This window comes from Parasteatoda tepidariorum, chromosome 3 (genome assembly GCF_982258835.1).
Source record: "Parasteatoda tepidariorum strain Cologne lab strain chromosome 3, Ptep-v5.0, whole genome shotgun sequence".
Lineage (NCBI taxonomy): Eukaryota > Metazoa > Arthropoda > Arachnida > Araneae > Theridiidae > Parasteatoda > Parasteatoda tepidariorum.
In genome coordinates this window covers 25513870-25658048 of record NC_141757.1, presented here as the reverse complement: position 1 = coordinate 25658048, position 144179 = coordinate 25513870, and the positions used below count along the sequence as shown (strand labels likewise).

Here is a 144179-nt window from a genome sequence, read left to right as displayed (position 1 = left end):
GAAAAAAATACAAGTGATGAAAATGTACAAAGTCTTGACTACCAGCAACCCTCTGATCCCACAGAAAACTATATTGGTGTTCAGCAAGAGGACGGTAATACCGAGGTGGAAAGAAATTTAGAGAATATTAAGTTTGAGTTTGAGAAATATGTTGACGTGGGCTTGTGACCAGAATTGCTAAATAATGATTTTATTAATGACATCCTCTCACATGAAAAGACTGACCTTCAAAATAAAGATCCGAAAAATACCTATTCAACTTCAATAAAGAAATACAAGGAACAAAACAGAACATTTTCAAATAGGTATTTCATTAAGAAAATGAAAAATGGTCAATCTCTGGAAAGATCTTGGCAATGTTATTCAACCAGGGTTGGTACTGTTTTTTTGTTTGACTTGCAAACTTTTTTCTAAAATCCCTTCTCAATATACAACCGGATTTTCTGATGTGAAGGAACTTGTTTAGAAAATCATGAAAATTCTAATGAACATAAGAAATCAATGTTAGTGTAGTTGACACCAAAAGAAAATAGATCTGTTTTAGACAAGCAGCTTCAGAAGCAATTAAGAAAAGAAACGGAATATTATCACAATGTCCTAAAACGGGTTATTGCAGTGGTCAAATTTTTAAGTATAAGGGGCTTAGCATTTAGAGGTTCCGAGGAAGTATTTGGTTCTCCACATAATGGTAATTTTATGCGTGCTCTGGAGCTATTGGCAGAGTTCAATCCATTTATTCGTGAACACATTGAACAACGAGAGCTGCGACCAAAACCGATAATATCGTACTTATCAAAAACAGTATATGAGGAAATAGTTGAGATTATGGGCCGACAGATAATTAAACAAATTATAACTCATATAAATAACGACGTCACAAAGTATTATTCAATTGTGATGGATTCTATTCCAGATCTATCTCACAATGATCAACTTGCTATTGTATAACGATACTGTTTTCAGGGAAAAGTGTATAAAAGATGTGTATCCTTCATTAAAATTAGTAGTCATACTGGCTTATATTTATTTAATATTCTACAAGACTTTTTAGAAACAAATGGACTACTACTGGATAATTGTAGGGGACAATCTTATGACAACGCTGCTAATATGGCGGGTCACAACAATGGTGTACAAGCACTACTAAAACAAAAAAATAAATCCGCGGATTATGTGCCATGTGCTGCACATTCCCTTAACCTAGTTGGTGAAGAATCTGTTAAGGTTGCAACCAAAATTGTGAACTTTTTTGGAGTAGTACAAAAAATATACGTTTTCTTTTCTACTTAGACCCATAGGTGGGAACTGTTAAATCGTGAAACAAAACTCAAATTTACGTTAAAAAGTTTAAGCCAGACCAGATGAATAATAATTATGATGACATTATGAAAATTTTCGAAAGTTTCAGCGAAAATGAGGATGAGAAAGTTGATTTCCGGAAAGAGGCACGAAATTTATTCAATAAAATGTAAATAGCGAAACTCGATACTGCAATTTTGATTATTTATTGGGAAGAAATTTTGGGGAGATTTATTTTAGTTAATAAAAAAATACAGAGCCCTGGTTTAGATATTTGTGAAGGCAACAAGTTAATTGTGTCATTAAAAGACTTTGAACAGCATAAGGCACCATTTAGATCAGAAGCTAAAGGAATACGAAGAGAAAGCTAAAATGTTAAGTACTAGTGTGGGAATAGACTACAATGACAAAACAAGAGACGCATTACTCCAAAATTTTCAGATAAGTCTACAGATAAATTCTCAGTATACAGCTCAGAAAATTTAAAAGAGACACGCTAAATGCTGCGTTGGATAATTTGATTATGGATTTAATAAAAAGGAGCCAAGTCTATGAGATGTATTGCAAGAAATTCAAATTTTTATTGTATTTGCAAGACAAAAATATGGAAAACATAGATCTGGAAAGTGTACGTAATATTGTTGATTATTATCCAGAAGACGTAGACAAGCATTTAGTGAATGAGTGCATTCAGTTAAAATCTTATTTACTTCAGTCTAAGCCAGAGTCTTACACCTCTTGCAGTGAAATTTTTATGCTAATTTATGAAAAGAAACTTGATGTTTTCCCAAATTTCTGCACTATCTTAAAGGTTTTTTTGACTTTGCCAATCACTAGCTGTGAAGCGGAGAACTCTTTTTCCAGGATGTCATATATAGAAAACAAGTATAGGACAACAGTGTCAAACCATGGACCAAATCATTTATCAGTTCTTTCCATAAATTGTGATTTAACGAAGGACTTAGAATGTGATGAACAAATAAAGGAATTTGCAGCACAAATATGCAGAAAGATTGCTTTATAATTTATATAACATAACTACTCACAACTTGTCAATTTCTTTTACAATAAAGTTGTACAGTTGCTGTTTGTATACACAAATAAAAATAAAAAATACACAAAATTATTTTATTGACCTATTTTTTTCTATATACTTATCTACATCACTATAGAAAACAGTTTTTAGACAAAATGGCTATTAGGGCCCCTAAGTAGTTTCAGCCCAGGGCCCCACAAATTCACGATCCGCCCATGCGTGATACCTATTATTGCGCATGTGTCAGCTGTATTGTCGACTTTTCTACTTTTCGGGGGGGTGTCCCATCACTTTCTTCCAGATAGTGTAGTTATCTATAATTTTAGAGTCATGGATATTCCTAGTTTAGGTATCTACATAAAATGTAGATATTTTTAGTTAAGGTATCTGTATAAAATACTAATGTTTCTGGTTCAGGTATCTGTATAGAATTAAAATATTTCTGAACTGAACTGTATAAAACATCTGGGCACATGAGGCCGCTTGTGGCCTTTTTCTCTTTCATCTTTAGCTTGATCTTTATGGTGCTTCAATGAGGTTGTAGAATGCAAGTGAAGTAAAAGAGTATTCATGCGGATCATTGAGGTTTTGACTTGTGTAATTACATGCAGTAGGGTGATAAGACTATATTGTAAGAGTATAAACTTTAGCTAAGCTGATATGATGCAATGTATATGCTATTGATGTCGGGAATATGATGCATCACTGCAATAGTATGCTGCTATTGGTCTGATGTTCTTGTGCTTAGTTAATTTTCTCAAATAGAAATATTTCATTCAAATTTTCTGTAGAGCAAGAGGTGACTTTTTCGTATAATTTGATATTTAATTTTACTATATATAGTTGTCTATTGCATCTATTTTGAGACCATGGTGTATTGTATCATTTCTTATGAACCATCTGGTTTTTGTTATCCTTCTTAATATTTTATTCTGGCAGACTATTAATTTATTTAGCTGAGTTTTTGTTATATTTTTCAAGACTGGTAAAGCATATGTAAGGATCATGGATAAATAGAGCAATCTTTTGAATTTTAGTGCCATGTTAGGTTGATAGAGTGGTACCTGGAGTTTACTGCATGCTTTAATGATTATGCTTTTAACGTGATAGTTCCCGTTGAGATTGCTATTAAAGATGAGTTCAAGGTATTTGGCTTTGTCAACTATTGGTGTTAAATAGAATTAACTTGTTTTGTGGTAGTATTTTTTTCTTCTTTTTATTTAGGATGATTGGAAGTTGGGATTTTTGGCTGTTTATTTGAAATTTCCACTCTCGACACCACTTTTCGATGCCTTGTATCTTTTCTTGTAGTTTACTGAGGGCTATGTTTGGATTTTTGAATTTTATCATCAGCATAGAGATCAGTTATGCTATTGTAGTCTTGTCTGTCTATTGGAAAATCATATGCGTAAGGAATATATAAGATTACAAATATTTCTAGTTTAGATGTCTGTATTAAATACAAAATACAAATAATATATATATATATATATATATATATATATATTATTTGTATATATATATATATATATATATATATATATACAAAATATATATATATATATATATATATATATATGTATATATATATACAATATATATATATATATATATATATATATATATATATATATATATATATATATATATATATATATATATATATATATATATATATATATATATATATATATATATATATATATATATATATATATATATATATATATATATAACACAAATTAACATGAAAAACATGAATAAAATAAAAAACTAAATGGAAGAGAAACAAGAATGGTAATAGCAAATAGTCGTTATCAAGACACAGCTATTGCTATAAATGCGATATTTCTGAATAAAGAATAATTATCCTAAGATAAAAATTAATCTTTATTTGTGTCGATATCGCAAAAAACCTTATGTTGTAAAAAATCATGAAATAAAAGAAAAATGTAAAAAGAAATCAAACTTACAAACTAAAAGAATTAAAACGCGGTTTAGGTTTAAAAGTACAATAATAAAACAGTTAACAAAAATCGCGAAGATGTAAAATATTGGAAGTTGTGCTTATAGCTTGAATCGAATAAAATAAAATTAAAAAAATATATTTGATCGAAAAGAAGAAAAAAATTTTTTAGGTAAAATATTAGTGCTGCCATCTATGAGAAACAATTAGTAAAAATTTAATAAAATTGAAATAATAATAAAAAAAAATGTTTAACGGATTGATTAAATTAGCAGACTTAAAAAAAAATCATTTATAGGGAAATTAATTTAAAAGTCAGTCTGTCAGGATAGAAAGCCGTTTATAGATTTATCCTTCATTCATAAATCCTTACGTAATTTTACAAAATACACATATCCATCTTTCATACGGTGACTTATTTAAAAATCAGAGCCTGCATACAGGAATAGAAAACCGTTTATAGGTTTTATCCTTCATTCATACAGCCTTACATAATTTTAAAGTATACACGAATCACCTGCATTCATTTGGGGTGGTTCTTTACGAACCAGAGCCCATTCCACTTATACAAAAATAATAAATAACTAAACTGTTTATTATACTGGACAATTAAAATTAAATTAATTTTAAGAGGCTACAAATATTAAAAAGTAACTAAAAAATATTTAACCAATCCAGTATAAAAGGTCATACATCCAAACTATTCCGTCCAGTGGCTTTAGGAATAGTTTATCATAGTTAGTTCCTACCTTGAAAAAATCAGAGCTTATTCTTAAAACAGAAAAATTAAATAAAAATTAAAAATTAATGTACCAAGTTTTTTAAGATATTTTTAAAATAGAATTTAAGAAATGAACTAGGAAAATGGCTATTAATTAAATCGTTTTTATATATATCAGTGTCTAATAAAAACTCGTTATAGTTAGAATTATTCCTGTAAAATATATGAATTTGATTGGCAATAATATTAGAAAAAACCTTATTGGCTAAGTTAGAGTTAAAATCTATGCATTTTTTAACTGGAAATTTAAAATCATTTCTTTTGTCAAAAAGTTTAAATGTAATATTTTTATCTGCATTAATATTAAGAGACAAATCTAAAAAATTTGCTGAAGAATTACTATTATTTGTTTTATTAAGAATTAATTCATTTGGATAAATATGTTTTGCTAGAATATCGAAATCATTAAAATTAATAACTAATAGATCATCAATGAATCTGAGAAAGAGAGAATCAATTGGAAGATTAACATGTGATTATACAAATCTATATTCTTGTAGAAAAAGAAAAATATTGCAGATGTTAGTACTAAAATTATTTCCCATGGGAATACCATTAATTTGTTGAAAAAGGTGGTCATTGAAAAGAATATAATTGTTGTTAAGGTTAATATGTACTAGAAAGTTCCAGTTATCTTCATTTTATATATATATATATATATATATATATATATATATATATATATATATATATATATATATATATATATATGGGTCTTCATGAACAATGTAATTTATAACTTCCTGTAATAGTCCATGACAGTAAGGAAGGAAATAGTGATGAAATATCAAGAATAGGGATCATGATAAACAACCCTGTCTTTCTTCATAAATCTTGATAGGAAATGATAATCTGACAAAAACGAGATATTGATAAATGGTTTTGTTGATGTTCATTTATTTTTCATCCTCCCCCTCAAATAAAGCTTGATTAAATATTTCCATACTGTAAAACAAAACTTTCATTAGCTTTTCCTTTGCATAGTTCAATTTCAGTTGTAAGTTGTTAGTATGTAATTATAAATTTTACACTTTATTTTTAAAGAAACAATTCCATATTGATAACATGTCCCGCAAATCTATGTACTGCTGCATGGAAATTTCATCTGATATTCTTTTTCGGAATTTGCTATAAATCATTTGGTCTTAAGTTGATAAATACTTACCAAACTCGCATTTTATTTAAAAAACAATAAATTTCTTAATTGTTTAATAATCAATAAAAGTAGAAACACAAAGTTCACGCAGAAACGCAAAGTTCATAAAAATAATTCAGTTTTATTTTTTAAATGGTAAAAAAGTTATATTTTCTCTCAATTAGAATGCGAGATATAACTAGATCTCGATTTTCCTCCTTTTTAAACTTCAGTTGTTGTTGAAGACTAAAGGGATCTTTTCCAATGATCAGTTTTTCAATGGTGATTTTCTAACTTTAAAGCAATATATTTTAAAACCTCTAAAGGTAACTCAGCAAAGGAACATTTTTTAAAGAAAAATGCAAAAAAAAATATATATACTGGAATTTATATATATAATTTTTATATTTTTACAAATATAAAAACTTTAAAAAGCATTCAAAACTTTAATTTTTCTGAATTATTCGCAGAAGAAAGCACTTAGTATTCCTTTGAAATACTACTACAGCTTGAAAAAATTCGAAACAATACGAATATTTTTTAAGTATTCAAAAATGCTTATTTATCTGAACCCATGCTTATTTATCTGGAACATTCCATTATTATATTGTATGCAATTAATTAAAACTATAGCTAGGTAATCTGATCCCAATAAATGTATTCGGAACACAAAATTGGAAAATATAAATATTTCAAGTTTTAATACTATACCGAAGGTACAGTGTTTGCACAAAACTATGGAAACACTTCTATGTACTAACTCTATGTAACCAATCTTTCTTTTAGAAGCATATGTTTTGAAAGATGGCAAAACTGTTGGCACAACTTGAAAGATCATGCTTAAAGCTTTGAGAAGTCGACCAGCCTTACACCAGAAAGGTTCTGGGTTCAAGTCCCGGGCAGGAATTGATGTTCTTCCATTCTCTGTACTATCTGTCCTTACTGTCGGAGCAACGTTGGCCCACCTAATATGGCGCCAATGTAAAAGTGGCCAACAAATCTGCCATTCAGAAGGCCTGTAGGTCATTCCCCAGGCGGGCATTGGAAAAAAAAAACGCTTTGAGAATTGATATCTTTCTTCACCATGTAAAACTGAGGAAAGGTTGTTGACAACTTTTTTCTTCAATACCAACTATTATAAAATCATTCTCTGGTTAGTCTTGGATAGATGGCTATAGTTTTTGCAAATCTAAATAAAATGATCTAAAATAGAGACACAAGAAATGTTTTTTGCATCTTTTAAATTCTCATGCATGTCATTCACATATTTTGAGTAAAAACTAATAAAGTATAGCGAACATAATACGAAAAAAAATTGTTTGAAAATAAACTTACAAGTGGTCATGTTTCCTCAATGTCGAGTAGAGTTAGTTATTCAATACAGTAAAACAAAAGCGAAACTAAAATATGGAAAACAATACATTTAGTACAGTTTACGAAATTGAATTTACGATAAGTTGAATAAGCTACATAAATTCAACTTATCGTAAAAGTTGAAAAAGTATTACGATAAGTTGAATTTACGATCAGTTGAATAAGTTGTAAAGAATGAATTTATAATGGAAATTCTGTCGACAGAATATAATAAACAAAATTTAAAATATCTTTTATTTTATAACTGTCGTTGAACAGCCGGACCCAATTTTTGGGTTTACGACTACTACTGTTCAACTCCGTAGCCTTGTAATTTTGAACCCAATCCAAAAGACAACGGAACTCCTGGATCAAGTATTGGGAGAAATTTTGCCTTCGTGGAAGACTTTTTGATGGAACTAATTCGCATTTGCGTTGCATGAAGAGGAAAACCATGAAAAACTTCCACGATTAGCCTGACGGCAAGGGGATTCTAACCCATGATCGGTCTACCATTGAGGATATTTTACGTCAGCACTGTGGTCGGTGCTAGTTGGATGCGGAATTCGTATCGACCAGACATCGCTGGGATTCGAACCCGGTTCACCTCATTGAAAAGCAAACGCTCTATCCCCTGAGCCATCACCGCTCAGTATTGGTATATTGGATTTTTTTTGTATTAAATCACAAATATATAACTTCCGTTTGGTACAGCTGTGAGCTATTTAATTTATGTTTTTTTTTAAAAAATGCAGTATGTTTTTTATTGTTATAATTAATTTCAAAGGTGTGCAATATATAAGAAAAAATAAAATGTAAGCTAGAAAGATTGAAAATTTTGTTGTATATCTAGGAAGTGGACAGGGAGACCATTAGTGGAAGTGGCTTAGGTATCCTTTTCCAGACCTTTTTGAGTGTAGACCTATTAGATACAAAATGCCTTTCTTTCTTTCTTTTTTTTTTTAAAAAAAAAAAAAAAGAAAAAACAAGCTATCCGGGAACTCTAAATATAATTCTATTATAAACGAATATTTATTACGTTATGAAACTTTATTTAATAAATTCTGTATTACTCTAGATAAAAGTGTTTTGCTCAAAGAACAGAAAATAAAATAATAAAATTTTGCCTCACTTACTCACTGACAGAAGCGTCCTCCTCTCAAATGCTGAAGTTTTGCGTGCTTTAGCTATCACTTCAACTCTTTATGGAAATTTAATTTATTTTCTAAGAAGAAAAAAAAGTTCACAAAGTATAGAGTTCTTTTTCAAACGTTATTTCAGGAAGTTACTTCCTTATTTTACAGTTTTATAACTCCATTTTTTGTAGATAACATTAGATCAATAATTTTACGACTCTGAAGATATAGAGAAAGTATCTAACTTATTTATTCTATAAATATATATCGATAAAAATTTGACTACACGCTTACATTAAATACAGAATCCTAAAATATTGTCTGTATCTATTCATATGCCATTTTCGCATTTATCTATGCATGTTTTGAAAAATTCTTTATCTTAAAAAACTGATTCCATAATCAGAGTCAGTTTCTAAAAATGAACATATTTTTGAAGAAAGTCACACGCATCTGTCGCACTCTATTCAGATTTCGAGAATAAAAATATTTTCGCTAGAACAACTAGAAAGTTTTAAAACTGAACAAATAGTTTGGATTTAAAAGTGTCTTGGAAATTTAAATATATATTGAAAATCTTTCGTGGATCTTATTCTAAAACTTAATATTTTCTCTCTTTCTCTCAAAATGTATCAATATGCTTTCATTTATTTTATCCTAACCCGTTGCAATGGAGCCATTTTCCCTTAAAAATTAAATAATATGATATATATTAGTTTGTAAAGTTATATACAGTCACGTGAATCAAAAATTTTAAACATACAGATCCTTGCTGAGCTTTTTTAATTTGAACCTATCTCAAAATGCGCGTTTTAAAATTTAACTTAGTTAATCAATGAAAAAAGTTAGAGACGTTTTTTTTTTGTTGATAAAAAGAAGGACCTAATTCAAGAAGCATGAAGATAATGGATATAGCTTGAAATGTTTATTTGTGAAAAATGAATGTAGCTCGAAATGTTTATTTGAAAAAATTAATCAAGAATTAAAGATGCTTTTTCGATAAAAAGAAGGACTTAATTCAAAATGCATGAAGATAATGGTTATAGCTTGAAATGATTATTTGAAAAAATTAATCAAGAATTAGAGATGTTTTTTTGATAAAAAGAAGGACCTAATTCAAAATGCATGAATCTAATGGATATTGCTTGAATTCTTATTTGAAAAAAATGAATATAGCTCGAAATGCTTATTAGAAAAAATTAATAAGGAATTAAAGATGCTTTTTTAATAAAAAAGAAGGACTTAATTCAAAATGCATAATGCATGAAGATAATGTTTATTGCTTGAAATGCTTATTTGAAAAAATTAGTCAAGAATTAGAGATGTTTTTTTTTATAAAAAGAAGGACCTAGTTCAAAATGCATCATGCATGAAAATAATGGATACAGCTTGAAATGCTTATTTCGAAAAAATTAATATAGCTTGAAATGCTTTTTTGAAAAAATGAATCAAGGATTGGAGATGCTTTCTTGATTAACACGTTCATGCCGGGAAAAGTGAAAATACTGGTACGGGAAGAATAACTATTTCAATATTAGATAATATTCGGGTGGAGTTAAACTATTCTCAACAATAACAATTCACTGTAAGGAAGTTTATCACGGCGAAGAAGCAATTCAATATAAAAGTTGCATCCGTTAAAAACAATTGGTAGTTATGGATTCTTATTATTCCCGGAAAAAAACTAAAAAATGAAATTTATTGTTACCAGTTTTTACTCCGGTGCGCTGCCAAGATGAGACTATCTAGCGTGAACGTGTTAAAAGAAGGACCGAATTCAAAATGCATGAATATAATGGATATTGCTTGAATTCTTATTTGAAAAAAATGACTATAGCTTGAAAGGCAGCTTTAACACTTCATAGTCAGGATTTCGTAAATTAAAATTAGGTCAGATACAATGCACCAAGAATGTAGAATGAATGAAATCAAAATTAAATTCAAATATTCTGTTAGCTAAATTTTATGTTATAAATTGAAATTTTTGAAATGAAATTATTTATCTGTTACTATTTACTATTATTTACCTAATTACTATTACTCAACTACATTTTATGTTATAAAGTAAATTTTTTTAATTAAATTATTTTTAAATTTTTTTGTTCACATTGTCTCAGAGTTTAGAAAAGCAAAGCAATGTATAAACCACACATGTGACTAACCTCACCAAAACACGAGTAATTACCTATGTGAAATATGAGCAATTAAATAAAAATCACTTGTTTATATACTCCGTAAAAGAATTCCTTGATCCTAACACATTTTTATACTTAATAATTTAAGTCATGATCTCTTCAAAGTCCTTTTTAATGTTAAAATACTAGAAGAGAACCCAAATTCTTTAGCATTTTCTGTTTAAACTTAAAAACAAAGGTAAACATTGAGAAAGAAAATTACTGTTGAGTAAGTTAAAAGTGAATAGATTTTTCTCTCTCGTGCTATTGTTGTTTCTAATGACACTTGCCAATGCCAGCAAGCCTTCTAGGTGAAACCAAGCAAATTTTAGTCAGAGGGTGTGCTTCTTGTTTTTTTTTATAGTGGCTGCCATCTATGGCCAAGAATACGATTTCAGTCATACTCACGACACAGCCCGTTTTACAAGTACAACCCATTTATTCCTCCACAAATCGTAATTTTGACCTAAACCAGAGAACGATTCAGTACCTCCAGGTCAGTAATCCTAATCAGTAATCAGATCCTAATTCAGTACCTCCAGAGGTATGATTTGTAGTGGGAACATTGAGGACTTTGTGACCCAACATATTTAATGCTCACCACTCACCATTTACTGCATAGGGAGTCTTCTGCCGGCGTGGATCGAACTCACGACCTCATGGACATGGGCCCAACTCCCTACCATCCAGGCTATCGTATAAAAATAAATAATAGGCTCTTATTGATTTTTTTTCTCCCAAAAGCAGAAAAATATTTTATTGATTCCAATACATTTTATAAATTAAAATCATTGTCTCTTTATGGTCTTTTGCTACTTGGGAACACTTAGAAGACGCGAAATCTTTAACTTTCTTTTGAAATTACTTATGAAAATAAAATTTAAAAAGCAAAAAACAAACCAAAAATACGAAATTATGACTTAAAAAATTAACAGTAAATAATAAACTTATTACCATTTTAAATAGTTCGGATAAATATTTCGGGGGGATATGAAAAAAGTCAGCAGTTACGATTTTGTCTTTTGTTTTTTATTCAAATTTATGTTATTGAAAATAATAAAAAATAAATTCCGATTGTATTTCACTGATTAACGCCTGTTAATTCGAAATTGATATCACGTGAGAAATGCTATCATGTAGTTATGCGTTTATGGTTAAACTAAGTAATATGTTCTACTTCGTATTACGAAAAGAACACCCGGGTGAAAATTCTATTCCATGTATTTTAAGTTTAATTCTACTGCTTCGCAAGCTAGATAAATGTCAAGGATGAAATAATGACTAGACAGACCTTTTAAGGGAAAATTTATTTTCTCAAACTATGACTTGTGGGTAGTTACGAATCAATTGAAGTTTGAAAATAACACCGTCTGTGATAAGCCTTTTTAACTAATATTAAAGTCCGAATTTTTTCATTGTAATGAAGCGAAAAATAATATAAGTAAATTAATGATGCGAATCAAAAGTAGACCTTAATTATGTTAAGTATCACTTAGATAATATATATATATATATATATATATATATATATATATATATATATATATATAGGGTGATTCTAAAAAGATGGGCAAAGTTTTAGGAAGTGATAGTACACACCCAAGCAAACAATTTTTATCGAAGGATGCATGGTCGAAAACAAAACGCAAAACCGCTAGAGAGCGTCAAAGTTCATGTTCTTATATGAGGCAAAAACACACAAAGAACGATGAAGTTAAGTTATAAAAGCAAATTTAATGGTATGTGATTTCAATAAGTGTTCAAAACAGTGGCCGGCAGCGGCTATGCACGCAGTACAGCGGCGAAGAAAAGATAGACGAACATTCTGAAACACACCAGGCATATCACGAACCTTCCCTGCAGCGGCCGAAAGCTTGGCGACAAGTAACGCAGCGCTGTAACTCGCAACAGGACTGGAGCTTTCACGTTTGCATCAAACAACTTTCCAAATGCTCCAGCACCTTTGCGTTTTGTTTTCGATCATGCATTTTTTGATAAAAATTGTTTGCTTGGGTTGTGTACACTTCTTAAAATGTTGCCCATCTGTATCACCCTGTATATATATATATATATATATATATATATATATATATATATATATATATATATATATATATATATATATATATATATATATATATATATATATTCTTAGGTGCTCTTAGTGCAGGCAGAGATGTCAACTGCTCCGGATTTGACTAAACATTTAAAAAAACGATCGAAAACTACAAACTTAAATACCCAAATTTTCGGTTAATTTTGTTAATATTGTAAAGGATTCAACACCGCTTGCCTGTAACAAAGGTGACGTATTACTCAAGCCTTTGAATAATTTAAAAGAAGTGATGAGAAAAACCCGATCAATCAAAATTACTTATCCAAGAATATAAGTTGGTTTGTCTACGGCCTTCTGAGCCCAAGTCTGCGGGTTCGATCCCCGGCCAAGGCACCGGATTTTCGGGATGCAGAAAATCCTCAGCGGCCGTGTCGTATGATTATGCGGCATGTAAAAGATCCCTGGAGTGCCTTATTGGCTCTTGGCATTTCCGGCAAAATTAAATTCCCAGTGCACGTTAGCATCCAAATAGAGTCTCGGTGCTCTCATCTAGTGTGGCAGACGTCCAAATTAGCATGGCCAACGGTATCTCACCCATTGTGGTGGTCCTGAAAGAGTGGATACCACTTCTGGAGAACGCACTAGGTCTACTCATCGGGAAGACTGATTGTGCAGCTCATTGGAAATAAAAATAAAAAAAAGGAATTATACATTAAAAGTCTATTACTCGAAAATATATCTCAGGTATTATAAAGAACATACTTTAGCTCTTTTTTGTTCAAAGAATAGTGGTTGCTAAATGTTTTAAAGCAATTCGTTTTACGTTTTTAGTGGCTTGTAATACTGATTGAAATAGGTTTGCTAGAATGGCTTCACTTCACTTGAGAGGTTTAAAACTGCTAAATATCAAAGTATTAAAGTCACCACTTTTTTTCGAGGATTTAACGCACTCAGTTTCAAACAAACTTATTTTGAAATAGAAAATATAGCGTTGAAATCTGAGAATTAAGTTAAAAATGTTTATTTAAAAGAAATCAGATTAATAAATTAAACTCTAAACGTTAAATTCAATATTATTTTCTTTCAACTAATAGAATTTTCGAAACATCTTCAAGTCTAAGAAAATATTTATCGAAATTTAAATGTTACGACTTAAAATAAATTTTTTTTTCCATTTCATGCAAATAAATGTTAAAAAGTCTTAAAATGGATTAACTCAACATAATAAATGCGATGTCAACTTATTTGTATTCCACATAGGAATGTTAATCAATAAGGGAAAAAGAATTTTGAAATAAAACTTATTCTCCTGTGCCTCTAAGTAAATAAAATTCGACTAAAAATATTTTTGTCACTAAAAAATCTAGTTTTTTGATCGGAAAAGCAAATAAGTGAGTTCGTTATTTCAAAGTAAGATAAGTTAATTCAGGAATTTCTGACAACATTTTCCAGATATATTTTTACTTTGCTATGATTTGATAACGCAAAAATTCCTTACTATTAATTTTCTTAAAATGAACGATGAAAAAACGATGATTAAAGTCTTGAAGAAGTTTTCTTGATGATTACTTAAATCTTTAATTCCTGTGTTATTATTATTTTAAGTGATATTTATCATCTGAGATCTGGAAGTTTTTACACCGCATTAAAAAACAATTTTTTTCAAGTGGTAGATGTCTAAAACAGATATACTAAATATAAATAATTATTTTTAAAAATATCTTTACTACAAAATAACAATGCTACAAAACAACAAGTGTGCAACGATAGTCTTTCAATTCCAAGTTGCCCAGGATGCAATACTTCAAAATAACTTGAGTGCAACACTAGTCCCTCAATTTCAAGTTGTCCAGGACGCAACACTACAAAACAACAAGTGTGCAACGATAGTCTTTCAATTTCAAGTTGTCCAGAATGCAATACTTCAAAATAACTTGAGTCGAGTGCAACTCTAGTCCTTCAATTCCAAGTTGTCCAGGACGCATTATTTTAAAACAAGAAGTGTGCAACACTAGCCTTTCAATTTCAAGTTGTTCAGGATGCAATACTTCAAAATAACTTGAGTGCAACTCTAGTCCGTCAACTTCAAGTTGTCAAGGACGCAATATTTCAAAACAACAAGTGTGCAACGCTAGTCCTTTAATTTCAAATTGTCCAGAATACAATATTATAAAACAACAATTTCTTAGACAGAACAGAAGACAGAATTTACATATGGATTTCAGATGTTAGAAATCGAGACTAAAATATTACATTTGTAACATAAGAAATGCATTGAAAAGCATTCGATGTCACAATTTGCACTAATTTTTATTTTATAATAATTTTTTTATCCATTTTTCTTTAGTACTTTATTTATTTACTTATTTTTTTTTTGACGGGGGTGGTGAAAAGTTTCGCACAATTAAGAATTTTATTTTATCTTATAACCGTCGTTGAACAGCCGACCCTATTTCGGGTTTACTACTACCAACGTTCAACTCTGTAGCCTTGTAAATTTGAACGAAATTCAGAAGACAAGGGAACTCTTGGATCAAATATTGGAAGAAATTTGATGACTTTATGATGGAACTAATCCGCATTTGCTTAACATGGAGAGGAAGAACATGAAAACTTCCCAGTGTTAGCCTGATAGCAAGAGGACTCTAACCCATTATCCGTCTACCACTGAGAATATATTACGTCAGAACTGTGGTCTATGCAAGCAGGGTGCTGAATTCACAACCAGCAGCCGTTGCTGCTACTCGAACCCAGTTCAATTGAACATTGAGAGAAGGGTCTATCCCCTGAGCCTCCACGGCCCCCAATTATATTAAATTTATTTGAGGTAACAAATGACATATAATTAAATACGAATGAACGGGAAGTTAACTTCTTTTTTTGATTGAAGAAAGCTGTGAACTAGCAGACTAATCTTTATCTTGTAAATATAATCTTTCTTTTAACTTATTTTAACACGTTGAAAGCCACACTAATTTTATATGGCTTGCCCATCTGGCCACGGTAAATAACTACAAACTAAATTTGCAAATATTAGACGGATTTTGCTATTTTTTAGAAGGTTTATCATGACATACATGACAAAACTTCGCTTTATTTAAAAAGAACTGGGCACCTGGGCCGCGCAACGGCCCCTATCCCATATATCGTGACATATATACATTGTGTTTAAAAACATTTTGAAATTTTGCTACATTGTGGTTGCAAACATACATGACAAAAGTGGTGAATTATATATATATAAGCCTACGAATTATGCAGAAATAGTGGTGGCTAAAAATCTACTAAATTGAATTCATTAAACCAAGAATCACAATAATTAAGTAAATTTTGAATAAATTTTCTGCAATTCCATAAAAGAGTGTAAATTTTATAGTTCTATATCGTGTTATACGCTGTCAGCCAGCTGTTTTTCGTGGCCTATGTGAAAGGTCAGAGTCAGCAAGCGGTGGCAGACGCAGCCTAACTAAATGTGATATCAGTGTCAACCACCGGTGGCTGACACGGCCTAAAAGGAAAGTCCAGTGTCAGCCACTAATGGCTGACGCGGCACTCAACGTGTTAAATATTATATTAGCTATCGGTTATCTTTCTAATACTTGAAGAAAAAAAAACTCAAACAAATGTCTTAAGCTTAATTTATAACTAACTTCTTATTCCTATTAGAAAAATTCCTTTTTAAAATTCTCTCCCGAACGAATTAATTGAAATTTTTTTAGCGAATTTTAAGATCGAATTGGGAATGAGGAAATTTCCCTGTGCATTCGCTTTCCAAGTTTCAAAACTCTAAATTAAACATTTTTGGTGATGTAAAGAGATGCACACAAGCAAAATCATTTTTTGTTACTGCCCTGTTACGGTTGGGTATAAAAATGAAAAAGTAACTTATATAAAAATAACAACTGAACTTTGAAGAAATATGGCCGAATTATAAAAAGACAATTAATACAATTACGCATAGTGTCCGAATAACCCATATAACAATCTAAAAGAGAAGCAGGAAAAAAACAAGTATTTACCTGGAGTTATCTTCTAGAAAATCTAGATGAATAAATCACTCAAAAAAAAGATAGTCACTTTAGGTAAACCAATAGTTCTTTTTTTTATTAGGTGGATCCATGTTGAGAGACAGGAAAATAATGTCCAATGGTGGAGTAGTGGGTGAAGGGCAGGAAATTCAGTGAAAAGGAAATTTTTAGATGAGATTCAGGCGACTGTTGGTTGGCGATGGATCATTTTATCCCAGCATTTAGTGGGAACTGAGTAGTTACTGGAAACCAAGGTCTTTCAGTAATAACATCTGCTGGAGCATTTCCCAGAATTTCGGATTCTTCTCGGCTTTCCATACCAAGATAAGCATTTTCAAAAGTCGACGATAACGTTCATGTTTATTTTTGAAGATTTTTTTTTGAAGAGATCTAAGGTCAAAATTTTAATTTAGTGCAATTTTTTTCTTTCACATTAAAAAAGGAGCTGCATGATTAAGCATAAACAACTTCGTGACCACGTCATGGCATGGCAGCACATGAGCTGGTCATAGGAAACATAAAAAGAGATGGCGCAAGGAAGCCATTCTTCCAAGAAAAGTTCTCCACCTCAGGGAGGTGGGAGCAAAAGAAAATATCAAAACTCCGTTAAGCGGAGTGCCGCAGATTGTTTGACCATCAAAATATCGAATCTCTCGATCGCCTTTCGCGCTCTTCCTTTTATCCTCTTGCTTAAAGTTAAAGTTAAATTCTTTATTTTTAGAAAGTTGAGATGTGCTGACAATTAATTTTCGAACGTTACGGTTAAGAAACACATCTCCGATCTAGTAAGGCACGCTGACATCAAAGGTACCGGCAAACAGGTGTCTTTTTTTTCTAAGAAAAGGGGGTTAAAGGAATGTGAAACGGAGAGTCAGGGGGAGAAAGTCCCCATTGCACTAAGATTAAGGGGCGAGAGGAATTATATCAGGAAATAAGGTTTTGTAACAGGAATTAACGAAATTGTGCCGAAATTAACTTAAACTTGTGACTTAATGTCACAGTTACTATGGCATACTTGCGAAATTTCGCTTTCAACAAAAGTGATTTTCCAAATCGATAACAACGTGTAAATTTAAAAATTAATTATTAACATTTATTTTACCAGAGGCTAACTAGATTAACGCATCATTGTCATGCATTCTATGTTTTCTCAAGGCAGGCAACTTTCTTAATCTTTTTGCAAAAAAAATTTTCCAGTGGTAGTTAAGTTTATGTTGCAACTTTAATGTACTATTTTCTTAAATTCATTATAACTTATTTTCCACACCACTTGATATGAATTGGTTAAAAAGCTCATATGCAAAGATTGTTTGTTCCAGCACTCTCGCCACAACCTCAGCGAAGCACCACACAGATCAAGCTCAAGATGAATGGGAAAAGGGCCGCAAGTGGCCTCAGGTGCCCAGATATTTAACATAGTTTAAGTTTCCAGCTTTCTCGTGGTTAAGATTTCAAAATTACCGAAAATGCTGAAAACTTTGGTGATAAAATGTCTACCACTTTATAAAATATTTTGCAGAAAGCGTAGTACTTGGCAGGCCTGTATTCTTAATTCATTACTTAGTACTAGTTGCAAAATTTATTCTTAATGAAATTTATAAATCATAAAACAAACTAGAAAATGAAAACTTTAATTATCACTTTAATTCTAAAACTAAGATCTTCCAAAAAATCTGGAAAAATTGGCAGCTTCGCTATGGCATAAATGATAGTACGTACCTTAGGGAAGTCACGTGAGAAGATAAAAATGTAAAAAGTGTCAGAAACTAAATTAATTTTTATACATATAATATCGCTTCTTTCAATAAATTGTTAACTACCACTGTCTTGCAACGCAAATTATTATCGTTAAAAAAAAGCGTTCTGTATAACTTTTAGTTAATGTCAAACTATTAAAAACATGTTAGAAAAAATACATTAATAAAATTTAGAATTCTATTAGTCACCATTAATAGAACATTTAGTCGGTCGTAGCTACCCAGGTGCTTAATTTTAATATGTGTTTAACCCCCTGGGGACGGGGGATTCAGAAATGCATTCGTACAAAATCAGAGTCAAGTTGTAATTAAATAATAAACGGTAACTTAAATGTAGTCGTTGCTAATTTGACAGACTTACTTTGCTTTTACTTTAATTATTGTTAGTTTAATCATATATATGATCAATGTTAATTCAAAGTATAACTAAATAGTTTTATTTTGAACAAAGTAATGGTGAATTAAATAAATCAAAAAATTATAACTCCGCCCACAAACTGCTAAGGAAATACTTTGTTTACCGGTTTTATCTTTTTGACCTGATTGATACGGTTTTATGCTGGCACATATTTGTGACAGTCGGCGCGAAAGGGTTAATGTAATCAATGAAGAACTAATTTCAAATTTAAATGCTTAGAAATCTACCACTGTTATTTTTTAAATTAATTTTATATATATTTTCTCTCTAACATAAAAATCGATGTAAACGAAATTCTAATCATTTTTTTAAACTGCAACTGCTTATTGAAAGCGGTGGTTAAGATGAAAATGGAAGTTCTTGTTGGCTTGTACATAACAACTAGATTAACTCGTGGTCTAGAGAAAGTTTTAAAGTGGTGACAATCATTTTAGGAGGGTGTTGATTATTAAAAAAGTATGCATATAACGTCAAGAGTCATCCTATAGCTACCAACCCATCCGAATTTTCAAAATTTCATGTTTATTATTATTATCAAAATTTTATTATAGTAGAAAAATTTTATTATTCATGCTTGATATCTATTTCAACAAATATACATTTAACCCCTTAACGATCGGTTAATTTTCACGAAAACGGTCATGAAAGTGCCCATTTTTTTTTTAACTTTTGTATTTGTATTACGTATTTGATAAGTGCTGCAACTAGTTTGATTTATTTAATTGTTTGATTTATTTAATTCATCATTACTTTGTTCAAAATAAAACTATTTAGTTATACTTTGAATTAACGTTGATTATATATATGATTAAACTAGCAATAATTAAAGTAAAAGCAAAGTAAGCCTGTCAAATTAGCAAAGACTACATTTAAGTTACCGTTTTTTATTAATTACAATTTGATTCTGATTTTGCACGATTGCTTTTCTGGATCACCCGTCCCCAAGGGGTTAAAGAGTTGAAGTGATAGCTAAAAGACGCAAAGCCTCAGCATTTGAGAGCAGAACGCTTTTGTCAGTAAGTGAGGCAAAACTTTATTATTTTAATTTCTTTCCACACCTTTTATCTGGAATAATACAGAAATTACAAAATAAAGTTTAATAGCGAAATAAATATTCGTTTATAAGAGAATTATATTTAGAGTAGTCGAAATAGCTTCTTCTTTCTTTTTTTTAGGAAGAAATAAATAAAGGTATTTTGTATCTAATAGGTCAACAGTCAAAAAGATCTAGAAAAGGCTAAATTGACCACTTCCCACTTCCACTAAATCCTCCCTGCCCTCGTCCTAGGTATACAACACTTTTCAGAGCTAATTTTATTTTTTTCTTGTAATGCACACCTTTGGAACTAATATAACAATAAAAAACATGATGCGTTTTCTGTACTTGACATAAATAAAATAGCTCACAGCTGTACAAAATGGAAGTAATATATTTGTGATTTAATGTAAAAAAAATCCAATATACCAATACTACTGGGCCGGGATAGCCTGGTCGGTAGGGCGCTGGGCCCATATACAAGAAGTCGTGGGTTCGATCCTCGCCGGCAAAAGACTCCCCGTGTAGTAAATGGTGACTTATGCACGTTAAATCTGACGAGTCTCTAAGTCCTCCATGTTCCCACAACAAATCAATATCTCTGGGGGTACTGATCCAGGAGTTTCCTTGTCTTCTGGATTGGTTCAAAATTACAAGGCTACGGAGTTGAACGTAAGTAGTCGTAAACCCATGAAATTGGGTCGGCTGTTCAACGACGGTTATAAAATAAAATAAAATATACCAATACTGAGCGGTGATGGCTCAGGTGATAGAGCGTTTGCCCTTCAATGAGGTGAACCGGGTTCGAATCCCAGCGATGGCTGGTCGATACGAATTCCACATTCAACTTGCACCGACCACAGTGCTGACGTAAGTGTGGTAGACGGATCATGGGTTAGAATACCCTTGCCGTCAGACCAATCATGGAAGTTTTTCGTTGTTTTCATGCATACTCGTTGCATATATTTTATTTGCTACAATTATTCACCTAAACTCATAACCTTTTTTTTTTAATCTGTTTAAATTATTTAAAAGTAGTGTTGAAAAATACTTTAATTTGAATTTATTGAAACATTAACACATTATCTATGCTCCTACTGCGTAAAACGTCTTATAAAACTGCGTTAATTCCGTGGGAATTGGAAAATACGCAATTGGGAGAAATTGTAAATGGTTTTCAAATGCATGATAAAAGCATTCGGTATGGTTCAGGTATATCACAAATGAATATTTGAATTATATTTGAAGTTCCTCTCACCTTTGGAGCTGATATTTAGTCAGAAACTTAAAGATACTGAGAGAAAGTGGAAGAAACTTAGATATTTTTATCTAAGCAATGGGGTTACTGCCTCCCGCTTAATCGAATGAAATCAAATCCAAGTTAAAAGGACTGATTGCTTAGAAAAAACATTACAAATTTTAAATTTGAGTCTTATGGCCGGGGTAGCCTGGTTGGCAGGAAGCTGGACTCTCAATATTGAGAACGGGAGTTCGAATCCAACCGGCCAAAAACTCCCCGTGTATTAAATGGCGTCTGCTACACGTTAAATCTGTCGGATCCCATAACAAATCATACCTCTGGGGGTACTGAATTGGAGATAGATCGTTCTCTAGTTCAGGTCAAAATTATGATCTGTGGATGAGTGAATGGATCCACTCTATAAACGGGTGTGATGTTTGAGTGTGAAGTCGAATTGTTGGTCGTAGAGGATGACACTTGAAAACAAGAACATTCGCACCTCTTGCTTTAATGGCCTAAAGATTGCCTTGCCTTAAGGACAACAACAATTAAGTCTTAATACGCTATCTAGGCAAGTGAAGTATTGTATCATAAGTATTTTTTCGTTAGTCTGAATTGATTAAAATGTCTTTTTTACATCCAATTTGTTGTGGGATCTTTTATACTTGTACAGCTTAAAAAAATTGCAGGAGAACATGCAAGACTGTATCGCCACCCATATTCATCACCCATAGGTATTATAACCGAGTCTATTTGTCCACTATTTTATCTTGTAGACGTAGTGGAAAAGAACCTAAAGCTCCGAATCGGGCTTTTTGTGGTCCTAGACAGGTGTGGAGAGGTTGGTAAGTAGGAGCACTTCTTGGACAATGGCTCCCGTCTTTTATTCTTCACTCTACTGTTCTGTGTAAGCCTTGCCATCTTAAATTAGTGAAATAATAAATACAGTGTCATCGGCTAGTCATAGAGATCTAAACATAGGGGTGACGGTAATTTTTTTGGTGAATTCTGAAAGGTCACAAATTCAAAGTTAAAGAAAAAAAAATATATGTTTCTTCTAACAAAAAAGGCTTCTCTATGTCAATAAATGCAGGTTCAGGCGCAGGTGCAGTTAGTTATTCATTCGTGATATGATCATAGCATCACCAAATCAAAATCCGATAAAAAATAGTACACAGGTATTTTCATTAAGGATTGTTGATGGCTTTGGAACTTATATACATTTAAATTATTAGATCAAAGTCTGAACAATTTGACATGAGCCAATGTCTTATAAATTCTAAGCCATCTTATAAATTCCAGTTTTTAGTTTTGCTTACTTATCAAATATTATAAGCTCACAGAATACTTTATCAACAGTTGAACCATTTCCATTTTCTACAAGTAAAATTTTAAAAGTATGATTAAATTAATCATCAAATTTTTCAGCGAAACTTTATTAAATAAATTTAAATGTATTTGAAAAATATAATCTTTTTGAAACAGAATAAAAAGCAACAGTTTAAAAGATTCGAGCTTAATACCGTTAAACGAAATTCAATATCAAATTAAATTCCTTTATCGAATTTTAATGCAATAAATGGAATTATTTGATCGAACTGAAGAAACTTTTTAATTTTGTATAAATGAAGAGATCAATAATGATCCTACGAAATTTACCGAATTTGAATCCAATAAAGCATTCGTCCTCTATCCTCGAAACCAGGATCAAATATGAAAGCTCAATGACTCCTAAAATCGTTTGCTGAAAATGAGGAAAAAAGAATTACAAATCAATTCAATGCCGTGGCGACAAGAATCGTAAAAAGCAAACGATGAAAAGGTATTCTGAAGGGAGAAGAGCCGAGAGTTTCATCATCACGCAAAGCTTATGTCAGCCCGATTTCTCCCCCCTTCTTTTCCAGTTTTCTACCTCAGCTTTCATCAGTCACGGATTCCATTACCTGGAGCAACGTTCCTGATATCAACGATGACGTCACTCGTCAGTCACGTGATAATACTCCAGAGACGTGGCTGGAGCGGCCGTCTGCAAATATGTGGTTCTGGGGGTGGAGCGCTGAAGTTTTGAGGTAAATGTATGGATGAGATGAAATCTCTTGCTTCTCTTTTTTTTTAATATTATTTTTATTTTTTTTCTAACTATGGATCATTTGTGACGTGAGTTCAATTTGGCTTGGCAAGATGGGAAAATCATACAAGCGTTTTTCCAGATGGAGTAATACTTATATATCCAATTTTAGTAGCATTTTTGAAAACAAATATATTTTTGATGACTCATTAGTAGTAAGAACATTTTATTTTAATTTTTCCTTCAGAAAATAAAAATATAATCACCGAAACTATCTGTTCGGTAAATACTTGATACTTCAATAATCACTGAACAATAAACTATATACTTAACAGTAATATAGTTTATTGTTAAGAGAAGATGTATTACAATTTCACAATTTCATGTCCATGTCACATGCTAGATGTTTTATATATTTTTATTTTATATCCGTCATTGAACAGCCGACCCAATTTCGGGTTTACGACTACTAATGTTCAACTCCGTAAACTTGTAATTTTGAACCAATCCAGAAGACAAAGAAACCCCTGAATCAGTACCCCCAGAGGTATTGCTTTATTATGGGAACATAGAGGACTTTACGAATCGACAGATTTAACGTGCATCAGTCACCATTTACTACACGGGGAGTCTTCGGCCAGCCGGGATTGGACCCACGAACTATTGGACTTAGGTCCAGTGCCCTACCGACCAGGCTATCTCGGTCTATGCTCGATGTTTGTGAAAATTGATGATTTTTGCTGGAAAAAAAAGAAAAATTCAAATTTTCTTATTGCCGGTGTGTTATCTTTCTGAATAAATATCAGCCATGCATATCCTTAGTTTGGCAGAGAAAAGTTTAAAAAATAATAGTACTTGTTAAAACTGGAAAATATATTACATTAAAAGCACAAATTCTGGATGGTATACAATTGTAGGGATGCCAAAGGCAACTGTTAATGTAAGAACTCAAATCACTTTTATTTATGTATTAACTGTTTAATTAATCAATCGTAACTACAACTATAACTTCACTTCATATTATTCAAATCTTAAAAAAAAAGTTCACTACTCAAAATCAGCTTTTTACAAATGCCTTTTTACAAATCCATACAAGGCCTCAGAGGCCGAGTTACACTTACCAGGAGAGACTTTAATTTTACTTCCAATAGCATAATGAAAAAATATGCGATAAAAAGTTACTAATTTTAATTTCTTTCAAAAACTTTTGAGTTTCATTAGTCAGCAATTTACATTTTTAGACGCCCGTGGCAACTTTGAAATTGCAGGGAAATTTAGAAAATTCGGAGTTCGGTAATTCAAAGGACATTACTCTCTAAAATTATAAAAAAACAAACAAAACTCTAAAATTTTAAATAAAAATAAGCTTTGTAAAAAATGTCCATAAAATAATTCAAAAATGTACAAAGTATCAGTGAATAAAGAATATGAAGACCAAATGGAAATTTTAGCTAAGGTGTTGATCATTCGGAATCCGACGACAAAAGAAAGCGGCATATACACATACATTATTAAAGTTGCCAGCTTGGTTCGCTTTGTGAATCAATTTTTTTTTTAATGGTAGCAACTTATTGTTTATTTCTAGGTTTAGTAAATTTGATTTAAAACTTTTTTGTCCACCCCCAAATTAAATATATTCAAAAGTATGGATAAAATACCATTTTTGTTATTAACTTGATATGCAACAACAATAATAATACAACCACTCATCTATAACCAGAATGTCTCATTAAAACTAAGAAAACTTTCATACACATCAATGATCAGACCAATTCTCACCCATGCCTCACCTGCCTGGACAACCATACCGGAGCATCTCATAAAAAAACTCAACCAATACCAGAGCAAGATACTCAGAAAAATCACCCGTGTCAGATGGTTCATCAGAAATACAAATATTGACAAAGACCTCAAGATTCCGACGCTATCACAATATATTTACAAATTAAATGCCGATATCTTTGACAAGGCCATAAATGCAATGCTTGAACAAAGAGGCGTTGCATATGAACTTTTAAATCATTTACGTGTAGTGGGTGGAAAATAAGTTTAAATGAATAAAAAATAATACATTAAAACATAAACATAACTACCCCTAGAATAAATTTTTACAAAAAACCTTAGAAAGCTGGTGGCCCTGTATATGCAGCTAAGTTAGAGCAAGTGATTTTTCATACAATGTAAAATTTCCTTTCAAATTCATTCTAACTTTTAAGGTTCATGTTTTCTTTCATTGTTTAGTTTCGCCTTTCTGGAAAGTTGGCGATTGTAAAAATACTCTGTTGCAAAAACCATTATCCTTAAAGAGAGAGCTTGTTTGCATTTAAGTGCACGCCAAATGGACGCCAAGCTCCCAGCGCGAACGTATATCAACATCGCTAACTCTTGAAACAACGTTGCCTTCCTTTTACTTGCTTTCTTAAACTGTGTGAAATGAGAAAAAAAATCTTATTGAATAAAAATTATAGTTTTGTTAATAAGAATTAATAAAATGATATCTAATAATCATAAAAAATATACGTCTTTCTATTCGCATCTAAAGAAACTGATGAAAGAATTATAAATACTTTTTTTTTAAAAAAAATACATCTTTTTAGTAAATACTAAGTCATTAAAATAAATTTGAATTCAAATAAATGACATGTAATTCGTTAAACCTATTTGAAATGTGCTATAGTATAATTCGTGATATAAATCAAAAATCGTCAAATAAATTCGTAATATATAAATTCGTGAAAAAAAGCGCTTTCGACAAAATACTAAAATAGAGATCTATCGACAAAGACTACTCACTTCTGCCTAGCTTAATAGTATGAGATTGCCGCAGCTGATAGGGTGAATTTCGGAAAAGATCACATTTGGTAAGAATGCTCTCTCTGGTTATTTCAGTTTCCGTTTTTAAAAGCGCTATATGTTGAGCACAACTCAGCTAGATTTGGCACGTGACATTTTTAGCTGCAATCATTGGTCGATTTTCTAGCGTTGCCATTCAGAGAGTTGTAATGAGGCTTTTTTTTGTCGCCTTGTAAGAAATATATATATATATAGATTGTTTCGTGTAGCCGACTTTCTACTACAACGATACAAAAAAGAAAATTCTTTATCTCGCATTTGATTTGCTAAGGGCATGTCAGCATAAGACGCACACAGTGGTTGAATATAATGCAATGTTCTTGCAACGTCATATAGTTGTTTCTTTTTCAAGAACGAATGTTCTCAATTATCTAAATAAGCTGCCAAGTCTAGGATTCCAGTAAGACTACGAAACTATGAACTTTTTTGAATAATTCTACAATATATATCGCAAAATACTAAGCGTGTTTAAAAATTTCTGTTATATTAACATTCTTAAGCAATTATGTATAAGGTAATCTTAAATATAGCAATTTTCACTTATATCATCCAAAGAGCATTTCAGAACCAAATAATTGAACCATATTTGCCTATTTCCCCTCTTTTTGGCGTTAAATTTTTTTTGAACAGTTAAAGTGTTCGAAATATTTATGTTTACTATTATGTTTATTCCTGAATTAATCAATTTTATAGTTTTCTATAGTTCTTCATTTTAATGTATAATAGTTTCTAAAAAACTATCTACATGGCAAGAAATTAAAAAGAAAATTTGCTAAAAAAATAAACTTAACATAAAAAATGGCTCTTAGAAACCTAATAAAAATTAACTCTTTACCAGAGAGAATTTTTTAAAAACCGTGTTACTTACCCAAATGAAGACTTACCATTAACATTCTTAAAAGTTTAAAAATGCAGGAAAAAAAGTATCTAAACATTTTAGAAAACACAGTTAAACATCTAAACATTTATTTTTATTCCAACCCTGTTTACTTAATTTAATTTGTTTATTTCTTTTTTTTACGTTTCCATTAAAAACAAGTCTCGTTCTAGAATGGTATTCATCAAAAAACATGAGCCTAAAAAAGAAAATGGCGCAGAAAGTATTAAGAGAACCTTTTAAGACAGCGAAAATAAAGCAACGCGAGATTGAGTAAAAAAATTCTGATTATTTCTAAATGCGAAAGTGGAAAAGTATTTAGAACTTTCATTTTTTTCTTTTCTTTTGATAAACAGAAGAAAAGAGACTTTTCATTGAGACTTTTTCTCTTCTATTGCAAATATTTCTGAGGATTTTCTTTTGTTGCGCCGCTTGGTTCAGAATAAAATGTTAAGTTCTGCCTTTTCAGAAGATTCTTGTTGTCGGGCGTCTTCTTGTTTCGGTTCACTCTTTCTTTGAATTGAGGTTGAAACTAAATTGTTTTTCATGAATATTTCATGAAGAATTCGACCCTTTCCTTTTTGTTTTCAAAGAATGGCGCGGTATTTTGAAAGTATGTTTGGTCGAAACAAAAGGAACGCAACTGTATCAAACGATTTTCCAGAAAGTCAATATTGTCCCGAGCCTTAGAACTCCGATCTTTAAGTTTGAAATTGTATTATTTAAGGTACACTCCTTTGAATTTAATTTAGCAGAAGAAGTTGTAACTGAATAACTTTTTGCCGTTATCAAATACTATTATTTTTTTTTCCAAATTGATTTTGTTTGTTTCTTTTTAATATCAATTTTACTTTTTGCAAACTTAGTTGAAAACAAATACTTAACTTATAGATTGCTATAAAAACCTACATTGTATCTGGCTTATGCGACTATGTTAACACGTTGAATATGAGATCACCAGGGACCGACGAAGCCAAGATTATTAGAAACACATAATTCGAGTAAATTTTTAATTTTTTAAATATTATTATCGTTACTAAAATGGTCTGAAGAAATTAATGCAATACAGAACACAGAAAAATAGTTTTATTTATATACATGGAGATGCCAACTTGCTCCGGACAGCGATATTTTCAAGTGGTAGTTTATTAATTGTGATTCTTGGTTTAGTAAATTCAATTTAGTAAATTGTTATTCACCACTATTACCAAACAATTCAGAGGCTTATATAATTCATCACTCTTTTTCAGGTATAACCTGATAAACCTTTTAAAAAACATACAAAATATGTCTAATATTTGCAAATTTAGTTTGTAGTTATTTACTGTTTGGCCAGACGCAAGCCATGAAAAATTAGCGTGGCATTCAACGGGTTAATGACTCATACATACCCTCCAACTGCTACGGAATTTCCGTAGTTTCAGAAATCTTCTTTTCAGACGGTAGCAAAATTAATGTCTTAATATTTAAAAAAATTAATTTTAGCGTAACTTGTCCACTATTACTTATAAAAGTGCAGGCCATATGGCTAGATTCTTAAGTTCTGATAAAAGTTTTATGAGAGATCCATTTGCTTTAGAAATTTCTACTTTGGTTCGCTACCACTGGAAGGAATTATTTTCAAAATCTTCATAAGTTGGAGGGTATGGACTCATATAATACCAGGCCTGCCAACTACTACGCTTTTTGTAAAATATTTTATAGAGCGGTAGACATTTAAATTTTTCGGTAGATAAATAAAGCGGTAGCCAGAATTTTTGGTAATTTAGTCAAAATTTAGAAGTCTGACCACCGAGGAGCTGGAACAGAGTTACTTTGCATATGAGCTTTTAAATCATTTATATGTAGTGGTGTTGAGGATAAGTTTAAATGAATAAATAAAATGTTACATTAAAACATTAACTTATCTACCACTAGAATAAATTTTTACTAAAAGTGTAGAAAGTTGGCAACACTATAATACTGCCGGGTTGAAGTCTCGAGTATATACAATTATTGCCAACTCGGAAATCAAAGCTACCTAAAATATTTATAGCGGTGGCCAAATTTCAATTTAAGGGATACATACTTTGCTTACTTTTTACTGAATTTAAATCTTATTTGCACCATTAAAATGTTTATATAATTGCTTAAGTAGTGGCCAAAATCATTCATCGGTAAATTTATTAAATCAGTATTAAAAAATTATATATTAATTATATTAAATTATTATATATTAATTATATTAAATTATTATATATTAATTATATTAAATTATTATTAATTTAAAAAATTAGTAAAAAAATTATAACAAATATATAAAAAATTTTATACTAAGAAATTAAATCTTAAAATATACAACCTCACTAAATATTCAAATAAAAATATTATGTTCTTGAACAAGTTGGATCGAAGATTTTATTTATATTTTTAATTTAATATAGTAGCAAATTTTATATATTCACGTCTTTTATCTTCAGAAAGTGATTTAAAATGATTTTGACTACCACTGCATTTAAATAATATAATAGGCTTGCTGCGCCTCTGATTAAGTGTGTCAAAGTGTAATGATTCTCTAACAAACAATTACCTTTTCCACGTGCTTGGGGAGTGCCACTTCCCTTCGTTTCGGACTACGGCGAGATACAATCTATTACTCATCAAAGTGTTAAATTAACTTTTAGGAACTTTTTCTTACTTACTCACATAAATAAAAGAAAAAAATAATGTGCTTGCAATTTAAACAATTAACCCCATGTTTTAAGTTACCTTTGATTTTTTTGTTCGTGTTGCTTCGATGCCAATTGCTCCGGACATGCCAAAATAATTTTAAAAAAACAGTAAACAACTACAAAGTAAATTTTGAAAATATTTGACTTTTTTTCTTGTTTTAAAAAGGTGCAGCCTGACATGTGTACAAGAAAGTGGTAAATTATATAAGCCTACGAATTATTTAGAAATAGTGGTGGATGGCAATCTACTAAATTGAATTTATTAAACAAAGAATTACAATTGATAAACTACCACTTTAAAATATATATTTGCTGTCCGGAGCAAAGTTGGCATCTCTGTAAGTGTAGTCCGTCATTTCTCCTCTTTCATTTCCCTTACTTCTGATTAACAACTAACTGCTAGTTCAGCTAACTATTTCAGTTTAATTAAACCTATTGAGTCAGAAACTATCACATTAATTTTTAGCTTATATAGTTTCTCTGATTAAGTGTTCAAGTGTCGACCAAGTTTTAATGAAACTCTAGTTTACAATCGCTAATAAAATAAAAAACAAAATCCTGTATGACTGGGAAAGAACTTTTTTGAAAAGCTATAGTTGGCAAGTATGAGAATGGTATACTCTCAGAAGTTGTTAATGATTTGTTCCATAATATTGTAATAGCTGCCAACTTGTACGGCCGTTGAAAAATAATTTTCGTAGTGATAGCAACATGTTGATAATATCTATTTGTGGGCTAATTATGTTTATAGATGTCTTAATAGTTTTGTTTTTAAAAAGTTCTTCCAAACTTAATTGCTGTTTTACTCTTTCAACGACCGTAAAGTTGGCAGGAATACAAAGGTCACATATCTGTTAAATAATAGAATTTTGTCAATGGTTCAATTTAACACCCGATTAAGAATGCAACAAATTTACACACGATGGCGATTCCAAAATTGATTTTTAAGATACTGATTTGGCGATTCAAGATCCGATATTTTGAATCAAGATACCGATATTGTGATTCAAGATACCGATATTGTGATTCAAGATTCCGATTTTGTGATTGAAGATACCGAATTTGACAAGTAAGATAGCTACAACTAAACTGATAATCGATCCCCCTTATACCAACTGAATCCCCCTATACCACTACCAACTGAAGGTTGGTAACTATGCATAAGGGGGATTTGATTATTTGTGGGTAAGTTACGGGATACGAATACGTGGTTAAGAATACGGTTTACGGGATTACAAATACGGGTGATACATTTTTTTTTCATTTGCTGACTGTTCCTTATTTTAACTGCGAAAATAGAAGTAATTGTATGAATTCAAATAGAAAAGTATATTTTATTTAATTTATTAATGTTTGATTGGTTACAATATTAAAATTTAATGAGTTTAATGTTCTTCGGGTAACACGTTTTTTTCCCCTCCTTCTTTGAACAAATTTATTAATTATAATTTAGCAGATTTGCGTAAGGAATGAATCGTGCCTTTAATGATAAAAACGTAAAACTTGGTACACATAATTTTGGATGGGAGGTCATCTCAAATTTAGCTCAAAACAATGATGGAGGCAGCTCAAAACGGCTGCCTCTAAAAATTTTCAATGCGGTATTTTTAAATGTTTTTAGATGATTTTGAATCATATGTATTAAAGAATAAACTAAATCTGATATTTTGTGCATGTTGTAATTTATTTTTATCAATATATATGTCTTTGGGGCAATATATGTCACCTGCTCACTTCGCTCACCTACTCTCATCAATTCTCAATCAATTTGGTTTCTTGATGCTAAGTAGATTGTTGCATTAAAAACATTATGTATTATTTTATTTTTAATAATATGAGCCATATTTCATTACTGATATATTTAAATCTAATTTTATGTTATGGATAAATAAATTCTTAAGCAGTTTCATTTATTTTATAATCAGACCCAATAGTTTATATATATATATATATATATATATATATATATATATATATATATATATATATATATATATATATATATATATATATATATATATATATATATATATATATATATATATATATATATATATATATATATATATATATATATAAAACCGACGTCGAACAGTTGACTCAATTTCATGGGTTTACGAATACTAATGTTCAACTACGTAGCCTTGTAATTTTGAACCCGATCCAGAAGACAAGGGAACTCCTGGATCGAGTATTGGGAGAAATTTGCCTTCGTGGAGGACTTTTTGATGGAGCTAACCCGCATTTGCGTTACATGGAGAGGAAGACCACTAGAACCTCGCACGGTTAGCCTAACGACAACGGGACTAGTCCCAATAGTTTGAAAATAAAAGATGTTTCGTGGTTAATATTAATACCTTGACTATATTTAATTACAAAAAAGTTTTTCTATGCTATTATCAGTGACAGCTATATTATTATAAACGTTGATGAAAGCTGAAAACTTTCAACTACTTTTGAGATTTCGTGCTGATCATGGGGCAGAATTTCTATATCATATTTACGGTCAATGTTTCAAACGTAAAATAAGGCATGTTTATTTAGAGAAAGTACGTTTTTTTACTTGACTTTCATAAATTAAAAATTAGAATAACTAAGAGAATTGATAGGATAATTTGTGTGGCAGTTGCGTAGTAAGTTCTTAAAAACATGCAAATCGTTTTTAAAACTAATTTTAAGTGAATAAATGGATTAGAGTAGGTATATTGTATACGCTTAAGACAAATGTAAAAATGCTTAAAAAGGACCGTGGTAGCCCAGCGATTAGGGATCGCCCTCTCGTCTGGAGGTGCTGCAGTTCTGCCCTCGACTCCGCTGAGACTCACTGAGTACATACAAGCTCGTAAAATCTGTGGAGTCGAAAGTCTTGTGGTCGGTTGCTGAGCAGTACCATGGGTACAGGGATCTGGGGAAAGTTTTATTCCCCTTCAGATCTATGTCTAAGTATCTCTAAGCTGTCTATGTATTAAGGAAATGGCCTTACGAATGAGTGGTGCTGCCATCTATCAGTGGGTTTCTGAGCCAAGATATACTTTCACCCCAAATAAAGGACTCACCTTCCTAACTTAAATCGCAAATAATGCCAATGGCTGGCGAGCTCGGCTTGACCAAGTGTCATAGGCAACAACAACAGCAGATTTAAAAAAATAAAATGGTAAAGAGAAGTACAGAATTTTAAACCAATTTTAATAATTGTGACAGTAAAAATAACATCAACTTCTTCAACAGAGCATTTGCATATTATTACACACAAATAGATATTATGTGACATATCTACAATTGAATTAACATTCACTTATACAATATATTAAGCAATACAGAAACGATCTCTTCCTATTAATAAAGTCAAATAACACTTTGGATTCGAAGATTCATTTTACAAATGAAAAATATAAATGATCAGGTTTGTAAAAAAATAAGAAATATGCATTTCTCACAATATAATTTTAATAAAATATTGTATTTTTATATTTATTGTTACTTTTAAATGTATTTAATATTTTTACGTGGTGCTCATAGCGCAGTAAAATGTGATACTTTGTAACAAAACAATTTATAAATTCTTTATATCATATCATAAGATAATTAATTATCTTACCACGTAATTTTTTTCTGATAAAAATGCAAAACATTTTGTAAAATATTTGTAAAAGGAAAAATGTATCAAAACATGTATCACACATGTTTTTCTTGAAATTTTTAAAAATGTATCTTTCATACAATATTTTTTATATAATTTAAGTTTGATTAGGTTGCAAATCTTTATGCCAGAAAAAATGCTCTTTACTTTAGTTTGAATCTGTATATACATATTTTTTTAATTTTCAGGATCTAAATATTTATAGTATTTACTTTCATACTAAAATATTTTAATAAATATCAAATGAAGTAAATTTCATTTAACTTACATTTTTTACAGAAATATATAGCAGGACTTTATTATACAAATCACATCAATAAAGTTAAACTTTAAGCATTACAAACTTGAGGAAGTACATTTTTTCCGTAGCCATTGCTGCGTACGCAAAGCAAAATTGGAATATTCGTTTTCAAATTTAAACGACTCTTAGGGTAAATTAATATTATTGGCAATCCAAAGTTATTTAAGCACAATAAATACGTGATTAAACTAAAGTATGAAACTATAGAAGGAATATTTAATACGATAATGTATATATTCTAATTCATTGACAACATCAGTTAAGTGTGGAAAAGTATTAATAACGCGTCTTATGTATCAAGAATTATTGTCTGATTTACGTGAAATTTATGTCTGATCAAAAATTATTTAAACCAATAATGATGGTTTAAAAAAATTTTTGAAATAAGCATCGAATATTCTGTAATAAAACTGTGGCTCTAAACAAGAGTAATCTCTATCAAAATTTCACAATGTTGCTAACAGAGGATGTTTAATTTAAGTTAGTTAAATTAAATTAAGTTAGTTAGTTAAATTATCGTTTAATTAAGTTAACCTAAGTTAGCGGTTTCCAAATGGCGCTTTGCGGAACCACAGGGTTTCGTGGAAGAGAGAAAGGGGTTCCACGAGTTAGTACTTTTTTATAAGAAGTAATGATTTTTGAAATCTCTGGTTATATTTAGATCCAGCCTATAATTCATAATTTATTTAATCTTGCAGTTGTCTTTATGAAATTATTTTAAGCAAAATGACAAAGATAAAGAAATGGTATTTTTAAAGGAAAATGTAAAATTATTAACAACAATACATTGAACCAGTTTTGAAAAAAAAAAAAAAGAAACAAGTATTTACGAACTATTCCTTCAGTATTTTCTACGGCTCTTTTCAAATCAAAATGACTAAATTCTTTTATAAAGAAATATGTTACCATAATAACCATTTTCAAAGTTTCAGTTCTTTTAAGTTTTCATTTCGAAGTAAACCATAATTCGGCTTATTTTAATCCTCTTCAGCTTATGTACACCAGAGCTTATTCTCACTTACACCAGAGCCTGCTTATTCAGCTTAGGTACACCGGAATCAAATTCAATCCGAAACTAGATATAGCAGAAAGACTACAAATTTTACTGTTGGGTATAAAACCTGAATTAAGATTATATATGATAAAACTGCGAAAAATTTTCATTCCTCCAATTAAATATTTTAAATATAGTCTTTTTCTATGTAATAACGTTCACAATTCACTTAAACTTTATTAAGAAAGTGAGGGGTTCCGCCGAAAGAAGGGTGATAATTTAGGGTTCCGTAGCCGGAAAAAAAATTGGGAACCGCTAACTTAAGTCATCGTTTATGTAAATTGATAAATATAAAAACTGTTTTTTCGATTCGGAAAAAAACATAGATCAAAAGATATAAATGCATAAATAGTTGCTTCCAGCAAATGGCAACTTTGAATTAAAACTGATAAAGTACAATCATGTAATGCCCAGGCATCAACACCAAAATTATTAAGCTTAGAATGTAAGTACAAGGCATAATATTTTTCTGAAGCAAGTTTAAAATTTCCCCACAACATTTTACAAACAACTAAAAGCAAATTATTAAATTGATTATAATCAAGTTGCTTTATACGTGACTGTACACACCATAGATGTATAACTGTGACAATTTACCTCGTAAAAGTTGATTATATATGTATATATAAGATTACAGAGAATATTTAAGTGGTATATCAATGCCATTTAAAAACAACGTGAATATAATAAACAGCGTTGTGCACAATAATATAAAGTATACACCATAACATAAAATAAACTTGCACTCAAAAAATGCGAATAAATTAATACTGTAAAAGGGCACAAGACACAGAAATAAAGCAAACAAATTAACACTATTTACAAGGTATCATTCAAACAAAATGCTTACGTTTTAAAGCCTTATATTTTTTATTTTATACGGTTTGAATTGTTTTATTGCTAGTTACACTACGTCTGATGTATCCATATACGGCACGGAAAAAGACAAATTTGACGCCACTGAATATTTGCTGTAAAGAAACAAGTGCTTATATAATGAACAGTTACAGTTAAACATCAAAACACAGCTTTTGCATACTTACTTTTACAGACCAAGCAATAACAATGCCGAGAAGCAATACGAAAATTATTTAAATGTGAAGAACATTAACATAGTTGAAGTGAAACGAAAAAAGAATTGGCATCATTGACTTACTAAGGTGTAAATATTACCTGATTATAAACGTCATTCGCTTCAAAAATATATAAATAGAAAATAACAATCGTAATGCTTCAAGCGCTCAAAAACGGGCACACATTTTCAAGACTTACCAGACGTGAATGAGAAGAAACAAAAGTGATTTGAAATGTAAAACAAAAAATTGCCAGAGAAAAATGGAAAAATGAAAGTTTATTTTATCATTATTCGTCGACAAATTTTTATTTTCTATTTCAAATCACTTTTGTTTCTTCTCATTGACGGCTGGCAAGTCTTGAAAATGGGCGCCTGTTTTCGAGCACTTGAAACATGTCGATTGTTTTTTCCTATTTATATATTTTTGAAGTGAAGTGAATTAAATTTTTTATCAGGTATCAGGTAATATCTTACGGCTTCAGTTTCTTGGAATTATTCATTTAATATTGTGAAAATATTTTCTTTTGTTACATTTTGAAAAAGGGCCAATTTAATCTCTAAAATCACAATACACTTTTTTCTTCATTCCAAAATTTCATATACATATATATATAGATATATATTTTAAACAATTTCGAAATTATTTTCTTCAGTTTGAATTACGAGAAGTTTGTTTTCAAATTGTGTAACAAAAAAATTTATTTATTTATTAACAAAACAATTCAACAAAAAAAATCCATCTTTAAAATATTATGATTGAATAACTTCAAAATAAATTTAAAATGCCACTGAATAAATATTTCCAAAAAGTATAAATAAGTTTCAAAATAAGATTTTTTCGTGGATTTCAAATACTTATTTATTTACATTTGGCATCAAATATTTTAAATACGTCATACTTAACACTGAATATATATTTCAACACATAAACAAGTTTGCAATTAACAAGAATAAATTTTATAACGCTAAATATGGTGTTATGAAACAAAATTATAAAGCTCAATATGTACACGCCACGACTAATTTCAAATATTAGAGTGCGATTATTAATCTTGTGGAAATTTTAAATTTGCATTTCAATAAATATATTGATTACGCACATATACAATTAACATGAAAGATCAAAAGGTCATACCAAAAAAGCCAATTTTTTTAAAGAAAAATATTTGGTTCACATTTAAATATCAGACATTTAAATATCATATACATATAAATTTAAATATCATGTAATAATTTGAAATTTTTATAATTACTTCAGAAATATAAATTTTTAACTCTGCATGCAGGAAATGTCATTGAATATATAATACTTCTTATTTTATGAGATAAAAATCTACAGAATGTAGTCATATGTTTACTCCAAAATAAACATTTAAAATTTCCAGTTGATTTAGATAAATACAATCTGTTACCTTTTATACATAATCTCAAAGTTATGAATAACGTAATATTACTATAAGATTCAAAAATTTCCAGTTACGAGTTAATTGCGTTGAAGAAGTAAAAAGTAACATTTTATATCTCAGAATGATTAACATACTTAAAACTAAAAAACACGAAAAACTATATTAACACTTCAAAATTAAATTCCGATATCACCACTTCGAAGTCTGTAATTATCCCTAATTATTATCAGTAATTATTGTCACTTGAGGATAAATTTAATTTTCATATTTTTGCAACATAAATAGTAACTTATAGTTTTATCAGAAAGTGTGAAATCTTTAATTATAAATTGTTGTCATCTATAAAAACAAATAAAAATGATTTATAGTTTTAAAATTATTAATGATTTTCCGTATATGAACAATCACAATGTGTATGCTTATCTTTGATTATTGATGCAACGCATAAAAAATTTCATTTGATATTAACTTATATTTTGCATCATATACATTAATTATTAAAATACTAACAAATAAGGAAAATAATAAGCATTTTTTGAAATCAAGAGTTAGAGTTCTAGGTGGTAATTGTCTCACATTGTCCACAGAGTTGCGATTCCAAATTATTTCAAGACGTTTTTTCACTGAAGCGTTTCCAAATGGATTCACCAAATGAAAAAATATAAAAAAAGCTTTTAGTTTGTATTGTCTTTCTTTTTTTTAGTATTTGATATCTTGCGGATGACTTGATGTCTTAAATGGATGAAACTAAATAATAATGCAAGTTACTTCGTACATCAACAATTTCAATAAAAGGTATATTGAATATGAATCAATAGTAATGTTATATAAAAATAAAGAATTATGAGGTACTATTATTATAATTAAGGAGCTAATACTATTCAAGATACTTTTTAAAATGCTACTTTTTCTGCTCTTTTATCTAGAGTGCTCTTTTACCTATATTCTTTAAATATTTTGAAAAGAGATAATAGTAACATTATAATTAAACAAAACTTAAACTGAAACATAATTTAAAGTTACAAAAAGACGAAATATATTTTCTTAAAACATTTATAACAAATTTCAAAAATATTTAAATTCTCCAAATTTTATTAATTAATTTCATATATATATCGATTTAAAGCATGTAGTTTTACAGATAGTGGAAAAAAATATTTTAACTAAGCGATACAAGAACACAAAATTTGAAACAAATAAATAAATAATATAAAAACATTCAGCAAGAGAAAATATTTATTTTTAAAAATATTTTTAATAAAATACTGCAAAAATATTTACACTGCTGTATAATTTCATTTATCATAATAGATTGATTTGTCACTATTTTTACTCTGTAAACATTAAAATCATCTATTTTTATGTTACGAAAGCTCGGGTGAAATAAGTGTTTTTTTATAGTGTCAATATGAATGATATACTTTATAATTTCAACAATTTATTTGATAAATATAGATGATTTAATAATTTTGGAAGACAGGTTTTCTATAAGATATGAATCAATGCAACTGGCAGCTTCAATCTTTTTTCTTATTTGAAAAAAAAAGTATTCTAAAAAAAAAATTTTTTTTGCCGTTATCGATACAATTTTTCTTGCTCAAAGTAACTTAAAATAAAGTAAAGCACCCTTGCAACAACCAGTTGTTGGCCAAAGGTAACATAGAGGACTCAATAATTTTAAGACCAATGGCGGTATTGTGGTCAGCATTGCGCTCCGAATGCCTTCATTTCCCAAACAAGTTGGTACCAATCAATCTTAAATGATAGTGCGGCTTTGAGGAGAACTCCTCCAGACTCAAAGTCTGGGGCTGTCTGCTGCTATGGTAACAAGCGAGAGCACATTTCTAATGGGGGTGAAATGGAGGAAAGAAGGTGTCAATTGGTTTACTCATGACGACCTACGCTAAGATTAAGACAAAACTATTCACCCCGCACCCCTATTCGAAGTGACCTTTCCTCGTAACCATAGTACCCGCCACGATGCGAGACGGGTGTCTGGAGGAGTTCTTCTGAAAGCCGCACTATAAGTAGGCTTCAAGCCTCGACAGAGGAGAAACCTGATCTTAGACAATGACAGATCTGTGCCCTAACAACTATGCCATCACGGCTATAACTCAATAATAACAATGCTAATTATTTTTCTACCAGCATTAGAATGCTAATTTAGTGTTAAATATTTTTTTAAATGAAGGTAATTAATCGATAGTAATGGATAAAGCAGTTGTAAAAAATAAAAAGACAGCAAAGCCATTAAAATCAAAAACAGAAATTAGTGATAACTCAGTGCCTTTATCACTGTACCGCCATGGCCATTACCCAATATTAACAATGCTATTTATTTTTCTACCAATATTAAAGTACTAACTTAGTGTTTAAAATAAAGTAATTGATGTGATTGATAATAAGCAGTGTTTAACAGGACAGCAAACCCATTGCCATAAATATAGAAAAAAAGTAGTAAAGAAGTGCATAAGCAATAATTTAATCAAAGAAGCAACTAATCTGGAATTTGAAAAGCTCAATCTTGTGCAATGATTAAATAAGCTCGTTATTTTGCAATAAGTGGCATATGCACTATTGAAAATTATTAAGCTTAAACTGTGTATATCTTTTAAATTTTTTTAAAACTTATTATTTTTATAAATAATAATATATTTTAAATAATAATGCTGACATTGATGTATGAAAATTACTTATGTTAGAGGCTATTTTATCATACTTATTTACAAAACCACTATATATTATTAATAATAATTATTATCAACTATATTTTCCATCAATATCTTACACCACTTTTGAATTCACTGCTCTGGAAGTTCAACTCTGAATTTAACTATATATTATACCTCAAAGCACGAAAAGCCAATAAATATACATAAAAGTTCAAAAAAGCATATGGTATATGAAATATATAAGTTTCTTTATATACTTTCCACATCTATATTAGTTGCAAAATATGGAAGTTTATTTATGCATATAGAGTGAACGCGACAATATGGAAAACCATGACTTAAGATTTTGAACATATTTTATTTTAACTAAGTATTAACTAAGTGGTGTATTTACAAGAGTCATGTCTTCTTCGAATCTATTTTCAAGTGTTCCGTTAAGAAATTCTGAGCCATATCGACCCTTTATGTTCGAATCCATTCTATGTATGTCATGGCTGGCTGTAGCATTATGAAAATTCATCACGGAATAACAACACATAATACCCATATGAACAACACATAAAACCCATATGAATGCGCATATAAACACAGAGCAGAATTGAACTTAGGTGATATGTGATGAACGAGTTTTGCATTTGTAGTTATACTGCCATCTCCTGAGAAATAAAATAAAGCTGTACTTACTATATAAGACCAGTTTTAAGCAAATAGATGATACACATACCAGCATAGTATGTTGTGCTCGCATGCTTCAAGAAGTATATAAACACCATGCAATGTACACAACATTTAAATGAGCTACAGCAAATAAGTAGCAGCCAACAAGTGCTTAATTCAACACAAAAGCACATGCTGATTTTAGGAAATCATTGGTATGAGGCATGGCAGCGTTTTTTTAAATCCACAATACAGACAAAACTTAAATATCCAGGGGTAGGTTGATGTAAATCGAAACACATCCGCTTGCATGTTGTGTTACCATTACATGGTTGCAAAAAGCAATAATCTTCTTTTTTTTTTTTCAATTTAAATTGTCTACAAAGCACCAAAAGCATCAAAGAAAAATAACTTTAATATAACTTGCCATCTTCTTCTAGTCCATTAGAGAGAAAACACAGTTTGATTCAATAAATGCGTGGAGAATATAATTAATACTTCCTACACAAAAATTGTGACTTCTAATTACCGAACATTTTTTCAGCAATATGTCTTTGGAATCTCAAAGAGTTGATTCGAAAGTCAAAATAAGCCTTCGCCAACAAGTGAGTGATGAATGTTCTAAAAAAAGAAAACGTGATACGGTTTTTTCTTTTCACATTCTTTTTCAAGCATCTAATATCCTAGTCATGGTCTCACAAAAACGAATTCATTGTAATGATTCCAGCGATTTTCTTCAAAGTCGATCCCCGGTTTCAAGGGTTCATTACCACTTCCAGAAGTGCCAGAACCAGCTGCTGCCACGCAATGGAATCCAGCTTCTTGAAGGTTGTCGAAGGCTTGTTCCAGAAACATGTGCTTAAGGAAAAACCGCGCTGTGTACCTATTTTCATTGACTCTATCAGGATCACGTGATTCATTTAGAGTGTCTCCAAACACTTCTCGGCAGAGTGTGACCCTGCCACATACTAAAATTCTAGTGAGCTTTCGAAACTTCACATCCGTCAAACCTTCTCTCCCGAAAGCAAAAGATCCTCGATATCCAATGGTGATATATCCCGGTCGGCCACTTTCGGTCATCATGCCCCCGGGGGAAGTTGGAGTTGATACGGAAGACATTCTGGGAAGAGGACTGGGAATCGTCTTCGTGGTTGTAGATGGTGCAAGAGAATTAACACATGCCACTAAGTCAGACATGTTAAAATACTCCGCCTCGTGCTTCAGACGTTCACGCTCGTGAAAATTTTCTGGTAAAACTAATTTCTGATTACGAAGAAAGTCCAGGATATAACGGAACAAAACGCCATCTCTGTCAACAAAGTATCGTCCTTTGTTGTCCTTGCCAATGCTTTCTTTGCCAGTAAAGATCTGACCGAGAAGACAGTTTGTATCCTTTGTCAATGTGCTAAGTGAAGTGGTGTAGAGTACACCACCCACATTTAATTCAACAACTGAGGGAAAGTCATCGTTTCCTTCAGGTTCCATTCTAGGATGATGGAAGGCCTAGAATAAAACAAAACCACCACTAAATATACAGATAAATGTTAGATACTTAAATAAGTAAAGTATTATTTATTTTAAAAGAAAATAATTTGAACAATATTTTGTATCGTTTCATTTTTAAAACTATTGAAATGGAAAATATTTAAGCAAAATGTTTACCTGCAAGAGAAAGTTAAGCATTAATTTATGAGTTACGATGGATTGACAATACGGAAGTGCCGAAGGCGGCACTTACCATTTCGTCAGAAATTGATGTCGAAAAGTAAGATACGGAAATAAATAAGAGTTCGATATAAAAATGAAAAGCAAAAAAGGGGGATGGGACATAGTGAGGTAAAATGCCGCATATTCAATTTATGTAAAATAGTTTATCTAATAAAACTTGGTTTTTAAATATTAAATAGCGAAGATACTCTTTTCCATAAAATCGCTTATAATATGTAAAAATACATTTGAAAAAAAAACTGTTTATTCCTTTAAAATTAGGCATTATGGGAAATCGGGGTGAAAAATTAGAGTATCCATTAATATATTCCTATAATTTTATAACTCACAAATTATTCAGCAACGATAAATCAAATTTATCTAAAACTAGGAATAAATTCTCAGCAATTAAAATATTTAAACAAATTGAGGAAAATTGTCATGGAAATATGTCAATTTAATTGTATCTTTAAGAAGAAGATAATTTAAAAGAAATCTAAACGTGAAATCTTGTATGCTGGTTTCATTTAAAATTAAAATTAAACGTAAATATTTCCCAGAGCAAATGTATGTATTTTTTTAATTATTTATCTGTATTTGAAATACTGTTAAAGCAAAATTATTAAACCCAGAAGAATAAATTAAAGCATAAAATTGTGAGGAGAAAAAAATCTTCGTGCAACGAAAAAAAATAAAGACCTTGAAGATGGAAGACAGAGGATTTAATAAATATTTAATTTAGAGCTTAACGCTAACTATACGTAGTTTTTACTAAAATCATTTATTTAGAATACTAGAAGTGACAGACCTAGTTGATACATAAAAGATCCCAATGCTTTTTCTTCAAACATATATATCTCCAAACAATGTTTTTGTTTTTATTTTTTATTTCGAATTGGCAATCGGGACTCTCATCTTTTGTTTTAAGTGGAGTTTCATTCATAATTAAAGAGGAAAAACAAATCTTTACCCACGAGCTTAAAATTCGGATTTCATCTAAGTTACTTGATTTACAGAACTAGGTATGTTTATTTCATAGTTTTGCTTTAGCTGTAAATTAGTTTTTGGCTATTTTGTGTAGAATTTTTGCTTATGAAAAGAAATGCCCATTTTGCAAACATTGATATACTAGTAACTCTTGCATGTTTCAATAGCTGCAATTCGTAAATATAATAGAAATTGTTCTTCATATTAATTTAAAAATTGCAGGTGTTATTAGTTCAGTCGTAAAAAAAGGAGAAAAAACGTCATTTAACCCTTTCGCGCCGACTGTCACAAATACGTGACAGCAAAAAACCGTATCAATCAGGGTAAGAAGATAAAACTGGTAATCAAAGTATTTCTTTAGCAGTTTATTTGTGGGCGGAGTTATAATTTTTTGATTTATTTAATTCACCATTACTTTGTTCAAAATAAAACTATTTAGTTATACTTTGAATTAACATTGATTACATATATGATTAAACTAACAATAATTAAAGTCAAAGTAAAGTAAGTCTGTCAAATTAGAAACGACTACATTTAGGTTACCGTTTTTTATGTAATTACGTTCTGATCCTAATTTTATACGAATACTTTTCTGAATCACCCGTCCCCAAGGGGTTAAGCAAAAATATGCAATCGACATTTTGTTTTAACCGTTTTGAAAAAAATAATTTTTACAGTTCATTAGTTGCATATGTTATGAATTTTAATTTGCTAAAAAAAAATTTCATCATACCGCAAACGTGGCTTATCGCTTTAACGAAAGAGGATTTTGTTTTAATTTTTGATTAGATACATTAATTTAATTTCTATACTAAAACGTTCAGGGTACAAGAACCCTTGACAGTAAAACACATTTTGACGTAGTGCATAAAAATTCATCAGGAGTAAATCATCATCATAAAACTCAAACATAGGTAAGTTAACACTCAATTTTCGACTGGAGACACCCCACTCCATAATGTTGGTCCATATTTTGAAGCATCCTACAACACGGTGAAATATTTTTTGCTAGTGGTAGTGAACACAAATTTTAAAGGGCTGTATTCTAACTTTGGCACCCTTAAAAGTTGAACTGAAAATTCACAATCTATTCCCTATATTCACCCATCATTATGTGATGACAGGTAGGTGATCTCATCTCTGCCAATCTGCATTACTCGAAGCGGGGCTGCCAACTTTCTACGCTTTTTGTAAAAATTATTCTAGTGGTAGCTAATTTTGAGTTTTAATGTATTATATTTTATTCATTTAAACTTATTTTTCACACCATTGCATTCAAATGATTTGAAATTTCATGCGCAACTCAACTTTGTTCCAGCTCTCTCGTGGTGAGGCTTTTAAATTAGAACAGCTTAAAACACAATTTAGAACAGCTATCTGGGTAAATATCTAGCCAAAATTTTTATACCAGGCAGTAACACTTAACCTTTACAAAACCAGTGTATGGTATGGTGGGCAATGACACTTAACCTTAAAAAACCTCACTACAGAGTAAACCGGGCAAATGTATACTTGCCAGTGAGAAGTAACCTTAAAAAAAACATCAGTGTATGATATACCGAGCAAGCATGCAGGTGTAGGTATGATTTTGAGAAATTATAAGCCTTTCTATATAAAAAAAAATATATATCATTACCCAAATTCCATTACATTCCATTGGTGCTGGCCTTGAAAACTGAAGCTTTTTATAAAACTCACCGAACTTAATAACAAAATAACAAAAACCGACGAGCAAAAGCAAGTGACAAAATGGCCATCAAAACAGCATTTGAAAAATCCCTTTCTTGGCAAAGCGACTGCGTGCCCTAACCCTCCTTTGTATAGCCTATTTTTTTCCCTGATTACCACTCTTATAGAAAGCAGGCCCTCCTAGACATTTCAATCGCACACTAAAACATAAGTTTTGATACAAACAGAATTTCTTCAAGACGTTTAGCGAGGCTTAAAAATATAGACTTTGATAAGCAAGAAACTAATATACTTCAACGAGTACCTGGTCAATGCTACCAAAACATGTTACTCAAGCTTATGTTTACTGTCAGCAACAGATTGATCACGACTGAGTTTATATGACTTCTAATTTGAATGACCTTTATATTTGTTTAAATAATTTATATGTACTGGTAATTAAATAATTTTGAATTCAGTCTATATAAACAACTATACAATGCCTAGCTATTATTAGGAAAAATATTCTCTCAAACTACGGAAATTCAGTAGCTGTTGGAAGGTATGTTATAAAGACATATGATTTAATTCGCTTTTTACCTTTTGCCATTACTTTTCCCAAGTGCGAAGTGCGGTATAGCCAAAAGTAGCAATTGCACTAGAAATAAAACTAATTTCGACACAACTAAATTATTCATAAAATATTGACTAAGTTACAAGAGCACCAACTAGTGTTCACGTAACCTAGAAACATACTTTGTATCAAACTTAGTGACCGTGTTCGTTAAACTAACTAAATAAACGCGGTTTGAGCATATTTCCATTTTTAATTTTCATAATGGACTTGTGGAAGAAGCAACAGTTTTCGTTCTTTTATACACGTCAGTACCGTTAATAGTTCTTTCCTGTTGGCACTCTGTCAAACACATTAACCTGCGAAAAATGATTCCATTGAGAATAAGTAATGTCCTTTTTTCCTGTATTTTTATGCGGATCGATTTAAACCCAATAAATAACTGAAGCTGTCAAGCTGACAGCTTTAAGAGGTTTCCAAACCACGACAGTAATTCAATTCTTCATCGTTTCATTAAATCGGCAATTTCTCAGTCGACGACACTCGTTAAATTTCTGTGGTCTTGCAGTTATTTTTGTTGCCATAATCTTTTCTACAAATTAAATTATATGACGAACTCCTTCAAAAAACAATATGGAGGTCGTCTTCGTAAATTGCCACTGCTGTTTAACAAACTTGACGAAAATTAATCTCGACGGCGAGTATAAACTTAGTTTCAGAATAAATCTCCGGAAAAGGATAAGGCATATGTTTTTTAAAAGAGTTCTTTTTATTGCCAATTTTGCATCGAAAAATATATTGACAAGATAAACGGCTGAATTTGTTAGACATATTTTTGTTTTTCAATTTTTCATATTCTTCAAAATTTTACGTTCAGTTTCTTGAATTGCGAATGGCTAACTTTTAAAGATACTTATTTAATCATCGATTGTAAACTGGTTGCAACCATTTTGTTCAGAAATATCATAGAGTAGAAAATATAATGTAGAAAAATATATACTACTATAATTAGAATAGTAACTATGATTCAAGGTATTTTAAAGCTTATTTAAATGCTAGCCACCTCCGGTGATCAGCTGGTCCGCCTTTTTAAATAAGTAGAATTTCAAGTATTTAGATATTTAAAATCGTGCATTCAAAATTCCTGACAATGTGTAAGTATGAACTCATATTACTCGAGTGAGAGTGAATTTAATTTTTGTATTTTACATGTTCGTATGATATCGTGGTGAATTTTTTTATTAAAATGCTCAGTATAACATATGCTAACATTTAAAAAAATATGCTTATTATCTCAAAGTCAATATGCTAATTACATACGTTAATATGCAAAGTTAATACGCATCAAAACAATATGCTAATTATGATGAATAATAAAAGAAATAAATTTTGGTAAAATCAAATTGTTCTCTTATTTGCCATCAATTGGACATTCATCTATGTGAATTCATCTATTTAATACATATATTTATACGAACCAAAAAATTTTAGGTTTTTGTTGGTCAGAGTGTTTTTAGAACAAACCAATAGGAACTTTAGCTACTACAAATTCCTTTCAAGTTAAGAAAATACACAGATCTGAGACAGTAAACAATACACCGTAGAGAAAAAGATAATTTAAAAAAAAATAATAATAATTTAGCGTAATGGCGTTGTTCAAGAACTAAAAGACAGCATAACAAAAAAAAAAAGAGTACTTACGTTAGAAAATTAAAATTAGTTAAAATCATATGATTCGCTTAATTGGCAATTAAAATGAACTACCAACTGCCAATCACATTTATTTAACTTTTTTTTAACCAAGACTAAATGATTTTGCTGTTAAAATTATTTTTATCTTTTGAATATTGTCGTAACACTGTATTTAAGACTTAATTTTGAGCACACAAACACATAGTTTTACGCTCAATGCATCTAGTCACTGTTGCTGCCCAAACTCTAGCCATTAAAAATTTTTTGCTACTTTTATTTAAAGGACATTAATAAATAGCAAGGGAATTAAACATTTGTGTTTAAAAAAGATGTCAAAATTAATAATTATTTAAAAATTATAAATGTTGGCAGATTAGCAAAATGTGATGCACTTTCACACAAAACAAAACTAGATCATACAAAACAAAACTAGATTGTTAAGTAGAAAATTAAAAAAGACAGGGTTTTACAGAAGAAAATTTATTTCTTAATTTTTGCTTTCATTGCAAATTTAAAATGCTTTTATTCACTGTTTTTAACATTTGGAGATATTTTTGCATGAATAAATAAGCTTATGACATATTTTAATAGTCGCAAATAAGTTTATGACATATTTTAATAGACATATTTCAATAGCAACGGATAATGAATTAAAACTACACGGAGATACTATGTGCTTGTCAGTATTATTAGAGTTTTGTCGGTTCTTGGAAAAATTCAAAAGAGGAAGTAAATTCACGTAAATACTAGAAGGAATTTCCCTTTTTATAATACAAATTTGACTTGCATGCACAATCATTTACTTGATCACTTAATGCATAGAGTGGTTGTTACAAATGTGGAGAAAAATATTTGAAAAATATTAAATAAATAGAAATAACTATAAAAAAAAGTAGAAATTGAGGTTTATTTCACGTTCATTACCACAATTGGATTTTTCTAAGACAACTTTATGATTTTAACCGGTTAACGCCCAGCGTCATATATTTAGCACAGTTCCTTTTTTCAAAAACATTCATTGTGGTGGGAAACTTTTTTGAACATTTTCATTTATCTGAGTGAACTAAAAGATTCTCAGATACCACAATGATTTAGTTATTTCTGATTAGATCTAGAATTATAAAGAGCAAGTACTTTTTGATCTATCAAAGACTTTTTGAATGCCCTAACAGTAGAAAAAACAATTCATTTCGAAAATATATTATACCACTTTTTCCATAAAACCGCATTTGGTATGATTTCAATATATAAATTCAGGACAAAGCGGGTTAAGCTTTTTGTGGTAAAAATGTAGGTCATTTAATAACACATGACATATTTGTTTATTTGTTATTGAATTTACTTGTTCTGTTATTCTTGATTACTTGTTATTGGATTTACTTGTTCTGTTATTGTTGTTTACTTGTTATTGAAAATTTGTTTACAGAATCAGATGTTTGTAAAATATTTTATTCATTTAAGCTTTTTTTTAATTTAATAATTTTTTGCAAAATTTCAAATTAAGAAAAAGCTAAAGCTTTAGCATATTTCCTGTGTTTTTCCTTTTTTATAATTCCAATTACAACAAGAATTTTTAATTCTCTATAGCAGTTACAAAATTGGAACTTCCTAAATTTCATTAATACTTCTCATATTGATCAGTCAAAATACTTAATAAAATAAAAACCAAATTCAATTTAATTAATTTCTTTGATAATTGAATATAAAAAGTACATACCTAATGTTCGGGTTGAGTAATAACAGTTGAGGTAAGCAAATTTTGATTAACTTAGCCAGTGCTAAATACTTTGGCGCAGAATTTGTATTAAATAATTTTTCATACCTTTTTCATTATTTTGTATTAATTTAGGTAATAATAAGTTAAAAAGATTATATTTAGCACTTAAATAATCTCTGGTTGGAAAATACAGCATGAAACGCCGATGTCTTTTTCTGCATTAAAGGTAAAAATTATTCTTCAAAACACGAGTCACTTCCAAACTATAATTTTTTTTCAAATTTGCTCTTATTTTCTGTTATTAAGATTTAATTTCATTATCCAGATCTAATCAATCATCACAATCTATATCTAATCATTCAATTATTTTTACTTAAATGGATCTAAGCGGAACAGTTATTCATCATTAAAATTTCTTGAAATTACGAAATTAGTTATTGTTAATTTTTTTGATATAAATGGACAAATTTGAAACTACTTTTTTGGATATTATAAATTTAATTCCGATTACATATTGTGCAAATATAATTCCTATAATATATTTATTTTAATAACTACATACAAAACTGTTTTGCTTTTTATAATTAAAAATTAACAAAATATATTTTTGCTTGTAATCAGAGCATCAGACAAAAAATGTATGTAAAACGGACACCAGTGTCTCATCTTTGTCAAATTGTTAAAATCCTTACTGCACTATATTCAGGCCATATATATTTGTTTAAATTGTTTAAAAGTCTCGTTGATATAGCATAATATTTATTACCTCTTCATACAATCCCAGAAAATCTCATCCGTTAAACCGAGTAAAATTGGTATTTATGTGTACATTAAACTTTTTCAATAATTAGAAAAAACCTTGATCATTTATTCAAGTCAGTATTTTAAGAGTAAACATAATCCCTCATTGACGCTACTCGTTATTTTATAAGTAACAATAGATTAAATAATTAATTTTAAACTGTTTTCTTAAAAAATATATTTAAAAAAATATATGTCCAAATTAACTTATGTATCATTTAACATGAAGAAACGATTCAAATTTTAGTTTTAAAAAAAGACTAGATGTGTTCAAAGTAATAATTAGTATGCTTTTTTGAAAAAATTATAAAATATGTTTAGATAAGGAAAATATTTTTTTTAACGGCAGTCTCTGTACACTCGAAGATGTCGGAAGTGTAGCTCTTTTCGAAGGCTCTGTCGTAATATGAAATTGTGCTTTTTTGAGAATATTATGTTATTTTTATAATTACTGTGAGTTAGCAACTGTTACTTATAACTGTTAGGTCAAATTTAGCCTGTGCGTACCTCTTTTGAAAATTGCGGAAAACGTCAATATGGAGAAAAGCCACAGTTTTGTGAAAATAAAAAGCATTTGTGGAGTAATTTTTTTAATATTTAAAAACCTACTTCAATGCTGCATTGCTTGGGCTCATAAAAATTTGCAAAAACTAAGAATAAGGCAGTGATTTTGATCCAGGTGGGAAAATGTCGCCAAATTGGCAATTTTTTTCATAAAAAAAAGTCTAATAACTTTTTAAATATTTAAGTTATTTGTCTGTTCTAAAGCGCAGATAATTCTTCATGGCAAGATTATATATATAGTTTGAACTCATCGCATTGATTCAAGTGTAAGGCAGTTAAACTAGGGCTTTTTATTTTCCTTGGCGACAGAGCTTCGAAAAAGAGCGTTTGCCGTTATCCTGTGGTCTCCTGTGAACCTAATTCACGAAGGCGAGCAGCATTATAGTTTGTCTAAGCTAAGAACTCCTCCCGCCACAAAGTCTGAGGCCGTCTGGTGCTATGGAAACAAGAATGGCGCATTTTAGGGAGGGTAGCTTCACTCTAGGACTATTCCCCTTCTCTCGCCAATCCGAGCCGAAACCACTGCAAAACAGTGATCCCGCGCACCCCTACTTGAAATGGTCATACCTCGTTACCATAGTCACAGCCACAGATCCAGACGAATGTCTGGGGGAGTTCTTATTTTAAACAAACTATACCTATGCCACACTATCGCAGGTATCCATTCATAGGATGAACCACATTCATACATCTCACAGTAGAGAACAAAACAGAGAAAAACATCCATGCCCTAAGCGGGATTTGAACCAGCAAATATTGATTTCGCAGTCAGGAAAGCTGAACGCTCGGCCACCTCATCGTCAAAAATTTTAAAAGTGCTGTAAATGTGTTTAGTGGCACGCGAAAACGAAATATTTTTTTTATATACCTTAATGGAGTTAAACAGCTACCGAATTACTAAACTCAGCGGCAAAATTAACGATAAAAAAACAAGCCATATCGAAAATCCATTCTTAGACATAAAACGGAAATAGCAAACACTTTCGCATTTTTCTTTTTCAGAGAAATCGAAGAATTGATCAGAAGTATGAAGAGATAATTAAGCGTTTTTTAAAACCGAAAAATAAATTACTTTTTTAAGGAATTCGCATTTTTTCAATGATTTTACTAATGAAACAAAAGTAACGAAATTTTTAACTTTAAAACAGATTGAGTCAATTAATCAATTATACTCAACTTTAAGTAAAAGAATTTTGATAAAAATAGTTAAAAGAGAGGGAAAATATATTGTAAGTAAATTAAAAATTGTTTTGATTGGATTTCTGTCAAGGGAACACACTGTTAGAATATGGAACACAAGGGAACACACTGTTAGTACTGTCCTAAAATTACGGTAAAAAAACAGGCAGCAGTCTGTCCATCCAATTAACCGTAAAGTTTACGGTAAAGTAAGTTTTTTTTCCTTTACGGTTTTGAAACCATTTACAACTAATGTGGTTAAAAAAACATGAATACAAAACTATCCGGGTTTTTTTACCATTTACAGTGAGCAAGGTTTTAAAACCGTTAAAAGAAATTTTTACTGGACATTAGAGATAGTTTAACAGCTGCTATCTATGCGTGAATGAGAGTACTGTATTCTAACAGCCCAGGCTCACAAATTGGGGAGTGCAGGACGCTGGAAACTCTTCTTTTGTTGAAGGGAATGGAGGAAATATTGTGTTGTCAACGCTGGGTAACGAACCCCCGTTCTGTTGGACATGACAGATTAGCCCCTTTGACTATAATATGTATTCATCTGCAAGGAATTAAGTTACCTCATTAGGTGGGCGTAGTTGGTACGATAAAATTAGGGTTGTTTAACCGTATTAGGTGAAAAAAGCTTATAAACTGTTTTTCTCACAAGAAACAGTTTGATTAATATGTTATTTATAGTTATATGTCTTTTTTGTTTGAATATGGTAAAATAACAATTAAATAAATTGTTATTTAATAATTTTTTCCGAGAAATTCCTAACGGTGCATAATCAAAATCAAATAAGTTAAACCTAAATATATCGCTGAGTGCAGAAGTTAAAACGACACTTCTGCACTCACTTCTCATTTAAATTACACGAGAAGTAAGTGCAGAAGTGTCGTTTTAACTTAAAAAGTAATGTTAAAAAGTAACGCTAATGTTAAAAAGTAACACTAAAAAAGAATAATTATTAATGTTAAATACAACAATGAAAAATGTTTAAATAAAAGTTTTTACATTTTATTTAACTTTTTATAACCGTCGTTGTACAGCCGACCCAATTTTTGGGTTTGCGTCTACAATTGTTAAACTCCGTAGGCTTCTAATTTTGAACACAATCCAGAAGACAAGGGAACTGCTGGATCTAGTATTAGGGGGAAATTTACCCTCATGGTGGACTTTTCGATTGAACAAACCGACATTTACGTTACATAGCGAGGAAAACCACGAAACCTCTCTCAGTAAGCCTGACGCTAGAGGACTCTAACCCATGATCCGTCTACCACTGAGGATATATTACGTCAGCTGTGTGGTCTGTGCTCGACAGTGGTGGAATTCGTATCGACCAACCATCGATGGGATTCGAACCCGGTCCACCTCATTGGAAGGCAAACACTCTCTTCCCTGCGCCACCACGGCTCACAATGAGCTATTGGCGACGGTCAGGGAAACATTCCTGAAAATGATTTGAAAACATGCCGTCGCAATTTTGATCCCCTGCAGAGAGGATGACCCGTGCGTGAGGTTGAGCACTTTACGGTGAAGCAGTTTAACTAGGGCCGATACCGCGCACTCTTGATCTTGCTAGGCAAGCTGGTCATCCACCCGTTTACTGATCGCAGTCAGTGATGCTTGACTTCAGTGTTCTACGGGAAAGCGTGTCCTTTCGATTAGTTTACTGTGGGATTAAAATCAAAATTCAAAAATAGCAGTAGATACATGTGATATATATGCATTACTGTCATACTAATGCAGGTTTAGCATTTCACAGAAGTATAATGAACAGCAATTACCAAACAAAGCATAAATGTAAAATAACATCCGGTTCCAGGAACCGGAAAAACTTTAAGATATGATACAACTTTAATTACCGGTAATATCAAAAGTTAAAATAAGTAACATTATCTAAGATGTATGTACTTATCAAGGTTAAACATAAACTACATAATAATTCTAGGCTTAAGTATAATATTTATATAATTAATTGTTCTTTAAGCTATACAAATTTCAATCATGAGTTTGTTTTCAATTTACGTAATAGGTTTTCAAATAATTAATTATATTAAATTATTTTTAATACTACTTGTTTTATAGACTATTTTGAATGGTGAAAAAAAGCAAAATTAATTAGAACAAATTTAAGAATAGCGTATGTTGCTGGAGTTTGAAAAAAATGTTAAACACTTTTTGTTTTCTTATCGATGAGAAATATAAACTTAATAAGTAACTTTTATCACGTTTCCTACATAAGACCTTTAAAATAATTAATATAGGTATAGTTTATACAAAATAAATTTTTATTGCAGAGTTTTATGACTTAAGATTTTATAGACTCTAGATATTTGTATGTTAAGAATTTATTTTTATGCTTATTTTGTCTAGACAGTCTTCTGTCGTTTTTTTTTTCTCAGCAAGGGCCGTGACTTACAATTAAATGATATTTCAGCAACGTGACGTACAGTTAGTTATACGTTATTTTAAATTATCTATTCAGTTTAAAGCTATTCAGTAAAATTGTGCTCTGCTGCATAAATATAGTTACTTAAAAGCAATATTTTAGAATTACCTATTTAATTGCCTGATTTCTCTGAAAGTTCTTTAAAATATAATTCAAGGATAAGTAGAATTGGAAATATTGCAAATATTTGAACTCTTAACATTTAACTTGGGTTATTTTAACTTCCTGATATTTAAACTCCTAATGTTCGGAACATAATACTCGGAACTTCTTCTCACTTGGGTTTCTTTTTAAAGTTACAAAAGTGGACGCAACCAATAAGAATTTACAATAGAAAACCCACTGCTTTCACAATCACCATGTAACACCTGGAAACCATTAAATAAAGTGTAAACTTTAAAGTGTAAAAAGTTTAATATTTGGGGTGGTATATAATTTATGATGCCAGAGAGGAACCTTCGAGTGTTAACGGTTCATAAAATGACTCAAGCTGTTAGGTGATACTTTTGCACAATTTTACAAAATATATCGATTTGTACTAACTTTCACTTTAAAACTAAGAACTCAAATCCGGGGACTTTGTATCTTGATATTCCGAGTTGTAAAAATACTGTAATGGTTACTAACTTAATGAAATACAATATTTTTTTATCTTAATTTATTACAGCTTTTTCATTTTTTATGCATCATGCAAAGCCTGCTGCTTAAATAACGAGCTTCATCTTGGTCTATTCTCAAGAAGAATCGTCATTATTGTTTAAAAAGATGGAAGAAATGTGATTTCTGACATAGCGTTTCTAATGCAAGATCGATAATTTTTTCAAATATTTCATGCGACCGCATTGTATTTTGTTTTTCCTAGCACTACTACTTATTATATTTAACAACACTATGGTTCAGTTTGTTTTTTGAGGTATGATTCTTTTTTGAGTTAGGCCTAAATATAAAGTTACGGATTTCGCATTATTGAAAAACTTAAATGTTTTATATCTGCTAACAGCATCAATAACCCAATATAGTGTTAGGTAACCGTACTTTTCCTAATAGTGAACTTTCATATTCTGCAAGAAACGTATTGTGATGCTGTTGCATGACGAAAATATGTTTATATGGCGGAATATTCTTATTTTGACCAAAAAACAAACGTACTATTAAAATCAAATTCGGATTTGTAGCTCCCAAAAGAGGGGATGGGGAACTCGAAGTTTTGAAAAACTGGCGTTCTTAGTTTAACCTCTATAACGGTTCAAAAAATTGTTATAGTATCACGTTCCTCTTCTTATCTTTTGAATGATTGATTACACTATAATAATTCTTTTGCCGAAAGTTATAAGCTTTTGGCTCTAAAACAAATATGTTATATAATGGGGAAACATTCCTCCGGGATGCTTCCCAGACCGTCGCCAATAATCCATTGTGCAGCTCTAGTGCGACGTAAATGAACTGCAACAACAACATATAATGAGGAATTTAAATAGAATTAATCATTTTTGTTAATAATTTTTTAATGATGAAAAACACTTTCGAATTGCAAGCATAGAAATATTTAAATATTCTGTACTTTCAGATGTTTTTCGAACCTAAAAACTAGAACAGTCGGATTTTGGACATACCTAAAACCGCCTTTCGGAGTCAGTTTGACCCTTTTAAGAAGTTTATGTTTTTTCAAAGTAAACCACTTTTTAAATAATGAATATTCTTGAAAAAAAAATATGTAAGAGTTTTTAAAGATTTAAAAACTTTTTATTCGTTTTAGGATTAACGCAATGTCAATATTACATTACGATGTAATATTGTATTACAGATTATTCTTTTGCAAGAGTGCAAGTAATACGAAAATCAACAGATGACATGAATATAAATAATATACATTAGCGCACAACATGTTTTGAAATGCTAAGTTCCATCACTAGTTAGGCATTAAAGTAAGCGTATACAGTATTGTGCGGATTTGAGAACTCCTCCAGACGGAAAGTCTGGGACTGTCTGCTGCTATGGTAACAAGGGAGAGCACATTTCTAATGGGGGTGCAATAGTGAAATGAAGGTGTCCATTGGTTTACTCACGCTGACCTATGCAAGGATCAAGACAAAACTAATCATCTCACACCCCTACTGAAGTGGCTTTTCCTCGTAACCATGGTACCCGCCTCGACGCGAGACTTGGAGGAGTTCTCCTAAAATCCGCACACATCCGCGTGACGTGAAAGCTGGAACAAAATATCGACAAATTATTTTCTAGCATTTCTCATAGCTAGCATTCGTTTCATTCTGTGTCTTGCGATGTTAAATGGTGTGTTTCTTATATTTTAGGGATCGAATTTTATCAATTAGGTGCTATCTCTTGAGTACTAATTTGTAGTTCTTCAACAAACACAAGAATGAATTTTCAATGAGTAATAAGGGTGGCAAAGGATTCAATCATTAAGACATTAGTTCTTCAACAAACACAAGAATGAATTCTCAATGAGTAATTAGGGTTGCAAAGGATTCAATCATTAAGGAAGTTAGTTCTTCAACAAACACAAGAATGAATTCTCAATGAGTAATTAGGGTGGCAAAGGATTCAATCATTAAATCATTAAGGACATTAGTTCTTCAACAAACACAAAAATGAATTCTCAATGAGTAATTAGGGTGGCAAAGGATTCTATCATTAAGGACAGCAATATGACAAACGTTGTTAATAAATACCAAACAACTGAAGTTTCACCTCTTGTAAAATAATTATTTAGCATCTAGTCTGCTAAGCCTATTTCACATTTCATACTATTATAATAAGAGACAGTGCTTGACTTCTACTCTGTGCTATTCTTTGCAAACACGTTCGCATTAATACTATTCAGAATTAGGGTATTCTTTTTCTTTTGCACCTATACCATAAGTATTTAGTTTTCCTTTTGCAGTGCAAAAGATGAATGTTATGGCGAAGAAGTGACGCTGAAATTAAGAGGACATTTTCTTTTTTTCAAATTTAGTATCCCTGTAAAAAAATTCGTCGTTACGAAAAAAAATTCGTCTACAAGTTTTACAGAGGCAAAAGACAGTCATTCCTCTACACCTGGAGTTCATGTGAGATTCCTTAAATGGAGCACTATATTTTTCCCAGGTCGTAATTCGTTTGTCCGTTTTTTAACTTACACAAATAGTAGCCATTCAAAAAATTATTATTTTTTGGATTTATATAAATTGAATTTAAAGTTATGTAACTTGAACATCATAAAAAAAAAAATTGTCATTATTATTTGCGTGACAATTACTGATCCCCAACAATACTGTCTTGTCCTGGATTAAAATGAATATAACCACTTATAATCAACAAATTACTTTAGACGCAATGACGAAATTATAATTTAGCAGAAACGAAGTAAGCTATGACGGTAATCGAATCTAAAATGTTATATAATCTCACGAAAACTGTTGCGCGTGACATTTTTATTTACATAGTGAACCCTAATTTGTGTTCTACGGTTCATCTTCCTAATATTTGCAGTTCCGCAAAATCAAAAACAAACATAAAACTTTAAAAATGAGAGTTTTTCTTACAGTGGTCAAAACGACTCTTTTTGGCTGTTTTAGGTATTTTCATAATTATTTATTTTACTAATTAACAGAAAGGCATGAAATTTATATACTTAGAAACAATTTAGGAAGAGTTAAAAAAAATATGAGCTTCGAAACTCACGTGCATCTTCAAAAATGGCATAAGAAATGCCAAAAAGAAAGAAAGAGAAAACTCTGACTCAGGAATAAAACCTTATGTTAAAACAAAATGGATCTGTCCATTTACACTCGAAAAGCCAGAAAAAAATTTAATAAAATACATTTTTCCCAGTTTTTATTTGAGGAAAGAAAGGCTTACTACTACTTTTTTATTTAATTTATTAATCTGGAGTCAGATTTACTCGCGAAATGATAAGTTAACGCAATAAATAACTTTGAAAAATTTGCTAGCGCTTTGTTTGGGTTTCAGATTCACTACATTGAACGAATCAGTTGGTTTACGCAACGATTTACTTGAAAGCACGACGATTCCCAAGTGTTGTTTTACGTAAATCTGCTTCTACCAATGACAAAACTTGGCGCTATTCCATTTTTTTTTTTTATGTCGAATGCTCATTTGTTTTTGTAGACACCCTGAAAGTCAAAATTTTACAGAATTTGGTTATAGGGATTATTTTTGCGAGCTAATTCGATTGTGAAAAAAATTTTATTGGTTTCTTTAGAAAAATTGTGTTTTTTTGACAAAATAAGAAAGTTATGCCACGGTTATAGTTAACTGCTCTTCATATTTTAATAGATTTCTTTGAATTATAGCAAAAACACTTAACAAAATTAACTTCCAACGAACTGTTCAAAAGTTATAATAGTGATCCGCTTTTTGGTCTTTGATTTTTTTTTCTAACTATATTCTATACTCACTGTATAAGATATAAAATGTGTAAAAACTGCATTTATAGACGCTATGTAGGGACAAAATACACTTTTTTTCTCCCCTTGCTTTCTGATTGCCGCAGTCTTTTTTTCAACAACGTTATAAATCCACTATAAATCAAAATAATGCAAGCGACCCCTTGCATCCAGGTGAAAGATCAGGATTTGATAATCACGCAGAATACAGACCAATTTAAAAATAACATTTGTTTACTCCCTGCCTTTACTATCCTTATTTTCAGTACTCTTGCTCATAACGCGTAAAATTTATTTAAAAGAAGGCCTTACTATCGCGATATTATAATTATGTCAGACTTGGTTAATCATAAAATAATGTTTTAAAATGCAAATAAACCTTGGAAAAAAAATTTAAATTTAATATATTTACTTATTCACTACCACTAGTTACACTTTTCCGTAAACAAAAATTACAAGTAAGAATCTATGAAATGGCATTAAAAATAAATAATTCTGAGCTGTCAATTTTGAATTATTTATTAATAAATCTTAATTTTCAGTTTTAGACGCTATTAGGAGTCCGGAAAAGTTTTATTTTTAGTTCATGATGTATTCAAAGTCGTTTATCAACAACCTTTTGATGTTTTTTATACGCAAATACGTATTTAACTTCAGATCAGATTAAATGGTAATCCGATGGTACAATATCCGGCTAGTACAGTGGAGGAGACAATACCTCATTCCCTAATACAGTGAAACCTCCAGGAAAGACCACCTCTATGTAACGACTACTTCTATGTAGCAACCACCTCTATGTAGCGACCACCTCTATGTAGCGACCACCTCTATGTAGCGACCACCTCTATGTAGCGACCACTTTTGAGAAGCACGGAATTTTTTCCATAGACTTTGCATTGAAGAAAACTTTTAGGAGAGACCATTAAAACCTCTCCCAGCGACCGGGCAAACATCTGCACCAAATGCGGAACAGGTCAAATAAGGAAACACGAAAACATATCAAAACAAAAAAATTAACAAAACAAATAAGTAGATTAAAATACACTCCAAATATTTATGTGAGACTCTTATTTAGAGATTTCTTTTTGACGATACAACCTCATGTTGCAGTTAGAGTGCACTAAAGATGATGCTGTCAATGATTTACTTTCAGAGCTGAAAGTTAAATTAGAAAAAAAAAAGGTTTTTTAGAAAAAGCAAGCATCTCAAGCAAAAAAACCTCTTCTCATCTTTTAAAGCTAACTAATTTTTATGATTTAGAATTAAATGCAAACTTAAACAAATAACATAATTGTTTATTTATTTAAAATAGTTTTATCATTCATAATTGGTAAACTTGTTTTTGCACATAATTATATCAGTAGGGATCATTTGTATAAACGCTAAATTTAATTCATAGATCTCTGTCTTTTCATAACGCCAACAGAAGTGGCATTTCCGCACCAAGAAAATGACACTGACTAAAAATAATATCGTTTGCGAAAAGTCATGTGCCTTCGATAACAATTTTGAAGTCAATGGAGGTAACCTCTAAGAATGACCAACCTCCATCAGCGACCACTTTTTTTGGAACCGCTAGTGGTCTCTCTAGAGGTTTCACTGAACATTTCTTTTCGTGGGTTTTGATCTTCTCGATCAATACGAGTCGGAATGATCGAAGTTTTCGGATTTGAATTTGAAAAAACCTCTTTAAGCATTTAATTAGCTATTTCACAATAAATTGCAATAAATAAATAAATAAATAAGATTTAATTATTCACAAGTACACGAGTCACTGTACAATTAAAAATGCCTATGGAAAGGTTTTAAAGCACAACAAGAGTTGATAAGTGAATTTTAAAAAGCTCAAAACTACACTAGTTTCCGGTCCCCCGGAAATCTGAATTTCTCCTTAGTTAAATTTAAATTCGAATTTTAAATTTTTTTAACATATGATGGTGATCTGAAATCAATGAAAAAAATGTTATAGAGTTTGATTATACAGCCATTTAGATTTTTTTTTAAAAATTCCAATTAAAATAATAACAGCAATAATTCAAGTTTATTTGTTCTGTTTTTTTTAATAACCAGCACCTAAAGCGTTCTTTAGATCTATTTTACGGAAGGGTCTAAAAAGTTTTCTGAATATTTATAAGATTTTAATCTTTAAATATTCATACATTCATAATATAACTTAAATATTCATTTTACGAATGTTATAAGATTAAAAACTGAAAGAATTAACTGAAAAAGTTTGAAAATAATATCTGCGTGATCTATGCCCTTGACAAACTGCGTCGTGTCTAGAAAAATAAGTCGAACGCTAAATATTTATTCTAAGATCAATATTTGACAGTCCTCTTAAGAGTCCCGTAAATTTTTATCTTATTACGAGTAAAATTTTAGAAACAATCAACAAAGGATAGTTATTTATTTGTTTAAAGAATTCATAGAGCTTTTTTGAACCAAACATCATGCTAAAATAAGTCCTGAATTTTTTTTTTTTTTTAAAATGATAATTTCGGAAACTATTATGAGGAAAATATACTCAATAAAAAAAATGTGGAAAATTGTACGAAACAGGTTTTCGAAAATTTTCCTGTCTCTTGTAAATTTTTATTCTATCAAGAAAGTTTGGACAAAAATTTTAAAACCAACTACAAGCAAAAAGATATCAAAGTGTATAAGAGATACTAACAAAATAAGATAGTTTTCTTCAATGCAACGATTAGAATGTACGTTAAATAACTCCTATATAATAAAAAAATCTGGAATTTTGGAAAAGAGTTTTGTTGATAAAATTACAATTGCCGAAATGCACGATCGAAGCAGGGCAAATTTTTACTAAGTGCTAGCAAAAAAAAAAAAAAAAAAAAGCAATAATTAGAGTAGGAAGAATTCGCAAAAAATCAAGCTCTTCACCAACGCTTGAAAGCACAACTACTTTACGATTGTAAGTTTAATTTAAAGTTATTTCTAACACTACACACCTAAATGATTCAAAAGTTTTTTTGAACTCCCCTTTGTTTTAGCTCTCTCATAATGAAGCTCTTAAAATGTTGACGAAATTGCCAAAAATTCCGAAAGTTTCAATTTTTAAATGTTTACCACTCTAAAATAGGCAGCTATATACAGAAATGCCAACTTGCTTCGAACAGCGGATAAATTTTTTCGAGTGATAGTCGTTTATTTTATGATTCTTGGTTCAGTAAATTCGAATTATAGGGTTTTTACTCGCCACTGATTCGAAATAAATCAAAGATTCATACGATACGCCACTTCTACCCCAGCTTGATCTATTGTCTCCCCATCACTCCAACATACCTGTCAACTTTTACGCATTTGGTGTAAGATTTTATTTCTATATTTAAAGTGGTAGTAAAATGTATGCTTTCTAAATATTTCTTGCATTTATAAACTTAATTTATAATCTTTTTGATCTACCACTAATTTTAAAAAAGATTAAGCATATATATTAATATGTAATACTGCTGTTGAAGTCTGCATAAGCTTGTTCAAAATACAGTATATTTTTCTGTCTATAATTGCAAATAATATTCCATTTGACTACCACTCGCGAAAATCATTCTTGAAAGAATTAACATACCTGCCAACTCTTCCGGATTTTCCGGAAGATTTTATTTTCACATTTAAAGTGGTAGCAATACTCAGGTTATTCCAATTAACTTGTTGAATTATAATGATAATTATAAATGAGTTTGACCACCACTACATATAAATAATTACAATAAGTATATGAAAGCATAATAATCCTTGCGCAAGCGAATTTCAACGGGATCAAAATATAAATATATTTTAGAGTCAGATTATTTTTCGTTTATTGTTTCACAACCACTCTGAAAATCCATTCTCGGAAAGAGTGAAAGTTGGCAGGTATGGATTAAATGTTGGCAGGTATGCTCCTAGAGAAACTTAAAAGTTGCCAGAAAAAAATACTCCGAAAAATAACTCGAGCAATATGGAATAAGAACGTACATCGCTATCTCAACATATAATTTTTAGATTATTTGTCATATTGCAAGGCTAAATTGCAAGTTTCTTGAAAAGACCATAAATTGTGACACCGCAGGATTTAATGAAATTTTTCCTTTTGAAAACTTGAGAGAAGAACCTCATAAACCTCAAGCCAATGGCAGCTTATTTTTGTAGCGGCGCAACTTTATCTAAAATACTAAATATTTAATTTTCTTTTCACTTCAATTTGCATTCCAGCTACCAGAAAAAGCCACCCAAAAGCTAAAATTTCAAGATGGATGGGAAAGGGGCCATTAACGGCCCCTGGCGCACAGATAAGTTTCGATGATGACGATGACAAATGAACCGTGTTGAGTCTTTTCAAATGTTTTTCAAATCAAGCGAAACTCTGCAAATTTCAGTTTATAGTTCTTTGCTGTTTTTTTAAAAAATATTTTGTAGAATCTGGAGCGGTTGGCATTTATGTACAAAATAAACATTTGCGTAGAAAAAATTCACGTTATACTCTTTTTTAAACCACTTTACAGAAAATTTATTTTCTTCAGAAGTTATTCTTATGGTATTCAATTTCAATTTAATCGATGAAATTAAAAAAGATTCAAATATGCAACATGGGTGATAAAAATGGAGATAATTATTAAATAGGACATTATTAAAGAGGATATTATTAAATAGAATATTATTAAACAGAATATACATAAATGCCTTACATTTTGCACAACAGACGTTATTGCGAGATGGAATTTTAAAATACTTTAACATGATATATTTCAATGCATGTATAAAATGTAATAAAGAATATGAAAAACTTCTTTCGACATTCCATAAAATATAATATTTCGATTGTTAGAAAATACATATAAAAGTATTTATTAAAAAAAAACAAAATTTCATAAGACAAACTTACCTCTGAAACAATTCTCAAATGAAGAACAAAAACTAATGAATCGCAAATTTACAAACTTAACAACAAAGAAAACAAAATCACAAAGCCTCTTAATCTGCCAGGTACTAGAGGACTAGTCCAGCAACCACAACGATTAAAGCAAAGAAGCAGTGGTGGAATTCCCTTCTGGAGGAGAAATCCAGAAGAATTCGCTGCCCTTTTTGGGGAAAAATCCTGCTACAGAAAACAGGAGCTTGCGCGTCGTTTGCGGGCTTTTCTGGATGAGGAAAATGCCGGAGTGTGACCGGGATAGGGGTGTGGGTGGAATGACGTCACTGGAATCCATCGATCCAAACCCATACTCTCTATGCCACCTGGTGTAATAGCCCCGCTACACTTGTCGCTTGCAAAAATATAAACCTGCTGTTGCTTCTGGTAAGGCTCCTATGGACTAGGGGTGTGTTAACTTTGCAACAGGAATAAACAACTCTGCGGTGAACATGAACAGGAAATGCGTGACTTCCATACCGGAAAAGGTTTCCTGTGTTGAAATAACGAACAGAAAACCCTTGAGAACAAACAAAATATTTCCATATGTTCCGACCTGCGTGTTTGTGATTAGATTGTAACTTAATTAACATGCCCTTCGCAATTTTTCTGTTTATATAAGGTGTACTCAAAATTTTAAAATATTTGAAGGGGTGATTGCCCTAGTATGGACATGGGGCTAATCTGGAGAGCTGGGTATATTTCTGCAAAGCCCTATTCGCTGTTGTTCACTAACCTCATGATACTTTCACAATCATTTTTGTCTTCTGATTCAAATTAGATTTTTTTTTAAAGTTAAAGTTATTCAATTAAGATGTATGCATTGAAAAAGAATTATGTTTGCTCCTGCTCATGATTCTTACTTCTCTCGTCCAAACATTTATTTTAAGATACTTTTAAGATCTATTTATGAACATAAAATCATTTTTCTTATTAATCATTTTAATAAGAAAAAACGTTTACAATTAAAACTTTCGTTATATAATCTTGTCATCTTAAGCAACTTCATTTAGAATTTCACTTTTTAAATTTGTTTAATTTTTTTACTTCTATGCAGAGATTTCTATGCAATATATGCGAAATGTTATTTTTCAATAATGCTTTACTATTTCGTATTCATTATGTCAGAGCACTTATTAAGCAGACTCAGCTTATAATTTTAAAAAAACGCAGCTTATTTTTTCAATAATTGTAAAACAGTTAATTAGCTTAATCTTAAGTTTTTAGCCTTAAATTTATATTGATAATCAAAATCAAAAATGAAATTTAAATTCAAAATATACTAAAATAATATATTTCTAAAGCAATATGCATCTAGCAAAATTTATTCAGCATATGTTACAGATCGCATACCTGCCAACTTTAAATCCCTTCCATTATCATTTTTCCCAGTGGTATTAAAATGGAATTAAAACTTCAATTTTAAGCAAACAAATACGTTGTATTTGAGAAAACTTAAGTTAACAACCATGATAGTAACGCATATTAATATATGTGCTTAATTTTTGTAAGAATAGTGGTGATCAAAATCATCTAAAAATTAAGTTTATAAAAGGAAAAATAGTACATACTTACTACCACTTTAAATATGAAAATAAAATCTTTCGGAAAATCCGGAAGAGTTGGCAGGTATGATACCAGTATGTCACTTCACCTTGAACGTTCTGTCTAAGGTCACACTTTCTTATGTTCAGCCTGATTAAAATTTTTATTCGAAATCTGTTGTTTCTTAAAGGTTTAAATAAGGAATATACATAGGAAAAGAATACTAGCTTTCGTGGGCATGATATGGCCAGTCTCCCAAGTTGTGGTGCGGTCCCTGTGTATAAAGGAAAAAACAATATTTAGGGGCAATATTAGCATAAACGGGTTTCCACCCTCCTCCCCTCCCAACCACTACTGGGGTTGGGAGAAGAAGAAAAGTATTCTATAGTCTGTCTACGGTAAGAACTGTCTACGGCAGCGATTCTCAACCACTGTGCCGCGGAACTTTTGTGTGCCGCCAAATTCGTAAAATGTGCCGCCAAATATTAGAAATGATACAATAAAAATTAATAATTATTTAATAATTTTATTATGAGTACAGCTTAAATTAAAGAAAAGTGTGTATACAATACTTTTTATAGTTTTTCCACCCTTTAACCGCGTGAACATCTTTGTTTGCGATTGTATTGTCTCTGACAAGCTTAAAATAAGATGGAAGTGCTTAAATTGTATATGACACACAGTTTTAAAAAATGTTGTAAGAGCTAATTATTAAAGTAAGCTATGCAATTAATAAACAAATTAACAAAGGATAGCTAACAAAAATTAAGCTAACAATTAAAAATTAGCAAAAAAACTAGCAGTTAATAACTATAGAAAACAAGCTAACAATTAATAACTAGCAAAAAAATAAATGTTACTAACTAATAAAAAATTGGTCGAAGGAAAAAATTAATCCCTTAATAAATGTGCTTTTGTAGTACATATTATTTTATTTCATATTCAAAAATATTATCACGAACTATTTATCACAGTGTATAATAGGTAATTAAACAGCTTTTAATCTAATTTTTTTCATTGTGTGCCGTCAAATTTCGAAATCATTAAAAGTGTGCCGCAACAGAAAAAAGGTTGAGAATCACTGGTCTACGGTAAGAACTCCCTCCACCACAAAGTCTGAGGCCGTCTGCTGCTATGGAAACAAGAATAGCGCATTTCAGGAAGGGTAGTTTCTCTTCACTCTAAGTTGTTGTTGTTGTTGTTGTTGTTAATTTACGTCGCACTAGAGCTGCACAATGGGCTATTGGCGACGGTCTGGAAAACATCCCGGAGGATGATCCGAAGACATGCCATCACAATTTTGATCCTCTGCGGAGGGGATAGCACCCCCGCTTCGGTAGCCCGACGACCTGCGCGCGAAGTCGAGCACTTTACGGTAGCACAGTTTAACGAGGACCAATACCGCACACCCTCGGTCCCTATGCAGACTGATCCAAGTGGTCACCCACCCGCACACTGACCGTAGCCAGTGATGCTTGACTTCGGTGATCTGCTGGGAACCGTGTCTTAACGATCAGTCCACTGCGGGACCTCTTCACTCTAAGACTAAAACAGTAGATCGAAGAAAAAGTTTCCATTTCTCTAGCCAACCAGAGCTAAAACCTGTCCTAGACAATGATCCCACATCCCTACATGAAATAGTTAAACCTCGTTACCATAATCATCGCCACGGGTCCAGACGAGGGGCTAGGGGAGTTCTTACTTTAGACAAACTATACTTTTATTTATTATTTGTTTGTTCTGCATTTTTGCACTATTAATAAACGGTACTGAAATGTTAATAAAGGTATTCTTTTGAGAATACATTGATATCATCCATGTTGATTAAATCTGCTAACACATTTTAACAAAGAAATAAGGGATAAAATGGTAGTGTGAGTGATAGCGTACCCACCCATACATGTAGAGTTACCCAAAATCCGATTTACTGGTGACATACCTCCTAACAATCACTTTGCTTCTTATGCGCATGCGTTGGATCTTAGAACATATGATGCACTGTTAAGTCTGAGTACGTTAATTTAGTTATTCCTATTCGTATTTATTCTTATTAAGTTTTCATAGGTTTTGCGCTGCTCATTTCAATTTCTTACTTTTTATAGAATTGAAGCAATTGTTGTGATGCGTAAACTTCAATTTATTGTAGATGAGATATGAATTATACCAGTTATCCCAAAACGACGGTTGATTCTAAAAATTATTAAAGCAAAAATGGTAGGAATAGAAGCATACCATTCGCTACTTGCTACTTAAGTAACCAGATAATTTATTCCAACCACGATTCAAAATTAGCTTAAATGTCTGTCAACAGATGTCGCTGCCACTGAGAAAGCTACAAAGCGATGTTTTCGAAATAACCATCATTTGCTGATACGACGCTGCGCAGACGGAGGATAAAATTAATATATAGTAGTGTAAATATTTCTGTTGAAATAGTTTGACATGCCAATAGGAGCAAGAGCTATATAACCTTCCTGGTAACAGCGCCATCTGGAGATTTTTAAGAATAATTTTGAAATTTCTTGAAAATGAATTCACGAGTTTCTTACGCAGAATGTAGGAAAACTTAAATTTGTAAGTTGTTCTGTTTGTTTTTTAGGCGACCGTTTTGTTTACTAGGGGTTGATCAAAATAATGGAATTCTATACTAACTGAGTTTAAACAATCTTTTTTTAGCAGCAAATGTTTTTGAATATTTTACATGGCATAATTGTTGGCACCATTTAAAAGATCATGCCTAAAGCTTTCAGAAATGGTATCTTTTTTACCATGTGAAATTTGCATGGAACAAAATGAAAGCACGAAGTTGAAAGCTGATTTCGTTTTTCAATATCATTATAATTAGAATGCATTTTTAAATAAATATTGCTATCCTTATAGAATGATTTCAAAATTGCTGATACTTTACCTAAAAAAAGTTAACTCTCAACTTCTCAACTGAACTTCCAACTCTCATTTTGTTCGTTCCAAGCTTTTTACATGGGTTAAAAACGACATCATTCCTTAAAGCTTCAAACATGATCTTTTAAATTGCGCCAACAATTTTGCTATGTAAAATCTTTCAAAACACTTGTTTCGAAAAGAGAAATTGTTTACAAAGAGTTAATATAGAAGTGTTTTCATTGTTTTGATCAATCCCTGAACATTAAGATTCATTTCTTAACCGTTTACTTGCCGAAATCGTGTTTTGCAAAAATGGAAAGAGTGCCTTTAAGAAAAAAGTATTAGCAGGTTAGCGTATAAATTGAATAGAAAAGTCTAAAAAATCTTTAAAAAATCAAAAATTCTAAAAAATATGAAATTTTTGTTTATAATATCATTTGAATAATCCTATAAAGCATCATGAAGGTCGGTCTCTCTGGAAACTTATAGGACACCAGAGATTGGAAACAGTTGCTTTAATCTATATATAATTAAATTAAATTAATTGTTCCGCTAAATAACAATCATCTATAGTTTAACGAGAGAGAAAATCATATATATTTGCAATTATGATTTCTTATGAAAGAAAAATAAGAAATTATAAATGCAAGTATTTCCTAAGATTAATTTTGAAATGTTTCAGATTTATCATTTCGCTTCAAATTAATTAAACTTTCGCTTTTTATTATTCATTCTTAATGTCTAGTTTGTAAACTGTCTAATGAATAATGCCTTTTCCACTGAAAAACTTCTAATCTCTTTCTCAACTTTTCATGCAAAATTAATTCATACAGCTAATTAATTTCTCGACATAAGAATTAAAAAAAACATTCGAAACAAATTCTGCATACTACTTATTAATTAGAGTTAAAAATATATTTAACTTAGCATACTAAATTAAAGCGAAAGAGCTTGAGAAAGTATATGAAATATACTAATGATATTTTCAGAAGTACTTTTAAACAGGGAGAAGAGCAAGAAGTATTAGCATAAATATAAATATGATTAACACAGATTCCAAATATTCTGTTCGATTTTATTTTCATATTTAAAGAAGTAGGAAAACGAAGCTTTTTTAATATTCTTAAATCTATAGATTTAAATTAGACAGATTTTAACTACCGCTACACAAGAATAAATTTAATATAGTTATAACTGCACATTATTTATATGTAGGTGTATTTAGATTCTACTTGAATATAAAAATAATTTTTGCCTACAATTTATTTTTAAATACTCATATAACTGCTATTCAAGAACTGAAGTCGGCAGGTAGGATCTATATAGAACTCTATAATATAATTGTTCTTGCGTTCACCTTTAATTTTAACATAATTAATCCATATGAATCTATACAAATAGAGCAGAATAATTAAATGTGAACCTGTCTTCTTTAAAGCGCTCTTCGATTATCGGTTAGTGAGCTATATTCCAAAGAAAAAGCCTTTCATAGGATTTGGTGAATATTTTATAATGTGAGTGGTTTCCTAGCTTGCTGCTCTAATCTATGTATCAAAAATTAATTATATGGCACGTTTTTATGACTTATTTATCTTTGGTTTATGGGTTAGGTTATAGCAGGTAAAATCAACGGTACGTATGGTCATGACGTCACAGACTTAATATTTTAAAAGTAAGGCTCCTATACTATCAGAGCTGACCTATCAAGCAATATTGGAGCAAAAAAGTTCACAAGTTAACGTGATGTTAGTATTCTGCTTATGTTAGCTCTTTGGAGCAAAAATAGATGATGAGTCGGCCTGTCTAATTCAGGGGCTCTATTTAAAAGGTATATGAAACCACGTGTTTTTTATGCTGTATACTTACGCTTTTAAAACGTATCTTCATAAACTTAAATAATTGAAACTCAACAGGAAGTAATAAAATAAATTTGAAATTATCTATTAAACTATGGGGGAAATGTGGTAAATTCTGAATATCACATTTTAACCAATACTATTTGTATAGTTAATCTTTATTTCGGTGAGTTGAATTTCTAACTCAAATTGGTAAATGTAATAGTATGAAACCGTACTGAAATTCGTAGCAAATGCAAAAAGAAAAAAAGAGAGATTTGTATGTTAGGTGTTAGGAATGTGTAGTTTGGTTATAGTATTAGGGTACTTATCAGTTTCCCAAGGTGGTAAAAAAAACCATTACCACTTCACTTATATTAGGCACCTATGTTTTTTATTTTATTTTATAACCGTCGTTGAACAGCCGACCCAATTTTTTGAGTTTGCGTCTGCTGATGTTCAACTCCGTAGCCTTGTAATTTTGAACGCAATCCAGAAGAGAAGGGAGCTCTTGGATCGAGTATTGGAAGAAATTTTGCCTTCGTAGTGGACTTTTTGATGGAACTAACCCGCATTTGCGTTACACGGAGAGGGAAACCACAAAAACCTCCAACGGTTAGCCAATCGGAAGGGGGACTCTAACCCATGACCCGTCTACCACGGAGGATGTTTTACGTCAGCACTATGGTCTGTGCAAGCTGTATGCCGAATTCGTATCGACCAGCAATCACTGGGATTCGAACCAGGTTCACCTCATTGGAAGGCGAATGCTCTATCCCCTGAGCCATCACGGCTCTAGGCACCTATGTTTTTTATGTTTTATATGCGTCGTTGAGCAGCCGACCCAATTCTGGGTTTACGACTACTAATGTTCTACTCCGTTGCCTTGTAATTTTGAACCAATCCAGAAGACGAAGAAAATCCTAGATCAGTACCCCCAGAAGTATTGATTTGTTGTGAGAACATGGAGGACTTTGCAACTCGACAGATTTAACGTGCATCAGTCACCATTTACTACACGGGGAGTCTTCGGTGGGCTGGGATTAAACTCGGATGATCCTTAAAAAAGTTGACAAAATGAACTGTAACGGGGCAAAATTTATTTAGAAATTCTCCTCCGTTTTTAAAAACAATTCATTGAATCTGGAGCAGTTTGCATCTCTGCATTATATCTATTGACATATATAAATGTTTCTTTTAATCATATTTAATGATAATTAAAATCATTCAAAATTAAATTTCGAAATAAAGAATGAAAAGAAAAATGAATATGATATTCTTCTATCGTTTTAAATAGAATAACAAAATATCGCTGAAATTTATCAGCTTTTCAGCTATTAACAGGTATGCAGCTAAAAACTACAAGTATGACTTGCAAAAATGACTTTGATATGCACTAGATTGTTATAATTTTTATACAAAAGGTAAACATATGTATCTTATGTTACTGTCACTGGCTGTGGTGGTCGCGAGCATTTTACTCTACCGGAAAACATTTTACCACCAAATGTCTTCTCTTTTCCTGCTAAGCCCTGGAAGTTGAACATTATGATCTGTATTACCCCAGTGACACAAATTCTCAGAGATGTACTAGAAAAATAATTTAGTCTAATGATAAAGAAAGAACAAAAAATTACATTTGAAAATCTTTTAATAGAAATTAATAATAAAACATAAAATAGTTAAACAAATGAAATTTGAAAAAAACCTATTCTCTCAATTTCAATTTGTACTCCATTACTTTAATAGATAAACAATCTTATTTTTCAACAGCAGTTAATTTTAATGTAAATTCTATTGAATGGGGAAAATCCTAAAAGAATAAATCAATTAAGTTTTTTAATAAGGAAAGCGCAATGTATTTTAAGCTGCAAAGGCATTATCTGAGATAACTGAGAAAAAGGAATAGATTTTTTTTCTTCAAGAAATCGAATCAAATTGTACCCCCAAGCGACTAATCTAATTGCAAAAGGAAACTTGCAATTCTTAAGAGCAGCGTTGACTTACACCACTCGTTTTATACATTAAAAATAGCAATTATCTGTTTCTAGATTCGTTATCTGACAATAAAATCTAAATAAATGTATATTTTTATTTTTTTTAAAAATGGAAATTTAATTACTTTTCTGAGAGAAAATCTTTGAAAAATGGTTCCAATATTCTTGAAATGATTAAATTAATTAAAGTATTTGATATCGATTTTTTTTTCCTCAATTTCTAATAAAAAAGGAGCTTCATCCTTTTTTTTTCTCAGCAGTTAAAATTGTACGAATTTATTTTAATTACTTTTTGGGAACGCATCAGAAAATCTTGTTGATTAGCAGAGTCAACAATTTATTGATCACATAATAAATAAAAGCGTATAGAACTTGTACGGATTTATTTTCATTATGTTTTGGTGGATGCAGTACTCTAACCGAAATAGAGAAACCTTGTTGTTATTAAGATTATTGATCGCATAATTAGTTAAAATATATGCAATAACTCTATTTCCAGTTATATTTTTTTCAGAAAAAAACATTATAATGATTTAACTAGAAAAACCTTGTTTTTTAAGTGAATTTGTTAAGCACATAACATATACTATAAATTCATTTTCCTAATTTTTCGATGAGAAATTTATCGTTAAGGAATGAAAAAAGTTTTGTTATGAAGTAATTCACTGATCACATAATAAATTAAAACGTATAAAAATATACAATTACTCCATTTTTCTTTTCTTTTTTTTCAGGAAAAACATTACCGTGATTGAAGGAGAAAAGCCTTGTTTTCTAAGTAAGTTTTTTATTCAAATCATAAATATATACATTTACAACGAAATCATTTTCATTAGTTTTCGATGAGAACATTATTGACAATGAATCAGAAAAGTTTTGTTTTTAAAGTAATTCACTGATCACATAATAAATAAAACATATTTCAATTACTCCATTTTTATTTTCCTTCTTTTCAGGAAAAACATCAATGCGATTGAAGATTGGTTTCTAAGTAAATTTGTTAATCAAATCATAAATATATACATTTACAACGAAATCATTTCATTAGTTTTCGATGAGAACATTATTGACAATGAATCAGAAAAGTTTTGTTTTTAAAGCAATTCACTGATCACATAATAAATAAAAACATATTTCAATTACTCCGTTTTTATTTTCCTTCTTTTCAGGAAAAACATCAATGTGATTGAATAAGAAAAGTCTTGTTTTCTAAGTAAATTTTTAATCAAATATAAATATATATATATTTACTACGAAATAATTTTCATTATTTTTCAATGAGAACATAACTTCAAGCATAAAAGTCTTATTTTCAGAAGAAATTTGTTAATCACATAATAATACTTATACAATTACTACAAATTCATTTTCATTATTTTTCGATGAGAACATCATTGCAAATGAATCAGAAAAGTCATGATTTTAAAGCAAATTTACTGATCACACAATAAGTAAAAACATACACAATTACTCCATTTTAACTTTTTATCTTTTTTCACGAAAAACATTATTGTAATTGAATGAGAAAATCGTGGCTAAATATTAATTTATTGCTGATACTTTACTGTGGTGCTAAATTATAGTTTTTTCTTAAGCAGGAATATATTATACAATAATTCAAATTGAATGGGAACATGGTTCAAGTTGAATAGAAACACGGTTCAAAGGTAAATGGAAACATGGTTAAATTTAACAATTAAGGTTTCAACCAATTTACAGCTCATTATGGTTCAACGTTGATGGTACTTTAGGAAAAAGGTCTCGAACCAGAAATTTTTTTATACACCATTTTGGTGTAGCGTGCCCTTACAGAAAAATACGGTGTTTTTTTTAAGTTGTTTTGAGGTTAACAAATGTAAGGAATAATAAACTTGAGTTAGAAAATGAGGTTATGTTTTTCACCAAAAATAACCTCACTAATAAACCTCGATTTCAACCGTATTCACACGTCACAAAATCAACCTCATATATAACTCTGAAATAATTTTAGTTTAGATCGGGTGAAATTATTTACACCTAAAATATAAGTATTTGCTTGAAGTGTAGAAAAAATAATCCGTCAACCTCAAAACAACCTTAAGTGCGAATAAAACAACGTCACACCTTGATTATACACCTTGGGATATTGATCTTTTAAGGTTGTTTTTTAGATTAACTTCGGATAAACCTATGATCAACCTTAACACCGCAAATAAACCTCAAAAATATCTTAAATTTCTTTAAGGGGCGGTCGCAACCATTTTAGTTCTACAGTAACATTAAAATCCATGATTGCTATAAGATATGATACATAACAGTCAGTAAAGTCGTTTTTACAATACATTATAAAGCAAGAATTATTAATTTAGGATGCATGTATTCAATATTTCTTAAAATTAGATTAGTTTATTTATCAAGCATACACGCTATAAAAAATAATATTAATTCGAAGATGGCTTAGAAAAACCGAAACAGATAGAAATTAAATATTATAAAATTAACTAATACAATTGACAGATTTAGGTACAAATTCTTAAAAGAACAAAATTATTTTTATTATACAACTAAAAACATAAATACCTTTTTATGACAATTTACTTCGGTGGATATTTCAGCATCATGCAAGACAAAATTAAATTTTTTTCAACTCGATTGTAAAGGAAAATATCTATCGTCTTACTTCCTTTGTAAACATAACGCCAAGATAGGAGAAAATAATGCATAAATGAAGTAATGGTGTAAGCTTTATCATTTGCTGAAGTTAAGGTTTAACTATACCCTTTGAAGTGTGTATGAGAAAGCTTGATTCTGAGTATCAAGCAATTTTTAGAGATTTTCAACACCAAATTCGGATGGGTATTAACACCACAGTTTTTACAGTGTAGTTTTTTCTTATAATCACATAATGAGTGAACCTAGGCTAATTGTTTGTTGGAAAAGAATAATTTTAATAAAGCAATTATGGTATGGCACAAAGAAAGAGTCAATATTTATAAAGAATAAATCAAAATACACAAAAATTTACGGGGAAAAAAGACTTATATTACTTTTAAAATTGAATTATTCATAAATTTATATAAAAAAGTAAAGAAATTTTATCTCTAATAAAAAATTCTTTCGGTGCTTTCATTTGAAACCTCAGCAATTCTGTGAACTTTTTTAGTAATAAAAGAAAAAAAAATTTAAATCTTTGCTCTCAAGTAATTACGCTATGTTTCATGGTAATTTTGCTAGGAAACTATAACAGCGTTCCCGCTGTCTGGAAAATTTTTTAAAGTATCAGTAAAAGTTAGATATATCTAGATGTTTTAAGCTCCTTTTATCAATATTTGATTTAAAGGAATTATACGGGTACAGGGTTATTTATAATTCCCTCTGGGGTTTCGAAGCGTTATAGTAAAATAACGAAGACGAAAACGAACATATGAAATTATTCCAAAAGTATTCAAGTTTTAATTTAAGCAGTTGCCGGTAGATGGCAGTAATATGTATCACTGATGCCAGTTGTAGTAAAGAAAAATGGCGTTTACAGGCGGAGGGAATTTTGATATGGGTGCACAAAATAACTCGGGAACAATTTCGCAATCCACAAATAAAAGATAACTTTAAGCATTTTTCAGTAGTCTTGAAAAATCTTAGCTACCACTCATTTCTTTTTTCCAGGTCGTGGGAGCCCTGTATAAATGGTAGAAAATAGCATAGAGGTAGCTCATAACTACCAATTGGTAGAAATACCAATTTTTTTAGTTAACAAATCTTATTAGGAATGTTTTAAATCTTGCTAAAACGTTAAAAAATATCATATCTGCCGGTACTTTTATATGCTTTTATATACTTTTACAATATTTATTTATAGTAATGGTCAAAAACATTCTGAATGAATTCTAAACTAAACCATGAATCAAATATGATTATATGCCGCTACCACTTTAAACAAGGAAATAAAATCTTCCGAAAAATCTGAAAGCATTGATATCTAAGTGCATTTATATCCATTATAAATTATTTGCAAGTACTATCTTGATATCATAAAAACATGTATCTGGATCGAAAACTCCCCAATGATTTCTTGAAACCAAAAGTTGTAGATAACGGGGGAAAATATCAACAAACAGATTCGTTGATTTCTTTTTTTTTATCGTTTTGAACCATTAAAATATCTATTTACTAAAAATTTTAACTGAATATTTTTTTCATATTATTTTTCTTTTTTCTAAAATTCTGTCAAGTTATAAAAACAGAGTGTCTACAAGCAGTACTTTTTTTCTTTTAAATGATTGCCAAATTATCCAGTTAGTAATTTATTTGTGAATGGGATGTCAATTCTTTAACTTATTTTATTCATAACTGTTTACTTAAGAAAAATAATCAAATATATTTAAAACTTATAAATTAAATGTCTTAAAATAGAAACAAATTCCGTTAAAAAAAGTCATTTCTACATTTTTGCTACCACATTTTTTTTTTTCATGATTATCGCAACTTTGATCAGATTTTAAAATTCAAACTTTTAAAATTAAGAATGCAAGGTTTAAACAGTCTTAAAAACAAATCTTTAGCAAAATCTTATTCAGTAAAAGTTCTCATTAACCCAATAGAGAACCAATTGTTTAAAAATCAAATTAAGAGAGAAGAGCCAAATTAAAAAACCGATAATAAGTTTTTGATTAACTATTATTGGATTTTTTTTTTTAGTAGTTTAGTTATCAGAGACTCCAACTACTACGGATTCTCCGTAGTTTCTGAAATTAATTTTCATAATTGGACAAGGATAATGTATTTATATTTGATAATAAATTAAAATTAAAAAGATTTTGTCCACCACTAAACACAATTAATTTAATTAGATTCATAAAAGGTCATATAGATTAGATGAATGATTGAACTCTTTAACCGTTTACCTGCCTGACTCTTTATTTTACATCAATAAGAAAAGTATCTTTATAAAAAACGTGGTAGCTGCTTTGCGCAGAAATTAAATTTACATTTTCTTCACCTTACTTTGTTAAAGCTTTGCTTCAGCTTTGTTAAAAAATGCTTCAACTTACAAAAAGCTTCAACTTTGTTAAAAAATGCCAGCCTTGTTTGATTTCAGAAGAACTATGGGACGCAAGATACATAATTTTATATAATTAATAGATTTTGATTAATGAGAATCAGTTTTTCCAACTGCTAAAAATAAAATATTTGAGTTTCCTTTTTTTTAAAAAAAAATTTGTTTGTTTCAAAAATTTCTTCTTTAGTTCTCGATCACTGACAGAAATAATTGGCGAATCCCTCAAATAGTTAAGAGTCTTTGAATCGGACCTGATAAATAGAAGTACCCAGAAGTCTTAACCCATAGCATGAAAAGTGGTAGTAAAATATCAATTAGGTAAGTTGAATTACTATGATAAACTTTAAACTACCCAGAAGTCTTAGCCCATAACATGTAAAGTGGCAGCAAAATATCAATTACAGTAAACTGAATTACTATGATAAACTTAGAATTACCCAGAAGTTTTAACCCGTAACATGCAAAAGGGTAGCAAAATATCAATTACGGTAAACTTAATTGCTATGGTCATCGTAGAACTACCCAGAAGTCAATCCATAACATGTAAAGTGGTAACAAAATATGAATCACAGTAAACTTAATTTGTTTAAGGTATCTTACTAGAGCAAAAATATGATTTTAGAGAAAAAAAATTTAATTAAGTTTATTATAAATTTAGAATCGTAGCTTTTTAAAAATACTTTATTTTTGTTTGGATAGACTAGCGATTTTAAATCTTTAAATGCATTATCTCAAAATTAGTTTTTTTTTCTTATTTTACTTATTCTTAAACATGATATTTCATATTAATTTTAAATTAATTGTCGATAATTTTTTATGAGTTTTTATGATTATATCACACAGGTTTTGAACCACAGACAAAGATAAAAGAGTAGAATTTTATTTTTTATGCATGTTTTTTCGCAAAGACACGAGCGGAATTTTTTTAAAAATTGCTTTTTCAGCTACATTGATTCCTAACTCAGTAGTATATGCACTTGTTAAGATAATAGTTCAAAACATAGTTGATAGCCTTCTAAATAAAATTCTCAAGGGATTTTTTTTGTTTTGGGTGATAAAAATTTTTTTTACAGTGTTTAGCAAAACAATGCCTTATTTTTGCATAAAAATGGCCATTTAAAAAAATAATAAATTCATAATAATTTTTTTCCTAGTTTCGTAAGTTTTTACGTAAAATAAAACAACTAGTTTCTTAAAATTTTATATCTAATATTTGTAAAAAAAGCTGACGAAACTAATTTTGATACCTTAATTTTGATTCTCAGCATATTTTTCAAAAGAAATAATTTTTTTAATCAGTATTTCTTAAATACATCTCTAGATTTGTATAATTTGGATCTTAACGATATAACTTTATCAATAAACAAAATAATTTCGTTTATTTGAAATAAATCCTTGGCGTGTCTCATTAGTCAAATGACATGAGAGAATTACAAATTTTACTTAGAGGTCATGCAATAGTTTAGAGCTCAAAAAGTTTTCTTCACAGTATATTTTTCAAATTGAATACATTTTTTTAATCAGTATTTTTTAAATATATCTTTAGATTTGTATAATTTTGATCCTGATGATATAACTTTATCAATAAACAAAATAATTTCGTTTATTTGGAACAAATCCTTAGCGTGCCTCATTAGTCAAGTGACAAGAACGAATTACAATTTTAATTAAGAGGTCATAAAATAATTTAGAATTGAAAAGTTTTTCTTCTCAGTATATTTTTCAGAAGAAATAAATTTTTTAATCAGTATTTTTTAAATATATCTTTAGATTTGTATAATTTTGATCCTGATGATATAACTTTATCAATAAACAAAATAATTTCGTTTATTTGGAACAAATCCTTAGCGTGCCTCTTTGGTCAAATGAGAAGAAAGAATTACAATTTTAACTAAGAGAGCATAAAATAATTTAGAATTGAAAAGTTTTTCTTCTCAGTATATTTTTTAGAAGAAATAAATGTTTTAATCAGTATTTTTTAAATACATCTCTAGATTTGTATAATTTAAACCTTAACGATATAACTTTATCAATAAACAAAATAATTTTGTTTATTTGAAACCAGACGTGCCAACTTTTAATCCCTTCCATTATCATTTTTCCCAGTGGTATTAAAATGGAATTAAAACTTCAATTTTTAGCAAACAAATACGTTGTATTTGAAAAAAACTTAAGTTGACAACCATGATAGTAACGCATATTAATATATGTGCTTAATTTTTGTAAGAATAGTGGTGATCAAAATCATTTAAAAATTAAATTTATAAAAGAAAAAATAGTATATATTTACTACCACTTTAAATATGAAAATAAAATCTCCCGCAAAATGCGGGAGAGTTGGCAGGTATGTTGAAACAAATCGTTGTCGTGCCTCTTTGGTCAAATGACAAGAAAGAATTACAATTTTAACTAAGAGATCATAAAATAATTTAGAATTGAAAAGTTTTTCTTCTCAGTATATTTTTCAGAAGAAATAAATGTTTTAATCAGTATTTTTTAAATACATCTCTAGATTTGTATAATTTAAACCTTAACGATATAACTTTATCAATAAACAAAATAATTTTGTTTATTTGAAACAAATCCTTGGCTTGCCTCTTTGGTCAAATGACAAGAAAGAATTACAATTTTAACTAAGAGATCATAAAATAATTTAGAATTGAAAAGTTTTTCTTCTCAGTATATTTTTCAGAAGAAATAAATGTTTTAATCAGTATTTTTTAAATACATCTCTAGATTTGTATAATTTAAACCTTAACAATATAACTTTATCAATAAACAAAATAATTTTGTTTATTTGAAACAAATCCTTGGCGTGCCTCTTTGGTCAAATGACAAGAAAGAATTACAATTTTAACTAAAAGATCATAAAATAATTTAGAATTGAAAAGTTTTTCTTCTCAGTATATTTTTCAGAAGAAATAAATGTTTTAATCAGTATTTTTTAAATACATCTCTAGATTTGTATAATTTAAACCTTAACGATATAACTTTATCAATAAACAAAATAATTTTATTTATTTGAAACAAATCCTTGGCGTGCCCCTTTGGTCAAATGACAAGAAAGAATTACAATTTTAACTAAGAGATCATAAAATAATTTAGAATTGAAAAGTTTTTCTTCTCAGTATATTTTTCAGAAGAAATAAATGTTTTAATCAGTATTTTTTAAATACATCTCTAGATTTGTATAATTTAAACATTAACGATATAACTTTATCAATAAACAAAATAATTTTGTTTATTTGAAACAAATCCTTGGCGTGCCTCTTTGGTCAAATGACAAGAAAGAATTACAATTTTAACTAAGAGATCATAAAATAATTTAGAATTGAAAAGTTTTTCTTCTCAGTATATTTTTCAGAAGAAATAAATGTTTTAATCAGTATTTTTTAAAAATACATCTCTAGATTTGTATAATTTAAACCTTAACGATATAACTTTATCAATAAACAAAATAATTTTGTTTCCTTTTCGTACCTCATTAGTCAAATGACAAGACAGAATTACAATTTTAACTAAGAGGTCATAAAATAATTTAGAATTGAAAAATTTTTCTTCTCAGTATATTTTTCAAAAAAAAATTTTTTTAACAGTATTTTTTTAAATACATCTCTAGATTTGTATAATTTTGATCCGAACGATATAACTTTATCAATAAACAAAATAATTTTGTTTCCTTTTCGTACCTCATTAGTCAAATGACAAGACAGAATTACAATTTTTACTAAGAGATCATAAAATAATTTAGAATTGAAAAAATTTTCTTCTCAGTATATTTTTCAGAAGAAATAAATTTTTTAATCAGTATTTTTTAAATACATCTCTATATTTGTGTAATTTAAACTTTAACGATATAACTTTATCAATAAACAAAATAATTTTGTTTCCTTTGCGTGCCTCATTAGTCAAATGACGAGACAGAATTACAATTTTAACTAAGAGGTCATAAAATAATTTAGAATTGAAAAAATTTTCTTCTCTGTATATTTTTCAAAAGAAATAATTTTTTTAATCAGTATTTTTTAAATAAATCTCTAGATTTGTATAATTTAGATCCTAACGATATAACTTTATCAACGAGGGACAAATCATTCGTTAAATATGCCCGAGAGCCATTGCACTTTAAATTATCACATTTACCACTTTTTAGATGTTTCATCACTTCCTTCATCCTAAGAGCATCCCACGTTTCTTCACCAACAGACTTTAAAATTTTGTTCAACACTTCGCGAGCTGACCATGGGTCGTTTCTTTGGCCACCGACACCAAATGTAACTGTTTGGCACAAAAACCGTTGAAGACACTGGGGATCTTCCAAACTCCTTGCACCATATTCATTGATGATGTCCAAAATTCGATCTGCACTCAATCCATCGTTTCGTCCATCTAAACTTCGGGCAAATCCTGAAGCGATTGTTGTGGTGACCTGAGGCAACATATTCATGCTGGCGAACATATTGGCGATGTATGGAAAAAAAAGGGTGCCAATGAAGAAGAGTGGAAATGCGAATGCTGCCATTATTGTTGTAGGGCCACTGAAAACATTTCCAATTGCAGAGAGAAAAGTTGGTCTTGCTTCTGTTTCAATTTTCCAATTTTTTAACGGCCATTTTCTCCTAGAATTATTGTCAAGAAGACTCAGTTTAGCCACATCCCGAATTAAAGGTATGTAAACTTTACTGTCATCGTCATACTTCATGCTGTTATCACTAGGCTGCAATGTAAAGGCGGGTGAGTCATCAAATTCTTCTGAATCAGAATAACGCCCTTTTCTAGCACTAGCTGTCACCAAATTTGAATCCTTAGAGGGCATTGCATTACATATTACTCCACTTAACAAAATCAGAAAGCACACTTTTAATGTAGATATTCTCATATTGATTCCAAATTGATTCGAACACTCAGTTGAAAAGTTCTAAACACGAAAAGAACGCTGCTGTTTCTGCGATGTGAGAAAGAAAGCATTCGTTTTTATACCGATTGAAGATTCGAAACGAAAAGAATAAATGAATTTCGGGATTTTAAAGCATGTAAAAGAAATAATGAAATTCCGTTGTTGAGAGGGAAATCCTTTTCGATTTCACTTTTTGGTAGACTTACCTGCATTTTTCAATGCATCAGCGACTTTCTCACTTTTATTTTTTTCCTGACTTGAATGTTTCACTTTCCAGAAGAACTATTCTTTATTTTTTACACTCAGTTTCGAATTCTTTTACGATTTCCATTACTTCTTTAAATGCCGTCTTTTTGAAACAGTTTATAGTTTATCAAACTATGTTGCAGTTTTAGCTATCGCTAGACCCTTGAAAAACCCAGGAGTTTATTTTGATATCGTCGTTATAAATTCTATGCAATGCAAATATTGACACTTGGAGTACTAAACTTAGAAATACTTAAATGACTAAAATGGTATGATTCCAAGGCAGATATTCAACATAATAACTACTTTCATCTCTATTTATGTTGACCCCAAAAAGATATAGAGTCCTTGGCCAAATTATCAGACGCACTATAAGATTCTATGTAAAATCTTAATTATCAGGTGATACTCCACAGCCTTATTGTTTTTACGCGACTGAAACCGGTTTGCACTTGTTTACGTTCGTGTATCAATTGGTTAAATTAGACTATATATAATATAAATTCGATGATTGGAAAAATTAGACGAAATATTATGTAAATATCGTATATTTATTATATCAGGCATCACATTAGTATATTATAATAATTAGACCAAATTATTAGACACACTGTGGTTTTTTTCAATAATTACATGTTTTGCATGAGTTTATATGCAGTAATTTTATATTTAAATATGCATGTATTGGGTTTTTATTCAGGAGATTTTTTACATATTTCTTATTTGTATTTATTTTAAACGTATTGTATTACAATATTAACCAATTGAGACACGAACGTAAACAAGTACAAACCGGTTTTAACCGCGTAAAAATAATAAAGCTGTAGAGTATCACCTAATAATTAAGATTTTACATAGAATCTTATAGAGCGTCTAATAATTTGCCAAGGGACACTAAGGAACACTAAGGAAATAATGTCATATTCTCAATAAGCATTCATTAGAAAACTTAGAAGGTAATAATTCTTAGTGTCATATTTTATTAAATCTTAATAATGAAATATAAATTATTTATGTAATATTTTCAATGAATATTTATCAGAAAATGCAGAACATAATTTCCAGAATAATATAAATATTCATTTCCTTACCCCGTTTCGGATTATCAAATTTTGATTGAAAATTTTATTCAGGCGCAGGATATTAGTAAGCGCAACATCAAACATTACATTATAAATGAGGAGACATACTCTAGATCATTGTTGTGTTTTAAGAATAGTGGATGTTAGACGGTTACAGACAATTAGTTTTACATTTCTAGTGGTTTGTAACATTTGTTGAATTAGTGTTGCCAGACTAACTACGGAGCACCAGAAAGGGTTAACTGTCGTAGGCGTATCAGTACATCTAACTCAACTGTTGACTCAATAAATTTATAACTTGTGACGGATAACTTAATCATTTCATTGAAATGATAATTTAATTGTTGGTAACTATTATGAAGAGTCACGAGAATTGTATCAAGATGGAAAATAGGACAAAAGGAGAATGACTATTAAGATTTATTAAAAGTCATGGAATATTAATCGCATTGTTTATTACGAGAAAAAAAATAATCAGAGGTAGCTAGTTTATAATTAAGAATACTAAAAGCTCAATAATTTTAATTTTGCTGCACTTTTTAAAGAATTCACGGCTGTTAAAGATTTCTCTTGTAACAACTTGTATTGTATAGAGGAGAAGATGTATTAACAATTAATAGATCATCATCACAGGTGAAGGAATTAGTTCAAGTTAAGCTGTTTTAGTGGTGAGGCTTTTAAAATGTTGCCAAAATTACCAAAATTTCAAAAAGCTTTGGTTTTTAAACATCTACCAATCTGAAAAATATTTTTCAAAAAGCGTATTAGTTGGCAGGACTGGTTACCATTATTAGATTTTTCTGAGAAATCACCCTGATTAATTTTTTTTTTTTGAAAATAATGTGGATTAATTATTAGCATATCACTGATTAGGGTACTTATTTACTAAATTTGATTATTTTTATAAAATTTCCAATTTGTTTACAATTTCCTTACACATTTTATTTGTCAAATTCGCTAAGGAGCAAATTTGGGAAAAACTAATTCTTAAACCTATTTTAAAGTTGTTTTTTTTTCAATAAAATATTTGATTACCGACGAAATTTTTTGCAGTAGTTGTAAAATGTCCCAAAATCTTTTTAATGACTCTCAGTTGTCATTTAATATTGATTATCAAACTATTTTAAGAAATAAAAATTAAATTCTAACTTGAAAAATCTCTTCTTTTTTTTGCGAAAATACGAACATTAAAAAATACCTTTCTAATAAAGTTACTCATCTTAAAAACAGTTTTCTTAATACATAATTGTAGTATTTTCAATTTCTTAATAATCTTTACTAATCCGGATTTCATAAATTCCTATAATCTTTAAAGTGCTATTGCAATAACAATCACGCTCTCAATGTCTCTTTTTTAGCACTTAAAAGCTTTACAGACCGGTTATCTATCTTCTTTCAATTGTTTATATCTCGAGGTGGTTAAAACACTTATAAATCGAATTTATTGAACTAATCATCAAATAGTAAAGCAAAACATTTGAAACTACTTTATATGGTAAAGAAAAATCCCCTGTTAAAACAGTAAAAAATCCAATTACATTAGTAAAAAATGCAATTGCAATTACTTGAAACTACATCAATCAAAAATTATGGATATTATTTTTAATAATAATACTTTTAGACTAAAATTAGGATCATTTTTATCATAACAGCTTCCTTAAGTAAAAATAGATTAAATGATAAAGTTTAGGACTTGACTCCATAACTTATTGGTACTAGTCCCGCATCATGGAGCTAACTCCTTTAAATGAAAATTATTTAATAAGCTTGCTTTAAAATTAATTCATGTATTATTCAACGATAAACATTCAAATTTTAATAAAATTAAATACTTGACATATTTAAAATAATGATTAATAAACTTGTGCAAATTCATAAAAATCGAAAATTGCTAGTGTCCTTCTCCCTTATTTAGTGCCATTTTATTTATTTATTTACCTGGGGAAAAGAGGGCACCTAGTTTGATTTACTAGAAGTTTTTAATCCGCGGAGTTGATTTTAACATATAAAATAAACTGTACGAAATTTACGATAGTCCAAAAATTAGTTTTAGCATACAATTTTTAAACGAAAAGAAAACTATAAACCACCACAGTACTCCAATTAATAAAATATTGATACAAATAAACTGTATGAAAATTCCGATATACTAAAAAATAATTTTAGCGTATAATTTTTAAACAAAAAATAAAATTATAAGTTGGAGACAAATTGGTTCCACCAAAGTACTCCAATGAATAAAATATTGATGCAAACATAGATAACAGAACGAGCGAATCGTTAACAAAAAAAATTACAATTAACATGAGGTCTATGTTTCTCCACTTTAATGAGAAAAATAATTGGTAACATTCTTCCAATTAATTTAGCGATAAAATCATATTTTTACGATCTCTTCTACGACAAAAAAGTAATTTGTTTCACTTTATTAGCACAATTCTCCAAATTACTGTTATTGGATTGGTTATTAAAAAAAAATATATCCCTTTGTTAATAAGCATTATCATTTTTCTAATGACCCTTTCAATTGTGCATGGAAGTAAAATAAATCACTGATATTTATAATTTACGAAAAATGATTAGGTTGCCGAAATTTGCATCTAAAGATTTACTAATCATTATTATTACAGAGAATCTAAAATTTTTATATGGTCAATAATTTTAATAAGTATTAAAGGAAAAGAAATTACCTTTTACGAAGAATAGAAATAAACTAAATAATATATGAAAAACGAATATCAAAGTATCCTGTTTCTTAAGTTAACATTATGAAAGTATATCATTAATATAGTTTTGAAACACTAATATAGTTTTAGGAACGTAATAAAGTTTATTTAAATATAATTAAATATAGTTATAGTCTAAAAGATGTCATGGTTAGTTTATTAAAACTGTATATTCGATATTTTTTTTGTTTTTCATACTTTATTTTGTATGCAGCTGCTAAAAAAAGTTTTGTTTAGTGACGTAAAGTCTTTCAAATTAAATACGTATATATATATATATATATATATATATATATATATATATATATATATATATATATTGGAGAGAAAAGAAGGAAAAGAATAAGATAAAAAGAAGTCTTCAATAATCACTTTCGTATATTTTATGGCTTTTAAACTTATGCTTTCATATTATTATCATTAAATAGTAATATGAGGAAATTATTAAATATCATGGAGAAAAAAAAATTCTGAAACAGAGATTAGACAAAGGGAGAAATAATTAAATAGCTTTGACTAAATATTATTATTAAATTCTCAAAAAAAACCAGTTAATATTAAATGTTAGTTAATTTATTTTTACAAATAGAAGTAATTCCTGATTCACATACTTTAAAATGATGTAAAAATTGTATACCTCACAATTTAAAATATTTTCGGCTATTACTGAATAAAATAATAAAAACTAATCAATATTTACTGAGATTCAGTTTTTGCATGAATTTAACTTTGGATAGACGAATTTTACAATTGTATGCAAAAATATTTCAATTCGCCTGAAAAGATTTCGAGACATGGTGAAATACGCAAAAGGTAAAATTTGTATTAAGGGATCCAAACTTTGGATCGCTCTCCTAAATTATTTATTGGGACCATATTTCCCAGATTACGGTTACCCTAGATATTTTGGTGGTCTGAAATCCGAATCAGTTGGAAAAAAAGGTATGTTTTTTCAGAGAAAGTATGTTTTTGTGTCTGATTTCGTCTGCACTAGCTAATTATCTGATCCCTCGAGAATGAGTCCTAGAATGTGAGGTTTTGATCATTAGATCAAAAGTTATTCAGAGTGGTCGGGTTTATTTATTTATTTATTTATTTGGCAAACTGTAGGTTTGCCAATAACTCGAGAATGGGAACACCGATTTGGATCATGTTTTGTTTTTTTTTTTTTTTACCCCAGCTGTTTGCAAATTTTCAAGGGTTGGTTTGTAAGCAATCACCTCTTTCTGTCGGTATATGGTTCGTACACGGTATAGAAAATACGAAATTTTATTAATGAAAACCATTGTTATGGATTAAAACGTTCACTGTCGTGGAAACAGTATTTTCACAAAACATTCATAAAAAAAGTAAATGCAGGCAAAATCAGTAAAAAAATTTAATATCCTTAAAGCTCGCTAAACACACAGTTTTATGTGCTGAACATTTAATGCCGTAACGTTTAATACAGTTTATATTTAATACCTATTTCTTATTTTGTATACAGTTACTGGAAATAAAAGAGTGGAAAAATTGTAAAGCTGCTTTAATACCTTGTGAGTCAAAAATTCAAATTCTATAAGTCTAATGACCAGTTTTTGTCATCTTTTGCTCTATGGAAATTCACTGTAATAGGCAATTACTCCAAAATATTGACAGCAGAATAATTTCTTCTTAAGAAAAAAAAAAGCCGCCTTGTCCAAGCATCTTAACAACAAAGAATTTTGTTAATCAATGTTTCAGGCGATAAAATTCCCCAGTCACATAATCGATAGGAACTGTTATTAGAAGATTTTCCCCGCGGGGAACTTTCTCATTATAGGTAGGGAAAAACGGTGGGTAAAATAGTTTTCGCAGGCAACTGATTCTTCCATTAGATAGCTATCCATTCTAATTTGCTATGAAGAGCTTTTAGCATTGTAAGGATTATTCTTTATTGCATTACATATTAAGACGTGAAATCTGTTCTCATCTTTTGATTAGAACCTATAAAATAAACCGTTCTAAGAACTCTTTTGGCACCTTATGATTATAATAAAAGGAAACTTTACGGCTTTTTAGTTCGATGGTTACTTTTTCATTACTTTTCATTATCACTTAATAACAGAATCACTTTATTTTGTTTTATATATCATCATCATCTCTTTCAGCTATTAACAGTTGCTCAATCGCTGTGGTTGATTGAGTTCTCCCCTACCACGACCTGGTTTGGGATTCGATTCCCAGTGTTAAAGATTGAGTGCTTGATGTTTCTTCCCCGATCAAGTCTACTTAGTTGTTTGGAATCCTCTCTAGTATAATGTCCCCGGTGGTTTTAGAGCCGATGAAGACAATGCACTGTTGAGCGGTTGGGGAGCATGGTGCGGAGGGAGAGTGTCACCCTCTTTTTTCCGATGTAAGTTGTGGTACGACAGTGTGAACCTGCACCAGTATTGTAATTGAACTATTAAGAATGAACCTCAAACAATCTCTAATAGCCAATAGTGTAGCTTTAGTACGACATTAACAACCTAACCAATCAATGTCTATTCACTGTAGGATGTATGTCTTTCCAGCCTTTACCTTTATTTTCGATATGCTGTTCTTTCCCCCCGCTTCCCACATGTTGCTTTTCTCATTTCATTAGACCATTGACAGGTCGATTTCTTCATCGCATGATGCCACAGTTCTTCAAGTTACATGACGAACCTATTCCCATTTTAAGCGTTTAATTTTCTCGGCGATATCAAATTTTTTAGTTCGTTGTCATATTTCACGCTACTCGCTTTCGGTCCTTTTTCATAGTATAGAGTTAACATCCTACTATGCTTCGTTGAGCTTTTCGAAGTCTTTGCATTAGATCTGCTAGTGGGAATCCAAGTTTTTGCACTAGTAGCAGTGCTGAAGTGCTAACATTTTTGTTCAGTTTACTGGGAATGGAGGATGAAAGAGAAATTAAAATTTCAAATCGTTTAATTTTTTTCTTCTAACCAATATGGCCGAAATTCAAATTGTTTACAATTTTTATTTTCAAAAAAATATGGAGAAATTCCAACAAAAAAAATTTAATTCTATAATTACAATATTAATTCGAAAATTTTCTCATAGCCTAATATGCTCTATATTCTGTAATGAGCACTTTTAATATGTACTTTTAGAATTACTGTTTAGAATGAGGTAAAAGAAGCATGCACATTTATGATCATAAATTAATCTTTCAACTAGGATAATATACCAACGCAATCGAAAGCCTATGAACCTGGACAGAGAAGATGGGACTGAAAACACCAAAGTCTGTTTGATTGCCAGAAGAAACAAGGATGAGTTGAACAGTAAACTAAACTTGGAAACTAAACTAAAGGTTTTATTTCCAGTACCGTCATCCCTAGTAATATTTTTTTAGCTTTTGATACCGTTTTTTTCCCTCATTAAAATATTTAACTTCATTCGTTATTATATTAACTTCTTATTTAACTTCACTCGTTAAACTTCATTCGATTTGTTTTAAAAAATTAACAATGCAATAGTTATAAATACTAAAATAGTTACAGTGTATATTTATTGAATGAATGGTATGTAGTAATTTTAAAGGCATATTTCATTTCCTCTTTTTGTTTTCTGAGAATAATAATCGTAAAAAACTTTCCTGTAATGAAACTATTATAGACATCCAGCCAGTAACATTGTTAGGTAAATGCCGGTAAAAAATTGAAGGACAAAATTGATAGCCCGTAATTTGTCAGTCTCTAGTTAGCCAGAATTACACTTGTATTCCGCCTAAAATCCTTAATCTGATCCTAATATGAAAAGTGACATAAAACTAAAAACTTTCACGAATAATTCTTAAGCAATTGTGCCACAAATTTTTTTAACTCGATAAGAACAATAAAGTGCAAATAATTTTCCCTCATCAAGTGGTCTGAAAAATCTCTTTTCACTATACATTTAAGAAATTTCAAATTCTAAGAAGCTTGAATTTTAATTTTAGAAAGAGGTATAAATTATGTTTCGAAAATATATTTTAAGCGATTTTAAAAAAAAGCAATTGAAATCTCGAAATAATCAGACATTAGATTATCCGTGATGTTCACCAGATGCATGAGTACGAAATAACTTTCAAAATTTTGAAAATACAGGAGGTGGAAAAAATAATGGAAACACTTCTATACTAATGCATTTTTTTCTATTTATTAAGAAATACTCAGAGAATCATTTTACATCTTCAGAAGTATTTAGATCATGCGATTTCCCATGCGTATCAATGAAGTTTAAAGCTTTTAGAAGTTTGAGGGACCGATAATAAATCACAAAGGAAAAATAATACTTTTGGACACCGTACACTTAAAAATGTAGCAGTAGATTTGTAACTTGTGAAAATTATTTTAGTTGTTATATGCAATAATTACACAAAATTTCGTAAGCCTAGCGTAAATACTTATGGAGATATGGACATTTTTATCAAGAACTAATTTATATATATATATATATATATATATATATATATATATATATATATATATATATATATATATATATATATATATATATATATATATATATATATATATATATAAAGTTCAAAATGAAGAATAAAACAAAAAAAAATAATAGACATATGAAAAAAAGGGGGTGGGAAATAATAAGTAAAAAAAAATAACAAACAACATTTTATTTAAAAAAAAAAAAAAAAAAAAATGAATTTTTAATAAAAAAAAAACCGGAAAAAAAGCCGGAAAAAAAAAGATATAATCTTTTCTTCAGCCCACACGATTATATCCGCAAAACAGAGTGCTTTCTGATATTGTATCAATAAAGCCAAAGCAAAATTTATTAATACAATAGTGTGAGGAGCACTCAAAAAAAAAAATTTATAAAATAACTACATAAAAATAGATCATAAAAAGTAAAAATAACATGTAAAAACAGATCATAAAATAAAATAAAAAACATTAAAAAGGGGGGACTATAAAGCGAGTAGCAAAATCATAACAACTTACATGGACAGATATTTTTCAAGAATGATTTAAAAATGTTTTCGCAGAGAGATTGCCAGATTACAAAATATGAAAACAAAAGATGAAAACAAAAGCGCAAATTGAGTGTAACAAGAGGGTTTTAAAGTGTCGTTCTTACTGCACTGCTGAAGTGATTTGTTATTCTGAATTTTGATTTGTTAGTTACCAAGGATGTGCCCGAAATGGATGTGCGCAAGGTAATATTATACTGGATAATTTTAAAAATTGATCATAAATAGTTTTAGAAGATAGATATTTATTTAAGAAAAAATATAAAATAGAAAAGAGAAACATAAATTGCCTGCTTTGCAAATAATTTTAGCCGCGGATTTGCACGATATGGATTAGCACATAGAAAAATTATTTAAATTATCAAAGAAAAAATTTTAATAGATAATTTTAACACGGATTTGCCCGAAATGGATTAGCACAAGGAAAAATTAACAAAGAAAAAATTTTAGCAGATAATTTTAACCACGGATTTGCCCGAAATGGATTTGCACATGGAAAATTATATAAATTAATAAAGAAATTTTTAGCAAACAATTTTATCCACGGATTTACCCGAAATGGATTTGCACATGGAAAAACTGTATAGATTTACAAGGGAAATTATTAGTAAATAATTCTAACCACTGATTTGCCCGAAATGGATTTGCACATGGAAAGATTAACAAAGAAAAAAATTTTTAGTACATAATTTTAGTCACGGATTTGCCCGAAATGGATTTGCACATGGAAAAACTGTATAGATTAACAAAGGAAATTATTTAGTAAAGGAATTTTTGGTAAATAATTCTAACCACGGATTTGCCCGAAATGGATTTGCACATGGAAAAATTATGTAAATTAACAAAGAAATTATTTAGTAAATAATTTTGGCAATGAATTTTGGCCTGAAATGGATTTGCACATGGGAAAATCATAAAAATTAACAAAAAAAATGTTTAGAAAATATATCCACCAAAATATACGATTAATTCAATGATTTTATATAAAATTTTATTACATTAGTTGGGTATCCATTGTTTTTTATCAGATTTTGAAAGAGTTTATAGATTTGTTTTTTGGATAAATAAATATTACTACATATTCTTTTAATTCTGTTCATTTCATTAAAAGTGGTATTTAAATAGATGCTCCGAGAAACATTAGAATTCCAAGTAACTAGTTTATTAATATTAAAATTAAAATCATTTCTTTTATCGTATAAATCAACAAAGCAGATATTTTCAACTTTCATAATACCCAAATCCAAAAAATTGAAATTAATATTATCATCATGATTACGAAGTAAGATTAATTCCTCAGGGTATATATCACTCAATAAAACAGTAAAATCTTGGAAATTAAAGATAATTAAGTCATCAATATATCAAAAAACAAATTTAATACTCAGAGTATAATTTTTTTCATAATAATGCAAAAATAAGTTAGCTAAGAGAGATGAATAATTAGATCCCTGTGGTATTCCATTAATTTGAAGAAAGATATCCCTTCCATTGTAAAGATAATTACTAAAAAGACAAAAATTAATCAGAATTTCCCAATAATCAAAATCGCAACAAAGGATATTTTTAAAATCATGGTAATAATTCAAAAGGACATCTTTTAGTTTAGAAAGGGGAATGCTATTGAAAAGATCCTGGAAATCAAAAGTCGCAATAGAATTAATTTTATTATGTTTAATGAAATCTAAAATCGGTTGATTATTAGTGATTATCCAAGAGAAACCTTCTTTAGTAATATAGTTAATAATCTTATTTAAGTAGTTAGAGAAAATGGTGCCAGGTTTAGTTAAATAAGTATTAGACCCACAAGTGATAGTTCTAAATTTTACTGGAATTTTATGAAATTTAGGACTGATAATTAAGTAAGGAAATTGTATATTGCTAATTTTAATTTTTAATCTCTTGTAAAAAGCTAAAATTTTTTTAATGGCAATATTATTATTGAAATTACTAAGTTCAAAATTTTTACTATTCTTTAATTCCGTATTTAAAAGTTCAGCATAGAATTTTTTACGGAATATAGCATAATTATTGTTAGCTTTGTCAATGGGAGTAATTACAAAATTTTTTTGAAGTTGCTTAATTGATTGAACAATATTAGAAAAATTTGTTGAATTGTTATTCTTATTTAAATTATCCTTATTATTGAAAATAAAGTTTTTAAAGTAATAATAAACTCCCCATTTCCATTCTGTTAGCATACCTAAAGGTAAAGAGAATCTATTTGATATCTTTAAACAAAAACTATTGAGATCATTAAGAAAGTATCTTAGAATCCTATTGATTGATATATGGTAAATGGGTCTAAATTTTGTGCCTTTTATCATTAAATTCCTAAGTTCCAAGTTTTCTATAATATTTAAATTACCAGTGATAATATGTTTATGATGTTTATCAACAAAATCAAAATATTTATCCTCCTCACAGTGACATTCATAATCGGATATATTAATACTCCCTAAATTTTTGCTTATATCATTATAGTTAAAAATGGTTCTACCAAGAGATTTGTTATATTTAAAACTTTTAATTATGTTAAAATCTTTTAATGGAAATAAAGCTTTAAAATTTTTAAAAATGTTGTGAAATTTGATCTTATCGAAAATAGGATTTTGAAAGTTAATAACGAAATATAAATTATCTAAACTTTTCTTATTATTAGGCAAAATTTTGCTCATTTTGGCTTTTATAAGATCGAAACAAAGAATTTTGAAATGTAAATTAATGAAAGAAAAGTTAATAATAAGATTGTAGAACTTATATGTTTCATAATTCTTAAGGGAGAAGACAAAATCTTTAATTGGTTTAATGCTAAATTGTTTATTAAAGTCTTTTTCCATATTAGAAAGAAATTTTATATTTAATTTGTCACTATTAAGAGAGTTTCTATTACTTCTTGAACCCCTTTTACCTCGATTTGTACGCTTATCTTTAATATGAAAAAGGGAATAAGTTGATGAGTTATTGTAGTTAATCTGTGTATGTTGGAAGGTATCGTTTAGCCCATACGGCAGAATTGTTTTGTATAGAAGCATGTAGTAATTTTCTTTCTGTAGTCTTAAATCTAAATCTTCTATAATATCTAAGATATTAATTTTGACTCTGTTAAATTTATGTACTCTAAAATGATTCAATTTTTTTTTTTTTTTTTTGTAATGTTGTTTGTTATAAATAAAATGTTGTTTGTTATTTTTTTTACTTATTATTTCTCACCCCCTTTTTTTCATATGTCTATTATTTTTCTTTGTTTTATTCTTCATTTTGAACTTATCTAATGAGTGCTGTTTACTTGCAGCTTAAGCGCAATAAATGATACTTATTGTTTTTCTTAACTTTCTTAGTGTTTTCTTGTATTTATTTATTTATTATATATATATATATATATATATATATATATATATATATATATATATATATATATATATATATATATATATATATATATATATATATATATTTGATCTAACGTTTTTTGCTGTAACTTTAAAAATATTCCATAAAATCTAAACTAAATTTTTAGAACGTTTTAAAATTAATTGTAAAATATTTTTTCTTTAAAATTTGAGAAAAATTCCCTTAAAACTACCCAAGATGTAAGTAATTAAAGCTGTTCTTTTATACTGCTCCTACGCGGGAAAAATTTTTGAAAAAATTTCTTAGTTTTGTAGTGAATCGCTTTTGGCGACTAAAGAAAAAAGCCCGATTTGAATATCCTAAAAATTTAAAAGTTTCAAGCAATTTTCTAAGTCATTTGTACTTTTTAAAAGAATGCTCAAAATAAGGAATTTTCCACATACTATTTCCTTTTGCCCTATTAAACAAGTTTTGATAAAAAATGACCCCGACATTGTTGGGGATTATCCCAAATAAAAGTATCTTTTTTTTCGCCTTTTTACTTTCCTTAGTAAATCTCATTTTGGTGTATGAACGTTTATTGTAAGGTATTATCATTTGTTATTAAATTCTGTCTTATGTAAACAAAATAATATTGATAGTAAACTAATTATCATTTAGAGCGTTCTTTTATAAAGTGCGAAAACTACTTTAAAAGCTGCTCCAAACATTTTAAATTTTTAAGATATTCAAATAGGACTTATTTCATTAATTGCCAAATACGATTCACTACAAAATAAAGAAGAGAAGAAAAAAAATTTAATTTTTACCGCGCATGCGCAATATAAAAGAACTAGTTTTAATTACTCATACCTTGCGCAGTTTTAAACGAATATTTCTCAAATTTTAAAACAAAAACTGCGTAATTAATTTTAAATTGTTCTAAAAATTTTGATTAATTTTATTAATTATTAAATTATTAAAGTATTAAAAAACGCAAAAGAAAAAAATAAGTTTTTCATAAAAATGTCTACATTTCCATATATATTTAGGCTAAGCTTACAAATTTTTGTGTAATTATTGCATGTAATAACAAAAATAACTGTCACAAGTTACAAATCTATTGCTATATTTCTCGGCATAGGGTGCTCAAAAACACTATTTTCCATTTGTAATTTATGGTCGGTCCCTCAAACCGCTGAAAGCTTTAGACTTCATTAGTATGTATGAGAAATCGCATGATCTAAACACCTCTGAAGTTATAAAATATTTCATTAAGTATTTCTGGAGAAATATATAAACATGTATTTGTATAGAAGTGTCATAACTCTTCTATACTAATAGGTGAACAAATTAATGATATATCATTATTTTGTCCACCCCCTGTAACTACGAATATTCTGAAATCTCTTAAATCTGGCTTATATTTAACAAACCAGGGAACAGATCCATATCAATTTTCTTCTGACTGTTGTAAACACTTGTGTGAAATAAATTAGAAGAATTTTATAACTCTTCTTTTTAATAAAATTTTTCATTTCTTTAAATAATGTTCCAAAGAAAAAAATGAAACCAAAATTCGTAATTCGAACTTTGTTTCCAAATGCAAGAAATGCCATAAAAATGTCAGAAGTACATATATTTTCCTTCCCCTTTTATTTATGGCAAATATTAATTTAAAAGTAAATACTATGTATATTTATTCAGTGGCAAAAGAAAGAGTTTTGGACTTGTAATGCTGGGCACTTAACTTTCTACTTACTCCTTTGGGGAAAATTTCTTCAAGAGTTTATTCGGGTATCCCTTTTATATGAATATTTTTTTATCTGGCACTCTAATTACAAGCAAAAATATGCTTTGGAATTTTTTAAATATAAAAATCAATCTAATGGTAACTGAAAAAACCTGCTAGATTTTAGTTTAAAAAACACACCGGTATTTGATGCTTCATTTCATAATCCTCTTTCCCGACGAAGTGTTGCAGCTCTGCAAAGAGGGACCTTTGGCATTTACAGTTATTATACTTCTTTCATTAAAACGTATTTTAAAATGTTCATTACATTTTGACAAAGTATATTATTTTATATTTTTGTTGAATTAACTCTTTTTGAAAAGTTTTCTTTTTCAAAAGGATCTTGCTGTAACCATTACAAATTATCTAGTGATCCGTAGGTAAAATTAAAGCTAATTTGAAGAATTTTTGTTTTCAAAAATTATACTTAAAAAAAAACGTACAAAAAAAATTTTTTTTTTCCCGAACATCGGATATTATATAACTTTTAATTACATTTCAAAGTAAAAAGTACATTCTACCAAAAAGTTGCACATTACCCTCGGCGGGACTCGAACCCGCAATCCCCGGTTTAGGAGACCGATGCCTTATCCATTAGGCCACGAGGGCTTGCAATACGAGAGATAATTTAGTATAATAAACAAATATTTAAAAGACATACAAAAAAGAAACTTGAGCATACAAGAAATAAATATATATTTAGGGGAACCATTAGAGTCAAGACAAATAAATCATTTCAATTTTTATTAGACTTTACTTAAACTGAAGAAAAGGGTTTTAATAACCATAAAAATTTTACCAAATGGGAGCATCGGTTATTCAACGAGAAGTAAAAAAATATTGTAACTTTAACTTAATCATTGTTATCTTTTATTTAAAATAACTGCATGAGTTAATTTTAATTTACTTTTTTTCAAATAATATAAAAGAAAGCACTCAACAATAATGATTTATTAAAAATAAACGCAAACCCAACAAATTATTTGAATTTTTTTAATATGTTATTCTATATGGAGAAATATACAATTCCTACAAGAAATACAATATTAACATTTTTATTTAGTTCCATATTTCAAAATTCTCCTTTATATATGATATGAATACATCGATAAATCAGGGGTAGGGGAGAATTATGGATTTATCTTCAGCAATTAATGGAGGATTGCTGGTACTAGATGGCGCCACCAACATAATAGAAAGTTCTTATTTTAATCCAAACAAATTTTGAACTATCATTTACCTTGCCCTCTTTGCTATCCGAATGTGATAACTTTTTATAGTGTAACATTTTAAAAATATTTACTATAAAACCAATACAATGAAATCCACGTAATGAAAACATAATAGGTGCATTAAATAACAGAAATTTATTGTGTTCCGCTAAATTAACTTAAAAATAATTCCGAAAAGTATAAAATTAGATAAAGAAATATTTTATTTTAAAAGTATATATAATACTAACATATTCTTATATCTACTTATTAAATTTTGTATATTATTTTTAAAGTTTAATACGAAAATAGCTTCAAATATAACAGATCTGCAATAAAAGAAAAAAAAATCTTCTGTTTTGTTCCCATATTGTTGTGCAACATTAACAAAGAATTTTTTCTTTTTTTTAAATTTTTAGTGACAAAGAAGATTGTGAATTAAAAATAATTAATATTTTAAGTAAATTTAATCATTTTTTAATGGTGCTAAAGTACTCAATTACAGAAGATCAATTCACTAATTAGCTCAATTTTGAAGATCAATTCGGTATTTTTTCCTAAAATACACAAATTTTTTTTCGATTTTAATGCAGGCTAGATAGGAACACATTACATCCTTTAAATTATTTGACGATATTCTAATTTTTCATAGTAGGCTCGTGGATTTTTTTTTTTTTTTTGATGTATTTAGTAAACACACAAAATAAAGAAAAGTTCAAATAAACTATTTTTCAATTCCTACTATTAGTTCACACTCTCCCTATATATATACAGTCGGACCCCGATTTAACGAATTCATCGGGACCGGAAATTTTATTCGTTAAATCGGGGTCATTCGTAAAATCGGGGTTAAAAAAAATTTTTTTTGTACATATGTATTATTAAAAATTACTAGTTATAAACGACTATCTAAGATAAGAAAGGAATTTCCTGTTTGACTCATAGTCCACGTGACAAACCCCCGGAAAATGACCTTGCAAGTGTAATATGTCTTATTGACTCTGCCCACCTATCCACGACGAATTTTGTTTTTCCCTGTTGCGGGCGTTTCTTTTGTTTGAGACGAATATGCACTTTTTCGACTTTATTCCTCCCAGGAAAGACTTTTTTCCCTTTAGAATCTGCCAATTACAAAAAAAAATGCAATATTTTTCTGATCAAAATTAATGAAAAATATTTTTTCCGGATGCTGAAATAATTCGTTAATTCGAGGTTAATTATTCGTTAATTAGGGGTTTTTGACTCTGTTTTTGCTGGGGTTGAAAAAAAATTCGTTAAATCGCGAAATTCGTTAAATAGGGGTTCGTTAAATCGGGGTCCGACTGTATTTATATCTTGTTAAAATTTTCAATTATTAATAAATTACTTTTTATTCATTCACTCAAATTCAATTACATTTTTTTAAACTTGTAGTGAATGGCACTTTATGTTTAATACAGTTTTTTCAATTATTATATTAGTTCATTAATTAAATTTAACGAATTAATTTTTCAATTCCTACTATTCGTTCACACTCGTTATAATTTGTATTATTACAAATTAAATAAAAATTTTCTTTGTTGAAATAGTAGGAATTTACTTCAATTTTTTTTTATATATTACTTGTTTCTATTTTAATTTTATTATTAAAACTGTTTTCTTTTAGAAATAAATTAAATAAATGACTTAAATATAAACTATTACCATAGTATAAATATTAATTAAAAATAAAATGCTTAATATAATATTAAGTACATTAAAATATTAGAGATTTCATATATTTAGAATTGAATTTTCATCGACTCTATTCTCTAATTCAACTTAAATTACATGGTTTTTTGCAGTTTACTTAGTAATATAAATGCTTTGACATTGTTAGATTATACATAAATTATAACCATTAAGTCCCCAACCTTTTTAGGACTTGCTATCATTTTCACATGACTAAACAGGAGGTGCTTGTGAATTGTGGCACAAAGTGAAAAACCCTGAAATTTTTATGTGAGAAAAATCAATATCAATTTCTATACCAATCATTATTCTTAGTGAACACAATTTTTTGAACTAGCATTCATAATTAAATTGCCTACTAATGAAGGATATCGCACTTTAATAATAACTAATTCAAGAAAACTTACTTCTTACAAGAATCGCGATATTGGATCTTAAAATCACGTGAATATGAATCGCAATATTAGTTTTTAAAATCGCTGATTATGAATCCCGATATTGGATTTTAAAATCACATGAATATGAATCTCGATATTGGATTTTGAAAAAGCAAAAATAAAAATCGCGATATTGAAGTTTTAAATCGCTTAAATACCAATCATGATGCATAATTTTAAGATCAAGTGAATATAAATCCCTATGAGTAATTTTTAAATCAAGTACAAATAAGAAAATCTATGTTTTATATTACAACAGAGTGAATACGAATCACGACATAGGATTTTAAACTTATGTGAATACAAATCTCGACATTGGCTCTTAAAAATGCATAAATTCAAATAACGATTTTGAGTTTTTAAATCCCGTGAATAAGAATTGCGATGTACGATTTTTAAATCGCATGAATATGAATTGCAATGCATAACTTATAAATCAGGTAAGTATAACTTATAAATCAGGTAACTACGAAAATCGATGTTTGATATGATCGCGTGAATAAGAATCGCGATATAAGCAGATACAGGGGCATCAAAAAATCCGCGAAACCTAACCAATCAAATTGGCGGAAGAATCACATGTGTGTAAACATCTTTTAAGTCATAAGTTTTAAAATGCCGTCGAATTAAAAATCGCTCATTCACAAACCAATTATATCCACAATTCGCAATCCACGGACTCATATCCACAGTCTTAAGATATGATGAATTCTGCAAATATTCGCCGAAAAATACCAGTATCTGCTTCTAGTTTTTAGATCCGGAAAAACCTGCACGAAACCGAAATTCTAGGCTACTCCCGGAATACAATCACTTCTGATTAAAGTATTTAAACTATCAACATATTTGCGATAAAATTAAAGAGACTTGAAAACATCTGTGACATTGATACAAAACAATATTCAGAAAAATAGATTTATTACATTTTTCAAGGAAATACAAAAATATTTCATAACCGCTAAAATGGACGGATGACTGAAGTTATAATAGAAGTTCAAAAATAAAAACTAACCCATGAGATTCTTCAAATAAATTTGTGGATAAAAGAAATAATATTTTAGTAAACAGAGAGTAATAAAAATATGTATATAGTCAACATACAAAATTGCAAAAAAAAACATACAAACAAAGATCATCAGGATAAACACAATCATTAATTTAAAAAAAAAATAATAGATTTTACAAACATACTAAAAAAAGAAACAAAAAGTTAACACAAATTTTTAGAAAAGTGAAAATATTGGAATTTTTAAAACAATTTCACAAAAATAAAAAAAGATATAAATCTTTGAAAATAGAAAGAAAAAAAATATCAAAAACTTTTTCTAACAAAATGATTAACTAAATTCTACTTTTTGTAAAGATGTAGAAATGTTTAATGTAAATGAAAGAGTGTACAAATCGAAACAGCAAAATATGGAATGTGCACAAAATACAAAATGAACTAAAAATAAAATTACATAGAAACATAATAAGTACTTGAATGTAATTTTGTACAAAGAAAAATTTTTAACTCTGTTTTTGATTTGATATGAAGAGAAATAAATATTTGAAAATAATATCTATTATGCAAAATATACTTATTAAAATGCATATATGAGTCAGTTTAACGAACAAAGATGTTTGAGAATAATAAATTATATAAGTTTCTACATTTTTTATAAATACAAAGTTTCCTTTACAAAGCAATTTTTACAGTGTGGAAATATTTACTCATATTTCCACACTGTAAAACACCATGGAACATTTTTATTGCACTGATACAAATGTACAAAGCATACATCCATTTTAGTAAAACAAATTATATTTTAATTAAAACATTAATCACAATATTATTTGTAACATTGTTATAGTTCAACAATATCTAACTATGATATTATTTTTGAAAAATAGAATTTAGTACAAAGAAAATTATTGTAAGCTATGTTTGTTTTTTTTTAAATTTTATAAAATACAAGCAAAAAATATCTTGGACTGCCATAAATTATTTTACATTTTCCTTCTCTTTTTTTTCCAATTCAATTTTATAATAAAATAACCAAAAGATGCTTAAAGGCAGTTTCACTGTGTAAACATTGTACATAGTTTCACTCACTGTACATACTCATTGTTTCATTCATTGTACATAGTTTCACGGTGTAAACATTTCATAGTACATTGTTTCACTGTGTAAACATTTCAATGTGCAAATCATCACAATCCCTTTAAAAAACAAGAAAAACCTAAAGAAAACCATACTTTAAATAAATAATTGAAAACATAACCACCACCAATGTGAATATAAAAGGAGTTCTCAATGTTCTTGCACCATTGCAACCATCTTCTGCACAATAGCATTCTTCCCAATAAACACCATTTTCTTTATAACCCCAATCACAGCCCCAATTGATACCTCTTTCTGAAATTTGAGCACATCTCCGCACTACTGTTCTCCAGCGTCCATCCCCTGCAATTACAAAACAAATGTCATAAAATTAAGAACGTAGGGCACTGAAATGAAAAATCAATTTAAGACACATATAGTTTTGCCATTAAATTATAATAAAAAATATATTAGAATATAGCCTGATACGTAACCTTGTCATAAGAAGGAAAAAGCAAGTTTACATAATTTTTCATTATCTTCAGGAAATAATTTTTAATACCAGGATTATAACAGTTCATATGAATAATTTGAAATTTATAAAAAGTAGAATGCTTGTTTAAAAAATATATAATACAGATTACAGTTCAATCTAATTAGAAATGCATAATTCATGGGAATGCGACATGTGGTAAAGAATATCTCCCAAGGAATCCCATTTGTGTTTGAAGTTTATTTATCACCAAAATAAAACTGACAATACAATGTCAGAAAATAATCACCAAATAATATGAATTGATACCATTTGCATTAGGATATAGCATTGAAACTAAAACAAATGCATTCTTAGCTGATTTTGCTAGCAAAATACCTTGACTTTTAAAAATAACATTTTACATTATTTCAAAATTAATCAAAATTAAATAAAATGTACTATAAACTTTGAAAATAAGATGCAAAAGGAAGAAAAAAAAATTCTGTTCTTTTCTAACTTAATTCAAAATTTTATTTTTATAATAAATTATTTTAATTAAAATAAAATAAAAACTATAATTTGAGAGTGATTAAATAATAATCTGAGAATTTATTTTTCCTGGTTATTTTTTCAATTGATTTTAAAACTTGGAAAATTATAAATGATAATTTTTGAAATGTTTGTTTCATGTTATATTTGGGGCCAGTTTTAAAAAGCTTAAGAAGTTTACAAAAGAACTAAGCAGAAGTTTATCCTTAACAACTTTCCAAAGAAGCTATATGATATTGGTTTGATGTTTCTGAATGCAAATAAATAGCGCTGATGTCGAATTTCATATTTTTAATTTTTTTTATTTGTACTATGTCCATTTCTTCCAGTACATACATGATACAAATTTTTATTGTAGTCTATTTTATTGTATCCTGATAAATTATTGAAATTCCACACAAATTTCTATGAATTTCCGCTCTTTTTTCCAAGGATGTACCAGCAACCCCAGAAATAAATTTCACCCAGAACATTACTAAAGTATAAAATTCGATAATAAAAGTTACTAATAGGGCCAGTTTATGACATCGCAAAAAATACCTACTGGGCAATTCCACGAAAGTGTCAACTTTTAAGTGAATTTTTTTTTTTTATGAATTGCATATTTTAATTTTAAAAATATGTTCAAAAATAGCCAAAGTCTACATATTACTGTTTAATTTTTGATAATTTTAAGTTTTTTGAATCTGGCAGCATTCTAAAATAATCACATGGCTGACAAGTGAATTCTTCACATTTGTGCTCAAATTGTTTTCTTGAAAAATACTTATAAAATAAAAGAAATGTATCTTTCTTTTGCAATATTTTGATAAAAATATGCATATAGTACAAAATTTAAACATTTAAAACATAGCCTTTAAGTCATTTTAAGTTTAATATATTAAATAAAAGTAACTTTTTTTTGTGTCATTCCGTCACACGTTTTAGCATATTTTTTTAAATAGCAACTGCGTTTGTCAATGAAAATGTGTATATTTTGGAATATAAAGCAGATGTGGCATAAGAATCAATGAGAAATTGTAAAATTCTATGCATTTGATTATTAACTTCCAATAATTAGCGTGACGGAATGACACATCTTCGGCGATGGAATGACAAAACGAGTCCTTGAGAAGCTTAGTCAAAAACTAGGGAATTATTTTTTTTTCAATTAACCTAATGGCTAAAACAGCTGTTGAAAGACAGATAAAATGTTGAAAAAGACCAAGATCCCCATGATATGATGAAGAAAAAAAACAGAGAAAGAAAGGCAGAGAAGAAAGCTTCCGCGACAAAAGTTGGACTTAAACTCAGAAGTGCAAACGCTGTTGTGTGGAGATTGTGTAAACAAAGAAAAAATCAAATTCTACCAATCTCTTCACATACAAATAATTTAAATTCCCTATACAAATTCCTGCAGAGTCTTGGTAAAGCCATAAAAAAAAATTGTACACTCACTTCCAAAATCACCAATAGAGGTAAAAAAATTAATTCAGTCTTTATGGGAGAAGTATTTAACATCGAACTCAAAAGAAACTAAGTGAGAAAAGTAATGTTGATGAGCTGTTTAATTTGGTTAAAAAAATTTTACTGTCAAGATGATGTCAGTCACAAGCCCCCAAGTATGAAGGATTCAGTCATAATACAAACTCTGACAGAGTAACGAAGAGTGCAGATGCAATATATACTTATGGCCTTAAAAGAGGCTTTTCATAAAGAAGCATATATTGATGTAAAGTGTGTCTTATCTCATTTTTGTTCTTATTCTCATTTTTGTTAAGTGTATTTCATTAATACCTCACAGCACATGCACCTATAAATACCATGTAATTGTGATGTTGTTCTAAAAGGCCAAACAAGATGCTGGCTGCTGTAAAACGGCACATAATATGTAAAAGAATTTTATGATTTCATAAAGTCGAAGCAACAAATCGTTGAAGTTTTGTTTTTGTCCAGCTATTCTATTTAAGCTAGACACTTGCTACATTAGCATTGCCAGGAACAAGAGACCTGCACTAGATGCTCATGTAGTTGAGAAGCGAATCATCAAAATTGGAATACTTTCTAATTTTAACCAAAACCAAGTGTATGATTTGAAAAGCCACTGTTTTGAAGAGGAAATGGAAAATACGATTGAGGAGTTCGGGTCTTTAATCATTGTCCCATACTGCAAAAAAAAAAGAAGGCACATTTATATGCAGCGCAAATTACTTTGATAAACAAAGACGATTTAGATGTTAAAGTATTTAAAGAACATGGGACAAAAATTGATTTATGCATAAATTTCCTGAGAACGAAGATAAGATGTGACATTGGCAAGTCAGATATAAAACCTCTTCTGAGACAACCTAATTTTCAAATTGTTGAAATTTTAACTGATTCTTACGTAAATATTAATTCTGTTTATCTGTTACATTCTGTTTATCATTTACATATTAATGAAACATTTTTTAAATGAAGACTTTCTTCCATTAAACTTTTTGTCATTCCGTCACAGCAAATAGATTTTAATAACTGCTAGCCAACCTGAGGTTAATTTTCCAAATTCACAATTTACATTGCTTACACATTATACTAAAAGTAAAAAATAGTTCAGGAAAATAATAGTTGCAAAATTCACAGAAACTACCAGATCTAAGCGGCATGCCGAAAGCTTGGTTGCCAAAATGTCATTCCGTCACACAAGTAAAAAGTTCATAAAATTAAAAATAAAAAAAATACAAAATTCTTTTTTTTTTAGTTTATGAATCACATTATACCAATAATAATGATATGCATGAGAAAAAATCATGTTTATTTGAAATTAGATGCATAGAAACTTCAATTAATTGTCATCATGCAAGTCAAAATGTCATTCCGTCACATATGGAATTGCCCTACTTTGTAAGACTACAAAAGGCAAATGTGAAGTACTATAGAAAATTACTTACATATGAAACCTCTAGGACTTTGTTGAATACTTTTATAACAAAAAGTTCCAGGCGTGACAGCTTCTTCTCCCAAACAATCAACTAAAGTGTTTCTGTCAGCATCAAAATTTTCATAGGCACCACAATTATCTTCACCTTTACCTTCTTGATCAGAACTACACTGGTAACATCGTATTGCATTACCTAAAACAAAATTTAATTAATTATATAATTCTGTTCTGGTTACTAATAACACATTTAGTTATGCAAAACACTTTGAAATAAAACCAAGAAATAAAAACATAACATTTTAAAATATTTCTAAAGTATTCAAAAGATATTTTGAATAATGATAAGCTTTAAAACTTACTTTGGATAGAGCTTTTTAAAATATATATATATATTTAAAAGATGTAGTATTTTTCAAAATCCGAGCATTTTATATTGGTTGAAAAAAGATGTAGCTCAGGGATGCACAACCTATGGCCTATGGGCCTGGCCCTCAAAGCCACTTAACCCAAGATTTTGAGAACTACTTGGTTCAAAGACCAAGAACTTGGCCCCTGAACAATCTAAAATTCTAATAAAAATATGAAGGGAAAAAAAGTAAAAGAATTTTTTTCTAGCCCTGCCCAGTAACAGAAAGTTACTAACATAGTTTAACAGCCTTTTTCAAAGTAACAGACCATGATCATTTGGTTATGTAAGTTCTATTTATACATACAATGAGTTTAAAGTTAGCAGTGAGATGTAATTACTTATTGTTTGTACAAATAAGCTAAAAAAGAAGAGAAAAAATCTGTAGCAAACCAATAAGATAAAAAAAATTATAATTTTAAATCTCTAGCAACTGCATATTCTAGCATTTGATACTGCATTTGTAACAAATTTAGTTTCCTGAATGATAGCATAAATTTATATTCAGGATAAATGTAAACTTACATTTTTTGTTAAATGCCCATGAATTTAAGATAATTTGCTCTGTAGTTTAATAGGAATATTTCCAGTGTTTTCATCATAGAAAAAAAAATGGGTGAGAATTTCTCACCCTTTCTCAAAAACAGGGTGAGATTTCAGAAAGTTAAGTGAGATTTCTAAAAACTAAAAAAACACAAATAGACTTGAAAAAAAAAAACCATTTCTTTTATTATAATACATTTTTAACGTCTTCTATTTTTTAAAGCATTGAATATTCTTGCTGCATCATCGTAGAAGATTTTGCCTTTACTAGGTATTTGTCCATCTTACATTGGTGCATAAAAAATTTGAACGTCTTACATGAAAAAACCTTACCTACGGTAAACACGTGGTTGCAGAGAAATGTGTTCTGAAAGGGGTTCCGTGGTTCGGTTGTGTTCTGTTGTTCGAAAAGATTCTGATCAATACTGGTAAATAGGGAAGCTAGATAACGGAGCAAATGTTGAAAATAAGGAAAGATCCAGGAAAAAAAGTGAAACGGATTTTATTCTAAATAGCGTAATTCGAAGCTTCTTCCAAAATGCGAGAAATTCGCGAATTTTGAAATTGATTTATAGAATGCGCGAATTTCTCGCAGTAATAATTTTTTAATGTGAGAAAAGAAAAAAATATGCGAGATTCTCGCGTTCTCGCGCTGTAGTGAAAACACTGTATTTCCTTAAAAAATTATTTACATTAATTATTTTTACTATCTGCATAAGACTAAAAGCTAACTATACATCTATAATTCCTTCATATTACTTTCAACAGAATCTAAATATTACTTGTACTTTTATAATGATAGATAGCATCAGAATTCTCCCTAGGAATAAAAAAGGGCAGGACGCTTCCTCAAAGAAAAGGGAGGGCACTTTGAGTTTTGAAAGGGGACTCACTTAACGTTGTAAAAATTTATCAAAATGTGTAATAACTGAATTTGAACCTTAACAATTTTTAAATTACCCTCTTAAACTATTTTATGTGCATATTTCAAAAAGTAATTCTCACTCATTATTAAGAGAAAAATTTCTAGTCTGCAAAAATAATTAAAAAGACATGCTAAAAGACAATCACTGTGTAAAAATTTTTTTTTTCAAAAAGAGTAAACTAAAAAAGAAAAGATTAATGATAAATAACTTGAAATTTTCTTTCAGTAATTTAGGCTGAAAATTATGAGAAAATAAATATTTATAGATGCCTTTCTCTTTTTTTTTAATTAAAAGAAATAAAAGAAAAAGGCATTTAAAAATAAATTGAAATCACTTAAATTCATCATATACCCCTGAAAAAAGAGAAATATAAAAATTTGACCAGTTTTGTCTGAACTAACACATTCGCTGCCACCAACGCACTAACGCATCACCTACTGGTATGCCGACGACGCGCTAGCTTGTCGATCAACTATGATAAGTTATATGCTCTCTGTTTAGTGTGGCTTTGGGAATTCAAAGGAGAGGTTGTTTCGGCACGTTAGTGAAGCATTATTTTTTTATTTTTTGTGGCTAGTTTTCACGATTTTTGCTTGAATTTTTTTATGTGTGTGACGACTGCCAATATCTGTATATTGCGTCTATTATTTGCAAATAATTTCAGTATTGTTTCATAAATGGTACTACATATACTTGAATGGTATTCCGTTTTATTCCTTTCAAGCTGCTATTCTATGCAATATGCTAGTAATTTCGGAGAATATTGATCAGACGCCCTGGTGCGTCAGTGGCACTCACGAAGACAGGTTGAGTCTGTGTGCCACTGACGCTCCAGAGCGTTGGAAAAAAAACACTCTCTAAACAGGAAACTAATATATTTCTTCGTTTTTCTGGTTTTCTTAGTAAAATATAAGGAACATTTAAACCATTAAAACCCTGTTTTGAAATCCAGCTTCTGAGGATGGAAATATTATTTTTGCAGCGAATGTGTTAACTGGTTAAAAGTTTAAACAGTTAATTCTGATAAAATAAATATTTGTAACAGTAATCAGAAGTAAACCTATAAACACAGAAAACTATCTACTGTTTAAACTATGAATTATTTCTTTAATGGAATATGTATAAAAAGGCTGTGTTTTATAGGATGGCAGCTTATTTTTACAAAAAGAGCAGGCAGAGCGGGCAGCCCTTAAGAAAACACCAAGCATTAGAATGGGTTATTTTTTTAGTTTTCAAGCCTAGGCTTATATAGTGGTTTTAGCAAACTTTGAATAGACTACAAATGAATATATTTAAACACAGATATATAAGTTAAGATAATCAATTAATAATGGACTTGGTGAGATTTCCGTAATTCCCTATCGTGATCTGTGGCACAATAATCACCAAATCTTGGCAACTTCCGAGCAGTGGCCGCAAAAAAACATTACTGAAATGAACCAACTCAAAAGGTATAACTTATAGCCACAGCCCAGTAAAAAATCAAAAGGCTTTTTTTAAAAAAATTTGCAAGTTTAAAATCTATTTGGCACCTTGGCGCTACAGATCATGATACAGTAACATATCCCATAGCCACTCCCGGGCAAACATCTACATGCTTTATTTTTAAATTTTTCCTGAAATTTTAGTTTAAATCTACATGTTCTATTTTTTTAGTGAAATTCCAATAGCTTTTAAAGAGGTCTGCCTTGATTAACCCTTCCAGAAATTTATTTAATATTCAGTTTACAAGAGGGTAGATGTAACCAAAAAGACTATTGGAATTTAAAGGTAATATATTCGATGTTAAATATTTTGAATGTAAACCTATATGAATTATGTACGACCTATTGAATCAATAGCTATTTATGGAAATATACCTCTGAGTTTTGTGAGGTATGAGAAATGTGCATGAATACAGTAGGATGCGAGCGAATACAAAAAATTACCATTCGTAACAATTTAATAAATCACGTATTAACAAACAAAGTTATATAGAAATAAAGAGTAAATAAGATGATAGTAAAATATAAAAGATAATTTCGTAAATTTGAGTAATGATTAACTGCACATACAATGCATTATGTAAGATAGTTCTTGAAAAAAATATCGTAACAATGGAATATCATATTTTTCATTTACCTGAACATATTAGAGTTAGGAACGTAAATAATAAAATGATCATTTTAGGAAATGTATTCATTTAAAAATAAATTAGAGGTAGAAATCTAAACAGTTTACGAAATTTTAAATGTAAACAATTAAAAGGTGTGGTTTCCAATAAACAGTTACAGTTAATAGTCACCTAAATTTTTTACACAAAATATGACTTTTATATTAGAAAAAATATTATTCAATGATTTAAAGCTTGGCGTCAATAAAATTTATACATTTTGAGGTGGTAATCGTTACGTAATTTCTTTTAATCTAAAATTTACAATTATTAAGATAGGACTTCTTCAACTAAACTATGCTATAGATTGCGTCACTATTAAATTCTGTTGATTTTTTGTATTTACTTTATTTTAATGAATAATTTTCAATTTTGAGTTACTTAAATTCTATGTATGTATTGAGTATATAAAATTATAAGTTCTATTTATAAAAAAATATTGAAATCATCAATTTCTTAAATTGTGAAGCCAATTAAATGAATATGTTAATAACTTTTTTTTAAGCAAATATCAAAACAGAAAGTTAGGAATTAATACGGAAAGTTATGAATTAATATACCGAAAACAATGAAATTTTAGAGGCAGTTAATTTTCTATAATGTTGGTACAGACGATTCCCTTACATTATTTAGCTGAATGTACACTAATGTATTAAAAATTATATTGACAGTTGATTTTGGTTTTATGTCTTACTGATATGTTATCTTTCCAGAATTGTTGTTCTTCACCAATCGAACAACGATAACGCAATTTGAACTTTAAGAGTGACTTATAATCTTTCCTTTTAAATCAATATTGGACTCATGACGGTAAAAGATCAGTGCAATTAATATTGCAGGAAAATTTGTAAACTTACTTGTAAATAATATTGAAATAAAATAATGCAATCTTACTTTGAAATGAAATTAATTGACTGATCTAACTGGCTATTAGTTGAATATTTAAAATCTTGTAGAAAAGTTAAATTCTATTTTCTTGCATAAAATTATTCAAAGAAGTGTTCTTTTAAATTAGTTACTGTTTTTATTATGTTGCAGTGCTGAAATTTTAAGCTTGACATCTGTGAATTGTATTTTTTGAATAGATTTGTTTATTTCTGTTTCATGCAGTTTATAAAAAATGATTATACTATTTTATGTTTACAATTTTATTAATTCTTGAAAATGTTGGTGATAAAGTGCTTTCAATGATGTTGATAGAAAATTTTTATGTCATGCAAGATTACATTTTAAAATCAAGTTAAATTTCATCTTAAAATTTCTACTAGCTATAATTTCTATTTTCATTAGCTGCAGTTATTACCAATTAGCTCATCCTTTTAAATTTGATATTTTTGTAAATTAATGATTTTATTTCACAAGGAAAACAAATCATGTGAGCTGAAAAGGAAATTTTTTTTTTTTTAGTCTGCATTGATGAAAATTTTGGGAATATTTCTGTATCGTGAACTACAATCGCCTAAGGTGCCAAATTGATTTTAAATGGGAAAATTTTTAAAAAAATCATGTGGATGTTTGTCCCGAGGTGACTATGAGTTATACGCTTCGAGTTGGTCCCTTTCTGTGATGTTTTTTCGTTAAGTTTCTTGGAGTTCGCTGGCCAGAAGTCGCCAAGACTTGGCGATTTTTCTGCCTCAGATCACGAAACATAAATCTCCCCGAAGTTTTCTGGTTTTCTTAAGGCCTAATTTAATTATAAATAATACTTTTAATGTATTTTTTTATTAAAAATTTAAGCATATTTTGTGTGAATTAAATATGTATCATATTGTTCTTTCTTTTTGTTACAAATGTTAAGGATCTAATCATATCTATAACTTCATTATAGACAATATGAATGGAATAATTTATTCTGCTGTGGCCAAATCCGGTGTGATTCTGGTTAGCAACCAAAGACAAGCTGGTGATTATGACTCTGAAGTCAAATCTTTCTTATCCAATATACCTGTTGAAAGGAATACAAAATCATGTTTTGCATCTGGAATGTAAGTTCAGTTGGTACTTTTCCATTTTGCCGGTTCAAGTAACTTCTGCTACTCTATCTATTTATTAAAAAAAAAAAAGTTTAATTTACTTGCACTCAGTAAGTTTGCATTGGTGACTTTATCGCCGGTGCCGGCGAATTGGAAAAGTACCATTTAGTTTTAGTATATAAATTACCTTCAAAAATATGTGAAAATTATAAAATTTGAATAAAAATATTTTAATTTTGATTTTCTATATTCAGAATTGTGTGAGATTTACCATAAGTAATTTTCTTTCCTTTTTTCTTCTGACTTTTGATTATGTTTTCCAGGATGTTGACAAATAATTATTCTGTCCAATATTTTTAACCTTACTCTTACACTTATTAACTTTAAAAAAAGTGAATCAAAACTAATTAGTTGATTTTTTTAATTTAAAATTTTCTAACCCATACAGAAACTTGTTTGTTAAGAAGCTTGCTAGTCCTAGTTCATGCAGAGTTTACTAGTCGCGGTAAAATAATAAAATCTATCTTAACCAAGGGAGTTTATCATGTGGTACTATTAACTCTCTATATTTACTATAGTAACCTATAAACATTTGGTTTTTTGATGTAAAAAACCTTTATGTATCTCATAAAAACTCTATCAAAGTATACTTTAAAAAAAATTGTGTACCTAGGTCTGACAGGATATTGATGGATGTTTTAGTGATTTGGAAACTCAGTGACATCTCAAAATTGTTTGGTTACAGTTAATTGGTATGCTTTAGAACACCATACTGCAAACAGATTTAAATAATTATAGGTGGTCTACACTATCTCCTAAGCATAAAGACATGCATTATAATTAAATGTTATTTACATTTTCAATTTCAGTGCTAAAATTTATTTAGTAAATATAAACTCATTTTACATTTTCATAAATTTGTTGCATAATATTACCATTATAAGTAAATTTCTATATTGTAAATTTTCAAATATTTTTTGAGGCTTGTTGTAAAGTAAATTAACTGTTGGGGTTTTTTTTTTTTGTCAGAATTTTTGTGTTTATATAAAACATTTTTGTTCATTTATTGCAGCTACACATATCATATTCTTGTAGAAGATTTACTTATATATATTTGTGCAGCTGAGAATGAATTTGGTAAAAGTGTACCTTTTGCATTTTTAAATGAAGTGAGTATACATTTTTAAACATTGCAATGAATATGTTAAATTATATAATGAACTTTGTCAGAAAATTAGCTCTTTAAGAATTATATACCTTGTTATTTATTAAAAACTGCTCAATATGCGCATGTTTTGTACTGATCATACCACAACCACATTTTGCAATATTTGTATTTTTCCCCCCGTATGAAAATACAATAATAATACAAATACATGGAATGAAATATTTCAATGTATGCATTATAACTCAATATCTGTTTGAGAAAACTCAATGTGCCGCAGAAATCCAAAGTTTCAAAACTTTTTTTCCTAAAAAAAAATGTAGCAATGAATTGAAAGAAATTCATGTACATAATTATTGAATTACCATTATCATTTTATGTTTTTGTTTATAAACTACTAAACTGTTTCAATTATTTCACTGACAAATAGGGTAATATAGCATATGTATTCACCTTATTTTGGAGAAAGCTTCTCTATTATAGGTTGATGACAGAATAGTTAGAGGCATTTATAACATCCTTTAGATATAAATGCATTCATTTATATAGTGAAACCTCCAGGAAAGATCACCTCTGTGTAGCGACCCCCTCCATTTACGACCATTTTTCCTCCTCTATTTATGACCAGACATGGAATTTTTTCCATAGATTTTGTGTGGAAGAAAACCTTTAGGAAAGACCATCGAAACATCTTCCAGCAATTGGACAAACCACCGCTCCAAATGCGAAAAAGTCAAATATGGAAACACAAAAAATGTTAGAATTAAAATTATAAACAAAACAAATTAGTAGATTCAAATGTGTTCAAAATATTTCTGAGTTACTCTTATTTAGGGAGCTCTTTTTGACAATCTCTAAAAGAGATCGAAAATCTCAAGTTGCATGAAGAGTAAACTAATGACAGTGATTTATTTCTAGAGTTGAACATTTAATAAGATGTTAAAGTTATTTATAAATTCTTTAGTCAGCTCCTCCTAAGAGTTTGCTCATAAGTTCACTTATCATACCTTATTCAAAAAAAAAAATTCATGATTTTCCATGAAATTGATGTTAAAAAAAAATCTAATATAATTTTTTATAACATGTATATTGTGATCTTTTTCGTAGTTATGAAACCATTCATATTTTCAAGTGAAAAGTTGATTCACTATTGGATTTTTGCAGTGGATTATATGATCATACATCTTTTAAAGCATTCATCTTTCATAATTGTTAAACATCTTGATAATGTACTGCTGAAACTAAGTGTTTAAGTTGTACTACATATAAACATATTTATAACTTGCAGGTGAAAAGTAGATTCACTAGCGGAAGTTTAGCTATTAGAGCGCTTACTGCTAATGAGCATGATTTCGATAGAGACTTTAGCTACATTTTAAAGGACCAAATGGTATGGTATTTTAGTAAATATTCATTTATTAATGAAGTTGCTTTAGCTTGAAATTGATTCTTATCTGTCTGCTGGGCACTGATGCATTATCGATGCATCAGTGGTCATTTATTTTACCCCAGTAGGCTTTTATTTTTATAACATTTAATTTATACTAAAATGAAACATATAGATAAGCAAAATATTTTTTTTAAAAAATCCCCTTAATACTCCACGAATTTGATCACCATTTTAGCTAGGGAGTTTATGTTTAATATCCAGTTCAAGGATTTTATTGTTCAAATCTCAAATGTAATATTATATAAATTAAGCTTTTATCAATTTTATGTCATCATATGACAATAATATAATTTTATAGTTGTGGTTATTAATTAAACATTTGTTGTGAAAAATTTTTTTTGAAAAGTTTAAGTTTTAATATATATCCTTCAAATATTTTATTATGGTATATAATTGCTGTTATATTATTTTGCAAATAATATTATTTTAAAGGTATTTCAATAACTTGCAAATTACACTTCTGTAGTTATGGACAAAATCAAAGTAAATTTTAAAAAGATCAAAATTTTGAATTAGGTTTTAATTTTACCAAAATCAAAATTATAAATTTGGATTTAATTTCCATGCTTTGAATTGTTTTTGTGTTCTAAATTTTGTATTTTTATAATTTTAATATTAAATGTTTTCCATGCTTTGTGAAAGAATGAAAAAATTCAATCTTAGAAAAAGTATTATCTTTTGTTTTGCTAGCTTACAGAATTGAAAACTAATCGTTAAGCGTAAGAGATATCTTTCAGATGCCATTAAGTGGAAGAACTTTTTCTGGCAAATTGAACTTATACTATTTATCATATATACATACTTGTTCATTTATATATGGTATAGTTAATTTTTACAAATGCGTTTTAATCATTTTTTATTTTTATAAAAAAACATTGTTAAAATTTTTTTAATCATTTTTAGGGTAAAATACACTAGAATCACATTATACAACTTAATAAACATCCTAATTTGCTCTTAATTCTTCTTGTTAATGCAGGAAGTAAATGAAATACCACTCATTTTTAACCTAAAGTAGTACCAATCTTTAATTTGTAAAACCTTCATGGTATTTGCATTCAAATTCAATTTTTCCAAAATGAGAATATATTGAAAATATTTATTTTTTTCACAGTTTTAATATTTAAATTTATTTATTTTTAACATTCTTTAATTGAATTCAATGCTAAGAAATTTTAAACAATTCCTATATTTCTTTTAAAAATGCATTTCCTTATAATTATACTCATAGATATACAGTCAGACCTCGATATAAGGTCATCCGCATATAAAGTCACCCCGCACATAAGGTCACTTTTCCAAAGTCCCGGCTCACTGAATAGGAATTCTTTGTTACAGATTATCGGATATATGGTCAAGTTTTAAGAATCATTATCGCTTATAAGGTCATTTTTACTGAGGCGAGGGGAGCGCTTTTCTAACAAAAGCCTATTTAACTTCCTTACAAGGCAATTACCTCTCTCGAGTTCTAGGAAAATATTGCAGCCAAAGAACAAGCTACAATTTCTGAAATTATTTCGCAAGTTGTGGACAGTGAGGTCAATGACAGTGAAACTGTAACCCAAGTAGAAGCCTTCAATGCAATAAATGTCATACAAATTTTTTTTACAAACCATGAGGGAGCTGAGGAACATTTTGAGAAATTACAAAATCTAGAAAACATTGTTTGAAAAATGAAACCACAAACAAGACAGACCTACATAAATGATTATTTTAAATAAGGTTAGATATAATGTATGTATGTACACTTTGAGGAAATTTGTAAACAGCTTTATTATAAATTAAATTTTTTTTAAAAAATTTAACTTTCTTTAATTCTTTACTAATTTTGTTAAAATTTATTGACTTAAATATTTAATTTATGGCCGATCGTTTTGTTTGTATTGCCATTTTTAAAAAATCGTTATGTGTACTATTTACGTGCTTAGTTACGAACTGCTAATGAATCGGTTAAAAGGTCACCCCACTTATTAGGTCACTTTTGCGATGTCCCTTAGGATGACCTTATATCGAGATCTGACTGCATATATAATTTTAATCATAATAAATATTATCATTGAGAAAAGTTTTAGAAAATTAAATTGTTGAGTTATATGCTATTAAAAAAATTAAGAAATATTTAGAGCATGTTTGGCATAGTAGTATTACTAATTTTCTTTTTTTTGTTTTTTTAAAGTTGGATTTTATTCTCAGTTTATTTCCTATGCCTTAAAATAGAATTTCTTTTCTTTATAAATACTTTCTGATTTTACTTATTTACTCAAAAATATTTTACTTGAGAATTGAGTGTCAAGTGTAAGTATACCATATTAAAAATACAATAATCGTCAGAATTAATCTGTGTCTGTTTGTATAATGTTGTGTTCTTTGAAAAATATTTGATCTTAAATCTTTTAATTTACCCCTTCCCGCAATGAGAACAGTTTTTCATATACTATTTATATTTTGAGTTAATTTTTTTCTTTCTTTTTTTAGATAAAATATAGCAATGATGTAGCCATTGATGGGATTGGAAAAGTGAAGAAACAAGTTGAAGAAGTGATGACTGTCATGAGTGATAATATAGAAAAAGTTGTTGATAGGGGTGAAAGGCTTGATTTGTTATTGGACAAAACCAATGACCTTGAAGTCTCGGTATGTATCACTCTAAGGATAATTTATTTAAAGATTTCAGAAATTTAACAATTTTGATTGGCTGAAATAAACGAATCATCTTGTTATGATGTAAATGGGAATGAATCAGTCAGATGCTTTAGTAAAAAAAAGTGCTGTAAGTTATAGTTAAAATTTTCAATGTTTGCCATATTTTTTATTTCTATTAAGAGTTTGGATAATAATTTCAAAGTAGTTTGTATTTGGTTAATTGATTTCTTAAATTAGGGGAGACAGTAGGGCGTATATCAATGATGCTAAAACTGATCTTTTTCAATGTATTTTTTCTAAGAAAATGGTTATAGTGCTTTAAATTTTTTGTGGATATTTGAGATTATATCAGTTTTTTGCTGTAATAATGTTTGGGCATTAACGTGAATACTTTTTGAGTTGTGAAAGATTTTTGATGTAACTTTTTAAAAGATTTAAAGTTCTAAGTTCATAATACTTATAAATTTTCTGCCGAAGATATGTGTTAAAAATTATCACAGCGTAAATATGTATATGTAATTATTCTGTGACTAAAAAATTGAAACAATATCTTGGTTAGATTCTGAGAAAAGGTACATCGAAAAGGGTCAGTTTTAGCATTATTAGTACATGCCCTACCGACTCCCCTTGATACACTACAAATACAAATTTGTTTAAAAATTTATTTTCTGTGTTACATTTTATGCTTAAAGAAAACTTTTTGGCATTCTAAGAAAGTGGATCAGCAATTAAAAGTTAAAATTTATTTGTATTTCTTGCAGATATGTAGATACATATGCATTTGTAAAAACTCCCATCTTATATTCAGATTGTTTATTCAATAAATTAAATTCAAAACAATATTATTGAATATACTTATTTTTCCTGAGTTTCATTGTTTTAATTTTCTTACTAATTGTTTTAAATTCATGCAACTTCTAATGAATGTTTAATATCACATGTTGTATTTTGAATTTCAGTTATATAATATAAATAAATAAAAAAATATTTGTTAATAACTTTATTTTTATTCTTTATTTTAGTCATCTCAATTTCATGCAACATCTAAAAAAGTTAGGCGTCACATGTTCTGGAAAAACTTCAAAATGTGGATAATTCTGTTTGCCATTGCCGCTGTTGTTATCACTCTCATTGCTTTAATGGCTACAAATGTCATTCCAGTACGAAGCATGGAATGACATCTCTTCTTAGAAACATAGGTGAACTCTTTCTACTCGCTCAAGCAACTGTGCAATTGAATTTTTTATTGATGCAGGTACTTTTATTTTGTAATTGAAATTGATACAAGGGTTTTCTCTATGTTTATCTTGATATGAAGCAATATATTCCAACAAGTACCTGGTTTTTTTAGAGAATTTTCTTTGTAATCTCTATATTCTATTGATGCACTTAAAATATATATATATTCTGTGAAAATATATATTAAAATACCTCTATATTTAAGATATTTTACTGTTAGTTAGTGAAATTGATTTACTATTATATGCTAGTTGATTAAGTAAACTTTTATATAAAACTCAAGTTTAGTAATATGCAGCTTGAACTAACAAAATGTCCTGGAAAAATAAAAAAGATTAACCTATATTAACTTATAGTACTTAATTAAAGAAACAATTTTTAAAGGCTGCTAATCAGTAATTATGTTAAAAATTCAAATATTTACTGAGTGCAAGTATATTTAATTTTTATGTATATTTTCCTGCCATTTATAAGTACATTCAAGAATATCTAAAATTTCTTTTATATATAGTCTTCTTCTTTAAGCTTTTATATAACTTCCAGTTTACTTCTCTATATTCTCTGCATTTAATGTAATTTGATCATTTATCTAATAACTCACATTTCCATCCATATTTGAACTAAAGAATTTAGCTTTTTTTTTTTGCAAGGAACATAACTATAATTTGGTTTCCTTTTATGTTAGGCATAGAAAAAATCTTTGAAAAATTTATTTCTTTGAATTCAAATTTTTGACTTTAATCACCTGCAAAATTTAAAATAAAATTGTCGTATAGAAAATTCAAACAAACAAAGGTTTGTTTGAATTTTTTCAATGGTTTTGTAATCAATTTTTTTTAAAGTCTGCCATATTTAAATTTGCCCCAATTGATTTCTATTTAGTAAAAAGTATATGTAACTTTAAAATATTTTATATTCATATTTTAGAAATGTTTTTTTTTTCATTCCTTTAAATATTATGAGAATATCTTACATTCCATATTTTGATCTCTTGTAATAAAGAATTTTGAACTCATAAATAGATTTTTTGGGAACATTTTTCTAAAAACTCTTTTATACAATGTGATATATAATTAAAATGAAATATCAAAATATATATTTAAATTAAATTATTAAAATATGTCATGTTTTAGTTTTTAATATATTATGAACATGTAATACCTTGTTGTTGTGTACTAAAGAATCTACTAAGTTTACTTTTTGTGTAACATGTATTAATTTATTTATGATTTATGTTTATAATTATCAAATGTTTAAATTTGTTTTTGTGTTAAATTGTAATCAAAATATTTATCTTTTGAATTGACACAGAACAAATTACTTAATCCTACTTGTGTGATGAACCGTAACCATACTAGAATAAATTATTTTAGTAAATGTTTATTTCATGTTCTTTTTGTTTTTATTCATTTATTATCAATTTATGCATATATTTCCATGACTTAATGCAATAATAATCCCTTTCAAATTGTTGCTTTCTAATTTTTTAAAATTTCTGTAAGAAAAATTGTAATAAGCTATTGAGATGAAAGGGATGACAATTTTATGTGATATCCATTACTTTTAAGTTTCACTTGAATTATTGTTAAGGGAAGTAAAAAAATAAGATATTTTTTAATCAAATACACCCACTCCGACATGGCTACGGCCGCACCTTATTTTTCTGAGCTTCATGCATGGCTTTTAAGAGAAAACTATTTCATTCCTACATTTTTTTCTTAGAAATAAATTATTTGTGACTACCACACCACTTTTTCTTTATTTTAACATTTATAATTGTACTATGTAAGTTTTTTCATATTAGGAAGCTCCATCCACTGCTTGCTTATCTTACCAGTTCCCACACAAGGGGGGGTCCAGGTTTTTTCTATCATTTTGTTGACTAAAAGCAGGGCATGTGATTTTTAAGCGAATATTGCAGAATTCCCCGTAACTCACGATAATTTTTTATTGAACTTCTGCTAATCAAAAATTTATAATCCTAGTAAATTTTTAAACTTATATCGTTAACGAGAAGTTTACATACATATGATTCTTCTGCCAATTTTATTCTTTTGATTTGGTGTTGCCATTGTAAATATTTGGAACTGCGTTAAAATCTGCTAATATTCTAATTCTTATTCACGCTATTATAATGCCTAAAATCGCGCTATTATAATGCCTGATTATAATGCTATTATAATCACGCTGTTATAATGCCTTATTTAAAAATTACGTGTTGCGACTTGTATTCACGTGATTTAAGAGTCAAGTATCATTATTCATACTACCGAGATTTTAAAATATTGCAATTCATATTTAAAATATTGCAATTCATTTTAAAATCCAATATCGCGATTCTTGTAAGAAGCAAGTTTTTTCTCAAATTAGTTACTGGAAAGGTGTGATATACGTCATTTGTAGGTAATTTAATTATAAATGTTTTTTTCAAAAAATTATGTTTATTATGTAGGTTATATAAATTGATACCTTGATATCGATTTTTTGTACATGAAATTTTCAAGGTTTTTCACTTTGTGTCACAATTACCCTTGCCCACAATTTCTGTTTCCTGGAAATATATTGTTTTATCGAAATTAAAAATTATTCAATTAAAAGACATCAACTTTTTACCTATTCTAGTGAGATAAATTCAAACCTGCTTGGTTACCATTGTAACTTCATCCGCAAACTTCTTTTTTAAATCTAATTCTTATTTAATTTTTGCTCCCCAAAAAAAAATTTTTTTTTTTTTGCATTTTTTCTGTAAAAGGATTATTTAACAATGGTGCAAAAAGTTGATTTTGAATTTGGATTTATATAGTTGTTTTGTGTTCGTTTAAGGGGACAGCATTTCTTTTGATTTTTAATGAAAATTTAAAAAAAAATTACAATGATATTAAGCAGGTCGGATAAATATTTCTAGTTAGTATCATTATATTTATTTTTCTTTCGTAATTGTCATTGAACAGCCGACCCAATTCTTTGAGTTCACAACTACAAATGTTCAACTCCGTAGCCTTGTAATTTTGAACCCAATCCAGAAGACAAGCGAACTATTGGATCAAGTATCGGGAGAAATTTTATTATTTTAAGAATTTCTGTAGATTGATCGATTATTGCAAGATATTTCATTCTTTATAATATATATTACAGTGTTCCCACGAGCTTGATTTTTTTCTTTTTAAAGTGGTAGCAAAAGTGTGATAAATCTAAATGTTTCAAGCCATTAATAAATGTTTAATTTATAGGAAATATATATAGGTGCAAAAAATAGCTCTGGAATAATTTCATTATTTACAAATGGAAAATAAATGTAAGCATTTTTTAGTAGTCTTGAAAAATCTCAGCTACAACTTTTTTATTTTTTCCAGATCGTGGGAACCCTGATATTTTACTTTATAACCGTCGTTGAACAGCCGACCCAATTTTTGAGGTTTACGACTACTAATGTTCAATTCCGTAGCCTTATAATTTTAAACCCAATCCAGAAGATGGGGAAACTCCTGGATCAAGTATAGGAAGAAATTTGCCATCGTGGAGGACTTTTTTTGATGGAGCTAACCCGCATTTGCGTTACATGGAGAGAGAAAATCTCCCACAGTTAGTCTGACAGCAGGGGAACTCTAACCCATGATCTGTCTACCACTGAGGATATTTTACGTCAGCACTGTTGTCAATGCAAGCCGAATGCAGAATTCGTATCGACCAGCTATCACTGGGATTCGAACCCAGTTCACCTCATTAGAAGGCAAACGCTCTATCCCCTGAGCCATCACCGCTCAGTGTTGATGTATTGGATTTTTTTTACATTAAATCGCAAATATATTACTTCCATTTTGTACAGTTGTGAGCTATTTTATTTGTGTTATCTAAAAATTGCAGCATGTTTTTTATTGTTATAACTAGTTTCAAAGGTAAAGGTAATGCAGGAAAAAATAAAACTTACGCTAGAAAGATTGAAAATTGTTGTATACCTAGGAAATGGGCAGGAAGGCCATTAGTGGAAGTGGGAAGTGGCTAATGTAGTATTTCCTAGATCTTTTTGAGTGTAGACCTACCTTCCTTGTCCCGCAGTGGACTGATCGTTAAGACACGGTTCCCAGAAGATCACCGAAGTCAAGCATCACTGGCTGCGGTCAGTGTGCGGGTGGGTGACCACTTGGATCAGTCTGCGTAGGGACCGAGGGTGTGCGGTATTAGTCCTCGTTAAACTGTGCTACCGTAAAGTGCTCGACTTCGCGCGCAGGTCGTCGGGCTACCGAAGAGGGGGTGCCATCCCCTACGCAGAGGATCAAAATTGTGATGGAATGTCTTCGGATCATCCTCCGGGATGTTTCCCAGACCGTCGCCAATAGCCCATTGTGCAGCTCTAGTGCGACGTAAATACACAGCAACCTACCTTCCTTACTTTCTTTTTTTTTAAAAAAAAGAAAAAAAAAAGGTGTAAGATATAATTTTATAAAACTTCTCTAATAGTAGAGATTCGATGCTCAGAATTCTGTGGTATGTTTTTATTGATATATTTGAATTATGAAAATAACTGAATGAAACCACATACTACTTTGGCTACCAGTCAAGAGTTATTGAAGCTTGGCTGGGATGTGTTGTCCTGCCCACCATACTCGCCTGACTTTGTGACATCAGACTTCCATTTGTTTCTCTCTCTCTTTAAAGCGTTTTGTGGGGAAAAACGTTAAATTCAGATGATGCTGTGAATCAGCATTGATCAATTTTCTTAAATAAAGTCTGGTCCTTTTACAAATGGCAAATTGGAAAACTCACGTAACAATGGCAAATGGTCATAGAACAAAAAGGAACATATATCATTAATTAACCTGTAACCGTTATATAAATATGACCGAAAAATATAAAGGAAAAAAACAATTACTTTTTACTCATTTGCTGCAAATGATGGCCTTTTCTTTTTTTGCAGCTTTAGTGTGTTTTCATATCTGTTTTCTTCACTTTGTTCTGAATGTTTGCTTTAGTTATATTTCTTGATGACACAAAAAAATATAGAAAATAAAAATATTTAACTGTAATGCTTTTTTTTTAATAATAAAATTGGAAATTTATGACATTAACCTGATTAACACATTTGCTGGATATGACCTTTTTTTTTTTTTTTTTTTTGCAATCTGAACATACATGGATCTTGAGAGCATTTTCACGTTACTCCCTTAGTTTTCTTTTTTTAGTTACATATCTTGATGACGCAGTAGCCGAAACTCTCACTTAAATGTGCACGCTAAAATTTCTGTTCTTAAATTCCTTTCTAATCGCATCTTTATGTAAAATCAACTTGTTAATAGCAAATATGTCTTAAAACATTAAATGACAACGAGTTTCTAATTTTGGACTAGAATTACGATGTGTTACAGCAATCCTAGGAAATATATATTATTTCTCCTTAATATCAGCCCCTCCCATCATTCAAGATTCAATATTAATGCTTCTATGAGGGTAATATATACATAACTAAATGGGAATTTAAATAGAATCATATCTAATGAAAAGCCAGAATTTATTACTATTTTTAAACAAAAGTCGGGTCCCTTCATAGGGGCTGTTTTTTCGAAGGCCCCGTCGTAATGTGAAATGTTTTTTTGAGAATAATATGCAATTTTTTTTAACTGCTGTGAGTTTGCAACTGTTACTCATGACTGTTAGGCCAAGTTTAGCCTATCTAAAGCCAGCTTTGTTTACGTATATTTTGAAAATGGTGCAAAACATCATTATGGTGAAAAGTCATAGTTTTGTGAAAATGAAAAGCGTTTTTGGTCTAATTTTTAAATATTAAAAAACTTCTTCCAATGCTGCCTTACTTGGGCTCATAAAAATTTGCAAAATTGAGCGTAACTAGAGGAGTTTTGTTTTAAACTTTAAAACAAAACTTAAAGAACGCACTTTAAAACAAAACTCGTCTAGTTACGTTCAATTTGCGCTTTTGTTTTCATATTTTGCAGTTACGAAAATATTTTAAATCATTCTTGAAAAATTTCCCGTACATGTAAGTTCATTTGATTTAGCTACTCGCTTTATAGATTATGTTTTATTCTGTTCTTTCTTTATATTTTATTTTCTGTTTTTGCGTGTTATTTTTACTTATTGTGTTCGATTTTATTTGTTGTAATTTATGTAAAAAAAAATTGAGTGCTCCTCACACTATTGTATTGATATGTTTTGCTTTGGCTATATTGATACAATATTAGAAAGCACTCTTTTTTGCGGATATAATCGTGTGGGCTGATGAAAAGATTATATCTTTTATTTTCCAGATTTTTTAAAAAAATTTTATCCTTTTTTTTTTAATTTTTTTTTTCTTCCCCCAGTTGTTTGTTATTTTTATTATTATTATTTTTCTTTTTCCCCCTTTTAATTTATATATATATATATATATATATATATATATATATATATATATATATATATATATATATATATATATATATATATATATATATGAATTATTTTACAATTAGCAGACTCAATATCATTATTTATGTAAATTAATATGGGAGATTTTTAAATTTTCAGCCATAAGTATTTTTCGTGCTTATTAATTTATTTATTTACACTCATAATTTACATCATGCTTAAGTTAATTACCCATCCTGCGTCGCAAATGCCGCAATCGCAACGCTCGAATACGTCATCTGGGAAGAAGACCGATTCCATGTCTTAGCCCTTCTCTCTCCTCCTATTTTCAGTTGTACTAGATATTTGTACTGTAGAATGTACTTAAATATCTTAATATTTTTCGTATTTAATTGCGAAAAGTATTTTTCAAAATTTCCATGGCATTTTTTTAGAATTATGTTCGATGTAGTATTCAAATAGTTTATAGTTATTCCATATAGTTTTTTTAACATAACATAAAAGTTTTTAATCTACTTCCTTTTCCCATCCACAAGCTAATGGTGAAAGCATGCGAAGTGCTGCCATGCATGGCCAATGCATTGGTAAGAACTGGGGTTCGATCCCCAATTTCGGCTCGAAGCCCATCCAACTTCAGATCGATGGGTACCACTACCAGTTTGTCTGGGAAGTAAAGGCTGCTTGAGCTCAGTGCAGGCCACATCGCCACATTCATGCCGTTCATCACGAAATTGTTTAGCCTTTACCTTAGCATAGCATACAACGGGTTGTTGCGGGAATGCTTTACTTTTGCTAAGCAGTGTACTATATATGCACGCGCACTATACTATACCAGTGTACTTTTCAACTGGGAATTTTTTAATAAATTATTTGAACTGCGTTAAAAATTGCGCAAGTTATGAGCATTTAAGCTAGTTCTTTTATAATGCGCATGCAATGAAAAAATTTTAAAAAGTTTTAGTTTTTTTATAATTTTGTAGGGAATTGTATTTGGCAACTTATAATAAAAATTTAATTTTAATATCTTAATTTAAAAAGTTTCAAGCAATTTTCGAAGCAGTTTCTGCACTTTTTAAAGGAAAGCTTAAAACGACCAGAGGTTTTTCACAGATTTTATTTTGTATCATTAGATAAAATTTAATAACAAATGATAATGCCTTACAATAATCGTCAGGAAACTAAACTTTGATGGTAAAGAGAAAGAAAACTTGCAAAAGAAAACATATTTTTATGGGGGGAGGGGGTGATCCCTGCGATGACGGTCTCATTTTTAATAAGACTTGCTTAATAGTATCATTTTTAAAAAAAAATGCTTGAAACTTTTTAAACTTTTAAGATATTCAGATAAAACTTTTATCATTAGTTGCCAAATACGATTTCTTACAAAATTATGAAAAAACATTTTTATATTTTTTTCTCGGTATGGACAGTACAAAAGCTTAAATACTCATATCTTGCACAGTTTAAAAAAAAAGAAAAAATTAAATTTTAAATCAACAATTTTGTTATGAATCTGAAATTTCTCCAAAAAAATTTAATGCCGTCGCATATTTATGTAGTTATAGGGAAAAAATATAAGGCGAGAAAATTAATTTTTTATACAAATGTCCGTATCTTCATAAATATTTCCTCCAGGATTACGAAACTTCCAGCAATTGTTAAAAATAACAACTAAGTAATAAATAATCAATACAAACTACAAGTATTTTGCTTGATTTTCTGGCATCGGGTGTTCAAAAATACTTGTTTTATTTCGTAATTTATTGTAGGTCTTCCAAATCTCTGAAAGCTTTAAATTTTATTAGCGAAGTATGAAAAAAATTGCTTGAACTGAAGACGTCTAAAGTTACAAAATATTTCTTGAGGAATTTTAAGAAATGTCAAAAACCGAAAGTGTCTCTGCCATTATTGTAGATTTGTGTGAATATATATATATATTCTGTATATCACTCATCACAGGTGAAGAAATTGCATAAATTCAGTCACCAATGCTAAACGTTACCAGTGCTAACTAGATCAATACTGAATCATATTTGATTCATATTTCCCCATCTGTTGTTGTTAAATTATTTGCCCAAGATAAATCTTAAGAGTTGGCGTTCTCACAAATATAACAACGAAGCTGTTCAAACTTCATCAGCATTCTGTATTCAAATAATAGTCATTCTCTTATGACAGTGATTTTCTTTTATTTCGAATTCCAGCGAAATGATAAGTTAGCGATTTTTCTGAAGTGTGGCTTTTACAACATAAAAAAAAGAGCTACAAAAATAAATCCAACTGAATTACATGACCGACAACGTCATCAAAAGTGCTAGAACTGTCCCATTTCTTTTCTATTGTATTCTGATTTCGAGATTATAATAGTACTTATTTTTTGTTATAAATTTACGTTATGTTCACCTTCTTAGAATTTATATAAATGTGTTATTTGTGAGCAGAAACTTTTTTGTACTCATAAAAAAATTAATTCACTTACTTTTTGGCGTTGAAGAAATGGGTTCTGTATTTCTTTGTGCTTTAGCCTTATTAGGTATATCAAGCGTAAGTATCTTAGATAGATAATTGTACAAAATCATTTATTTATTTTAGTTAATAAATTCTTATTAATAATATGCTTTTAAGAGAAATATTATGTTGAAGTGTTTGCTAACAAAAGGTATTTATAAAAAAAATCAAAATAAAAAATAATATTTTTAAAAACCACGTTTTTGTAATGGAGAATAATAAATAAAAATTAAAAATTTGAAAAACGAAAAACGTGGGGCGCATGAAATACATAACAGTAATGTTATATTAGTGTGTGTATGTGTGCTCATGAGAATGTGCGTATGTATATCTGTAATTGTAATTGTATCTGAATGTGGAATATGTTTGTGTATATGCATGTGTATGTAGATGCATATGTGGATGTGGCTGTGCGGGTGCATGAGTTAGAAAATGCGTATATGTACTTTTATGTATTTTATGCACCCCACGTTTTTTGTTTTTCAAATTTTTATTTTTTAATTATTTTTCTCCACTACAAAAACATGGTTTTTAAAAATATTATTTTTTGTACTCACTTCCAAAATCTCAATTTTTTCACTCACTGTACACAGAACATTTCAACTGACACGTGACACTAATTTGAAATAATCGAATCGACAACAAAAGACAATCGCGAAAATGCTAATTTTTCTTTATAATTTTATTTAATTTGTATCTCTTCTTTCTCTTCATTTTCATCAATTGTCATTCAATTCTGAACTATGTGCCAAATTTGAAGTCTGTAGCTAATCGGGAAGTTAGTTTAAAATCGATTACAAAATTCCACCCGAACAGACATACACGAAGGCAAGTTAATATAAACGTGGTAAAATCTTATATTATTAAACTTCGAAGCTCGTTTTCTCTCGAGCATTTTTAACAAATAGCTAATAATTAAATTGATTCATTTTTTTTAAAATTTATTTTGGTGAAACTAAGCATGGGTGAAAGCCCTTATATAGCAAGACGGAAAAAAGAAAAACCTGGTACGTAAAACATTTCATTCCAGCATTTTTTTCGAAAAAAATGAAATATCTGTAACTATCAAGATTTTTTTTATAATTCTGGCATATATATAAAACTGCTTCTTTTCCAAGATAAAGTAGATATTGTTGAAAAATTTAAAAAAAGAATAAGTAAACTCCTCCCCAAAACTCTAGCTATAACTGAAATGGTTTTACTACCAGCCTTTCCTCTTTTCCGTCTGGCTTTCACCCCTGAAACTAAGGAATTAGTGAATAGCATTAATGTATGATAAGAGCAGAATAAATTAGCAATCGATCAAAAATTTATTACAGAGATGCCAAACTACTCCGGACACGCCAAAATAATTAAATAAACTGTAAATAACTACAAAGTAATTTTTGCAAAGATTTAACTGTTTTTGCTTGCTTTTTGAAATTTATAGCATGACATAATTACTCTAAAGTGGTGAATTATATAAGTCTACGAATTGTATAGAAATAGTGGTGGATTAAAATCTACTAAATTGAATTTATTAAACCAAGAATCACAATTGACTAACTACCACTTTATAATATAGATTTGCTGTCCGGAGTTAAACAAGTTGGCATCTCTATTATTATTTAAATATTTTTTTAAATTAAAGTGGTATGCATTTTTAAATTATTTTTTTCATATTTGAATTATCAGATTATCTTAATTAGTATTTCCTTTTAAATACTATTTCCTATTTTTTTCAAAAAGATAATTTTTTTATTAGAAAAGTATTACAAAAACGTGACTCCTGCAAGAAATGGGTTCACAAGCGCTATAACACATAATGATTATTTATTTTAAAAATATAATAATAAAGAGTTAAAGTATGATAATTCAATTATTTCATTTTTGCAATCTGTTTTTGTTCTGTTCGCGTTCAGCGTTCTATTTTAAAACTCAAGTGGTACATAACATTATAAAATATCAAATTTTTACTAAATCTAAATGCCATATCCAATTTTTTCCATTTAGGTATTTTTTTCCCACTCCCACAAAATATTTCATTTTTGCAACAGTAATCCGTAAGGAATTAATCTAGAATGAATTAATGTAACAGTAAGGAATTAATCTATTCCCTGGTGTTGGTTTGCAACAATTTATAGTGACAAAAAAAAAAAAAAAAAAAAAAACTGCGTGCATTTAAGGAAAAAGAGGCCATGCTTAAACAAAGTGGATACTGCTTATTATTTTCTTTCATTTTGAATTCCGATTATTTGTTTTATTGCAGTTTATTATGGCTACATGAGTATTTGCATTAATTTTGCAAAATATGTGTATAGAGTGAAATAATTAAGTAACCACATTTTACCTTTTTGAGAAAAAAATAGGTTTTTTCCATCACAATGAAAAAACAATATTTGACGTTTATATAATGTGCAATGATAATATTAAACTATTAATTTAATGGACTTTTACGAAATTTTTATAGAGTGGTAGGCAATTAATAACTAAAACTTTTAGAATTTCTGATAATTTTGCCAACATTTTAAAAGTTTAGCCACGAGAGAGCTAGAATAAAGTGGATAGCATATAAACTTTTGAATAATTTCCAAGTAAATATTGTGTTGTGAATTACGACACTAGTATCTCTAACAACTGGCTGAGCAATATAAGTAACACAGATATAAAACACAGATTAAATTATTCATATTAATAAACTTAACCTAGAATTTTTTGATTCTGGATTTTAATTTAAAAAAATGTGTAGTAAGTTATTTCAATAATAAAAAATCTTGATTAGTAGAGCATCAGTAAGTTGTAAATAGATTCGGTTACGATGTAATTGAAGAAAATGATCTACTACTAAAGCTCCAAGATAGTATTATGTCATGATTTAATTAAATTATGTAATAATAATAATTTGTCTCTACATTTGCATTCTGAATCAGTGTTGCCAAATTGGGCTACAAGTAGCGGATTGGGCTACTTTTAAAAGTCCCCGCTACTGAAAATTGAATTTTCGCTACTTGCTACTTTTTGGGCTACTTATTATTTTTCGAACGCTACAAATCTTAAATATGCGCTACTTTTTTTCCTTACTGAAATATATATATATTTTTTAATTTTTTCCCTTCCCATTATAAAAAGATTCTGAAAGTTTGCAGCTTCTTTACCATTTTTAAAAAGGACATTTTTGTTGTTGTTGTTGAAAACGTTCTCGCTTCAGTTTTGGATTTTTGATATGTTTTACTGATGGAGTCTATAATCTTTCCATGTTTATGTTTCAAATCGTAGACTCGGGAAATCGCAAAGATATATATGGAAAAATGCACGGAGAGTATGATGGGGAAAATGATTTTTAACTCCAACTATTATTAATCGTTTATCTTCTGGAGAAAAAAAATCACGTTACTCGCTTTGAAACACAGAAAAATTAAATCCAAAGTCATTTTACCTGATGAATGAAAATAGTTGTTGTGAATGACAATGAGTTTCCAAAAAATATCGTACTGTTAAATGCTTTTTAGTGAATTCATTTCACTTTTGTAAATCACGATCTATTCACAGTTGCACGAAAAATAGGAAAAATTTTATATCTCTCTAGAGCAGGGGTGGGCAAACTACGGCCCGCCGGAAGGTTTTATCCGGCCCGCGGATATAATTTTAATTTGCCGATCAGTGGCAATATACATAAACAATATACATCCATTTTCTTGTCAACTATTTAAAATTATTTCTGCTTTTCCTTTTTTAACAAAGTACTGATGACCTTTTTACTTTCTCTATTTTTGTTCTACAAAACATAAATTGATGGAAATAGTTAGCACAGACAGCTTCAATTGGTAAAATGTTGAAAGCAGAAGTTCTTCATAGAATAGTCTTAGATTGGCTCTAACTAGCGTTTGTCTTTCTCGAGGAATCTAATATAGGTAAATTGTACTTCACATTTGGCAGACTACGCATTTTAAGATCCAACGAGCGGACAATCTAACAATCATCTGAAGCAGTTGTTTCTAAATATGCCAAAGTTTTACAAATCATTACCAAAAGCTAGTTTCCAAAATTTAATATTTCATGCCCAGAAAATCAGCTCTATGTTTGCTTAATCTTATATATGTGAACAAGAGTTTTCAACTTTGAACCTTAGAAAGAATCATTTCAGAAGTGGACTAACAGAAAAGCATTTAGCCTTGTTCCGCAAAATAGGCACATCTCGCTTCGAACCTTAATATAAGGAACTTTTAAAAACGAAATCGCAATTTCATTCATCTCACTAAATATTTAAATTAAAACTTGTATATCGCTTTTTTTTAAAAAAAAATTTGAAAGCTTTATTTGTCCCACCAAACATTTTTTTTCTCGATTTTTGGCCCTCGACCAAAAAAGTTTGCCCATCCCTGCTCTAGAGCTTAGATTTGTCCGTTGTAAATGATGAAATTATTTTTTTTTAAAGGAAGCTATAATATGTATTGCTATGGTTACAGTTATTATTTCTCACCTCATTTTGCCAAATATGCAATAAATAAATGAAACAAATAAAAATTAAGTTTTGGATAGTTATCATATTAAAATAAAATTCGTATTACCAAACGCAAATGATAATCAGAATTGGCATCAAGGAGAACGACATGAAGAAATATTTCATAGAAGGCCAAGGCCCACCCAATGATGACGATGAAATGCAAAAGATGGATTTTGTTTTTAAAATAAAAATATATACTATGAAATTTCAAGTAATAATTAACTATAACAATGAAATTATGAATAAAAATGACTAAGTTAATTGAAACATAATGCACTTAGGGATCAGGAAAACTGAATAACGACAATTTTTTTAATTCGAAAATGTCAACATTTTAAACCTTTCGAAACATTTATAGTAATTGCAAAATAACTAGGAAAGATAATTACTTTAAATGATAAACACGGTAATGTATATGCTGCGTGTTAATACCATAGAGCACACAGATGTAGGCCCATGAAGTTGAACTTTTCTGAATTTCTTGTTGGAGATTGGGTCCTAGTTAGGTCTTATTTTTAATTTCCTCGAAACGCGAGATAATTTTTATTTAAAAAAAATTAGCTAGTGAGAGTGAGAACATTTTTATGTGCGAGTAATTAAGGTTCTTGAGGTTGGGGAACGAAACGAGCTGAGGTCGAAACCTCTTAGTATTCTTATGCAGCTCAAAGACCGCACCAACATTAAAATATCGAAGACAGTTCCGACTGATTTTTACACATAAAAAAGCTGGGAAAAAACGAGCTAGCCAATGTTATTATAATTTTAGTGTTTTCTGGCAAACGGCGCTGTTTTACAGAAATATAGCCAAATAAATTAGTGCAGTAAATAAATTTATATATATATATATATATATGGGCTACAAAATGTTCGAATCCGCTACTTTTTAATCTTAAGTTCTGGCAACACTGTTCTGAATGTTGATGTGGCCTGCCTACTTTTACGCATTTGGCGTAAAATTTTATTTCTATATTTAAACTGGTAGTAAAATGTATGTTTTCTATATATTCCTTGTATTTATAAACTTAATTTATTATCTTTTCACCGCCACTATTTTTTAAAAAATTAAGTACATATATTATTACGCAATAGTGCTGTGGTAATTCACTTAAATTAACGGCTTTTAAATTATGGTGAATTGGTTGCTTCGCGCCTAACACCGAGATTGCAACAAAATCCAGCTTCCATCGTGGTAGTCCGCAGAAGCTTTATCAAAATACAGCTTATGTTTCTGCCTAAAATTGTAATTCAAATTATATTTCACTACCACTGGGGAGTAGGACTGGGCGATATAAGAAATTTTATATCGTGATGCATCGTCAGTTTTGCATCGCGATATAGTATTTTTGAAATTCATTTACTTGTAAGGCGCAGAAAGTCGGATTTCTATCAAAACTTCATACTCAGATTGATTTAAATCAATTTATGAATTTGATGTACACGTTTTGCTTAAGAAAGATATTAATGTTATATTTTCTAAAAATGATCGCGCAAATAACGAAAGATTTCTTAGTTTGAAAATAAATAATAAAAAATAAAAAAATAAAATTGAAATTTATCAATATATTTTACTTAACAATATAGAAAAAAAATTTAAAAAATAAGTTCGTTAAAAATTATTTGTATGCTTAAAACAAAGTGCTAAATAAATTAAACAAAAAAAAAAACACTTTTAAAACAACACTATCTTTTATCATTATTATTTCACATAAATAATAAAGTTAAATTGAATAATTACCGAATTGACAGAGTAAGGTTTAATTTCTTAAAAAAAGAAAACAAAAGAATTATGATATTCGATAATATAATCAACTGACAATATCGAAAGAAAATTAAAAAACACGATTATACTCTTTAATAAAACGAAGTGCTAAATGATTTTAAAAAAGGAAGTCGCAATCGCAAACATAACAAATTTTTTTGAATAAACAAAGTTAATTGACTTATGCCCAAATCCAAAAGAGGAAAAATAAGTTTTGTTATAATTTTATTTATAAAAATGAAAACATCTAGAGATTTATAAATTTAAAATCAGTAATAAAAACCCATTAAATTATTATTTTATCCAAAAAGTTTTTAATAAATAAAAATAAAATAAAAAATAGCCTAACAAATTTAATTACTTTTTAGTTTAATTCTTTATGGGCAAGTTAAATTAGATTTCCGCTTGTAATAAATTCAATAATGTAAAATAATACTTAAACATATAATATCAAAATTAATTTTCACATTTAAAAATAAAAAAGAAAGTTTTATTTCAAAAAAAAAATTTCCTAATTAATTAAGAAACACTTCTTTATATATTCTTTTCAATTATAGATTGCGTTCAGAACAAGGTAACGACGGCAATCACAAAGTCAGTCCCACTGAAAATAATCTACAAGAAACGATATCAAGTCGCGACAAAGAAGAACTAAGAGGTGCGGAAACGAACATGCGAGATCACTATATATGTTCTCAAAACTGATTCTACCGCTCATCAATCAAGGCCGTTTCAATATAACGATACGAACATCGTCTTCCCCAGCACGAGTTGGCATCGGAATGTAAGAGATCCTTACGTGTCTTGTATCGCTATATCGTATATCGCTATATCGTTCGTCTTCTTTACTCGACTGCTTAAATCAGATTTCTGATGCATCGCCTGGAACGAAAGTCGCCGCATCGGCCTGCCGATACAGGCGTTAAATCGATATGTCGCGATATATCGATTTATAGCCCAGTCCTACTGGGGAGGTATGCATTCAATGGTGTATATTGCACTGTTTAAAAATAAATCTATTTTTACATGCCCAATCAGAACATATAAAAAATGGTAGAGTAATTAAAGAGTTCAGTTATCAATTAAATTCAATCAATTAAATTCAGAGTTATCAATTAAATTTAAAAAAAACAACCACCTAAAAGCAATATCTCATAATAAATACAAGTATTTAACATTAACTAGGAGGCTTCGCCCCCTGCTCGCTGGCGCTCTCCAACCCCCGGAACTGCTGTCGCAGTTCATTCGCAATCCGATGCTCGCTTTGCTCGCTCATTGGATACGTTCTTAACGTCTAGCTTTTGTATGCATTTTTGAATACTGAAGTTCCGAAAACTTTTCACTGTAGAAAATTCTAAACCTGTAAATTTCAATATTAATTTGAAATTGCAAACAGTTCACATATTTTTCTTAATCACACTATTCTAAATTTCAGTTGTTGCGAAAAGTAACTGTTGTAAGTTTTGTTTTAAAGTCTTTCCCACCAGAGGGCTAAAGCCAAGTGTTCTAAAACTCTAAAACAATATGAAATAGTAGTCTGCCACTGAACGCCGGATGTAAAGCATCGGCTTTGATGAAGATAATTTTGTATTTTTAATTCTCAGAAGGGCGCCACCCTAATAATATGGAATTTGTAAAAAAAATGTATATATTTTTGATTGTTGAAGCCCATCATTTTGTGTTTTCATCAGAGTTCAGAAGCAGAACAACTATAAGTTTTTTATTTTATCACAAAAATATAAAATGTATAAAAAACAAAGAAAAGAGTAAGAAAAGGAGTATAGTCATAGAAAAAGTTAAAATTATAATATAGTATTTGTCAGTTAAAATAAAACTTTTTGTTTAAGTCATTGCTAACAATTCAAATTTCTCCGAGGCAATTCTAAAGTATAAATTAAGATAGTATTGTTAAGTTGAAACACAATATTTTTAGTTTTGATGTCAACAATACAATTCAATTTTTCACAAAAACGATTGTTTCCATTGTTAAATTCAATGTCAACAATTCAAATTTTTCTGAGGCAGCTCTTAACCTCTTATTATAATTTTTTTTGTGTACACATTTCTAAATGTCAATATTCAACCACAAAACAACTTAAAGTCCTCAAATTTAGCATGAAGTTGTAAAATGTAATGAAAGAGGGTCATAGCAATAATGAAAGTAGAAGTAAAGTTAGTATTGTAAAATTAAAACAATATTTTTAATTAATGAGCCAAGTTCTTCAAGAAGCTGTTGTAGAAGTAGGTTGTTTCTTTAAAACTGTTTATAGAATTTCTTTAAAAACTCAATTGTTAATTTGGGCATTTGGCGATACAACACTTATAGAATTGAAGGATTTGTTACTTCAAGCGCTCAGGTATCATAATTTTGATCTAGTTGCGCTTTTATGTCATTTTGATTTATGTTGATAAGTTAACTTTCAGAAAATTCTATGGCTGGCAACAGCATTTTTATTTTTTAAGTTGTTTATTTTTATTTCCTTTAGAATTCGTTATTTTTTTAGCGAATTGTTTTTTAACCTAACAGAATTATTTGCCGACTGTTTTCTCTATGAATGAAGAAAATAAAGTAAATATTTAAGTGTAGTGAAAATAATCTTATTTAGTTGTACAAAGTACTTCAGCCAAAATTTGGGAGTCACGCAAGAGAATTATATCTATTAGATCAGAAACACATCATGAAACAGCAGAATGCTTTGGTGTTTTCAAAACGTAAACAAAACAAAGCAAATGTTGCCACCGGCGGAAAAGAAATACAGCCAAAATTTGGGAGCCACGTAAGATAATTATATATAATAGATTATTGCGCAGCTTTATACTTAAATACTCTACTAAATTATTATCGCTACAATTGCATAAGAAATATTTGTCCTTACCTCTTGATTTAGGTAAGACAATCAAATTTGTATTATATTAAATAATAAATTGACGCTTACAAATCACGCAGACAGATATTTGTAAAATTATACACCAAAAATGCAATCCTCTACACTTTTCAGTTTCTTCCTTGTTTTACTTTCCAATTTTCACTTATAGCAAAGATATTAAATAAGTTATCTTATATTCACACACAGCATATTAACGATAATTAAAGTAGAATAATTGAAGAAATTGAATCTTCCTTCAAACTTTAGTCCATATTCACAGAAAAAAGTTTAACATTATAAGACGCAGGATCTTTCGCATTGATAATTTACAAAAAAAAAATCACAACCATTAAAATTTATTCGAATACAGTCTTTATCAATATTTAAGTTATCTGTTCTGGATCTAACATTCTAGCAGCTTCTATAAACTTTTGTACTGGTTGACAAAAAGAAGGATTTTTAAAGATAAGTAGCGAAAAGGGATTCTTAGAATTGAAGAAGCAAAAATAGGCAAGTATATCAGGTAAATGATAACACTTCACTGAAATTATGCAATCAATTGTTAATTGTGTGGTTTTGAATACAATTGAAAAGATGTTGAAACACGGATTGAAACACGGTCATTTATTAGACTTTTGCACTCCGAGTACTTTTAAATGGTGGCCAATTTATGACAGAGTTAAGCTCATTTTACAAGCATGTCGCCAACCGGAACTTCAGTTGTTTTGTGGGAATTCTCAACACGATTGGGTGAAGTTGATCACTTAACAACTCTAACAATCAAATTTCTTAAATTATGTTATGTTTTCTTTAAGTATTTGTTGAATTAATTCCATTGATTTGATATAAGCAGAAGCACTGGTCCTACGAAAGTTATCGTCTCTACATTTGTACTATACTCTTCTTTCAAATACCACTTAAGATTGAAAAGTAATTATGAGCTGATTTCTGGTCTCAAAATTAATATACTAATTGTCAATATGTTGTGATGGACACAAGCCTTAGTTTTTTCAAACAAATATAAATTTTGGAGTACTAATCTACTGCTATCGGAGAGCAACATGCACGGTGATGAAAATGTATGAAAACTGCAAAATATATCTAGATCAAAAAATAAAATTATAATTTAATTGCTTGATATTTTGAAAAACATATCTAAAGTGCGGCTTTCAGGAGAACTCCTCCAGACATCAGTCTCGCGTCGTGGTGGATGCCATGGTTACAAGGAAAAGTCACTTCGAATAGGGGTGTGGAGTGAATAGTTTTGTCTTGATCTTGGCAGAGGTCTGCATAAGTAAACCAATCGACACCTTCATTCTTCCATTGCTCCCCCATTAGAAATGTGCTCTCGCTTGTTACCATAGCAGCAGACAGCCCTAGACTTTGAGTCTGGAGGAGTTCTCACAGCCGCGCTATAATGAAACTAAACTCAACCTCATTCCCTAGTGTTATGGGTAATCTCAGGGGATGGGTTTAGTTTGAGGGAGGGGGCGAGTTTGGTGCTGTAAGACAGGTTTTTCAAAATATCAAATTGACCGTTTTAATACATTTTGAACTGTGTTTGAGCAAGTATTACCATCTAATGAAGACTAAAATGCAAAAAATTAAAAAATAATATTTTTTTTTCAGTTTCTATTTGATCAATGCAATTGTGACAATTCCCCTTCGACTCGTTCTTCAAAAGATAATTCAGATGACAATGACAGAACCCCGAATGAGGAGGATAGAAAAGCTTGCGTAAACAATAATAAAGACTTAGACCTCATCGGAGTTAGTACATATAAGGTAAGACAAATGGGTTTTTTTTCTCCTTTTTTTTTTAAATGATCAGAAATTTTTATGAAATAGGTAAAATGGTTTTGAGAAAGAAAAAACACGAATTTTTAAAATTTTTAGTTCATTTTCATCCTATTTTTATCAAAAAAAATTTTTCTCAAAAATTAAGTTTTGTAATAAATATAATTACGTAGTAGTAGTAGAATGTAAATATTTCCAACTACGTTATATTAAATTGAGAAAATTAATTTTATAGTTGAGTACCTATTATTTAATCATCACAATTAGTTCCAAACATATAACCCGAAATTAAAACTCTTTACTACATTTTTCTGACTACTATATTGAGATGACATTTTCAAGAATGCATCTCCCCTTTCTATATGTAAAGAGTACAAAATCAAATTTGGTCAAAGAAAGTGCGTATTTAATCACAGAGACGATTGTTTGTTTGATTTTGCAATTATCAACACACTATTTAGCCCGTTTTTTATCAGCATATTTTATAAGTGTTATTCATAGCAATGAACGTACCTTAAGTACACGCATAAATATATACAAAGAATCTATTGAATTTTTATACAAACGTACGTTTGCCCGACAGGGATGGCATGTAAAGGACATGAGAATAAAATTCTCTTTTGGGAACTGCTTAAAATTTTTTAAAAGGCTGTGCTAACCATGGCAGAAAAAATGCCAACGATATTTAATGATTATTATGTTGTAAGCCTTTTTTTCTGCTTTCTAAAGGATTTTTTAAACCTTCTAGAATTATAATTAATTCTGGGTAGAATTAATACGTTTTTTTAAGGCTTCTTTCTGTTTGTTCGTTTTTTTATAAAAATTTTTACTTATTATTATTTTTGCTGTTTTATTATAGTTTATGTTTTCTTGCTCCATTTGGATTTTTTTATTCCTTTAGTTTCATAGATTTTTTATATTCTTTTTGTATTTTTGTATTTTATTATAAATGTCTAAAACAGGCTCTGCCATTAAAAGGTAACGAGTCCCTTTTCCCTGTTCCCAAACGACACATAATTAGTATTTTTCAATAATTAATGATTTCTCCAATGTATTATATCTATGAATCAGTTAAGATTTTCGCAATATTTTTGTCGAGCAAATGTATTGTCGAACAAAAGAGTTGTTGGACAGATGAATCTGTCTGGTAAACGTACCTGTCGAGAAAATGAGTTGTCGAGCAATAAAGGTATCAAGCAACAAAGTGTCGGGTAAATGTACCAGACTTCTGAAAAAGGAAAACTATGTTGTTGTTTTTTTTCTAATCAAGATTTAACTGTCTTCTTTATTAAATTTTCTACAGAAATCATTTAAAATTTCATTATTATATTTTCGTTATTTTTTATTACTTTTTCAAATTTTCATTATCAAAATTTCATTATTTTTTTCAGGATCAACCTTGTAAGGTGATTTGTGATTATGAAGATAGTCAAGTAACCATCAATCTTTCTAAAAATACAGCCTGTACTAAAGATAATAAAGAAGGGGTAAAATAATTTTATCATAATATTTTTTTTTAACTTGTCTGTAAAATTGTATTTATATTATATACATACCTTCCAACTTTTACGCATTTGGTGTAAAATTTTATTTATATATTTAAAGCGGTAGTAAAATGCATGCTTTCTGTGCATTCCTTGCATTTATAAACTTAATTTATAATCTTTATGACGACCACTATTTTTAAAAAAATTAACCATATATAATAATATGTGAAGTAGTAGAGGTAATCCTTCCCAACAGTGCCATCAGAAACGACCTTAACATCAGCACTATCAATGAATTTGTCAGTAAGCTAAATATCCCATTCTTCAGTAAAGCAAAAAATCCTGATCCAGCAGGCTTTAATGAACTACTACTGAATAAAGAATTAATACCAGATATGAGACTGTATAACCCAATAACATCATTCCTATCGTCAGATTGTGTTCTTTCAAGGCACTATAAATAATATTTCCCCTCATCCAACTATGGATACTCCCAGAGAGGTGAAGTGACCTTCATGTGATCGCCGACTCGGGAGTATCCACCCCTAGTATTATACCTAACTTGTCCTTTTTATAACCACGACAACAAGTATAAACTTACGTCAACCAGTGCTTCTGCTATTTCTCTTGTTTTTATTGCTAAACACAGTACTCTAGTCGCCCACGGGCATCAACACAGACGAAGAACTGGAGTGTCCGCTCTGCGGGCAGGTACTTCGTACTACATCTAAGCCTGATGTTATCCGCTTCAGTTCATTAACCCCTTGGGGACGGGTGATTCAGAAAAGCATTCGTACAAAATCGGGATCAGGACGTAATTAAATAAAAAACGGTATTTTAAATGCAGTCGTTTCTAATTTGACAGACTTACTTTGCTTTTACTTTAATTATTGTTAGTTTAATCATATATATGATCAATGTTAATTCAAAGTATAACTAAATAGTTTTATTTTGAACAAAGTAATGGTGAATTAAATAAATCAAGCAATTATAACTCTTCCTACAAATAAACTGCTAAAGAATAACTTTGATTACCAGTTTTATCTTTCTACCCTGGTTGATCCGGTTTTATGCTGGCACGTATTTGTGACAGTCGGTGCGAAAGGGTTAAAAATACAACGTAATGCTTCTGCCTAAAATTGTAATTTAAATTCCATTTTACTACCACTGGGGAAAATCATCTTCGAAAGGATTAAAAGTTTGCAGGTATGTGTATATACTGGGATTTAGATGAAAGAGCAGATATCCATACATGGATAGGTACTCTGAAAAACATGATTAGTTAGTTAGTTAGTATATACTGGGTTGTCCAGACATGATAAATCGAGTAAACGATCCGGCCAGTTTACTGGACCCTCACCGCCTATCAATCGCATACTTGCCAACTTTTAATCCCTTCCATTATGGTTTTTCCCAGCGGTATTAAAATGAAATTAAAATTTCAATTTTAAGCAAAAAAATACGTTGTATTTGAAAAAGTTTAACCCGTTTTGTCCCGACTTTATATATTGAAATGATACAAGAAGTGGTTTTTATGGAAAAGGTGGTATAATGTATTACAAGAGATGCCAACTTGCTCCGGACAGCAAATATATATTTTAAAGTGGTAGTTTATCAATTGTGATTCTTGGTTTAATAAATTCAATTTAGTAGATTTTTATCCACCACTATTTCTAAATAATTCGTAGGCTTATGTAATTCACCACTTTTTAGTAATTAAGACATGCTATATCTCTTAAAAAGCAAGCAAAAATAGTAAAATATTTGCAAAATTTAGTTTGTAGTTATTTACCGTTTTATTAATTATTTTTCGTGTCCGGAGCAGTTGGCATCTCTGGTATTATCGAAATTAATTAGTTTTTCTACTGTTAGGGCTTTCGAAAAGTCTTTGATAGATCAAAAGGTACTTGCTCCTTTTAATTCTGGATCTAGTCAGAAATAACTAAATCATTGTGGTATCTGAGAATCTTTCAATTCACCCAGATAAATGAAAATTCTGAAAAAAGTTTCCCATCACTATGAATGTCTTTGAAAAACGGAACTGTCCTAAATATATGACGCTGGGCGTTAACCGGTTAAACTGACAATCATGATTGTAACACATATGAATATATATGCTTAATTTTCTTAAGAATAGTGGTGATTAAAATCATTTATAAATTAAGTTTTTAAACGAGAGATCTTAGATTTACTACCACTTTAAATATAAAAATAAAATTTTACGCCAAATGCGTAAAAGTTGGCAGGTATGTCATCGCCCATGATATCTGAGTCATTCACACTCGAACGGGCTGGTGCCACTTCGTGTTGGAACCACATGCTTCGTGTGATATGTGCTGCGACACGGTTTAATAGTTCTGGCAAAAATACTGGTCATGAATCGCCATCCAAGATTGTTGGCTGTAGGTATGGCCCAATCACATGATCATGCGTGATTTGGGTTTAAACCTTTCTTGCGAAACGGCGAAACGCAAGGTTTGCCGAGTTTTGAGTATTATCCCTTACTTGGCTATTCTGAGAAATTAAATTAAAAACATGACTTTTTTAAAAATCGATTTCGCTCAAATTTTGTATTTAATTATGTGAAATTAAGTTTTTTAAAGTGATGCAAAATTTTTTTTATCTTGCTATTCAAAATTTCTTCGACTATTGCTAAATAGAATAATAAATATTTACGAAAAGTTATTTTCCGCTTAAATTATCGTTGAACAAACGAATTTTATAAACGTGTGCAAAAAGTTTTCAATTTGCTCGAAAAGTTCTCCAGATATGGGGAAATACGCAAAAAATAAAATTAGCATTAAGGGGACCAAACTTTGCATCACTCTCCTGACTAAACTATTGGGTTCATATGTTCCAGATTACGGCTACCCCCTATAATATGGGGGTAAGAAAACCAAATCCGTCTATAAAACGGTAATGTTTATTCAAAGAAAATACGTTTTTGTGTTTTCTTTTCCGTCTTACTTTCAGTCCTCCAGAGAACTTGGTTCGACTCTCTCAGTTGTCACAGGATAAAGAGTATCGAGGCCAATCGTTATTGGAGACTCCATCCTGCCGGACGGTATGTCGGGAGACTACAGTCCATCAGGACTATAAGATAAAAGCCTTTTGCATTTCTCTCACGTTCGCACATAAATGCGCTTGTCTAAATTGGAGTTTGAAACCTCAGTACTGATGTTTGCCAACGTACAATTCCGTGACAAGTCCCTACATACTCAAAACACTAATTCTCGTAGGATAACGATTTGGAGAGAACATGAAACCCGTTATTAACCAACAAACAACACGGGAAAACAGCATTTTCCTTCAATAGGAATCACGGTGTGGGCAGGCATGATGTTGGTTGGCAAAACAGACCGCCATATCTGTGACACGAGGTCTGTTTCTGCTAAAATGTACAGCGACAAAGTCCTGGAGACGAGATGCTGTCGGTCCTGGGTTTATATTCATGATAATAAAGTGCCTTGTTACCACGCTATCATGGTCGACGACTTGTTTGGAAATTAAAATATTTAACACATGCAGTGACCCGCACACTTTCCTGATCTTAATCTGAGCATGAGTGGGATATGCTTGGGAGACTGCCCTTCCGCACCAAACTCTGTTCCAGAACCGAAAAGAACAAACCGCGAACATTTTTAAAGTAACAAGTCGCACAGAGAACTGATCCTAAGACACTTTTCCTAGTAGATCACCGTAGTCAAGTATCACTGGCTGTAGTCAGTGAGCTGTGAATGACCACTTTGATCAGCCTGAGATCGAGGATATGCGGTATCGGTCAACGTTAAAACGTTCTACCGTAAAGTAAACACATTTCGCGCTCAGATTGTCGGACTACCAATGCGGGGGAGCCATTTCCTCTGCAGAGAATCAAAACTGTGATTGCATGTATTCGGATCTTCCTTAGTGAAGCTACCCAGACCGTAACCAATTGTCCTCTGTGCAGCTCTAGTGCTACGTAAATAAAGTACTACTATTACTTTTAAGGACACAACTCATTCACCCTCTTATCGCAGGCATAAATAAGCGTTGTGAAACAGGTGTGGCTGTAGGGATGTCAATGCATCTTATGAAATAGCCAACTAACCCTGTAGTTAAAAAATTTTTTTACTACGCATAAACAATAAGTTCGCTTTAGCTATTTTTCTCCAAACTGATTCTTTTGATAATTAAAATTCTTCTTTTGCATTGTTTTCTCAAATCACGTTACCTGCCATTCTGCCTCAGATTTGCATAATCGTAAAATATGCTTAACTTTTGGGGACGCAAATTTATAATGATTTGTTGCTACACCATTTTTCTTCCACCTGTGAAATAAACTGTACTCTTTATTTCAGAAATGCACAGCAGATGGAAAATGTCTGTAACGGAAGAATAAGAACCGATAATATCAGCCAGATCTGTCTTGAAAGAAAAATATTGAAAATGCATGTTTATTTGTTGACAAAAGAGGCTCATTTTATTTTCATTTTGAAAGAAGCCTTTTTTAAAGGACGTGAAAGAAGACAAAAGAAATAGTAAAAAAATACAACTATGTAACATTTAAATAAAATTTTAATAACGTTCTCTAAGTTTCTATTTTTTGTACGAGTATGTAAGACAAAGTGAAGCCATACCGCCTCAACTTGATAGTTAAGAATGGAAGCTAGGAATATACAATTTCGTGACCAACGTCATGATGATGGTCAGCGTTTCAGACTGGCCGCCTTCGTTTTCCAGACAATTAAATTTTATCCACTGACGTTAAGGGTACTGCGTACCCTATTACTGTTTATAGTACTCCTCAATTTCAAGATCAAATGTTTCAAACCACAAACTGTGTAAGATCCTCGGTCCATCAGATTATTTCTTTAACCTTTGCGTCATCGCCGCAAGTAATAGTATCATGAATTTTTTTTTTTTATAAAGATTACACTATGGTACAATTTTTATTTAATTTTATTTATTTTGTCGTATGAGATTTTTGAATGGATCTTAAATATCTTCGCGTCGCTGATTTCAAATCTGCAATAGGTTCTTCTCTACAGCTTTTATACAATTCAATAATATTGTCCGAAGTATGATATTTTGATATTTACTCAAATGAATACTAAATATCTCCACTTCGCTGCTGCAGCTACGTAGGGAGTGATAGGAAAAAGCGATAACACATTTTAGGTTATGATACAATACGCAATACGTTAAGGACATATGTTTTTTTCTCTAAGTGTTATATTCGAAGGAGTTGCAAGTATTGTATATACACCGAAGAGCCATTACATTATGACCACCCTCCATCTATAACAATGGGCTCGTCCAGGTTTTCAT

General features: G+C 29.5%; 4 protein-coding genes and 1 non-coding gene across 8 annotated transcripts; 2 read left to right on the top strand and 3 right to left on the bottom strand.

Moving 5' to 3' along the window:
• Positions 1 to 41053: 41053 nt before the first annotated feature.
• Positions 41054 to 63795, bottom strand: Ktl (BTB/POZ domain-containing protein Ktl). Its single transcript, XM_016052040.4, has 2 exons — positions 63366 to 63795; positions 41054 to 42232 (listed from the first exon to the last, which is right to left on the bottom strand). The coding sequence occupies exon 2, from the start codon at positions 42212 to 42214 to the stop codon at positions 41417 to 41419; it is 798 nt and encodes a 265-aa protein (XP_015907526.1). The 5' UTR covers positions 42215 to 42232; positions 63366 to 63795; the 3' UTR covers positions 41054 to 41416.
• A 32488-nt stretch (positions 63796 to 96283) lies between these two features.
• Positions 96284 to 96356, bottom strand: TRNAR-CCU (transfer RNA arginine (anticodon CCU)). The gene has a single exon. It is a non-coding gene; the product is annotated as a tRNA-Arg (tRNA).
• A 3650-nt stretch (positions 96357 to 100006) lies between these two features.
• On the bottom strand, positions 100007 to 109394 carry LOC107439441 (UPAR/Ly6 domain-containing protein crok). The gene is made up of 3 exons (XM_043039230.3): positions 109108 to 109394; positions 105122 to 105304; positions 100007 to 101551 (listed from the first exon to the last, which is right to left on the bottom strand). Exons 1-3 carry the CDS (start codon positions 109166 to 109168, stop codon positions 101328 to 101330), a joined length of 468 nt encoding a protein of 155 aa, XP_042895164.1. The 5' UTR covers positions 109169 to 109394; the 3' UTR covers positions 100007 to 101327.
• A 1-nt stretch (position 109395) lies between these two features.
• LOC107439443 (vesicle-associated membrane protein 7) lies at positions 109396 to 118991 on the top strand. 4 transcript variants are annotated; one of them, XM_043039226.3, is made up of 6 exons: positions 109396 to 109530; positions 110967 to 111123; positions 112184 to 112280; positions 113565 to 113666; positions 116202 to 116360; positions 117392 to 118991. In XM_043039226.3, exons 2-6 carry the CDS (start codon positions 110972 to 110974, stop codon positions 117545 to 117547), a joined length of 666 nt encoding a protein of 221 aa, XP_042895160.1. In that variant the 5' UTR covers positions 109396 to 109530; positions 110967 to 110971; the 3' UTR covers positions 117548 to 118991. The 4 variants fall into 4 exon arrangements, with proteins under 4 accessions (XP_042895160.1, XP_042895162.1, XP_042895163.1 ...); XM_043039228.3 differs by lacking the exon at positions 109396 to 109530 and adding an exon at positions 109834 to 109948; XM_043039229.3 differs by lacking the exon at positions 109396 to 109530 and adding an exon at positions 109901 to 109997.
• Positions 118992 to 126158: 7167 nt separating this feature from the next.
• On the top strand, positions 126159 to 143437 carry LOC107439440 (uncharacterized). The gene is made up of 4 exons (XM_016052039.4): positions 126159 to 126512; positions 137215 to 137370; positions 138774 to 138869; positions 143210 to 143437. The coding sequence occupies exons 1-4, from the start codon at positions 126465 to 126467 to the stop codon at positions 143237 to 143239; spliced, it is 330 nt and encodes a 109-aa protein (XP_015907525.3). The 5' UTR covers positions 126159 to 126464; the 3' UTR covers positions 143240 to 143437.
• Positions 143438 to 144179: the final 742 nt, after the last annotated feature.

Excerpts from the sequence above, each read along its gene's own strand:
- Ktl (XM_016052040.4), bottom strand. The coding sequence starts at position 42,214 with ATGGAACCTGAAGGAAACGATGACTTTCCCTCAGTTGTTGAATTAAAT.
- LOC107439441 (XM_043039230.3), bottom strand. The coding sequence starts at position 109,168 with ATGAATACATTTCCTAAAATGATCATTTTATTATTTACGTTCCTAACT. Across the intron at positions 105,305-109,107 it reads CCTAACTCTAATATGTTCAG|GTAATGCAATACGATGTTAC; the intron begins GTAAATGAAAAA and ends ATTTTGTTTTAG. Across the intron at positions 101,552-105,121 it reads AAGTCCTAGAGGTTTCATAT|GGGATGGACGCTGGAGAACA; the intron begins GTAAGTAATTTT and ends TTGTAATTGCAG.
- LOC107439443 (XM_043039226.3), top strand. The coding sequence starts at position 110,972 with ATGAATGGAATAATTTATTCTGCTGTGGCCAAATCCGGTGTGATTCTG. Across the intron at positions 112,281-113,564 it reads CTTTTGCATTTTTAAATGAA|GTGAAAAGTAGATTCACTAG; the intron begins GTGAGTATACAT and ends TATAACTTGCAG. Across the intron at positions 113,667-116,201 it reads ACATTTTAAAGGACCAAATG|ATAAAATATAGCAATGATGT; the intron begins GTATGGTATTTT and ends TTCTTTTTTTAG.
- LOC107439440 (XM_016052039.4), top strand. The coding sequence starts at position 126,465 with ATGGGTTCTGTATTTCTTTGTGCTTTAGCCTTATTAGGTATATCAAGC. Across the intron at positions 126,513-137,214 it reads CCTTATTAGGTATATCAAGC|TTTCTATTTGATCAATGCAA; the intron begins GTAAGTATCTTA and ends TTTTTTTTTCAG. Across the intron at positions 137,371-138,773 it reads TCGGAGTTAGTACATATAAG|GATCAACCTTGTAAGGTGAT; the intron begins GTAAGACAAATG and ends TATTTTTTTCAG.